We start from the raw sequence: 128,074 nt of genomic DNA, 5'->3' as shown, positions 1-128,074 counted from the left end.
AGCAAATTATGAGGATATGGAACAAAAGGAACTCTCATATATTGTTGGTAAAAAATTTTAAATTGATACAATCACTTTGGAAAAGCTTTTGGCAGTCTCTACTAAAACTGAACATATAAATATTCTAAACGTATATAAAAGGCCTATCACTGCAGTAACATTTCAACAAAATGATGTGTAAGATATATGAGAATAATCTTTTTGGGATAAAGTACTTTGAAAAGCCAGTAGGGTGAGGGAAAGCCATTCTCATGAGGCATGGCTTCTAAGATTGTTGCTTCCTTGCTGATCACTAGGCTTTTCTTTTGCTAAATGGGGTGCCAAGATAAAGGTAAAAGTTGAGTATTTCTGGATAATTGGGATAATCTTGAGAAACAGTTTGCGTGAAGACGGAGAAGAAAGGATTGCTAAGGGATGAGAAGAATATTAAAAAAAACAAGGGTGTTTGACAACTATCAAGTTTCATAAAGATGCATAATATAAACCCTTTCCCTGTATTACATTTATTTAGGGGATGCACGCATGGACCTGGAGCAAGAGCAAGGGCTGCCTGTGGGGATCCTGTCACATATTGGTGGCTATTGTTATTATGCCGAACATATTTTAACCGGCATTATAACACTGTTATTATCGAAAGAAACAAACATACAGCTTGAAAGTGGCTCTTCTTCTTGGAGGCTCTAGCCTTGAAATTGTCCTAGGAAGATACCACAGTATCCGCCCTTCCAACTCCCAGCTGGTGGACCTAAAAGCAATTTTTGAGGATCAAGGTTTAGGAATGATATGAGACTTACAGATCAAGGAAAATCTCTTTCAAGTTATCAGAAAGAACATACTGCTCAGGGAGGTGCAGAGGCTGTGAATTCGACTAAGGAGGGTTTGGGGGGATTTTGTTTCATTTATTTATTTATTTATTTATTTATTTATTTATTTATTTATTTTGACAGCCTTCGTTGCCCAGGCTCAAGTGCAGTGGTGCAAACACGACTCACTGTAGCCTCGATCTCGTGGGCTCAATTGATCCTCCCATCTCAGCCTACCAAGTAGCTGAGACTATAGGCTATATAAAAGGCTTATCATGACAGTATCATTTCACACCCCACGCCTGGCTAATTAAAAAAAAAAAAGCTGAGAAATGGAGGTCTCATTTTGTTGCCCAGGCTGGTCTCAAACTCTTAGGCTCAAGCAATCTCCCCACCTCGGCCTCCCAAAGTGCTGGGATTACAGACGTGAGTCACTGTGCCCAGCCAAGGAAGATTTTAATTACAAGATTAATAATACAAACCAACTAGCATTAAACAGATGGCAAAGGAGGTAGAAAAAAATAAATCAAAACCACTTGATTGCAGCAGTTCACTGTGTGCTTGAAAAGTAACTAAGAGGAACCAAGGGGCACAAATCTGGGCCCAAGGTTGTTGTAAGGTGCTATTATAACATAACAGGACTGTGAAAAGATTAGAGAAAGGTGACAGAGTAAGACAGCGAAGTGGGGGAAACATAGAGTACAAAAGCAGAAAACCTAGCAATGTCCATTAGAGGAAAAAAGAGTGCTTATAAATAGCATATATTATTGGGTTCCATTTCCCCCTCTGTAAGACAAAGCAAAAATAGCTCTGAAAAATTGCTGATGACTATTTGTACTTGAATTTACACACCCTTTAAAGTATGGCATAGGGGAGATTTGAGTGCCTATTTATTCCCAAGTACCACCAGGCTCATTAGAGCAAGCAACTTTTCAAGACCCAAATAGGGTCTGTTTCACTTACCTATCTGTTTAGCTGTGCTTTGCATTTTTAAATACTCATTACACATAGATGGGAGGGCAAACACTGAATTAATACAGTAAGTTTCCTTCTCTTATAAACTAGAAGAGATTATTTTAATAGGTATATCTGTAGTCACATCATATTGGATATGACTTGTTCCATTAGCCTCAGGATCATGTCAGCATCATGCAAATTTGTTTTTTAAGTTTTTGGAGATGTATTTCACATTAAAAAATTAACCCATTTAAAACGTACATGCCAATGTTTTTAATATATTCACTGGGTTGAGAAACTATCACCACAGTGTAATTTTAGAAAATTTTCATCCTCCCTAAAAGTAACCCTATATCCATTAGCAGTCACTTCACTTTTCTTCCCATGTGACCATCCACTCCTAATCGACCAATAATGTACTGTCTGTCTCTATAAATTAGGAAGCCCAGGTGAGAGGATTTCTTGAAGCCAGGAGTTCAAGACCAGCCTGGGCAAAATAGTGAAACCTTTGTCTCTACAAAACATAAAAATTTTAAAAATCAGCAAGGTATGGTGGTGTGTGCCTATAGTCTCAGCTACTGGGGAGGCTGAGGCAGAAGGATTGCTTGAGCCCAGGAGTTCAAGGCTACAGTGAGCTATGATTGCACCACCCAGTATGGGCAACAGAGCAAGATCCTGTCTCTTAAAAAAATTTATAAAACTGAGTACCTTACAAATTTTTCAATGGAGACAAGTTACTAAATCTATAGTTATTTTCTGTCATTTAACATCTCATAATAATTTACTAAAGTCATCTACTTGTAGAACAGATGTTCATATATTCATGTTCCAGACACGTCAAGTTAATCTACATACCCAGTATTATCTAAGCAATGCTTTATTTTATTATTTTTTATTTATTATTTTTTTGACGTAGTCTCACTCTGTCACCCAGGCTGGAGTGCAGTGGCGCAATCTCGGCTCACTGCAATCTCCGCCTCCTGGGTTCAAGCGATTCTCCTGCCTCAGCCTCCTGAGTAGCTGGGATTACAGGTGCCCGCCACCACACCCAGCTAATTTTTTTGTATTTTAGTAGAGATGGGGTTTCACTATGTTGGTCAGGTCATTCTCGAATTCCTGATCTCAGGTGATCCACCCACCTCGGCCTCCCAAAGTGCTGGGATTACAGGTATGAGCCACCATGCCTGGCTCAGTGCTTTAAAAAAAAAGAAAAAAGAAAAAAAAAAGGAGTGGGCATATACAAAGATTTATTCAAATTATTACTGAGGGAATTAGCATGATGATAAGGCAGACTCAAAGGAGGATATGCAAGATTGAATTTAAGATAGTCAGTGGCCATTTGGTACAGCTGAGGGTGCAGCTGAGCTACCCTTTAGTAAAGAGATTAGCAAAACTAAACGGGATCCAGGTGCTAATAGTCAAGAGCACGTAAAAAATTACCCCAAAATCTGGGCCACTCTGGCAGGAGCAGCCATGGCTCAGATGGCCCCGATGGCCCCAGATACTTGTGCTACCATTATGAAGGGCACAAGCCATAAGACTTCATAATGTCAACATGGAATTAATTCTGCAGGTCCACAGAATGAAAGAGCTATGGAGATGTGACTCCCTCCACCAAGATTTTAGAGGGTGTATTGGAAAACCTGGGTGCCCAGGCAGAAACCTGTCCCAGGAGTGGAGCTACCACCAAGAGTCCCCATTGGGTAAAGGCCCAGTGGAGCTGCAGGGATGGGGCTTCTGTCGGGACTCTAGAATGGTAAAATACTGGCAGCATACCACCTCAGCCTGGAAAAGTTGCTGGCATTAGATTCCAACCCTAAGAGAGTGACCTCATGGGCTGTGTCCAGCAAAGTCGTGGGAAGGGAACAGCCTGAGGCCTTGGAATTCTACCCCTCCCACCAGCATGCCCAGGATGTGGGACATAGGGTTAAAGGAGATTATTTGGAGCTTTAAGGTTTAATGTCTGCCTTGCTGGGTTTTGGAATAGTGTGGGGCCTGTTACCCCTTTCTTTTGACCAATTTCTCACTGTGGGAAGTAAGCATGTTTACCCAATGCCCTTAAAACCATTGAATCTTGGAAGTAAATAACTTGTTTTTTATTTTGCAGGCTCATAGCTGGAAGGAACTTAACTCGAGCCTCAGATAAGACTTTGAACTTTTGAGTCGATGCTAAAACTAGTTAAGATTTTTGGGATTCTTGGATAAAGTGAGTGTATGTTGCATGTGAGAAGAACTTGAGTTTTGTGGGGCCAGGGGAAGAATGCTATGTTTTGCATGTTTGTCCTCTCTAAACCTCATGCTGAAATTTGATCCCCAATGTGGCAATGTTGAGTGGTGGAGTGTATTAGTCCATTCTCACACTGCTATAAGAAATACACAACACTGGGTAATTCATAAAGAAAATCGGTTTAGTTGGCTTATGGTTCTACAGGCTGTACAGGAAGCATGATGGCTTCTGAGGAGGCCTCAGGAAACTTTCAATCATGGTGGAAAATGAAGGGGAAGCAGACGTGTCTTACACAGCCATAGCAGGCAGAAGAGAGAGATGGGGAAGTGCTACATGCTTTTAAACGACCAGATCTGGTGAGAAGTAACTCATTATTATGAGAACAGCACTCGGGGATGGTGTTAAACCCTTAGAAGGTGATCCAATCACTTTCCCCAGGCCCCACCTCCAATATTGAGGATTACAACTGAAAGTGAGATTTGAGGGGGACACAGATCCAAACTGTATCATGGGACCTGGTAGGAGGTGTTCAGACCATGGGAGTGATCCCTCATGAATAGATTAATGCCTTGGGATGGGGGTAGTGACCAAGTTCTGGGTCTATTCCTTCCCTCAAGAGCTGTTTGTTAAAAAGAGCCTGGCACCTGGGCATGATGGCGGGTGCCTGTAATCCCAGCTACTGGGGAGGTTGAGGTGAGAGAATCACTTGAACCTAGTGATTGCAGAAGGCAGAGGTTGCAGCGAGATCATGCCATTGCACTTCAGCCTGGGTGACAGAGCAAGACTCTGTCTCCAAAAAAAAAAAAAAAAAAAGACCGGCACCTCCCCCTCTCCATCTTGCTTCCTCTCTTGCCATGTGATGTCTTTGCATAAACCAGCTTCCCCTTCTTTCCTTCTTGAGTTCAAGTGGCCTGAGGCCCTCGCCAAATACAAATAAACCTCTTTGCTTTACAAACTACTTGGTCTCAGGTATTCTGTTATAGTAACACTGAACAGGACTACAGACTAAGAGAAAACCTAATCACCAAGGTGATGGAATTAGGTGGTGGGGCCTCTGGGAGGTGATTAGGTCATGAGGGTGGAGCTCTCATGAATGAGATTGGTACTCTTATAAAAGAGGCCTGTGGGAGGTTATTAGTCCCTTTGCCCTTCCACCATGTGAGGACTCATAGAAGGTGCCATCTATGAGAAACAGGTCGTCAGCAGACACTCAATCTACTAGTGCCTTGATCTTAGACTTCCCAGCCTACAGAACTGTGAGAGATAAATTTCTGTTGTTTATATATTACCCAGTCTAAAGTATTTTGTTAATGCAGCCTGAACAGACTAAGATACACATGTATACAGAGACAAACACAGAGATATGTGCACTTCATCTGGTGACATACTCAGGCCCAGCACAATGCCTTCATAGAAACACACACAAATATACACAGATACATGTACACACACACAGACCCACATATATATACACACATATACACATATACATATATATATACACACACACACACATATACATGTATGCATACACATACATGGAGGGGCCACTCTCAGGCCCAGTGAGGGCATGAGCCAGTCATACAGACTCACAGACTGTGTGAGTTTGATGTTATTTAGACAAGGATTCCAAATTGCCCACCATGACATCATGGAGGTCAAGTGGTCATTTTAAATTTTTAAAGGACATCTGGTCCATATTTCTGGCTCCCATATAATCCCATCACCCCCAGCTAATTGAACTCTTTCACATACAAGAGAATAATCAGGCCTACTACCGTTTCGGAAAGGTTACTTTGTCCCAGGTATTTTTCTAAGTATTTTACATATATCACCTCATTTTATTCTCATAGCAACTCAATGAGAGGGGCCATAAACACCACAAGATGCTGCCTTTCTCCTTAACACAACACAGGTGACCTTCCCCTCCTTTTGGTTTCCAAAATACTTTTTTTTTTTTTTTTGAGATGGAGTCTCGTTCTGTCCCCCAGGCTGAAGTGCAGTGGTGCAATATCAGCTCACTGCAACCTCCGCCTCCCAGGTTCAAGCGATTCTCCTGCCTCAGCCTCCTGAGTAGCTGGGATTACAGGCGCATGCCACCATGCCCGGCTAATTTTTGTATTTTTAGTAGAGACAGGGTTTCATCATATTGGCCAGGCTGGTCTCGAACTCCTGACCTTGTGATCTGCCCCGCCTCTGCCTCCCAAAGTGCTGGGATTACAGGCATGAGCCACCGCATCCGGCCTCCAAAATATTTTCATATGCACTATTTCAAGTTGATTTTGAGTCTTGAAATAACACTGTGAAGTAGAAAAGTTTGCCGTTGTAATTCCATTTCATAGCTGAGAGTCACATAGGTTAAGAAACTTTCTTAAGACTGTAACAACTAAGAAATATGAGCCAGATCTTAACCTTACTTTTGCATACTCCAGTTCCAGTACTTTTGTATATTTATTCCTTTGTTCATTTATTATACATTTATGTTCCTTAGCACTTTCCAGAGACTGTACCAACTACTATGAAAACAAAAATAGAATAAGACATAGCCTTGACTTTGAAATAATTGGCATTGTAGAGGGGAAGAAAGACCAGTAGAGAGAAATATCATAATATATGTGCTGGATGCTGGGAGAGAGACTTGGGAAAACTGGGTAGAATGACTTGTTCTGCTGAAGGAGCCAGCATCAAATGGAGACCATGCACCACAGACCACAGAAAGGCCATGCTTTGTCCACGCTGCAGGAATATCTGCCTTTCTGTGTGCAATAGATGGTGGTGAGATGGTTTCTCAAAAACTGTGAAGTCAGTCATGTTCATCTACCTTTTCCTTAGGCAAGATGTGAAAGGTAGTAGTCATTAACTGAAGTACAATTTCTAAGCCAATGCAATATCAGTTCATCAATTATTTAGGGAACAACAGGATTTTGTTACAGACAGCTAAATTATTATAAGCAAGAAACGACATAACCAAATGTGTCCCTTAAAACTTGTTATGTGGTTTCCTGGTTATTTTAGAAAGTAAGTTTCAGGTAAGAAAATTCTAGTCCAAACAAGGTGAAATGTTACAATTCATACGGGGTCTTATGCTGTTTTTTTTTTTTTTTAACTTTTAATTTTAAATGCCTTATACATTTCTCTCTCTCTCTCTCTCTCTCGGACATTTTCACCATACCCAAGGGTAGAGAGAATAGTGGAATCTATATCCATCACCTAGTTTCAAAAATTACACCATTTTACTAATCTTGTCTCATCTACTTCTTCATACAGCCACACCTTTTTTTCTTGAGTATTTTAAAGCACCTATGGTCTTATTTTTGAGAAAGGTTTGAAGTGGTGTAAAGTTAGAATGAGAAAGTATATGTCCTTCTAAACTTCACGAGTCTTTAGCCCTAAATAAATTGCCAGTGTGATTTTCAAAAACACTATTTCTGTTTTAGTGTAATTTTTCTTATGGCAACACACAGCTCAGCTAGACAAGGTGTCTTCTGGACCTTCTCCCTTTAAAAGAGTTCTGCCAGAACAAACAAAGTGGAAAAGGTTTTTTAACTTCAGGTAAGAACAAAGCACAACATAGAAATAGATACATAGGAGTTTTGGCTAAATATAATGGACACCATTTTTGTTTGGTATATTGGAGTTTTAGGATAACATGACTGTCCTCCCTGTCATTGGAGCTACAATTTCACTTGTTCCCTTGTTCTATATTTTCAGGAGAGCTACCTCTTAGTTGGTGGGCTTAAGATATCCTAGAATTCACTATGATGATTACAAGATGAAAATTCGTGAGTACCTTTTTGGAGTACAGCTGTTAGGCAACATTATCACCAGCATTAGAAATGGGAGACGGTTTCCAATTCAGATAGTTTTATTCCCAAATATATAAGCTTTAATGTTTCTTTTACCATAGAAATAGCTTAACTGTGAATAAAAAAGGGGAATAATAAAGTAAATCAGAGTGCATCTATATAAAGTGGAATGTTATAAAAGCATGGTTTATAAAAACTTGCTTATATTATTACATTGCATGATAAAAGCAATATATTAAATTATATGTCTAGGATGAGCTCAACTATGTAAAAAGTGCATGGAAACAAAACTGGAAGGTAATATGTCGAAAGCATAACAGTGGTTGCTTCTGAGTGGTAGGGTTATGAGTGATTCTTTTTCTGTTTCTTTTTATACTTTTCTATCTTTTTACAATTTTCTACAGTAAGCTTGTAATTACTTGTATAATCAGAAAAAAACTTTTTTTTTCTAAATAAAAGGTACAAGCAAGTCTTATAATCCCAGTGCCTAGAAGATCAGCAATCTGTTTTGAGTGTTTCCAAGGCAGTGAACCAGGCAAGAGTAAGAAGGATGATTTCAGAGTCCCCAGGGGAGACTTGTGTAGTTAGTTCCTAGGAAACCAGAAGTTTTAGCCACTCAAAACACATGTAAGTGTTTTTGGTGTGAATCAAAACCTTCCATTAGACATAATTGCAACAGCAGCTGTTACACAACCTGTATAAACTATTTTTGGTGTGAACCAAAATTTTAACAACGTAGAAACTCTGTTAACTATTTCATGATCACATGGGTGTAAAACTCATCAACCACTGGCCAGGTGTAGCTCCCTTGATACAGGAGAATTCCTGATGCTGTGGTGGAACTGGCAGAGAAGGCTTAGCCAAGAATCAAGACAGTTCTCCTGAAAGCTTCTTTTTCTTTTTTGTTTTATTATTATTATTATTTATTTTGAGATGGAGTCTTGCTCTGTCACCCAGGCTGGAGTGCAATGGTGTGATCTTGGCTCACTGTAACCTCCGCCTCCCAGGTTCAAGCAATTCTCCTGCCTCAGCCTCCCAAGTAGCTGGGATTACAGGTGCCCGCCACCACACCCAGGTAATTTTGTATTTTTAGTAGAGACGGGGTTTCTCCATGTTGGTCAGGCTGGTCTCGAACTCTTGACCTCAGGTGATTCAACTACCTCGGCTTCCCAAAGTTCTGGGATTACAGGCGTAAGCCACTGCACCCGGCCTTTATTTTATTCTTGTAAAAGAAAAAAAGACAATTTCAAATGGCTTTTAAAATGTACTAGATTAAAAAAAGTTATAGTAATTCATGCCCATTGTAATAAAAATAACAAAATGATAAAAGTAAAGACATAATCTTTTAATTTCTTCTGGTTCCATCCACTTAAGGAAAGCAATATTAATCTGATGTGTATTCTTACACACTTTCCTCTGTAGTATGGACAAATACACACACACACACACACACACACACACACAGAGTTCCTTCTCCCCTCAATTACAAAAATTGAGTGATATTTTTTGGTCAAACTTATCTGATCATATGATTGCCTTGAGTAATTGTTAAAATATAAATTCCTGGTTGGGAGAGGTGGCTCATGCCTCTAATCCCAGCACTTTGGGAGGCTGAGGCAGGTGGATCACCTGAGGTCAGCGGTTCGCGACCAGTCTGGCCAACATGGTGAAATGCCATCTCTACTAAAAATACAAAAACTAGCCAGGCATGGTGGCAGGCACCTGTAATCCCAGCTACTTGGGAGGTTGAGGCAGGAGAATCACTTGAACCCGGAGGCAGAGGTTGCAGTGAGCCAAGATCGTGCCATTGCACTCCAGCCTGGGCGACAGGAGAGAAATTCCATCTCAAAAACAAAATAAAACAAAGAAACCAAAATATAGAATCCTGGGCCCCACCCTATGCTTATTGAATCTGAGTTTTCAATGAAGAAATTTAGTAAGTCCTATAACCAGAAGAGTTTCATAAGTGCTGCTAAATATATTATTCTGCAACTTTCTTTTAACAATATACTATGGTTCTTTTCAGGTTAGTGCCTATACATCAAAGTCATTATCTTTTATTTCTTTTTTTTTGTACCTTTTGTAGACACGGGAGTCTCACCATGTTACCTAGGCTGATCTTGAACTTCTGAGCTCAAGTGTTCCACCAGCCTTGGCCTCCCAAAGTGCTGAGATTACAGGCATGTGCCACCATGTTCGGCCAAAGTCATTATCTTTTGGTAGATACAGGGAAAGGTTAACAGATTCAATTACAAAAAAATGAATTGTTTTGCAAATGAAACTGTAAGCAAAGAGTCAAAAGACTAATAGAAAATATCTCTACCACATCTAATAACATTCCTAATATACAAAGAAATTTTACAAATTGAGAAGTAAAGAAAAACTAGCACTGTTGCAGTAGGAAGCACTCTGAGATGGTGTTAATGAACATAATGATTCATTAAGAAGAAACCTTTGGTTCAACACCTACTGAAGAGAGATGAAGGAAGCAGGAGTGGATGGAAGGAGAATTCAATCTGTGATGCAAGCTCAAAGGACAGTCTCAGCTTGAGTGGCCTTTAGAGTTATCTCTCATCATCTTCTTTCAAGGTCATCAAGAGTGGGGTTGTAATGTGGCTGTCATTCATTTTTGGCTTACAGCCATGGACCATGGAAATCCATCCATGAACTAAATGCAGGCTTTTCCTCCTTTGTCAGCTGGTCATGAGGGATGCCCCCATATATCATAAGTATGAGTTTAGGAAGAGATACTGGTGAAATCGTGATGGATGACATGGGGGACTGAGCCACCTGCTCATTTGGCTGCTTGCGTCCTTTGGTCCTGCTTGTGCTGAATATATCACTTCCTTAGAGTAGCTTATTGCTAGGCCCATTTCACTTTCAGATTTGGTGTGTTTGATGAAACCCAGTTCATGATGGGTAGTTGTGGCTACATGTTTACATAATGTCCCATCATCACTTTGCCACATTTATACTATGACCCAAAAACATACCAGAGGATTTTTTTCAAAGGCATCTAATTCTCTGAAGATGGCATGGCCTTGCAGACTTCATTGTGATTATCCCATGCAGTTTGCAATAAACTCCACATAGCATCTTCTCCCACCACTACTACCTTTAATACCATAGGGTATTCTGGTCATATGGCCCAAGAAGCATGGCTGCTTACACTGTAGTATAAATCTGCTGCAGAGCACTTCTTTGATTCCCACTCAAAACTGTCAGCCAGTATATGCTGTCTGACATCATCCAGTGTATGGGTCAGAGCAGTATTAGCAAGCAAGGAATATACTGCTCCCAGAACTCCACGAGGCCTTCCAGATGTTGCACTTTTTTTCTTTGTTGTGAGAGGTGCAAGGTGCAATAATTTATTTTCTATCATGGGTGGGATTGCTTTGTGTGCCCCTAAACAACGGCGACCTAAAAAAATGTGTTTACATGCCAGGCCCCTCAATCTTCATAGGGTTTATCTCCCATGTTGTGAGTGAGTGCACATTGCCAAGGCCACCAATGTGCAAGCTACTTCTTGCTCATCTGCTCTGATTAGCATGATTTCTGTGATATAGTGAATCCAGGTGATGTTCTGTGAGATATTGAGATATTCAGATCTCTTCTGTATTATGGTAGAGGGCCAGAGTTAACACAGCCATGTAGCAAAATGACTAATATATATTCTTGTCTGTCCCATATGAATGTGAACTTTTTCTGACCCTCTTTTTCAAATAGTATGAAAAACGACACAGTCACCGAATTAATGGCTGCATACTTTATACCAGAGGCTATGTCAATCTGCTCTAGAAAATATTCCACATTAAGCACAGTGGTAGAAATTAGGACCACTATTTGTTAAATTTACAGTACTCTGTCATTTTCCAAGATGTTTTTTTTCTGGGGGTCAGATTAGTAAATTAAGAGCAGCTATAATAAGATCTAACACCCCTGCATACTTAGCTCTTTAAGAATGATACTAATTTCCACACCCACCTGACAAATACAATATTATTTTTGCCAATATTTCATTATGGAAAATTTTCAAACTTACGAAAAGTTGAAATAACTATATACCCAACATCTATATAGACACCAACTAGATGCTAAAGTTTATAGTTTGTATTTGCTTTATTACAAATTTATCCATTCTTCTATCCATCCAACAGCTCATCTAATTTTCTTTTATTATTATTATTATTATACTTTAAGTTCTAGGGTACATGTGCACAATGTGCAGGTTTGTTACATATCTGTACATGTGCCATGTTGATGTGCTGCACCCATTAACTCATCATTTACATTAGGTATATTTCCTAATGCTATCCCTCCCTGCTCCCTCCACCCCACAACAGGCTCCAGTGTGTGATGTTCCCCACCCTGTATCCAAGTGTTCTCATTGTTCAATTCCCACCTATGAGTGAGAACATGCGGTGTTTGGTTTTCTGTCCCTGCAATAGTTTGCTGAGAATGATAGTTTCCAGCTTCATCCATGTCCCTACAAAGGACAAGAACTCATCCTTTTTTATGGCTGCATAGTGTTCCATGGTGTATATGTGCCATGTTTTCTTAATTCAGTCTGTCATTGATGGACATTTGGGTTGGTTCCAAGTCTTTGCTATTGTGAATAGTGCTGCAATAAACATACATGTGCATGTGTCTTTATAGCAGCATGATTTATAATCCTTTGGGTATATACCCAGTAATGGGATGGCTGGGTCAAATGGTATTTCTAGTTCTAGATCCTTGAGGAATCGCCACACTGTCTTCCACAATGGTTGAACTAGTTTACAGTCCCACCAACAGTGTAAAAGTGTTCTTATTTCTCCGCATCCTCTCCAGCACCTGTTCTTTCCTGACTTTTTAATCATTGCCATTCTAACTGGTGTGAGATGGTATCTTATTGTGGTTTTGATTTGCTCACCTACTTTTCTGATGCATTTCAAAATAAGTTGCAGACATGAGGACACTTTCCTGGAAACACTTTAGTCTGCGTATCATTGGAGATCAATGTTCATTTGCATTTCTTTTCTTAGGTAAAAATTTTCACACAATGAAATGCATAAATTTTAAGTGTACCATTTGATGACTTTGGCAAATGCATACAATCTATGTATCATACCATTTAAATGTACCCTACCCCCACTGAAACACACGCACACTTGCACTTGGGATAAGCCCTACCTGGATGAGCTAACAAGCTACTCATCTAGTCCTTTGTGCATAGGTGAGACAAGTGCCTTCTTCCCTCTGAACATTGTGCACCCAGAGAACATATCTCCTTGATTCACTGCAGAAGGCTGACACCTGTGGCCGGCTGGCACCAAGAAGAAGGACTCCCAGGGACAGCAGCTTGTAGTGAGCTAACAGAATACCTGCCTGGTCTGCACCTCCCTTCTCTCTATCATAGGTTTCTCCTGCCTGTCCCGTCATCCCTCATGGTAGCTGAGGCTTCCCTTTTCTTCCCCCTGAGATGCTCTGAGATCTTTGTCAGGTAAGAACCAGGAGGCAGGCCGCCCAGATGTGTCAAGATGGGAAAACAGAAACCACTGAGCCCGCACGCTCTGTGCCGAGCCAAGGCTCATGTCCTGTGGCAGGTCCATTCGAACCCCTGAGGAGACTCCAGGAAGAAAAAGACAGGGAGAGTTCCTTTTAAACAAACAAAACTCAAACAGGAGAGTGGCTTTCTTTAGGAAGGCCTTATGCTTGGCATTGAGCTGGATAGTGGTGTGGAGCCCCAGGGGTTCATCTTGGTCTCTGTGATAGTCTCCTTCCAAGTGGGAAAAGGGAAGGGGTGCACGCAGACCTGGTTGAGGCACAAGGGTGCTGAGAGGAAGTGAAGGAGACTAGTACTTTGCTCTTGTCATCTCCCTCAGACTAGCAGGTACACAGGGTGAGCTCTGACGTCTCGCCCAGCAAGCCTTTGCCTCTGTTTTCAGGGCACACCTTTGCCCACTTGGCTCTCATGCAGCCATGGCTCTGGCTGGGGAGGGAAGTCCTTTATCAGGCCACATTTTCAGACCTTAGGCCTGAGACCCTGGCTCTGCTCTGCCCTCCTGGCTTCACCCACAGAGCTCTCCTGAGGCTCCAGTGTCTCCTATGCATGCCCTCAGCCAGCCCTGCCATGTCCCACTCTTCTCCTTCCTCAGCGAGGGCTCCTCAGCTGAATCATGCCCAAGCCCCATCCCCTGTCCCCTTCACTATAAAAAAGCCTGACTAATTGAGCTCCCTGGATCTGTTTCGATCTCTAATTTATCTGCCAGCTGGGGAGTAGGCCGCCCCACTTCTGCCCCTTATTTTCTTTATTTTCTGAAATCCCTGAGTCTTCACAACTGGAACTGAAATCAGAGCTGTAAAACACACCATGCCAGTGGATGTCATGAAAGTGGTTTAAATCTCTGTTCGAAATGCTTGTTTGTATTATAGTCCAAGTGTTCTGTGTTGTGTGCCAAGGCTTTTACCAGTAGCAACAAGCCATTGGAGAAATAAGTATCAAGTACAAATCAACTTGGACCAGCCACAGGTCCCATTCAAAACAAGTGGACAGAACAGACAAATCCAAAGAGAAGAGTAGAAAGGGAGTTTCGCCTAATTAGGAAGCACAGCTTTCTAGATCCTCTCATCAGCAAGTCTTTGTCTTACTTTTTATCTCCTGTGTAGTAAAGAAGAAGTAGCCAGAGAATGGGAAGGTCTTAAAAGCATTTTTTAAGAGACAGAGTCTCGCTCTGTTGCTCAGGCTGGAGTGCAATGGTGATCACTGCTAACTGCAGCCTCGACCTCCTGGGCTGAAGCACTCCTCCCACCTCAACCTCTGAAGTAGCTGGGACTACAGGTGCATGCCACCATGCTCGGGTATTTTTCTTTTCTTTTCTTTTCTTTTTTTTTTTGAGATGGAGTCTCGCTCTGTCACCCAGGCTGGAGTGCAGTGGCGCGATCTCGGCTCACTACAAGCTCCACCTCCTGGGTTCACACCATTCTCCTGCCTCAGCCTCCCGAGTAGCTGGAACCACAGGTGCCTGCCACCACGCCCGGGTAATTTTTTTGTATTTTTAGTAGAGACGGGGTTTCACCATGTTAGCCAGGATGGTCTTGATCTCCTGACCTCGTGATCTGCCCATCTCGGCCTCTCAAAGTACTGGGATTACAGGCATGAGCCACAGCATCTGGCGTAAAAAGCAAACTAAGTTAAACTCATTTGCAAAGTCTAGGCCAGTGGTTCTCAAACTTGAGCCTTTATCAGAATCACCTGTAGTAGGTCTGGGGTGGAGCCTGATAATTTGTTTTTCTAACATCTTCCCAGGTGGCAAGATGGTGGAAAGCTGTTGGTCTGGGGCCCACACTTTGAGAACTAGTGCTTTAGGGGCTGTGCAGAGTAGGCCTAAAGGTCAGGGGTCTCTGGTCTTGCGAGGCCTCGTGCAGAGGTGGGGACTGTACCATGTGACCTGGAGGAGGTTCTAGTTCTGGGAGGCGGGGCTATGAGTGGCGCTCCACAACCTGTTCCTGAGGCTCCTACAGTTGTCAAAGAGCACTGGCTACCCCAAGGTCTCCTGACAAAAGCTCGACTTCCTCTGGAGTTCTCCAGCTTCTGCTGACATGCCTCCCTCTTGGGTGGGGAGAGGGTGGTGGAGGGAACCCTGGAGCACGTGGCCCAAGATGAGCCCCAAGCCCTAGACCAGTGGCGGTTCTCAAACCCCAGCGAGCATCACAATCACCCAGGATATCACGCAGATTACTGAGTCCATCCCCAGAGTTTGTGATCACAGGTCTGGGGTGATGGTGCCTGAGAATGTACATTTTCAACAAGTTCCCAGGTGATGCCGGCTGATGCTTCTTAGCAAAAGGAATAAAAAGGCATCTATGTTCTCATGTTCTTATGACTAGGGCCGAGAGGCCTTGGACACTGACAGTTGCAGTCCAGCAAGCAGTTTGAACATAGTCTGGGAATTTATCTGGTGCCAGACTAAGAATTCAGAGTGACTTGATTTTTCTTGAGTGAAGGATTAGCAAGAAAGGTACCAAATTACATACAGCATTTATTCTTCTAAAATATTTTTGAAACTAATCATTGGATGATGTTGTTTAGGTTCAACCATTTCAACAAAGGGAGAAGGGAAGAGAACTCACATTTATTGAGCTCTACTAAGGTTTGTGCTAGGCACTTCACCTACATTATCTCATTTGCTTCTTGAAACAACCATCAGAAGAGGAGGAAATAGGCTCAGAGAGCTTAAGTGACCTGCCTAATTTCACACAGCTTATGAGAGCCGGACTTGGATTCCAGCCCAGGTCTGGCTCCAAACTCTTTCCATTATACCCTGTTCATGAATGCATAAAAGACACATCCTTACTGAAAGAGCAGAGAAAAGGAGAGGAGAGTGTGATGGAAACACAATGTTCACAGTGGAGAATAAATAATGAGGAAGGAGGCTGTAGGGAAGCATTGGGCTAGATTGTAGAGGGCCTTGCAAGTCACCTCATGAATTTGGACTGTGTCATAATCAATGAGAAGCTGCTGCAAACATGTAAGACGAGGTGGGATGCCAAACTGGGGACAGCTTATTAGGAAGGGGGTGGTAGTGGAGCCAGAGGGGATGGCCAGTGGATTCATAGAGCCCTGGAACTGGAAGGGATCCTAGAGTTCACCCTTGCCACTTAACTTACAGGTGACAAACTGGGACCCAGAGAGGGGAAGCAACTTGCTGAACTGAATGCCTGGCACTGCCCGCCTCCACCCCTCCCCTTGAGCACTGAAGTATCATTTCCCAGCTGTAGGGTGCACTGATGGCTGACAGCGCACAGCTGTGCCCGTCTCTGGGAATGGCCCTTGACTGAAGACAGCCGCCATGTCGAAGGTCATGTATCCTTCCCAGCTGGTGGCCTGCATCCCATGACTGCTTGATGGAGGAGCATAAATGCCTAGCCCCTTGCCACAATTCTGGGAAACTCTGAGCTTTTCCTGGGATCCCCTGAGGCCTTTGTCATGGCTGCATTCCGGTCCCACTTCCTCCTCTGCCCAGTTCTGCTTTCTGTACTTCCCACAGTTGTTGATCCTGACAGTGTTCCCCAATAAACCTCCTACCCATGAAGTTCTCAGAGCCTGCTTCCCTGGGAACGTGGCCTGTGACACTTCCCCAATGGGTCAAAAGGTGTTAGGAGAAACACCCGCCCCCCCAAACACATGCTGGAACGGTCTGCATGGTAATGATTACATGCATGTGTCAAACAACTGGAGCTACTTGTTACAGGGTTAACTGACCAGGAGGAAATTCCAAGTGCCTCTGCAGCTCCTCCAGGGTTCCTCCACAGGTGATGGGAATGTAGCTAAGGGAACTCAGCCTGGCCTAGGAGAAGGGACAGCTTGAAATAAGAACAGTAATACAGACAGCTCAGTGCTTCAGACCCAAGGCCCTGGATCAGGGGTAGTGGAGGCTGGCCTGGAGGTCCAAAGCTCTGCCCCAAGGCAGAGTCATGCTAGGGATTCTCAGAGGGCTCTGCCACACCCTGCTGAAGCATTTCCCTGCTCCTCATTTTGCAGAAAACTCAGGATTTCACCACAGGCCCCCATGCTGAACCAACTTCCAGGTTCTGTTCATTGGGATCCTCCCTCACAGATGTGCCAGCTGCTGTTAGAGCCCTGTTTGGTGGTGAAGCATGAGGAACTTTGCATTATGGCCTTTTTAGGGCTCCGTGGAGCCACAGTGATGGATTTGTATTGATTTGTTTGCTGCTTCTGTTTATTGCTGGGCAGTGGCAGCAGGGCCTTGGGAAGGCCAAACCCTGGACTTTCAGCAGTTGCCTTGGCCCCTCAGAATTGTCTCTGTCGTTGGGAGCTGGAGAGGAGCCGAGAGGGGGGCTCTGACCTCACTTGCCAATCAGGAGGGTACAAAGCTTTTGTTTAAACACCAAATCGCACAAGTATAATAGTAAACACGCTGATACACCATGCCCGACAGCAAGCAAGACAGGCCATGCAAGCACATCTTTTTGAAGGCAGTAAATGGGCATTTCTAGAGGTGAAGAGTCTTGAGTCAAACAAGAGTGAGGGCTGAGTAAAGCTTTCAACATGTTGTGCTGTGCTTAGGGAGGAAGAAATGGCAGTGGGTCACTCTGCAAGGAAGACTATGAATGCTTGATCCAGACATAAGTGTTCTGGTTTAAACTTCTCCAGAATAGACACTTATTATCCCTGCCTATCTATTTTTCCCCTAGGGAGGCCATATTCTATTTACCATTTCCATAACTGTACTTCAGTCTCCTCTGGCTGCTCCTTCAATCTTGCCACTCATTATGATCATGCCCCTACCTGACTTTAGATAGTGAACTCAGCCATAGGATCTCTACCATTTCAGAGTCCTGCTATAATGAACGTAGTTGGAAGGGTCTCTCCACCATCAAGCCTAACCTACAGAGAGAGCCACCAGTGAATTTCTCAGTGGTGCTGGTGCCCTTCTTGCTAGCACATTCCTTATCACCTTGATAAATGGTGTATCCTGGGTTTTTCTGTTTGAGTTTTCCAGGCTTGTTTGATCTATCCACTACAGTAGGCTCACTTCTGAATCTTTTCATCCTTTCTTCTACTACTATCACAGCAATGCTGGCATTTCAACCTCACTTAGCATGGGTCATCACTTTTTGTGTATTTCAAGGGGTCATCTAATTGTGAGACTGCTTTACCTCATGTGGTCCTTTCCAGAGCGTTAAATCCTGTATTCCAGAGTAGTGCTCCAAAATTGATAAACTGCCTGTTGTCCCACCTTATAGTCTAGCTCTCTTGATCAAGCAGTCTCAGAATTCAATTCCATGTGAACCCTTCCAGTTCCTGCGGATCCATGCTGGGTATCTTGCAGCTTCTTGACGTACAATCGCTCTTCTCCTTGATCAAGTCTCACATGTCCATGCTGTGCCTTAGCCCTTGTTATAGGCCTAATGGCAAGAAGGGGAGGGGAAAGCACATGTTGTCTTGTTGGGGAGAAGCTTTGCATGTCTGCAAGCAAGAGGATGGGGCGGGCGTGGGTACTACCAATAGGGAAATTGCACCAGTTCTATGGGCTCAGCTGGTTCAGGGAAATCTAAGGATTCAAGATTTTGGTAGCATCAATCTAGATAGCCCCAAACCATGTGTCAGGGTCTCATTCTTTCCCGGGCAGCATCCTGATTTTGACATAGCAAATGTGTCTCTATTTCTCCATTGGGAGTTTACTCCTTTTTAGAGCTCAATACCACTAAATTCCATTGGTTCTTTTTGTTGTTGTTTTGCTTTGTTTCAGAGTCAGGGACTCGCTCTGTTGCTCAGGCTGGAGTACAGTGGCATGATCATAACTCACTGCAGCCTTGAACTCCTAGGCTCAAGTGATCCTCCTACCTTGCCTTTCCATTGGTCTTATAGCTACTACTTCCTCTATATTTCTCAAACACTTGAAACATCACAGAAGATTATACGTTCCCTTTAACCATTCCAATTCACCACCTGGTGGAAGTTTTAACAATAATAGGACTGCTGCCTTGTGGCAGGGGGCTATCTGTACTCCATCCACTCTGTGATATGGTCCTTATTGCCAACAGGGCAGTAAGTGATTTAGCTCCCAAATATCATCCAAATGCTCTGGTTTCTCTTCAGATCATATAAATCTTTCACCTTTTACCAAATATCATCATAGTCCCAAATTTCTTGGATCACTCCCAATTTCAAGTGTTACAGTTTGAGTTCCCCAGGAGGCAGATTCCAAGAAAGAGCTTTCTGTGCAGGGTGCTTATTAAGAGGTATTCTTAGATTAGGATCTGTGCAATGAAGTAGGTGTGGGCAGAGGGGAACACTGAGCTACAATGCAGGTTCAACAGCAGAGAGCCAACCCCACAGAGAGATTTGGAGTTAGAATGACCCTTCCCAGTTGTCCCAAATTGGGTTGAGACAGTCAGGTCTTTATACCCCCTCTTTGATCAGTTACTGCAGGCTGCCCCAGAAAAGTTTGTGACCTTGGGTAAACAGAGATTACCTGAAGCAATCCCTGAAGGGCTAACAGCTGAAGGCAGTCTGTCAACATTTCTCCTAGCAGCTCAGTCAACAAGTCTTTTATTGAAATGAGAGGTGGGCTGACACATCACAGTATCCATCACAGATGTCATCTCTTTACATTAAAAATTGCCAATTAAATGTAAAGAGTTAAGCATTTATCATGTCCTTCCTATATAAATTGTATTTCAGATGAACCAAATAGCCATGGTTGATGAGGGTAAGTTCTATACAGAATGATCCAGTTAATAAATTAGAAGAAATTATGAGATTGACTATCATAATTTTACAGTCCTAATAACATATGTTTTTCAGACAATGAAACCATAAAGTAAAAGGTTGGTGGAGAAATTTATAGTGCAAGCTTCAGGCTGCCTCTCCCTGAAGTCAATGATGAATCTGAACATGTCTAAGTGTTGCACAGTATGTATTTCCTGATGTGATGCAATGGGAACTATATAGCACCATCTATGAGCATTCCTATTTAGAAAACATTGTACTAGACTCTAAGACTCTAGAGACAATTTATGGTTTATAGTTAAGTTACACTTTTTCCTGTAACAAGAGGAGCAAGTTAAGTAACATGAAGAAGCAAGACAAATGAAAACGTAGGGCATTCAACAGTCCAACTGTCTCGGTTTGTTTAACAACTCAAGGGGTTGGGCACGATGGCTCACACGTGTAATCCCAGCACTTTGGGAGGCCGAGGTGGGAGGATCATTTGAGCCCAGGAGTCCAAGAGCAGCCTGGGCAACGTGGGGAGAACCCATCTCTACCAAAAAAAAAAAAAAAAAAAAAAATTCAATAGCATGAATAAAAAAAAAAGAGAGGGGAGACTTTTAGATTAAAATGGATTTAAGACACATAACCATGTGCAATGTGTGCACTTGGAGTCTAGATTTCAACAAACCAACTGTAAGTAGACATTTCTGAGACAATTGGGGGAAATCAGAATATGGACTGCGCCAAGCAAAGTGGCTTGCGCCTGTAATCCCAGCATGTTGGGAGGCCAAATCAGGTGGATTGCATGAGCCCAGGAGCTTGAGACCAGCCTGGGCAACGTGGCAAAACCCCATCTCTAGAAAATATAAAAAGTAAAAAAATGACCTGGGTGTGATGGTGTATGCCTGTAGTCCCAGCTACTAAGGAGGCTGAGTTGGGAGAATTGCTTGATACCAGGAGGTCAAGGCTGCAGTGAGCCAAGATCGTACCACTGCACTAAAGCCTGGGTGACAGAGCGAGACCCTGTCTCAAAAAAAAGACTGGGTATTAGAAGATAACAAAGAATTAGTATAAATTTTGTTTGGTATAAAAGTGGCATGGTGGTTATGTTTGTTAGAAAATATACATGTTTTTAAAGAACACTGAAGTATATAAAATAAAATGGCATGATGTTTGAGATTTGCCCTGAAATGCTCACAGCTTACAGAAATGAAAAAGAAGAAGAAAAGGGATATAGAAAACAAGTGCCTTAGTCAGATCTGGCTGCTGTTAACAAAGTACCATAGACTAGGTTGCGTATTAACAGCAGATGGTCAGGTTCTGGTAGGGTCCCTCTTCTGGGTTGCAGAATTCAGACCCTTTCTTGAGTCCTCGTGGAAGAGGGTGAGAGAGCTCTCTGGGGTCCTTTTTATGAGGCACTAATCCCATCATGAGGGTTCCACCCTCATGACCTAATTACTTGGCAAAGGCCCCAACTCCTAATCCTAATACCTAATACCATCATATTGGGAGTTAGGATTTCAACATATGAATTTTGGGGAGCACAAATGTTCAGTCCATTGCAGCAGGTGTGGCAGTCTTGATAATTACTGCATCTGAGTAATAAATACATGGGATTCATTATATTGTTTTCTGTACTTTTGTGTATTTTAAAAATTTGAAGAAAAGATAACTAAAAAATAGACAGATGTAAAGCACCCAGTGGGGGTAAAAAATGATGCTCCAAGGCATAAACAGGCATTTATAGAAGAGGAGATGCAAATGTATACTAAACATTTGAAAAGATATTCAACTTTACTGGTAGTCAGGAAAATGCAAATTAAAACAATGAGGAGATACTATTTTTTATTGAAAAGACTGTCAAAAAGTTAAAAGATTGGGACCATCTAGTGCTATGAACATGGCAAAATAGCGCCAATTGTTGCTGGGAGGGCAAATTGCCTATCTTACAGCATTTATTAAGATTAAACCATGCACATGCTATTAGATGCAGCAATCTCATCTTTTGGAATTCATTCTGTGGAGATAACAGTATCAGAAATTAATGACCTGTACATGAGTGTGTGAAGGAGCATTTTTTGTATTGTCAAAATTAAAAAAAGAGGACAACCTAAATTACCATAAAGGAATAGTCAAATAAATTATAGTTCATTCATGCCATAGAATGTTACATATATTTTTAACGAATCTATTTTTCTATTATCAGGGTATATTTATAGTACATTAGAAAATACAGGTAAGAAAAAAGGAAAAAGTGTCTAGTTCAAGACCAGAGATATCATCTTGCTGTATATCAAGTGGTTTTTGTTGTGTGTATGTGTGTATATGTGTGTATGTATGCATTTATATGTATATATGCATACACATATACTTGTTTTTGCAATAGAAAAGGCATCATGCATTCCACAATATGTTGTAACTCCTTGTTTTCTTCATTCCTTCATGAATATTTTTCTACATAAACACATACTTATCTACAAACATGGCCTTTAAGAACTGCACGGCATTTCATTTTATGCATACTTCATAACTCGACCAATCCCCTACTTGGCGGTATTTAAGTGAATCAAATTTCTCCTTTTAGAAACACCGTCCCTGCATTCTAGCAAGACTTTGGAGATAGTTTGCTAAGTGCCTTCCAGAAAGTTCTGGGTGCTTCTGGAGGCATTTGAGGCAGAGTAGGTAGAATGTTTTCCCATCAGGCGAGCTTGCTATCTTCCCAGATAGCAACACTGTAGTCTTTAGAACTTGAAAGACTTGTCTTATCTTGTCTGTTAGTCATGCAGCTTAAGCGGGACTAGGTTCCAGAAATCCCATACATGCTCTCCCTCCTCTTGCTTCATTCACGCCCCTCCCCACGCGCCCTCCCCTCGGCCCGCGCGCTTTCCCGCTCGGCGGCCTGGCCTATGGCAAACGCCAAGAATTAATTAGGGGCGGGGATCAAGGAGCGGCTGTCAGGAGGTCGCCATATTTCTGTACGGCCCAGAGGCAGCCCGAGCAGTCGCCGGGTCGGTAGAGGTGCTGACAGGGCGGAGCCGCCGCTTGGCTCAGCCGGCCTCACCCCTCCCGCCCGGGACAGGTGGCTGGAGCGCGCCCCGCCTCCGCCAGCTGCGAGTGGGAGCCAGGGAGGGCCGGTCCCGGACGGTCGCCGCCAGCTGCGAGTGGGAGTGAGCAAGGGCTAGTCCCGGACCGCCGGGCCAGGGGTCCGGCGGCAGCAGACGGGTACCCTGGCGGCCAAAAAAATGCTCCTGTACCGAGGGGCCCCCGCCGGTCCTGGCGCGCCGGGCTGCGGGCTGGCCCGGCCCGGCGGCGGCCCGCAGGCCTTCGGGATCCGCCTGAGCACGGTAGGTCCGGGGCCCGAGGGGGCGGACGCGCGCGCGGGCCCCTGGGCTGCGGGGGGCGCGCGGGGGGCGCGCGGGGAGGGCCCGGCGGGCCGAGGCCTCACGCGGGACGGGACCTTCTCTCGCCCCCAGATGAGCCCCCGCTACCTCCAGAGCAACTCCAGCAGCCACACGCGACCCTTCAGTGCCATCGCGGAGCTGCTAGGTGAGTGGCGAGGGCGGGCTCGGCAGTGTTCGCCCGAGGCAGTGGTGCCAGCGTGGTGCCGCGGACGCGAGAGGAATGCGCAGAGCCGCGCGGGGCGGGCCGGGGCTGGGGTGGGGGCCTCGGAACCGGCCCCGGCTCGGCAGGCGGAGGAGGGGGATGTCTCTCTCGCCAGGAACTGGGTTCCGCTCCTAAAACGGAGGAAACGAGGTGTGTCCGAAGCGTTAAAGATACCAGTATGTTTTTTCTCTCGCGCTCGTGATGTTCGGGCACTTTAGGATAGCTTAGTTAGTAATCAAAAGGAGATGCATAAAAACCTCAGGCCCCGAGGCAGCTGGGCTCAGCAGGGGCTGGCGACCGACGGAAGATGCCCAGCTAGCAAAGGGGCGTTGTAGAGGACCGAGGCGGGTCCTGGGGAAAGGTCTGGAAAGGGGAGTTCCTTAACTTTTGAGACAAGAAAGTTAGGAATGATGGGACATCTCTTAAGAGATGACACGAGTGCATTTGGCTCCCTGCTACTGCGGAGGGCTGGGTCCGTGGTCCACGAGCGCCCTCACACCGCTGGAATGAATATTGAGTACTTAACCTCTCGCTCCACCGGTGTTTGCTTTTCAAGTGTTTTCAGTTGATCCCTTCAAGCTAAGTACACCAATTTTTGCAGTAGTGTGCTACTGTGTGGAAAGCAAAGAAGAACTACAGTCTTGTACAAAATGCAGCAGCATACAGGGCGCATTATACATGCTTTGAAAATCGAAAGAAGGAAGAAGTATTTATGGACAAGGTTGCACAGAACAAACTCTTGAAAATGTTTTCAAAGCTCCCCAAATGAACCCCAGTCTCTACTTAAGCAATCGCTGTGGCCTTGTCATGAGAGTTATCTTGGGTAAGAAGTCAATGGGTAGCAGGAGACTTAGTTGGAAGGTTGATAAGAATGATAGAGACCTTTGATGATTAACCTTAACACGGAATGCTTTACAATATGTATAATTTAATTAGAAGGTGAAAGGCAAAAAGTGGAATTGATACGTTTGGAACCCTAGAGCAGAGGGACTGTATCTTTGAGGTTTGGTACTGTGCCTTGGGGCTGTGCACTGAACCTCTGCAGAATGGAATACAATCCAAGTTAAGTATGTAATTTGCAAGAAAGACTACAAGGGAGCAAAAAATAATGATTTACATAGTGGGGAGTTCTATGTAAACTCCCCATATGTTTACATAGGGAACCGAATGTAAACGGTTACATAGGGAACCGAATGGGAAACCGAAATGTATTGTTCTCTCATGGTTGGCACCGTGTAGAATGTGATATACCTGTGCTATGCTTACTGTACTTTCCAGGTGATTTAATGAGTTTTAAATTTGTAATTTTGAATATTTGTGATTTTGGCCATAAGCATTACCTTAAAGAACCTAAGTCAGATCTAAGATGTCCAGTATGAGAACAAATATGTGTATGTATTATGCACACACATGCATGCATACATGTATACAAACACAGATTTTAAGACCAAATAACAACTATTTGTGAAAATATTAATAATACGGAAAAGAGAGAGCAAAGTGTTAACTGGCAATCCAAAGCTTTCATTTTGGGTTTTCCTTCAATCATTTTATCCACTTAGGCATTAATTTTCTAGTGAATCATTCATTTGGTAAATATTTATTGAGCACCCACTGTGTGCAAGGCCACTGTGGTAGGCACAAAAATGAATATAACACAGATTCACTCTTCTAGTAGGGGAGATAAAACATGTACAGAAGGTTTATGCTTTGTATAACAACAAAATAGAAATCGATATATAAACAAAGATAAAAACAAGTGCTGTGGGAGTTCAGAGGAAGGAGGAATGGCTTCCAGTTTATCAGGAAGAGGAAGGTTAGGAAATGCTTTGTAGAGGAGGTGACATTTAAACTGAGATTTGAAAGATTGGGACATGTGGATATGGGTGGGGAGGAATTCCAGGCAAAAGGAACAACTGCTTGAACAAAGGCATGAAGAATATTGAGTGGAGTTTAATTAGAGCATGGGGTTCACAAATAGTAAAAATGATAGGTACTTAAAAAGTTTACAAACAGCTTTCACAAATAACTTTTTAACATTACCCTTTGAGGTAAACATTTACTTTCATCCTGCAGATGAAGAAAAAGAGGTTCAGAAAATTTAATTGACTTTTCCAAGGTTACGTGTATACTAAATAGCAGATCCAGGACTCAAACACAGGCCTTTTTACTCCAGATACTAAGTAAGGATGAGGTTATAAAGGTCATCTGGAATCAGGATGTGACTGGGAGGCTTCAGTATTTTGCTTTTTAGCCTGAAGTTTTCTGAGCAGGGGAATGTCATGATCAGAGCTGTGTATCAGGAAAGTCAATCTTGCAGCAGTGTATAAAATTGAAGGAGAGAGAGATACAGATTTATATGACTAGTTAGGAGGTTATTGCAATAATCCAGATGAGGGGAAATAAACTTTGTAAGAGACTGACAAGAGTAAATAGGGTATGAGAGAGTCTAGGGATGTATAGGGTAAAGGAGAGGGAGGGATAAGAAAAGTACTTAAATTTCAAATTTGTGGTCTCTTCAGTGCTAACCTTGTGTGTGTTTGTAACAAAGGAAGAATAGGCTTGTGACAAAAGGTGATGACTTTACCTTTAGGCAGGAATACTTTTAGATACCTGTAGGATTTCTGTAGGACAGTAGCTCCACCCTTGGCAATCTTTCATGTAGCCACCTGTAGGCCATTCTTCTGGAACAGGGGAGGATGGGAGCCTTGTGATGCTATGAAACAGAAAAGGATGAGAGGCTTGTGAAGCACTACCTCAAAGCCATCTCCCACTTGCCATCTTATCTCTCCTGGGAGGCTGTCATGGAATAGTTTCTCATTGCCTCCTAGATTCTGATGAGATAGAGAGCAAGGGGAAGGTAGAGATGGGGTCCTCCCACCAAGGGATAGCATGAGCTAAGTTAGCAGAGAGAAAACTCCTTGTGATTTGGTAGCACATGGGATTGTGTGGCCAGGTTAGGGAATGAAGACACTCCAGCATCTGATAGCACAATTCTCACCTAACTGGTGGGCAGGGAGAGAAGAGTAAAGATTCTTTCATTGCGCTACCTGTTCATTGGCTGGATGGGCCGGGTTAGGAGAGAAGATAGATTTTCTGGGATCCAATAGCATTTGCCATGTATTAGTAAATGTTTGGAGGGTTAAGCAGCAAGAAGTAGGATTGAAACCAGCCTCCAGATCGGTGCCTTGTTATCATAAGTTCATTTATTGAGGCCAGCCTTGTTATTATTGTAATTTCATTTGCTGAGACCGAATGAAAGGCCATGTAAAACTGAAAGTAAGTACAAAACCGTGCTTGCTGGTGCCTCTTTACTGATCTCTCTTTCCCTACTGCTCCAGCTGACCCTGGCCTCTTGCATGCCCCCTCCCCCTTGTATTCCATGAGCTTCCAGCCAAGGAGATAAAATGTTGAGCTGCTCCTGGCAGCTACCTTGTAACTCCTGAAGTGCCTGTGTTAAAACTATTTGGTGTGTTCCTGTAAAAAAAAAAAAAAAAAAAAAAAAAAAAAAGTACCTAGTAAAGTTTGGGCAAAATTGCAGTAAAGAGGAAAAGAATTGAGGTGATATTGTGAGAGGCCTTTGAGCTGATTCGTTGAATGCACCATTGGGTAAACATGTAGTTGCAGTAGATAGGTGTTACGTGTTTGAATCGTGAATGTTCACAAATTGTTAGAAAAAAATTCCTCTATGTCCAGAGTTTTCAGTGTATAAATGATGTCCAGTTGATTGGCAAGTTGTATCATCAGTCACAGTGCCTTTGGTTGTCTGCCAGCAGGAGTGTCTGATCAGTCCCAACACAATTCATGGCCTGCTTGCCGAGTAAAGGTTCTTGAAACAGTGTAGGCAGCTAAGTAATGCTGAATCCTTTAGTCAGTTAAAGAAAAATACTGCTGCCTCTTACAAAGTAAAGAACTACATTTCTGATAAAGCCGCCATTACATGACAGACTTGTAACTCCTGCCAAAACTTAGCCCACTTGTCTTGCCACATTATATGGGCCCTAGGCCCCCCACCTGGTCCTTAAAGCTTGACTATATCATCCATCAACAGAAGAATGGATAAAGAAAATGTGGTATATAGACACAATGGAATACTGCTTAGCCATAAAAAGAAGGAAATATTGTCATTTGCAGCAACATGGATAAACTTGAAGGACATTATGTTAAATGAAATAAGCCAGGCACAGAAGGCAAACTATGTGGAATGTTCTAACTTCTATGTGGAAACTAAAAAAGTACTAAGTAGCAGATCCAGGATGCAAACACAGGTCTTTTTACTGGAAATACCCAGTAGGGAATGAGGTTAAAAAGGTCATCTGGGATCAGGTTTTGACTGGAAGGCTCCGGTGTTTGGCTTTTTAGCCTGAAGTTTTCTGAGCAGAGGAATGTCATGATCAGAGCTGTGCTTCAGGAAAGTTAATCTTCAGCAGTGTATAAAATTGAAAGGGAGATATATGGATTTATAATAGTAGTTAGGGCTGGGCGCGGTGGCTCACGTCTGTAATCCCAGCACTTTGGGAGGCCGAGGCAGGCGGATCACGGAGTCAGGAGATCAAGACCATCCTGGCTAACATGGTGAAACCCCATCTCTACTGAAAATACAAAATATTAGCCAGGCGTGGTGGCGGGCACCTGTAGTCCCAGCTACTTGGAGGCTGAGGCAGGAGAATGGCAGGAACCCGGGACGTGGAGCTTGCAGTGAGCCGAGATTGCACCACTGCACTCCAGCCTGGGCGACAGAGCCAGATTCCACCTCAAAAAAAAAAAAAAAAAAAAAGTAGTTAGGAGGTTATTGCAATAAGCTTAGAAGTAGAGAGTGGAATAGTAGTTAATAAAGGCTGGGAAGGGTGGGAGGGGGTATAGCTAGAGGTTGGTTAATGACTACAGAATTACAACTAAGATAAAATAAATAAGTTCTAGTGTTTTATAGCACTGTAGAATGGCTATAATTAATAACAATTAACTGTATATTTTCAAATAGCTAGAAGAATAGATTTTGAATATTCCCAACAAAAGAAGTGATAAATGTTTGAGGTAATGAATATGCTAATTATCCTGATTTGATCATTACACATTGTATTCTATAAATATGTACAACTATTATGTGAATTAAAAAAATAATAAAAACAAAAAAAGTGGCTGCTACTCATATGAAATAAACTTTCCCTTAGGGCCTTGTGAATAAAAAAAAAAAAAAAGATTGACTATACCAGGCCTCTTAATCCCCTTCTGGGACTATTGGTGATGCCCTACTGCTATTAAGACTTTTTCCACTTACAGTCAGTGACAGTTTTATCAGTGACTCTGGCAATACCATTGTGGCCCTTGAAATTAATCTGTATTTTGTTTTATTTAATGAACATTCCACATATCCAAGTGGCTGTAACTGATATTGTTAATTGTATTATTAAAAAAATGGGTGTTTTGCATATTTGTAATACTTCTCTTGATTGTAAGGGGTGTTCCCGGGAAAAAAGTGACATGATTTGATCAGTGGTAATGGAACAAGTATATGGCCAGGACTTGACCTGGCTGTCTCAGCTTAGCTTTTTGGTATCACTAAAGCAGTATAGGATACCAGGGAAAGGGAAGAGAGTGGAAGGCAAGGACTCTGTCTTGCTCAAAGAGCTTAGTAGAGACGGGGAACGATTAAGGAACCTATCCAACAGATTGTATAAACTGCCCCTCAGTTGTGGCCAGTGAGCCACATTTGTCGGTGATTGACAATTATGTAAACTGGTACCTGTGGTAAAAACATGTGGCAACTAGACAGTGGCACCCCTGGGGTTGTGAATGTGACACAATTGTTAGACTATGGCAATTTTTGATGTCTTTGGAGTCTTTTTTTTTGTTGTTTGTTTGTTTGTTTGTTTGAGATGAAGTCTCGCTCTGTTGCCCAGGTTAGAGTGCCGTGGCGCGATCTCGGCTCACTGCCAGCTCCACCTCCCAGGTTCACGCCGTTCTCCTGCCTCAGCCTCCCGAGTAGCTGGGACTACAGGCTCCTGCCACCATGCCTGGCTAAATTTTTGTATTTTTAGTAGAGACGGGGTTTCACCGTGTTAGCCAGGATGGTCTTGATCTCTTGACCTTGTGATCCGCCCGCCTTGGCCTCCCAAAGTGCTGGGATTACAGGCGTGAGCCACCACGCCTGGCCTGGAGTCTTGTTTGACCTTTACCGATGATGGATGTGGGATGACAACTCATTGTGAAGACATAAATCAGGAGGAATCGTGAACCTATGTATTTTTTCTACTTTGATTCTATGTTCTCCATTTCCTGAGAGGATGGACAGCCTTGCCTTTAAAACTATTACAAAATACCTAAGCAAAAATCACTCCTTTTAAGTATGCTTGCTACCATCACTGAGATCTAGGCAGGCAATTAAGACTTTTGGTTTTAAACTCTAACCCTTTCAGTGCCTCTTAGGCTATAAACAGGAATGGCAGTACTATCTGTGTTCTTTAACAGAGGAGGTGATGTAAGAAAGAAGAAAATAAAATGATCACAAACTGTAATGTGTGTAATATGCATCATCTTTTACCAAAATTGCTCATTCAGCTTTTCTCCGTAACCACTCTTTACTGTATGTGTATATAAACAGTAAAGGGGCTAAAAGGCAAGAAGAAGTAATAAGACAAAAATGGAGCAAAATGCTTTTTATATGGGAGTAGTTATTAATACTTTTTTCCAAAGACCCTGCAGTTTGAAGTGGAAAGGCAGATTGCAGATCGCTCATGTGAAATCTGGAAATCAGCTTTAGAACTCAATCTGCCATCATCTCTTTTGTTCTCTGTAATTTAGTGAGTGCACTACCATTAATGCTCCCTGATACCTTCTCGAACATCCAAATGAGGGAAAGAAAGGACATTTTCTATGTCTTGGAGTCACTGAACTAGAGATTTTGATACAATATTGGAAAAGGGGATCTAATATCCCAGATTTTTACCTTTTGCAGATAATGCTGTAGATCCAGATGTATCTGCCAGGACGGTCTTTATAGATGTTGAGGAGGTCAAGAATAAATCTTGTTTGACCTTTACCGATGATGGATGTGGGATGACACCTCATAAACTACACCGAATGCTCAGGTAAAAATGTCTTCATTGGCTTTTTCTTGTCTTAAACTCATGAACCCTATTTAAGGCTTCATAATTTTCATTAATATTTTGCTTTCCTTTTGTTTATTCAACAAATATTTATTAAGCATCTCTTATGTGCCAGGACACTGATTATGAAACAAATACTGTCCTGCCCTCACAGAGCTTTCAGCCTAGCTGGCAATTTAGACAAGTAATAAACAGCTATAAGCATAATGATAAGAAGGTACAGAATGCTTGAGATGAGTCATCAGGGGAACCCAATCTGATCCCAGAGGTTAGGAAAAGTATCCTAGACAAAATGATATTTAAGCTGAGATCTAAGGGTGAGTACAGTTTAACCAGGTAAAGGGGCAGGGAGCAAGGGATGACAGTTCATGTAAAGAGAACAGCAAATAAAAAGACCCAGAGGCCTTCAATGGTCCGAGACCTCCAATTTATATTAACCTAAACTCACTCTTAAATCAGAAGTATTGGAGTTGGAATGATTTATCGATTGGAACCGTGAAGGTGCCTGGGTATAATCAAACCCCATGCAAGATAAATAGAAGGCATTCAGACACATATTCTTTAAAGGTTTTGCAGTAGAATCACAAACTTAGGAAATTCTCCTTTCTAACTGTTGAAGCTGGTGCTAGATTTCTGTTGCCACTCTCAGTTCATTTAATCACTTTAAAACATTTGTAGTTGAGAACGTAAATTTATACTATATCATCTTCGCGTATCACTCAGTGGAAGATGAGTGTTCCTTCAACTCCTTCCTTCTCTTTTCCTTTTTAGCAGATGAGGTTGATTACTCTCCCTGTGGCTTCCTGAACTAGAGTGTGTGAAGCACGAGTAACAATGGAGGAGTGCTGTGGAGGAGGGAAAGGGCTCCGAACTATAAAAATGGAAAATAAATTCATGTGGTTGTAGTTACCCTTGTAGGTATTCTAAATGAATTACTCTGTTTGTAGGGAAATCCCTTTGATCCATCAAAGAAACAGACATGAAATTTGGGCAAAGTAAGTGGTTGCGTTTTACCACTCAGCAGTCTGTATACCTTGTGTCTCAGACCCTCCTAATTAGAAGACTATTTGAGGAAAACCTCTAAAAGTGAAACAAGAATTGTGACCAGTATGTTAGTGAAGGTAGAGAGTTGGCTCAATCCTTCAACTTATAATACCAGTTTTATATCCTGAAGCTAATATTATATATTAAGAATATATATATTTTCTTCTTATTATTAACATATATATATTTTCTTATTATATATTAAGAAAAATACAATTTTAGATGGGATGGAACCAAAGCATTTATATATTCAGTTCTGTATGTACTAGTTGTTTTTTTCCCCCCTAAAATTACTTGTCTTCTTATTTTTTGAGACAGTCTCACTCCATCACCCAGGCTGGAGTGCCGTGGCGTGATCTCAGCTCACTGCAACCCCAGCCTCCTGGGTTCAAATGATTCTCATACGTCAGCCTCCCGAGTAGCTAGGATTATAGGTGTGTGCCACCATGCCCGGCTAATAATTTTGTATTTTTAGTAGAGACAGGGTTTTGCCATGTTGTCCAGGCTGGTCTTGAGCTCCTGACCTCAAGTGATTCACCCGCCTCAGCCTCCCAAAGTGCTGGGATCACAGGCGTGAACCACCGCACCCATCCAAAATTGCTTATCTTATTAATGATTCCGTCCCATCATACCTTATCCCATTGACATGGGTGTTGAGTAGTGGGCCCAGCAAATCTGATCTTCTTCTATTTTGTCTGTGGGACTACATCTGTGAAACTTGGTTAGAGTTATACGGTAGAAAGGAGGAGAAGAATGGTTTCAAAATAATTGCCACAATTTTTGTTCCAGATTCATTCATTTATTCATTCAACAAATTTTTATTGAGCACCTGTGTGCAAGGCACTGGAGATAAAGTGGTGAACCAGACAGACATGATTCTTGGCTGACAGCTTAGTGAGAAAGAACAACATTGACTAGTAATATAACTAAATAGGCTATTCCACCCAGTGGTAAGTGCTATGAAGGTAGAGCACAGTTTCTTTGAGAGCATATAACAGGGATCTAATCTAGTCTAGAGAGTTAAAAAAGGCTCCCCTGAAGAAATGACATTTGAATTGAAATATGAAGGATGAGTATCACCCATTCAAATTTTTTGTTCCCTCCCCAAGGAGCAAAATAGGCAGAAACTTTCTTAGCTGTAGAATTTTCCCTATCATACCAAATATGTTTCCCATCAATTTGAGCTGGGCAATTGTTCCTCCTATTTAAAAAATAATCTCAGGTATCTTCTAGCTGATTCAAGTTTGTTTTTTTGTGATTGTATCTTGAAACAAACTTGAATCAGCTAGAAGATACCTTTTTTTTTTAATTAAAAAAAATTTTTTTTGAGACGGAGTTTCACTCTTGTCCCCCAGTCTGGAGTGCAATGGCATGATCTTAGCTCACTGCAACCTCCACCTCCTGGGTTCACACACCTCTCCTGCCTCAGCCTCCCGAGTAGCTGGGATTATAGGCAGGTACAACCACGCCCAGCTAATTTTTGCATTTTTAGTAGAGACAGTGTTTCACCATGTTGGCCAGGCTGGTCTCGAACTCCTGACCCGAAGTGATCAGCCCGCCTTGGCCTCCCAAAGGGCTGAGATTACAGGCATGAGCCTCCACGCCTGGTGAAGATACCATTTATTTAAAAGAGATCATTTAAGTCCAAGCATGGTGGATCATGTCTATAATTCTAGCACTTCCAAAGGCCAAGGCAGGCAGATCGCCTGAGTCCAGGAGTTTGATACCTGCCTGGGCAACACAGGGGGACCCCCTTCTTACAAAAAAAATACAAAAATTAGCTGAACATTTTGGCATGCATCTGCAGTCCCTGCTACTCAGAAGGCTGAGGTGGGAAGATCACTTGAACCCAGGATGCGGAGGTTGCAGTGAGCTGAGACTGTGCCATTGTAATCCAGCTTGGGCAACAGAGGGAGACCTTGTCTCAAAAATAAATAAATAAATAAAAAATAAAAGATTATTTAGTCCAATCCTAACTTCTAGCGAAGGATTCTACATTTTTTTTTTTGGATGGAGTTTTGCTCTGTCGCCAGGCTGGAGTACAGTGGTGTGATCTCGGCTCACTGCAACCTCCACCTCCTGGGTTCAAGCAATTCTGCCTCAGCCTCCCGAGTAGCTGGGATTACAGGTGCGTGCCACCACGCCCAGCTAATTTTTGCATTTTTAGTAGAGACGGGGTTTTACCATGTTGGCAGCTAGAATGGTCCCACCTCGGCCTCCCAAAATGCTGGGATTACAGACATGAGCCACCATGCCTAGCCGGAAGGATTCTGTTTTTTGTTTGTTTGTTTGTTTTTAAAGGAGTTTCATTCTTGTTGCCCAGGCTGAAGTGCAATGGTGCGATCTTGGCTCACTGCAACCTCTGCCTCCCGGATTCAAGTGATTCTCCTGCTTCAGCCTCCCAAGTAGCTGGGATTATAGGCATGCGCCACCATGCCCGGCTAATTTTGTATATTTAGTAGAGAGAGGGTTTCACCATGTTGGTCAGCTGGTCTCAAACTCCTGACCTGAAGTGATCCACCTGCCTCGGCCTCCCAAAGTGCTGGGATTACAGGTGTGAGCCACCGCGCCTGGCGCTGTTTTTTATTTGAAGGCATATTACTTTTGTATTAGGAAAAAATAATAGAAGTAATTATGCAAATTTATTAAGCCTGCAGAAGTTCTATTTGACCTCTAACATTTGTTGTTACCCTGTCCACACTTTCCAACTCTTTATGCAATTCTGTTTTCAGACTGATAAAATAGTTGTGTAACTGTAGCAACAGTTTCTTCCATAAACATAGAATTTCATGAAAATCAAATTAAAAAGGAAAAACCTATTATTAAATTCCTTTAAGGTCCACAACTAATTATCTTTACCTTCTGGGGCTAGTGTGTGGATCAGTTAGTCTGTATATTCAGCTGCCTTTTTCAAGCAAGGTGAGAAACCGCTTTCAAAGTTCAAAGACTAAAAACAGCCACAGAACCACAGAGGGTATTTGCTACCTGTGCTCAGAAGTGCACTTCCTAGCAGGTGTATTCTTCTAAAACAATAGCTGGAGAATAACAGTCTGCTTAGCACGCTTTCATTCTTTTATATTACATATTAAATCACAAAAATACCTAGGAAATAGCAGTGCCTGCCTTTGTGCGCCCATGGATTTTGCCAAGGTTTGTTTCATTGGTCAGAGTCCTTATTTATTTATTTATTTATCTATTATTTTTCTTAACTTTTGTATTTGGTTTGGAGGTACACGTGAGGATTCATTACATAGGTAAACACGTGTCACTGCAGAGTCCCAATTTAAATTTACCTCTCTGGATTCTGGATTCTTGACATTTTAAGATACTCCAGAGCAAGCTACTGTAGTTTTGAATTCCACTAAAAGTGCTGGTATCCAAGCCACCTTGATGTGTAAACAGTGTTGTCTCTTACATGAGAGGATACAGCAGGACTGACTTAGCAAATAGAAACCACCTGAGCCAAGTTAGCTCTGTGGAAAATATTACTGAGCTATAGCAAACTATCATATTCATTCCTACAATTCTATTATGTGTGGTGAGGGCTTTTGTATTAGGTAGTTATTTGATTGGTACCTGGCATTCATTCTGCCAGTTTGCATTTAAATGGAATGCCTAACATGAGAACTTAGGTGGAATAAAAGAGCACACAGGAAGAGTTAAGTGAAACACAGTAACAACAACAAAAATCCAGAGTTTACAGCTCCTCTCTTCTCATTTTTCTTATCCTTTTCCATTCTGGTTCTAGCCTCACGCTACTGGTTATCTTCTCAACCTTGTATCATCATTTGGTCTCCCCAAATGAACACAGTGAGGGTTTATACTTTCAAAGGGAAAAAGAGGTGATAGATGGTGGAAGAGGCTAAAAAATTAAGGGAGTTGTAATCTCCCTATTTTCACCACTTCCCCTTGATCACCTAATTGAAGCTTTTGTGGTATAAGAGAAAGTTAAAGTCCGGTTAACCATACAAATTCATTTGGAGTGGTGTGTAAGATTACTATTTATGGAGAGCCCTGAGTTTTAGATGTGATCTTAGGTCTGAAGTAGGAGTAGGGGATAGCACATGACAACTATCAGAATGACTTCTAGAGTTAGTTTAAAATTAATGTTTGAATACTACTTTATACTTAATGTATTTTGCATACAGTATATAATTTAATCCTCATAACAAACTTTTTTTTTTTTTTAAAAAGCCAATTCTTCCACAAGAAGAATGGGAATGCCTGAATCTTACTATTACAAGTCTATATCCTGGAATACTAAGGCCCATAGGCAACACAGACTGAATATTCTTTTTTTTTTCCAACAGACTGCTGCCGTGGAAATTACCTTTTTCTGTCACTAGATTTATTTGTGCGATACACACAGCTCCTATAAAGTGTTTACTCTAGGAGGACATATGGTATTACTGTATAATGCTTTGAAATAGCAAATTAAAAGGTGGTTCCCTTTCCTAGTGAGTAAACACAAAACCATAGCCTTCAGGAAGTAGAAATCAGATACCTCAGCTCTCCATGCTCAAAAGAGTAAAATTGTTAAAGATCAGCCTGCTCAGTCATGGTCTGCTCAGAGTATCTATTTTATTGATGTTGAGAAGCACCTAATCTGAAATATAAGAAGTCCTTCCTTAGATTATAAACTCTGAGGGCAAAAATCATGTCTCTTTTATTAACAATTGTCTCTAGTGCTTAGCCCAATGCATGGCACATCGTAGGTGCTTAGTTTAAATATTTATTGAATGAATGGTAGTGCACAACATTGTAAAATTAGTCAGTCTGGAGAGAAACAATCCTTTTTAGTATGATTTTTTTTTCTTTCATTGATACCTAATATTTTACATATTTATGGGGTACATGTGAATACTTTATACATGCATAGAATGTGCAGTGATCAAGTGAGGGTGTTTGGGGTTTCCATCACCTTGAGAATTTATATGTTGGTGACATTGGAAGTCCTCTTTTCTAGCTACTTTGAAATATATGATGTATTATTGCTAATTATAGTCACCCTGGGCTATGGAACATTAGAACTTTTTTATTCTATCTAACTATAAGTTTTGTACTCATTCACCAAACTATTCATTTCTCCTTCTCATCCTGAGAAACAATCCTTACAATTAGTTTTATTGATGATGAGGGAAGATATGTAATCATTTAATTTTTAGTTTTTAAAGTTCTGTTATTTTGGTGTGTACCTGAATGAAAAATACAAGAAAAGAGAAAGGTTCTGGCTTCCAGATTAAGCTGATCAAAATGGACTACAGAGATTGTTGAGGTGCCTAAGTGAAAGGTCCTTAATAGAGCAAGAGAGACTTTAAACTGCAGCTGTTTGCTGATATTCAGAGGCAGAACTACCTATTTTTATCCTTTGGCCACATTCCAATGAACTGTCCCAGCAGATGGAACAGAGACTAAGAATTGGAAGGATTATCCTTTGAGTGGAGAGTTGAAATTGTCAAGATATATGATCCCTGACTTTCAGATTTCTAGAGGATGATATAAACAGGTTAGGAGATGCCTAATCTAGTACCTCTGACCAATGACAATATCTGAAACTTTTGTTACCCTCTCTAGATAACTACCCTTTTCACCTTACCCTAACTTTGCTTCTACAGCAATCAGAGCTGTTTTATCTAGACAGGAAAGGCAGCTTCCCAAGCCTTTTCCAGCTATGTTAGCTGGTGGAAAGGGGCCCTTTTTTACTTTTATAAAGTGTGACTCTAACGTAATGGAACTATTTATGTACACACAAACCACACAGAAAAATTAATCCCATTACCCCATAGTAATTTCCTGTGTTTTTAACCTAATAGTTTTGCCCATAAATACCAAAAGGAATAAAAAAGGAGGGACTTTTTACAAGTGTTATTTATTTGTAGGCCAAATATTCTGCCTGTCACCTATCTTAGGATGCTTTTTACCATTCTGATTTCTTTTTTTCTGATTTGTTTTTTCTTCTGTAATTGCAGCTTTGGCTTTACAGATAAAGTAATAAAGAAGAGCCAGTGTCCCATTGGGGTCTTTGGTAATGGTTTCAAGTCAGGCTCCATGCGGCTAGGAAAGGACGCCCTTGTCTTCACCAAGAATGGGGGTACTCTCACTGTTGGACTTCTATCACAGACCTATCTGGAATGTGTCCAGGCCCAGGCAGTTATTGTACCAATTGTTCCATTCAACCAGCAAAACAATATCCTTTCTGGAAATGGAGAATGTTGGTTAAAAATTAGTCTAATCTGAGTGTTTTGATAGGAACCTCTTCAGGTCAAATCCAACTATCAGAAGTTTTAAAAGAGGTATTCAAATGTCTTAAATTTAACTGGGATTTTTCTGTATTAAATATTTAAAAAATAAGACCATTGACAGAAGCTTAGAAATGTTTTTGCTGTATTGAAATTTTCATTGTTACACAGTTTGATCTATATAGTATGTGTCTGCTCTACCACCACCCCATGGTAAAGCTCCCGGGGCCTGCCTTTTTTCCCCCCTCCAAAGGATAGCTACATTTGTATTGATACGCCTAGAAATATACTGTTTATCAGCTTATATAATAGCAGAATAGTCATTTCCCTATATCTGCACAGCTGTTACTTCTGTTAGACACCTGGTTGTCTTGACTGGAACAGTATAGCAATAAGGTTTTAACTTATTGCTTCCAAAGAAGTTAAAAATTTAAGCCTTTGATCTTTGCTTTTAAATATAAGACTTTGTTTACATTATATCTTTGAAGCTATATTCTGCATGGGCAACTGATTTTGGAGCTTGTTTCTATAACTTTTCTCCATTTTTCACCTTTCTTCTTTCTATAGCAGTAATATGCATGCTTTATGTCTGTAGTTTTGTCTAAATATGCAACCCAAAGGGCAGATCTTCCTTCTCAATAGCATCCTAAGATATTATTTTTTTCTTTGACTATATTTGATTTTACAAAAAATGATTATTACCGAGGATTCATTGCCCAGCCTAGAAGCCATCTTGAACTATTCCATTTTCAACAGTGAAAATGACCTGCTGGCCCAGTTTGATGCCATCCCAGGCAAAAAAGGCACTCGTGTTCTCATTTGGAACATCCGCAGGTATAGTATTACGAAGGTGATAGCTTCTAATAAACAAAGGTAGTATGATGAAACACATTTTTATTTAATTTTAACTTTCAAAATTTTTATAGAAAGACAGGGTCTCATTTATGTTGCCCAGGCTAGTCTCGAACACCTGGCTTCAAGCGATATTCCCTCCTTAGCCTCCCAAATTATTGGGATTACAAGTGTGAGCCACTGCACTTGGCCTAGCATATTTTAATAACTCTTTTTAGAGAAGCAAAATAGATAAATTTTGATACATATTTATATCTCATTGCATACTTTTATGTAACTTCGTCTTAGAAAAACAAGAGTTCTGGCTGGGTGCAGTGGCTCATGCTTGTAATCCCAGCACTTTGGGAGGCTGAGGTGGGCAGATCACGAGGTTGAGAGACTGAGACCATCCTGGCTAACATGGTGAAACCCCGTCTCTATTAAAAAAAAAAAAAAAAGTACAAAAATTAGCTGGGCGTGGTGGTGCACCCCTGTAGTCCCAGCTACTTGGGAGGTTGAGGCAGGAGAATCACTTGAACCCAGGAGTTGGAAGTTGCAGTGAGCCGAGATCATGCCACTGCACTCCAGCTTGGCAACAGAGTGAGACTCCGTCTCAAAAAAAAAAAAAAAAAGAAAAAGGAAAACAGTTCTGTTTGAGATAGTGGTTCTTGTTGGTAGAATGTGGTATGTTTAAGGTGGAAACACACATATCCTGAGGCTATTGCCACAGATAATTAGGACAGTTTAGCATATTCTAAGCTCCTCAGAATCCTTTATAAATATCGATTTCATATTCATGGGCATTTTTTTTTTTTTTTAAATGAGACAGAGTCTCTCTTGCCCAGGCTGGAGTGCAGTGGTGGAAACTTGGTTCACTGTAACCTTCACCTTCTGGGTTCAAGTGATTCTTGTGCCTCAGCCTCTCGAGTAGCTGGGATTACAGGTGTGTGCCACCACGTCTGGCTAATTTTTATATTTTTTGTAGAGACGGGGTTTTGCCATGTTGTCCAGGCTGATCTTGTACTCCTGACCTCAAGTGATCCACCCACCCCAGCCTCTATTACTGGAGTGAGACACCATGCCTGGCCAATAGGCATTTTTTTATGTTTGGTAATTGATAGTTATTTTACTTATTAGACAATGACAATGAAGCATGAGAAAGAAAAATTAGAGCAAACAAAATACAGTAAGATCTTTAAAAAAATAACAACTTCTATATTAGTGCTTTCACAGTAGCTGGATTAGAAGTAGAAAAATCTGGCCAGGCATGGTGGCTCACACCTGTAATTCCAGTACTTTGGGAGGCCAAGGCAGGAGGATCACTTGAGGCCAGGAATTTGAAACCAGCCTGGGCAACAAAGTGAGACCCTGTCTCTTAAAAAAAAAAAAAAAAAAAAAAAAAAAGAAGTAGAAAAAAATCTTTGAAGCAGATAAATATGAACTATAATGAGACTAGGTTAAGATCATGTCTTCAAAACTAACAAAACAATCTAGAAATACTTTATGGTATTTCATTTTTTTAATCTTAGCATGTCTAATGGAATACATTTAAGAATGGATTATGGCTCAAGCCTGTAATCCCAGCACTTTGGGAGGCTGAGATGGGCAGATCACGAGGTCAGGAGATCGAGACCATCCTGGCTAACATGGTGAAACACCGTCTCTACTAAAAAAATACAAAGAACTAGCCGGGCGTGGTAGCGGGCGCCTGTAGTCCCAGCTACTCAGGAGGCTGAGGCAGGAGAATGGCATAAACCCGGGAGGCAGAGCTTGCAGTGAGTGGAGATGGCGCCACTGCACTCCAGCCTAGGCAACAGAACAAGACTCCATCTCAAAAAAAAAAAAAAAAAAAGAAAAAAGAATGGATTAACACCTAAACACTAAAAAATAACCCTAAAAACCTTTAATATAAAATAGAGGTATTACTGATATGCCTAATAGAAAGGATTATCAGATACATTTCTTCATCCTTTTCTCCTTAGGTGAAGTATTTTGTCTCATTTACCTGGGTAAAACAAATAAAAACAATGCTGGTTTATATAGAGAGTACTGTACTTAACAATTAAAAGAAGTGTGACTCACACATTGGTAATTTAGATCCTCGCTGTGTCCTACTGAGAAAACCTCAAGTAATATAGTTGGTATTACAAAGAATTTTTTGAGGTATTACAGTGATTTACATATCTTAAACAGAACTTTTTCTTTTTATGTCATTTCCCAGTTATGTATATGGTACTAGGTGCTATACAGGTTGACTTTCCCTAATCCAAAAATCTAAAATCTGAAATGCTGCAAAATCTAAAACATTTTGAGCACAGACATGACAACTCAAAGGAAATGATCATTGGAACATTTCGGATTTTGGATTTTTAGATTAGGAGTGCTCAACCAGTAAGTATAATGCAAATATTTCAAAATCCAAAAGGATCTAAAACACTTCTGGTCCCAAACATTTCAGTTAAGGGATACTCAACCTGTATAAATAAAGGATTACATGGTCAAATAAATTTGGGAAAAGCTGACTTAAGGTTTACTGTGTTGCTTTATTGTAGGACTTCTGAGAGTCCTGGAGTACTTTAATATACTAATGTATGTTGAAAATATGTAAAAGAGCTATACACTATGCAGCGTTTCCCAATCAATTTTGAAAAAGTGTTTCTTTAGGTTGGGTGGTGGCTCACACCTCTAAACCCAGACCTTTGGGAGAACAACATGGGAGAATTGCTTGAACCCAGAAGTTGGAGGCCATGGTGAGCTATGATCATGCCACTGCACTCCAGCCTGGGCAACAGAGCAAGACCCTGTCTCTAACGAAAATGTTTCTACAGACCTTTTTTCCTTAGATGGGGAAGGTGAGGGACAAGGAAGACAGAGCATCTCCTCAGGGCATATGCCTTGGGGTCGGGTGGAGTAGTGAGAATCAGAATTATCCTGGAAAATCCATAATATGCTATCATACATTGACATGGACATGATGCAGACAGACCATAATGGCTCTGGTGCAGCCCTATAAAAGGAGCTACAATTTCAACACAGCAGCTCTGAGCTTACAGAGCCTGAAGTATGAAGCAGAGTTATCACTAGAGCTCAAGGTGACTCTGAGGGCTAAGAATTATTTCTCAATTTTATTTGATCTTAGAACTTTTATGTATTTTATGTATTTTATTTTATGTACTTTTTAAGAGTATCTTATGAGATTACTGTTGCACAGAATAAATTTTGGGAACTACTGTTCTGATATATATGTTTTCTCTAAAACCTGTCATTTGAGTTTTTTTCAAGGATTAAGATGGGTCTTAACCTTTTTTCCCTGGCAGTGGTTAGTCATATAGCTCAGGGTCTTGGAATGGATCAAAACCAAGTGGCCCAAAAAGATTATGGGAAGAAGAAAGTTCCTTATGAAAGGAATGTTAGTACCATTATGTTTAAATGATAATTCTATAAATGGTATCCTAGAGGACTAGTAAATATATGCTGCTTTTATAACAATCTTTTTTCCTTTTAAGAAATAGGATTAGATCTGGGGAGATGTTAGTATCTTTTTTGTTTGAAGTTGGTAGAAGTGGGTTTTGATTCATCTGTTCATTCAGTTGGGGAAAATGATGTTGAGTGACTTACTAACAATACCTAGAAAGCTTGTGTCTATTTTAAGATCCCACTTTGAAGATAGCTGACATCCATTTGATTTATCAGATCATAGACATTCCACGTTCTTTTTTTCTTAGGAATGTGGCATCATCACCTCTATGAAAAAGTAGATTTGTTTAGAATGGGAATACCCTTAAGTATCATATGATCCTCCACCCAAGTGGTTTGTAGTTCCTTTGCACTGGTAGTCAGGGAAAGAAACAGATACCTGAGTTTTGGCTCATATTGTTTTTTTTCTTTTGGGTTCCTAGTGCATTTTTTGTCCTTTGGAGCCAGTTTTTGTTAGATTGGTACTTGTCTGTTTTCCCCAGAAATAAAAATGGAAAATCTGAGTTGGACTTTGATACAGATCAATATGACATCCTGGTATCAGACTTTGACACAGAAGAAAAAATGACTGGCGGTATTACCTCTGAGCTGCCAGAAACAGAATATTCTTTAAGGGTAAGTAAGAATGGTTTTTCAACAATGAGAGGTAAGATTTCCTATAACCTGAAAATATTATAGAACAAGATCTTCTTTTAGTTATTCAAAGATGACAACCCTCCAGCCATGTGCTAGTATTCCTTTATTGTCTCAGGTGAGACAGTTTAGATAATATAGTCAACAGTACTTTAGTGTGGTAGTTTACATAGTGTAAGAAGGTATAGAAATGGAGCCAAATCTTTGCCCAGCATAGAATCAGGTGATAGCAGTGTTTTATGGGGATGTCAGCAGAATTGGCAATATCACATAACTTTCCCTTCACCATTCTATTCCACAGGCATTTTGTGGTATTCTATACATGAAGCCACGGATGAAAATTTTTCTGCGTCAAAAGAAGGTGACTACCCAGATGATTGCCAAGAGCCTGGCCAATGTAGAATATGATACATATAAACCTACCTTCACAGTATCCTTACAACTATACCACTACATGAAGTTGACCTCTTTATTTCAGGATTAAGTTTTCAGGTTGACACAGAAAAACAAAAACTTTTCCTTTCCAATTCAAAAACATATGTCATAGTACACATTCTATTATAGTGTACTCTGAGGAAGTCTTTCTTAAATGCCAATCTATGTACCATTTTTATCAGAAATCACCTGGAAACTGTTGAAATAATAGAATCTTGAGACTGGAGATTCTGGTTCAGTAGTGTCTGAAACCTTTTTTTAAAAAAATAAGAAATATTTATTATTTTAAAATCCTCAGCTGATTCTATTGAGCAGCCAGGTTTGAGAATCTCTACTGTAAGGAATAATACACATCATTTGGTTTGTACTGGGATTTTGATATATATTAAATTTACTGAAATAAGCAAAATACTGACTAGAACTTCTTAATCTTGTAGATACACTGCAATTTTTTATTGTAACAGGTCCAGACTTACATTGATTGAAGTTAGGAAAGTGGAAATTAAAAGTTGATTTTCTAGAGTGAAATAAATCTTCTTAGGGTTTGACATAAATTCCTGGTACTTCTCATAATGGTAGCCACTCAGAGGAGCCATTGCTTTTTACTTCTATCTCTCCCCCGCATTGCATCGAGAATGGATTTCAGAGACTAGAAAAAAATCTTAAGATAAACTGTGGATATTAGGTACAACTTCGTTGATGGCTTTTGGGGCAGAAAATGTTTTTGAAAGGCTGAAAACTTGCAAGGTTATGAAAAATTGTCCTTTTAATTTATTTTCTAGTAACTAAGCACAACTCTTGGCCTGAGAAACATGCTCACACTCTATTTGCTTTATCAAAGGCATTATGTAGCATGCTTTGTCCTTCCCTGACCAAAAATGAGAAATTGTTGGTCTCTTTTTTCTCCTTTTTGGAAACACATATCTTGGCTACTAGGAATGTTTTCTTAAAGCACTAAACAAATCAATTTAATAAAGCCAGAGCTAGCATTGTTTGCTTCTATAGGTGAATTAGTTATAATCTCACCATATGTAGACTAGGATATTAGTACCATAGGTTTAACAGAGCCAGTCTAAAGAAGTGCTTTCCAACTACTGTTTTAGGATATAACACATACCTGTCTCTAGCTTTTTTCTTTTGTGGGTTTCTATCCGGGAAACTTTTATGCATGCATTCTATATGTTACCTCAGCTCTTCTCAGACTCCCTTCTCATTAAACCAAATTACCTTCCAATATTATAGTTTGGACTAAACAGATTTACTTTAGGCATGGGTAAAATGAAAGTCCTAATAAAATTTCCCCCAAGGTCACTGAGGAACAAGATCATTGATACTAACTTACTTACTTCTCAATTATCAAAGTCCACTTCTTTCATCTTTGTTCTGTCTCCTTGCACTAATTTGGCAAGTCTCCTACCCCAGTGTACCCTCACTCCATAATTTGGAATTTTAAAAGTGCACAACAGAAAGAAAAATTTGACAATCTTTATCTTTACAAAGTTAATTTTATGGCATAGGATTTTGGTTTGTTTGCTTGCAGGAGTTTTGTCTTGTTTTGTTTTTGCATTAGAATAGGTCTTATTTAAGGTTTTATGTGAACTGCTAGAGTCCAGAACATTATATATTCTGAGCCAAACATTACTGTGTTATGCACCCACTTGAGTCATGTCTTTGTGTCATATGTGACCCATTTGTTATAGGGTTTTGATGCAAGTAGCTTGTCTTTTAAAGGGGGCATGGAGATCATTTTTTGAATAAGTGACAAAAATAAATTTTCATTTGACTCATTTAGACATGAAGGTTTCTTAGAATTTGTTTTAATGAAAATCTCAGTTTCTCTGTCTCCCCTTTATCTTTCTCACTTACTTACCTCGGTTTTTAAATTAAGTAGGACGTGTTAAAAACTCATCATTATTCATATTTTACTTGTAATAATCAGTTGTCTTCATTTCATTTATCCAAGCTTGTTAACTTCTTCCCATGAGATGTATCACTACAGGACTATTCATTGTTCTTTACCTTTGCTTTTGCTTTCATTGTGTTTGGTATGGTAAGAAGATTTACTTTATTGGATATAATTTTACAGATTCGTATTGGCCCATTTACAGCTCTTATCAGAACCTATGAGCCCTAGCAGCAAATTGAGCAACTAGCAAGGGCTAAAAAATGTTTTGTGATTATTTGTCAATTTTATAATCACTGATGGTATTTAGGTATCTTTTCTTACAGTCTTTCTATGCATGTGTGTGGTGTGTGTGTGGTGTGTGTGCGTGTGTGTGTGATGTTTTTATAATCTGAGCATTTCCTGATATTCTCACATATTTCAAGGGCATAATTTTAAAAGAGCTGCATGTAGCTGTATCAACATTTATTTAATCATTTCTTTATTGTTGAACATTTAAATTATTTCTGTTTTTCTGCTTTTATAACAAATTGAAAAATCTCTGTAATTCCTAAACCTTTATGGGCCTCCCTGACTGTTTCTGTGGGATAAATTCTTTAAAAGATAATTACTTGGTCGAATATTAAGAATATTCTCAAAGCAATTGCAACAGGTGTTTAAATGCCCTCTCAAAAGGTTGTACCAATTTATGTCCCTTGGTATTTGATGTTTTTTCTATAATATGGTGCAAAATTTATCGTTGAAGTCCCTGGTATGTTTGTCGCCTTAACAATGTTCTTCTCAGAATAAGCAGGTGAGAATCACCTTTGGGTTCTCTTGCAAGAATAGTAACCAGTTTGGAATAATGATGTATCATAACAACCGACTCATAAAATCCTTTGAGAAGGTGGGGTGCCAGGTGAAGGTGAGTGGTTAATATTTCTTTGTCATAGGAGGCTGAAAAGAGTAGGAAGAGAATTTAAAATTTGCAAAGGGGATAGGCTCATTAATGGCTTTTACTCCCATCTTATGATGCTTTTTGAATTCTGATCCTGGAATTGTGTTACCAGTGAGCTGTCTTGTGTTGAAAAACTCTTTCCACCTCTCATTCTTCAGATGTTAATCAACCCAACAACTTTACTGAATACATTTTCTAAGTAGCTGTTACTAAGAGGCAGAATGAGAATACCAGCAAGTTTACCATGTGTCTCAGCTTATTTGTGTTTTAGGTAACTCTTTCCATTTTCTTGGGAAGACAATAAGGCGTAGTGAAAGGCATATAAAATATGGTGGTTGAAGACCAGGATTTGGGTCCTGAATTTTCCATTTACAAGCTGTGTAACATTGGATAAATTGTTTAATTTATCTGAGGATCAATTTCCTGACCTATAAAGTGGAAACAACAATAATAAACATACCTGCTTTGCCTACCTCGCAGCTTACAGGGTTGAGAGATGTAAATGGGATGAATTATGTGAAAATATTTTTAAAACCACTTTATACAAATTTTACCATCATCTTTAATGTCTTAATGATTATTTAAAGTAGCAATGTCTACAAGTATCCCTTTTATTCCTGTTTTACAGATAAGATTGCTAAAGCACAAAAATGATGAACTGCTTCATCATAGTAAGACAGTTATATAAAGCCCAGGATAACTCATTTTCAGCCTATTTTGTTTTTCCTTGTTATAGCACCTTTAGACAACTCATGTTTGTGTGCCAGTCTAATTACACCTTTACTCAGTTTCTTCCGTTAAAGAATTAGAATATGATTTAAATCTATGAAACTCTTGCATCAACTTGTAATTAATAATTGCTGTGTGACTCTCTTTAGTAGTTGTTTGGTGGCCTGTGTATGTGGGAAAATTGTTTATTTTAATATAGGATCACATAGCACCCCTAAAATTGTTTTCAGGTGAATATTTGTTTCAGTTCCTTAGAACAGTAGTATATAACCTTGGTTTTTTAGCACGGTAATTCTTTATTCAAATGCAGTCTTATGGTAGTCCTGGAATATAAAGCAGATAAAAGTTGAGGTAGTGTGGGTGAAGTAGAGATGGCTACTAATTGCAGAAGACTCCTAGTGATCTATGGATCATATTTTGAAAATCTCTGCCCTAGAATTTGTCAGAATTTCTAGTTCAGTTTAATGCTTGCAGTCTGTTGATGTACATTCTAAGTGTTTCTCTAGATCTTGATGGTCTTTTCTTGCTCATGAACGTTATGTAACCTTTCTATTATTGTTTGGAATCAAAAGGAAATGCCTGCAGGCAGCCAACAGTAATGTAAGTGTTGAAATTAATATTTTCTTCTAAGCCAACTCGTGGAGAAGGTGTAGGAGTAATTGGAGTCATTGAGTGCAATTTCCTAAAACCTGCCTACAACAAACAAGACTTTGAGTATACCAAGGAGTACCGGTGAGTCACTCCCAACCTGAGGTGCTTCCGTTAGTTTGTTCAGATGTGATTCTATTCTCCAAAGCCTCTAAAACCATCTCTAAAAACCTGCTAAATGAGTTAACTGAGAATTACTTCAAATTTGTTTTCCAAGATTAGAGATAAAATGATTTCATTTTAAATTAAAGTTTGCTGAATGATATATGGACTCTTGTTGAGATAAACCTTACCTTTAGAAATTATGCAAAGAGCATAGGAGTAATTTGGTAAAAGATTTCTGGGGAAATGAAAAGCTTTGGAATTGATCTTAATGGAAACAGATGAATGGATCTGAAGTTATGGAATACATTGGGTAAAAAAAAGCAGATTGAAATTTGTTCCAAAAATTTTTCTTGAAGCCAGTGAACAGATTTAGAGCAAAGTGGTGGAACAGCAGGAAAGATGTGCTTTCTTTAAAGCATCTAGATTTAATAGGGCAAGCAAACAGGTAAGATTCTGAAAGGAACTCGACATTATGGCTGGACCAGTAGGGATATTTTTAGAAGAGAAAGAAAGGAGTTTTTAAAGCCAGGTTAGAATAGTTTGTTTTAAAAATGTCGAGAGGGAAATGAGTTTTATTCGTTAAGTATTATGAGACAGCTTCTATGTGCCAGGTACTAAGGATGAAAAATAAGACTCTTCGACACCTATAAACAAATATGTATGCAAATAAGAAACTTAAATACTTATAATTGTTTAATAGGGGATATGGGCAAAGCAGGGAGAACTTTAAATATGCTTAAGGGTGTCAGGGAAGGCTTCACAAAGCAGATTATATTTGAGATTAAACATGAAGGAAAAGTTTTCTAGGTATACAGTAGAGGAAGGACATTCTAAGCAGAGGGAAGTATCTGTAAGCGCAAAAAAGGATAAGGGGCATTCTGGGAGTCTGGAGAAAGAAGGCATGAGGACATTTGCTGTCATTTTCCTTGAAGTCTCAGTAGCAAATATTTTTTCTTAGAGTGGGAGAAAAGAAATTTCCGAAATCTCTTTTGTTTTGTGCCCAGACTGTAATGAAGTCAAGTCTTGTATCTTAATTTGTCTGGAACCGCAAGAATTTTAGGTTTATTGTTTGAGAGAGATAACTATTTGAATGGCAACTCAAAATTAATTTCAGGGTAATTGGTTCATGGTCACTTGGGCTACTCAGTGGTTATGACAACTACCTGCCCTCAGTCTAAGTAAAATGGTCATTTAAATATAAATCTGGCCCATAATGGAAATCTTTGGCCAGGACTTGACTCTTAGGAGTGAAAGCTTAGGAATGACATTAGTTTGACAAAAGTATCCGAGTCAAGTTTTTATGTTTCAGTTGAATGAAAAGAATAGTGAATTGCTGATGACTACCTAAATAATTAAGATTTGTGAAATTCAAATGTTAGATATTAAAAATTATTTAACATCTTTCTATATCATCTTTGCCACCAACCCCCCAAATCTACCTTTAAAATTTTACAGGCATTAGACCTTTGGCTTTTGATGTCTAGTTTTGGTATAATGAGGTGATTGCAGTGGATCAGATAGAGATAGTCTGTAGACAGTAGATTTATTCAGTTGAACACACAGGATTTCTGACTTAGCATAACATCTGCTACACACTTTATTAAAAACAGAGAACTAGTATACTATTCTGCGTATAGTCTTTTGAGAATAACAAATTTGCATAACTCTTGTGCCAATTCTGGCACCTTTGCCCTTTTTTATTCAATTTATTTTATATAAAATGAAAAGGTATTTAAATTAAAAAAACAGGAATTTAAGAGAGGGATTAGAGAAGGTTGTCTGCTATAACAAACTCATCCTATGAGTATTATAGATATCAAAACCTGCAAATGATAAAAGAGATACCAGCCATTATACTGCTGGAATGTCTACAAATAAATCATCTGTAATATCACTTTTAACAGTTGTGGAGCTTACAGACATTTGTATAAACAGATTGTAACATATATGAAGTAATTTGGTGAGCAATAAAAAAGCTCTTTGATCAATCAAAGCCTAAGTAGCATGTTATGGGGAAAATGCCTTGATAGAGGAGATGGGGAAGGTTTTGGGTAGAAAGTATGACTTGAGATGTGCCTCACATGTTACAAGACATGGAAGAGAGGAAAGGGAATTCTAAGATGGAATTGTAGCATGAGCTAAGGTACTGACAGGAACTCAGAATTGGTAAGAATATGGGGAGGAGAGATAACGGGATATAACTAGAGTGAAGGCAAATCAAGTTAAATGGGTAGAGTAGAGCCATACCCTAGAGGAGCAGTTGGCAAACTTTTTCTGAAAAGGGCTGGAAGGGGTCACAACTACTCAATTTTGCTGTAGTATGAAAGCAGCCATAGACAATAAGTAAAGGAATCGGCATGGCTATGTCTAATATAATTTTGTTTACAAAAACAGGCAGTGGGCTGGATTTGGCTCCAGTTTGCTGACCCCTGTCCTAGAACCATCATTCCTAAATTACATGCTAAGCTACACATAATGAATTCATAGGAGAGCCATGAGGTATTTTACATCTTTGAGGGAAATATAGTGATACTCAACTTCTGTCTATAAACCACAGAAATGGTCTTCTATTGCTGTCATAACAAATTACCACATAACTTAGTGGCTGATAACAATACTAACTTACTGTAGTAGCGTGCTGTAGGTTAGATGTCCTACACAGATCTTACTGGGCTATAATCGAGGTATTGGCAGGGCCGCATTCCTTTCTGGAGGCTCTAGGGAAGAATCCAGTTTCCTGTCTTTTCCAGCTTATAGAGGCTGCCAGCATTTCTTGCCCCTGGCCTTCTTCCTTCACCTTCAAAGCTAGCAGTGACAGGTTGAGTCCTCATATTTGCATCACTCTGATGACCTTACTTTTGTCATCACATCTTCTCTGATTCTGACTCTTCTGCTGCACTCTTCTACTTCTAAGGTCCCTTGTGATTACATTGGATAATTCAGGATATTCTTTCTGTCTTAAGGTCAACTTGATGAGTAACCTAAATTTCCACTTGCTGTGTAAAGATTATGTTTATCACAGTCTTCCCTTTGTTCTCTCAGATTCCACTTACATCTCATATGCAAAATATGTTCACCCCATCCCAACGTTTCCAAAAGTCTCCACCCATTACAGCATCAATGCAGGGTCAAAAATTTCATGTAAATGTCATCAACTAAAAAGTCTCAAATCTCATTATCTAAATCACATAAGGGCGATACTCTGAGTATGGTACATCTTCGGGCAAAACTCTTCTACATCTGAGGATATGTATTTTCTTTTTTTGTATTTTGCTGTTAAAATACAGTGGTGGGACAAGCATAGGATACTAATTATATATATTCTTTTTCAAATGGGGGAGAAGCTAAAAGGAAAAAAGGGGTCACAGGTCCCAGGCATTTTCAAAAATCTAGCCATGCACATTCCATTAAATTTCAAGGCCTTCATCCTCTAGTCTTGAGGCTTTGCTCTCTGGGCTTATGATTCCACCCTCAAAGTTGACTTTCCTTTTTCCTGAAGGGTAGCATGTGTTTGCAGCTGAGTAGTTTCATCAGCCTGTTTCCTGACTGTAGAATTTTGAGGGTCCAACAGGCTTCTCTCCATCCCTTTCAATTCAAGCTAGCTTTTTGTTTTGTTTTGTTTGTTTATTTGTTTTTGAGATGGAGTTTTTCTCTTGTTGCCCAGGCTGGAGTGCAGTGGCACTCCACTGCAACCTCCCCGTACTGGGTTCAAGCGATTGTCCTGCCTCAGCCTCCAGAGTAGCCGGGATTACAGGCATGCACCACCACGCCCAGTTAATTTTGTATTTTTAGTAGAGACGGGGTTTCTCCATGTTGGTCAGTCTGGTCTTGAACTCCTGCCTCAGCCTCCCAAAGTGCTGGGATTTCAGGTGCGAGCTACCGCGCCCAGCCTCAAGCTAGCTGTCATGCTAGTATGCCACTCTTAAGAATCTTGTGAGTCTCCCATGTATGTCATGTATATTCATGTCATCCAACAAGAGGCTCTGGGCAGGTCTTTCCTGGGGAATCCTATACCTGTTTTTTGGCTTCAGCTGAGATGGCTGTGGAGATCTGTGAGTCATATGCTTTATCTTTCTTCTTATTATTATACTTTAAATTCTGGGTTACATGTGCAGAATGTGCAGTTTTGCTACATAGGTATACATGTGCCATGGTGGTTTGCTGCACCCATCAACCCATCACCTACATTAGGTATTTCTCCTAATATTATCCCTGCCCTAACCCCACACCCCCTACAGGCCCCAGTTTGTGATGTTCCCCTCCCTGTGTCCGTGTGTTCTTGTTGTTCAACTCCCACCTGAACATGTGGTGTTTGGTTTTCTGATCTTGTTATAGTTTGCTGAGAATGATGGTTTCCAGCTTCATCCATGTCCCTGCAAAGGACATGAACTCATCCTTTTTTATGACTCCTTAGTATTCCATGGTGTATATGTGCCACATTTTCTTAATCCAGTCTATCATTGATGGACATTTGAGTTGGTTCTAAGTCTTTGCTATTGTGAATAGTGCCGCAATAAACATAATGTGTGCAAGTGTCTATAGCAGCATGATTTATAATCTTTTGGGTATATACCCAGTAATGGGATGGCTGGGTCAAATGGTATTTCTAGTTCTAGATCCTTGAGGAATTGTCACACTGTCTTCCACAATGGTTGAACTAGTTTACACTCCCACCAACAGTGTCAAAGGGTTCCTATTTTCCACAACCTCTCCAGCATCTGTTATTTCCTGACTTTTTAATGATTGCCATTCTAACTGGTGTGAGATGGTACCTCATTGTGGTTTTGATTTGCATTTCTCTGATGACCAGTGATAATGAGCATTTTTTCCATATGTCTGTTGGTTGCATAAATGTCTTCTTTTGCGAAGTGTCTGTTCATATCCTTTGCCCATTTTTTGATGGGGTTGTTGGTTTTTTTCCTTGTAAATTTGTTCAAGTTCTTTGTAGATTCTGGATATTAGCCCTTTGTCAGATGGATAGCTTACAAAATTTTCTCCCATTCTGTAGGTTACCTGTTCACTTTGATGGTAGTTTCTTTTGCTGTGCAGAAGCTCTTTAGTTTAATTAGATCCCATTTGTCAATGTTAGCTTTTGTTACCACTACTTTTGGTGTTTTAGACATGAAGTCTTTGCCCATGCCTGTGTCCTGAATGGTATTGCCCAGGTTTTCTTTTAGGATTTTTATGGTCCTAGGTTTTACATTTAAGTTTTTGATCCATCTTGAGTTGATTTTTCTATAAGGTGTAAGGAAGGGGTCCAGTTTCAGTTTTCTGTAGATGGCTAGCCAGTTTTCCTAACACCATTTATTAAATATGGAATATTTTCCCCATTGCTTGTGTGTATCAGGTGTGTTAAAGATCAGATGGTGGTAGATGTGTGGCATTATTTCTGAGGCCTCCGTTCTGTTCCATTAGTCTATATATCTGTTTTGGTACCAGTACCATGCTGTTTTGGTTACTGTAGCCTTGTAGTAAAGTTTGAAGTCAGGTAGCGTGATGCCTCCAGCTTTGTTCTTCTTGCCCAGGATTGTCTTGGCTATGTGGGCTCCTTTTTGGTTCCATATGAAGTTTAAAGTAGGTTTTTCCAATTCTGTGACGAAAGTCAGTGGTAACTTGATGGAGATAGCATTGAATCTATAAATTACTTTGGGCACTAAGGCCATTTTCACGATATTGATTCTTCCTATCCATGAGCTTGGAATGTTTTTCCATTTGTTTGTGTCCTCTCTTATTTCCTTGAGCAGTGGTTTGTAGTTCTCCTTGAAGAGCTCCTTCACATCCATTGTAAGTTATATTCCTAGGTATTTTATTCTCTTAGTAGCAATTGTGAAGGGGAGTTCACTCATGATTTGGCTGTTTGTCTGTTATTAGTGTATAGGAATGCTTGTGATTTTTGCACATTGATTTCGTATCCTGAGACTGCTGAAGTTGCTTATCAGCTTAAGGAGATTTTGGGCTGAGACGATGGGGTTTTCTAAATATACAGTCATGTCTTCTGCAAACAGAGACAATTTGACTTTCTCTCTTCCTATTTGAATACGGTTTTTTGCTTTCTCTTGCCTGATTGCCCTGGCCAGAACTTCTAGTACTGTGTTGAATAAGAGTGGAGAGAGAGGACATCCTTGTCTTGTGCCGGTTTTCAAAGGGAATACTTCCAGTGTTTGCCCATTCAGTATGATACTGGCTGTGGGCTTGTCATAAATAGCTCTTATAATGTTGAGATACGTTCCATCGATACCTAGTTTATTGAGAGTTTTTAGCGTGAAAGGCTGTTGAATTTCATTGAAGGCTTTTTCTGCATCTATTGAGATAATCATGTGGTTTTTGTCATTGGTTCTGTTTATGTGATGGATTACGTTTATTGATTTGTATATGTTGAACCAGCCTTGCATCCCAGGGATGAAGCCAACTTGATCGCAGAGGATAAGCTTTTTGATGTGCTGCTGGATTCGGTTTGCCAGTGTTATTGAGGATTTTCGCATTGATGTTCATCAGGGATATTGGCCTAAAATTTTCTTTTTTTGTTGTGTCTCTGCCAGACTTTGGTATCAGGATGATGCTGGCCTCATAAAATGAGTTAGGGAGGATTCCCTCTTTTTCTATCGATTGGAATAGTTTCAGAAGGAATGGTGCCATCTCCTCTTTGTAGCTCTGGTAGAATTCATCTGTGAATCCGTCTGGTCCTGGACTTTTTTTGGTTGGTAGGCTATTAATTATTGCCTCAATTTCAGAGCCTGTTATGGGTCTATTCAGATATTCAATTTCTTCCTGCTTTACACTTAGGAGGGTGTATGTGTCCAGGAATTTATCCATTTCTTTTAGATTTTATAGTTTATTTGCTTAGAAGTGTTTATAGTATTCTCTGATGGTAGTTTGTATTTCTGTGGGATTGGTGGTGATATCCCCTTTATCATTTTTCATTGTGTCTATTTGATTCTTCTCTCTTTTCTTCTTTATTAATCTTGCTAGCAGTCTGTCTATTTGGTTGATCTTTTCAAAAAATCAGCTCCTGGATTCATTGAATTTTTGAAGGGTTTTTTGTGTCTCTATCTCCTTCAGTTCTGCTCTGATCTTAGTTATTTCTTGTCTTCTGCTAGCTTTTGAATGTGTTTGCTCTTGCTTCTCTAGTTTTTTTAATTGTAATGTTAGGATGTTGATTTTAGATCTCTCCTGCTTTTGCTTGTGGGCATTTAGTGCTATAAATTTCCCTGTACACACAGCTTTAAACGTGTCCCAGAGATTCTGGTATGTTGTGTCTTTGTTCTCATTAGTTTCAAAGACCATCTTTATTTCTGCCTTCATTTCGTTATTTACCCAGTAGTCATTCAGGAGCAGGTTGTTCAGTTTCCATGTAGTTGTGTGATTTTCAGTGAGATTATTAATCCTGAGTTATAATTTGATAGCACTGTGGTCTGAGAGACAGTTTTTTGTGATTTCTGTTCTTTTACATTTGATGAGTGTTTTACTTCCAATTATGTGGTCAATTTTAGAATAAGTGCTATGTGGTACTGAGAAGAATGTATATTCTGTTGATTTGGGGGTCTATTAGGTCTAATTGGTCCAGAGCTGAGTTCAAGTCCTGTATATCCTTGTTAATTTTCTGTCTCATTGATTTGTCTAATGTTGACAGTGGGGTGTTAAAGTCTCCCTTTATTATTGTGTGGGAGTCTAAGTCTCTTTGTAGGTTTCCAAGAACTTGCTTTATGAATCTGGGTGTTCTTATATTGGGTACATATATATTTAGGATAGTTAGCTCTTCTTGTTGAATTGATCCCTTTACCGTTATGTAATGGCCTTTTTTGTCTCTCTTGATCTTTGTTGGTTTAAAGTCTGTTTTATCAGAGAGTAGAATTGCAACCCCTGCTTTTTTTTGCTTTCCATTTCTGCGGTAGATCTTCCTCCATGCCTTTATTTTGAGCCTATGTGTGTCTTTGCGTGTGATATGGGTCTCCTGAATACAACACACCGATGGGTCTTGACTGTTTATCCAGTTTGCCAGTCTGTATCTTTTAATTTGGGCATTTAGCCCATTTATATTTAAGGGTAATATTGTTATGTGTGGATTCGATCCTGTCATTATGATGCTAGCTGATTATTTCGCCTATTAATTCGTGCAGTTTCTTCATAGTGTCGATGGTCTGTACAATTTGGCATGTTTTTGCAGTGACTGGTACCAGTTGTTCCTATCTATGTTTAGTGCTATCTTCAGGAGCTCTTGTAAGGCAGGCCTGGTGGTGACGTAATCTCTCAGCATTTACTTGTCTGTTAAGGATTTTATTTCTCCTTCACGTATGAAGCTTAGTTTGACTGTATATGAAATTCTTATTTGAAAATTCTTTTCTTTAAGAATGTTGAATATTGGCCCCTACTCTATTCTGGCTTGTAGGGTTTCTGCAGAGAGATCCACTGTTAGTCTGATGGGCTTCCGTTTGTGGGTAACCCGCCCTTTCTCTCTGGCTGCCCTTAACAGTTTTTTCTTCATTTAATCCTTGGTGAAACTGACAATTATGTGTCTTGGGATTGCTCTTCTCGAGGAGTATCTTTGTGGTGTTCTCTGTATTTCCTGAATTTGAATGTTGGCCTGTCTTTCTAGGTTGAGGAAGTTCTCCTGGATAATATCCTGAAGAGTGTTTTCCAACTTGGTTCCATTTTCCTGTCACTTTCAGGATCACCAGTCAAATGTGGATTTGGTCTTTTCACATAGTCCCATATTTTTTAGAGGCTTTGTTCATTTCTTTTCACTCTTTTTTCTCTAATCTTGTCTTCTTGCTTTATTTCATTAATTTAATCTTCAGTCATTGATTCCTTTCTTCCGCTTCATCGAATTGGCTATTGAAGCTTGTGTATGCTTCACGAAGTTCTCATACTGTGGTTTTCAGCTCTATCAGGTCATTAAAGCTCTTCTCTACACTGGTTATTCTAATTAGCCATTCGTCTAACCTTTTTTCTAGATTTTTAGCTTCCTTGGGATGGGTTAGAATATTTTCCTTTAGCTCAGAGTAGTTTGTTATTACCCACTTTCTGAAGCCTACTTCTGTCAAGTCGTCAAACTCATTCTCCATCCAGTTGTGTTCCCTTGCTGGTGAGGAGTTGTGTTCCTTTGGAGGAGAAGAGGTGTTCTGGTTTTTGGAATTTTCAGCCTTTCTGCTCTGGTTTCTCCCCATCATTGTGGTTTTATCTACCTTTGGTCTTTGATGTTGGGGACCTATGGATGGGGTTTTGGTTTGGATGTCCTTTTTGCTGATGTTGATGCTATTCCTTTCTGTTTGTTAGTTTTCCTTCTAACAGACAGGCCTCTCAGCTGCAGGTCTGTTGGAGTTTGCTGGAGGTCCACTCCAGATGCTGTTTGCCTGGGTATCACAAGCGGAGGCTGCAGAACAACAAATATTGCTGCCTGATCCTTCCTCCGGAAGCTTTGTCCCAGAGGGGCACCCGCCTGTTTGAGGTGTCTGTTGGCCCTTACTGGAAGGTGTCTCCCAGTCAGGCTACACGGGGGTCAGGGACTCACTTGAGGAGGCAGTCTGTCCGTTATCGGAGCTTGAACACTGTGCTGAAAGAACCACTGCTCTCTTCAGAGCTGGCAGGCAGGGACTTTTAAGTCTGCAGAAGCTGTCTGCTGCCTTTTGTTCAGATATGCCCTGCCCCCAGAGGTGGAATCTAGAGAGGCAGTAGGCCTTGCTGAGCTGTGGTGGGCTCCGCCCAGTTCGAGCTTCCCTGCCGCTTTGTGTACACTGTGAACATAGAACCGCCTTCTCAAGCCTCAGCAATGGCAATGCCCCTCCCCCTGCCAAGGTCCCATGTTCCAGGTCGATTTCAGACTGCTGCACTAGCAGCGAGCAAGGCGCTGTGGGTGTGGCACCCACCAAGCCAGTCACAGGGGGGTTTCTCCTGGTCTGCCGGTTGCAGAGACCATGGGAAAAGTGCAGTATTTGGGCACCAGTGTACTGCTCCTCCAGGTACAGTCACTCACAGCTTCCCTTGGCTGGGAAAGGGAAATCCCCCGACCTCTTGTGTTTCCCGGTGAGGCGATGCACCACCCTGCTTTGGCTCTCCCTCCATGGGCTGCACCCACTCTCCAACCAGTCCCAATGAGATGAACCAGTTACCTCAGTTGGAAATGCAGAAATCACCCGTCTGCTGCGTCAATCTCGCTGGGAGCTGTAGACTGGGGCTGTTACTGTTCAGCCATCTTGGAAACACTCACTTTATCTTTTCAAAGAGTATTTTGTGTGACTGAATGCTCTGACCTTTTGATTTTCTGAGATATTAACAAAAGATTGTCCAGGCCCAGCCTCAACTTTTTCTCTAGAGCATATTTTCCTGACAGTGAATCTCTAAATTTTAGCATATTTTGCAATGTGAATGGGCTGAGAATTTCCCAAGTCATCAAGTCCTGGTTTCTTTTTGTTTAACAGTTCATTCTTCAATTTGTCTCTTTCCTCTTGCATTTTACATAAGCAGCAAGAAGACATCAGGCCATACCTTTAACACTTTTCCTGAAGATCTCCTCAGCTAAATTTCCAGTTTCATCATTTATAAGTTGTGTTTTCCGCATAACTGTAGGACAGTTCTGCTAAACTTTCTGCCACTGTGTAACAAGGATCATCTTCTCTCAAGTTTTCCAATAACATGTTCGTCACTTCCTTCTGAGCCTTCACTAGCAATGCCTTTAACATCCATATTTCTACCAATAGTCTGTTTACAATGATTTGGGTATTTTCTAAGGTAATTTGTGTTTTCTCTGCCATACTTTTCACTTCTTTCTGAGCCCTCACTAGTGAAAGCATGTATTAACATCTATATTTCTACTACATTGAAGGCAATGTAGGTTTTTTTCTGTCAAACTTCTCAAAATTGTTGCAGCCTCTGCCAATTACCAATTCTAAAGCCACTTCCATGTTTTTAGGTATTTGTTATAGTAGTACCCCACTTCCAGATACCATCTGCTATATTCTTTTTCATTATATCATATCTTTGTGAATCTGGATTTAATCCATTTACATTTAAAATAATTACTGATGAGGAGAGACTTACTTCTGTCATTTTGTTGTTTGTTTTCTGTGTCCGTTGTAGCTTTCTTTGCCCCTCATTTCCTACATTGCCATCTTTTGTGTTTAGGTGATTTTTTTTATATATAGTGAAACATTTAAATTCCTTTCTCATTTCCTTTTGTGTATATTCTATAGCTGTTTTCTTTGTGGTTATCATGGGAATTACATTTAATATCTTTAAGTTATGACACTCTAATTTGGATTTATACCACCTTAACTTCAATTCCTTACAAAAGTTCTGCTCCTTTAACAGCTGCATCACCATTCCTTTCAGTTGTTGATATCACAGAATTACATCTTTGTACATTGTGTGTCCAAAATCATAAACAAATAATTTGTAATGCATTAGCCTTTTAAATTATGTAGAAAACAAAATGTGGAGTTACAAACCAAAGTTACAATAATACTGGCTTGCAGACTTGTAACTTTTATCTTTTCTTTTCTTTTTTTTTTTTTTTGAGATGTAGTTTTGCTCTTGTTGCCTGGGCTGGAGTGCAGTGGTGCCATCTTGGCTCACTACAACCTCCCCTTCCTGGTTCACGCTATTCTCCTGCCTCAGCCTCCCACATAGCTGGGATTACAGGCATGAGCCACTGCACCTGGCCCATTTTTTTCTTTTAAATGTATTCTCTTACATTATATAGAAAATAAAAAGTGGAGTTACAAACTTTAAGGATTCCTTGAATGTAATATGTTGTTTCTCTCTTGGTGTTTTTAAGATTCTCTGTCTTTGACTTTCATGGTTTGATTACAATGTGTCTGGGTCTGAGTCTCTCCGAGTTCATCCTACTTGCAGTTAAGGTTGGATGTTTATATTCGTGTCTTTCATCAAATTTGGGAAGTTTTTGGCAATTATTTATTCAAATATTCTTTCTGTTCCTTTCTCTCTTCTCTTTCTGGGACTCTGCTAATGCATATGTTGGACCAGTTATGATGTCCTATGGGTCCCTTAGTTTTTGTTCACTTTTCTTCAATCTTTGTTCTTTTTGCTCTTAATACTTGGTAATTTCCAATTTTTATCTTCAAGTTCACTGATTCTTTTTTCTGTCTGATCAGATCTGCCTTTGAATTCCTGCAGTGGATTTTTTATTTCAGTTTTTAGACTTTTCAGCTTCAGACTTTCTTTTGGATTTCTTTTTAGGTTTGTTACCTCTTTGTTGATTTTCTATTTTGCTTATGCATTGTTTTCTTGACTTTCTGCTCATCTTCATATAGTTTTTGAGTATCTTTAAGACCATTTTAAAATCTTTGTCTAGTTGATCTATCAGTTCTTTTTCAGGGGTGATTTCTTTTTTTTCCTTTGAATGGGCCACCCTGTCTTGTTTGTTTGTATGCCTTGTAACTTTTTGTTGCAAACTGAACATTTGAATCTAATAATGTGGTAACTCTGGAAATAAAATTCTCCTTTCCTATGGTTTGCTGTTTGTTGTTATTGTTGTTGTTGTTGTTATTGTTGTAGGCTTTCTCCGTGCCAAGGAATAACCTGAGAAGTAAGTTTAAGGTCTTTTCACTTCTTTTTTCAGCTTGCATTTTTTTCTGGGCATTCACAGTGGCTTTCTAATTTTCCCCATATGTGGAATTGCTTTTGAATGTCCTTGTCTTTATGTCTGGCTCACGAAAGGGGAAAATAGAGAAATAGAGGAGGAAAAAAAGATGCCAGGACTTTGAATCCTCTGGATGTCACTTCAACTGGAAGAGGAGAGGGTTGAAACAATGGGGGAGGTTCAACAACAATGGTCTCTTGCTTTTTGTTTTCACATCTGTGATCAAAAGCAGCGAGCAGTGATCAGGGGATAGATTTGCAATATTTGGAGGACAGTGTCCTTTTTGCCCACACTGGCTCCTACAAGTTGCTCTTAGAACACATGCAGGGTTGCTTCTATAGGGCTGGGAGTGGGGAATGGGTAGCTATTACTGAGCTAAGAACTGAAATTGACCAAAATTAACCACAGTTTACCATCCAAGCTTTCCCCTGGAAGTTGCAAACTTTCCAATAGACTCCAGAGTTTCAAAATAGTTACATCATGCAGCTTTTGCTACTGCAGTTGTTGTATATGTAAGGAGACAGCTTCCACATGCTTCTTATTCTGCCATCTTCCCATAAGCCCATCTAATCTACTTCTTTTTAAAGTAGATTTTAAGTAGATTTTTAAGAGGAAATGAGGAATAGTTCTTCATCTGTGACTTGAGGGAAGGATACAGACATAGAGTAGGAACATTAATAGGTTGAAGGGGAGTAAGAGTTTATAGGGGAGGTCATATATGATTACGTTAATCTTTTCTGTGTAGTGAGAATCTAATTTAATATGAGTAAGGTTGGAGATAAGAGTTTCTCTTAACAAGAGAAGAGCTCTGCAAAAACCTTGGGGAATGATCCGGGGGGCCAGGATATTTAAAATAATTCTGAATTCTAAGTGTACAGTTTTCCAGTTGTGTATAGCTCTACATTAAGTTGTAATCTCAGGTTATGGAATTAAATAGGAATTAGCAATTCGAAAGTTGGAAGTTTTTAAAAGTAAAATTCAGGTTTTGATTTTTACAAATTACATTTTTTGTTGACCCTGAGTCTTCTGTTGTTCCTTTGGGGAGAAAAATAAAAGAGAAAGACCAAGGGCTGGAACTCAGATATAGCCTCCAGTAACGGCTGTGTAGTAGAATGTTGGAGTGCTTGTTCATGGGCACCATAATGCTACTATGATCAGCATTTGGATGAAGAGGGACTATATAGACATACTAGAGTTAATATTTGATTGATTTATAATAGATAGGGTACAGTATTTGATCCTCTGATTTTTACCTTGTTCTGAATTATCTACCTGTAGTCATCTGACAATCAAATAACTCCCCATCAACTTATTAATATTTAGCTCTATTCTGTCTCTGCAGTCATAGTCTCTAATGTCAGGTTACCCACACACTCCATGATTCAACAAGCCCTGAAAATTTGTAGAACTCTACTTTTTAGCACTTGTGACCATTTCACCTTTTCAACCAAAGTGACTGTTCAGTGTTATGACTTTGTCATCTTGACACATAGCTTGCAAAGGCAATGGATTCCCATCTTGGTTTCTTAAAGTGTAGATGTTCGAAAGTATGCCAGATACTCTAAATTATTGACATCTGTTAAATGGGAACTTTTCAAAGATCAAAGAATTGTTCAACAAGTGCTAAACTTTGACATACTTCTTGCATTTTCTTTCAGGTTAACAATAAACGCCCTTGCCCAGAAGCTCAATTCTTACTGGAAGGAAAAAACATCTCAATATAATTTTGAGACCTCAGCTGTAGCCAGGCCAATACCGTAAGTAATAGATATAGAATATGAATGTATTAGGGATAATATCCATAGATCAAATGGAAGGAACAAGGGTAACGTGTCCGGAGTTGGTTTCTGCCAGTGGATTCGTGGTCTCACTCACTTCAAGAATAAAGCTGCAAACCTTCCTGGTGAGTGTTACAGCTCTTAAAGATGGCACGGACCCAAAGAGTGAGTGGTAGCAAGGTTTATTGTGAACAGCGAAAGGACAAAGCTGCCACAGCTTGTAAGGGGACCCGGGTGGGTTGCCGCTGCTTGCTGGGGTGGCCAGCTTTTATTCCTTTATTGTTCCCTCCCATGTTCTGTTTCTGTCCTATCAGAGTGCCCTTTTTTCAATCCTCCCCACGATTGGCTACTTTTAGAATCCTGCTGATTGGTGCGTTTTACAGAGCGCTGATTGGTACGTTTTACAATCCTCTTGTAAGACAGGAAAGTTCCCTAAGTCCCCACTTGACCCAGGAAGTCCAGCTGGCCTCACCTCTCAGTAAGATGGTGCTTTTCACATCAGGAAGTTTAATTGATTAAAAATAGGAAGTCACAGGTACTAATTGCTTCATTCTCTAAACCTCTTCATTCTGCTTTAACACATTTACGGTCTGGATCATAAATGTGAAGAGTTGAGTACTGTCAATTTAAAACTGGTAGTGTGATATAGTAGAAGATTATGGCTATTTAAATCAAACATTCCTGGGTTGAAAATCTGGATCTGCTTTTTAATAGTTGAATGAGCTTGGGTAAGTAAGTTACTTCACCTGTCTGAATATATTAACTTAGGTGACATACATTTTTAGCACAGTGACTGGCATATAGTAGGTGTTCAGACATGTTAGCAAACTTCCCTTTTTTTTTAAATTCCTAGTGAATATTGCTGGGACTGTACCAGTACATGAGAGTAGAAATAGAGAACCCAGTATGTTAAAGAAAAGGTAGAATTTGGGCCGGGCGCGGTGGCTCAAGCCTGTAATCCCAGCACTTTGGGAGGCCGAGACGGGCGGATCACGAGGTCAGGAGATCGAGACCATCCTGGCTAACACGGTGAAACCCCGTCTCTACTAAAAAAATACAAAAAAAAATTAGCCAGGCGAGGTGGCGGGCGCCTGTACTCCCAGCTACTTGGGAGGCTGAGGCAGGAGAATGGCGTGAACCCGGGAGGCGGGGCTTGCAGTGAGCTGAGATCCGGCCACTGCACTCCAGCCTGGGCAACAGAGCCAGACTCCGTCTCAAAAAAAAAAAAAAAAGAAAAGGTAGAATTTATTGACTCTAAGACAAGTCAGGTAAGGAGCATAATACAGAGGATCGAATGTGTAGCAACACATACACAGTTACACTACCATCAAGACAAACATTAGAGTGGTAGAAGTTCTTTTTGGAGTAGGTACCTGTTATTTTAATTATTAGGTAAATGTATGATATAAAATTTTATTTCAAATGCAACCTAATGGCTGTATTACCCTCTTCTGTTTTTTAATTTTATTTTAAAATTTTATTTATTTTTAAATTATACTTTAAGTTCTAGGGTACATGTGCACAATGTACAGGTTCGTTACATATGTGTACATGTGCTGTGTTGGTGTGCTGCACCCGTTAATTCATCATTTACATTAGGTATATCTCCTAATGCTATCCCTCCCCTCTCCCCCCACTCCACAGCAGGCCCTGGTGTGATGTTCCCCTTCCTGTGTCCAAGTGTTCTCATTGTTCAATTCCTACCTATGAGTGAGAACATGCGGTATTTGGCTTTTTGTCCTTGTGATAGTTTGCTGAGAATGATGGTTTCCAGCTTCATCCATGTCCCTACAAAGGACATGAACTCATCCTTTTTTATGGCTGCATGGTATTCCATGGTGTATATGTGTCACATTTTCTTAATCCAGTCTATCATTGATGGACATTTGAGTTGGTTCCGAGTCTTTGCTATTGTGAATAGTGCCACAGTAAACATACGTGTGCATGTGTCTTTATAGCAGCATGATTTATAATCCTTTGGGTATATACCCAGTAATGGGATGGCTGGGTCAAATGGTATTTCTAGTTCTAGATCCTTGAGGAATTGTCACACTGTCTTCCACAATGGTTGAACTAGTTTACAGTCCCACCAACAGTGTAAAAGTGTTCCCATTTCTCCACATCCTCTCCAGCACCTGTTGTTTCCTGACTTTTTAATGATCGCCATTCTAACTGGTGTGAGATGGTATCTCATTGTGGTTTTGATTTGCATTTCTCTGATGGCCAGTGATGATGAGCATTTTTTCATGTGTCTGTTAGCTGCATAAATGTCTTCTTTTGCGAAGTGTCTGTTCATATCCTTTGCCCATTTTTTGATGGGGTTGTTTTTGTCTTGTAAATTTGTTTTAGTTCTTTGTAGATTCTGGATATTAGCCCTTTGTCAGATGAGTAGATTACAAAAATTTTCTCCCATTCTGTAGGTTGCCTGTTCACTCTGATGGTAGTTTCTTTTGCTGTGCAGAAGCTCTTTAGTTTAATTAGATCCCATTTGTCAATTTTGACTTTTGTTGCGATTGCTTTTGGTATTTTAGACATGAAATCCTTGCCCATGCCTATGTCCTGAATGGTATCGCCTAGGTTTTCTTCTAAGGTTTTTATGGTTTTAGGTCTAACATTTAAGTCTTTAATCCATCCTGAATTGATTTTTGTGTAAGGTGTAAGGAAGGGATCCAGTTTCAGCTTTCTACATAGGGCTAGCCAGTTTTCCCAGCACCATTTATTAAATAGGGAATCCTTTCTCCATTTCTTGTTTTTGTCAGGTTTGTCAAAGATCAGATGGTTGTCAGCTCATGGCCATCCTCCATAGTTTTCAAAGAAGTACAAACTAAGATGAGATGCCATTTTTTGTCTTTCAAATTAGCAGTGATTAATGCAGTGAAACCGATGTTAACATACTGCTAGAGAGTGTGTGTGCTGGAAGCAGAACTGTAATAATGGTAATTATTGAACACTTACTTATATGTCAGGCACTGTTCTAAGTTCTTTACATGCAGTGATTTATTTAATCATCACAACAACCCTATCTGTTAGATATTATTGTTACTTCTTTATAGATGCAGAGACTGATACACCAAGAACTTTAGTAACTTGCTTTAGGTGAGGCAAGCAGCAAGTGGTAGACCTAAGGTTTGAATATAGGTTTGAAATCAGGTCCCCCAAACCTAAGTTCTTAACTGCTGCTTTCTTCTGGAGGGATGCAATGAGGGGAATGTAGTACAGCCGCCTCAGCTACCTATTTCCTGTAAGCATGGGCTAAAAGCCTTTCCTATCTGCCTGGATTGAAGGATCTACCATGATCTGCATGGAACCTGAAACAGACGGTTGCTACCTCTAAGCGTGCCTATCCCCGAGAGAGTAATACTGGCACCCTGCAAGAGACTCTCCTGTGCATATGCATGTAGAACCAAAGCTAATATCAGCTTTCTTCTCCCCTCCTACTACTGCTGAAGATGCTTTTTACTGACTCTGGCTCTAAGACAGTGGCTGTCTAGAAATACATAGACACCAGAGGTCAGGCCTGAGCGTACAGCTTAGAGGTTGCAAGGCTGGAACAGCCTGGAGCTAGAAAATAGGAAGCTGTAGATCCAAAAATGTGCACAAACTTTCTTTGTTCAAACAGGGTTTTTAAAAAAAAGAGGGCATTGTATTTCAATGGTAGAATTATGAGTGCCTTTTATTTTCTGTATATATTTCTCTATTTTCTAGCTTTTAATATTGAGCTTATATTACTTTTATATTTAGAAAAAAGCACATTTTAAAGCCGGGCACGGTGGCTCACACCTGTAATCCCAGCACTTTGGGAGGCCGAGGCAGGTGGATTGCTTAATCTCAGGAGTTCAAGACCAGCCTGGGCAACATGTTGAAACCCCATCTCTACCAAAAGTACAAACATTAGCTGGGTGTGGTGGCGCATGCCTGTAGTCCCACAGCTACCTGGGAGGCTGAGGTGGGAGGATTGCTTGAGCCCAGGAGGCAGAGGTTGTAGTGAACTGAAATTGTGCCACAGCACTCTAGCCTGGGAGACAGAGTGAGACCCTGTCTAAAAGGAAACAACAACAACAACAAGAAAAGTAAAAAGCACAATTTAAGATGTTAAGAAAATTATTGAACTAAGACGTAAAAGAACCGCACCAGTCTGTTGAAATATCTAGTATGAGAGCAGTGTAAATATAACATGCATAAATTTCATCCTGGGCTAAATTACATGTTAGTGAAATTGGCTGAGGTGTCCCTCTTCTTGCTTTGTGTGTCTTTTCTCCAGCCTTCTTTGTTCTCACTCTAGCCTGTCTTTTATACCTTAGGTACTGAGTACTTCTGTCATTATAAGGGCTACTTTCTTTCTCAGAGAAACAAATTCACTCTAAAGTGTAGGTAACTGAGGGGAATGGGAGTGGGTATGCATTTTAAGAGTTGAACTCTGGAAGAGTTTTATCTTAGTTTAGCCCCATTGTTGTCTGGAGCCACCATTTCTAGTTATGAAATTTAATCAAATTTATATTACTTTTTAACATTAACTTTGGGAATATCAACCTTGTAAAATTTTGATTGAAGTATTATAAGCAAAGGGTTTTTCTTGAGAGGGAAACAAAAAGGAATAAGGAGTCTCTGTAGGGAAATGGGGGAGATGTTTTAATGGCAATGCTTCCATGACTCCCATAAATGCATTTTAAGCCTGTTACGTGATTGGACAAAAGCAAACAAAATGATTCTATGTGTTTTATTTCTTGGTAATATAGTAATAAACAGAATTTTTCCAAGTTAATAAATTTTAGAGTTAAAATTATCCTATTGTTTGCTTGGAACAAGTGCTACCAGGATAAAAATTATTTAAAAATTTTTGTTGCAATAGCTTTTGGGGTACAAGTGGTTTTTGGTTACGGGATAAATATTATTGATGTCCATAAAAGTAGCTCACCATGTTAATACTTGTTACTATTTTTCATATCCATATTTGCTATAGTTCTATCATTTTATCTGTGAAGTTAAAAATATATACATTTGGGCACTGAGATGATAACATTCCCAACACATTTCATATATGAAATTAGGTTCTTTCTCTTTTAGACTGCACCTTTCTAATTTAAGACAAAGCACAGAGCTAAGATATACACAGTCACCTTTCCATTTTCCTTCATTCAGGAGGGTTCCTGACCAGACATGGGTTCAGTGTGATGAGTGTCTTAAATGGAGGAAGCTTCCTGGCAAGATTGATCCATCCATGTTACCTGCAAGATGGTTTTGTTATTATAATTCCCATCCAAAGTACAGGTAAGGTTCCAGGACTCAATCTTATGCTCGAGGTAACTACTGATTTATCTCTATAGTCTAAAACATTTTTCATCTCAGGTTCACACCCTTCAGCCTGGCATTCAAGGCCCTGTTCTAACTGACCCCACCTTACCTATCTAGCCTTACATTTTGTGGTATCTTAACACAAACTTTGTACTTGAGCCAGACCTGTGGCTTCACTATTCCCTACACATGCCATGCTTACTCTCATGTCCGTGACTTTGATAGTGTCATTCCTCTTGCTTGCAATGACTTTCCGCATTCCATTTGTCTATCCTAATCACATCCATCTGGGGAGGAAGTGTTTTGTGTGATGCTTTTCCTGTTGACCATAGTTTACAGTTATTTTACTCTGCTTTCCTCTGGTATTTGATTCTTGACGTTTGTTCACATATTGTTTTGTACTTTTTGGATGTTTTTCACATATGTATCTTTGAAGAGCTTTGGCTCTTCAAGAGGTTGTAAACTCTTTGAGACCAAGGACTTTACATTCCAGGTCAAGTCGATGATGTTCTTTATATGCTTCGTATTTGGAATCAGTGTTCTACAGTAGTACCTGTACCTGTTGTATATTCAGTGTTGTTTGTGTGTTTGGCTTCCTAATATACCATATGTTCCTTGCAACATCCAACATCTAAATAGCGTCTGGCATATCTGTGGGCATTAACTTTAATTTAAAAGTTTTTAAAAATTTGACTCAGTAGTCATATAGGTTCATAATAATAAGTCAGTGTGCTTCAATTCAGCTGTGACTTTCTTAAAATTCTTCTTGAAGGATAAATACTGATAGAAAGGTTCTAAAATGGGTATGCGTTTTAGGGGAAAATGTCTAAAATTGAAGAAGTTGAATGAACAAAGATTAGGTCTATAAATACAAACATTTCCTCATAGTCTCTAGATATGCATAAGTATCTTTCCATGAGAGTAAATGAGATTATGTAATTAGTATATGGAACTGAGTACTTAGAAGTCTCATTTGTGAATACTTTATCTTTTAGTACAGGAGACATAACCTTGCAGGCCACTTTGCCCTTTTATAAACTGGGTATAATATAGCTGCCAATTATTGTTAAATTTTGTTTGTTTCTAGGATTACTTTTGACCACTGAATGTATTTTCTAGTACTCCTTTCAGTTTTTACTCCTAAAATTCTCTTTCTCATGCTTTACATATAACAAGGTTTTAGAATTTGAATGGGATCTGAACTCTATAATGTTAGAGAGTTGTTAACCTGCATAGTTGTAAGGAAATTAAAAGGTAAAAGTGAAGGACCTAGTTTTTTTCCAAAGCATGATTTCTTCTCTATACTGCAGGAGATGCTCTGTTCCAGAGGAACACGAACTCATTGACGAAGACCTGTGCTTGAGCAAAGCTAAGAAACAGTTGAGTATACATGAGATGGTGTTCTCTATCATAGGGTAGAGTAGCCTGATACTTCCTTATAGGACAGGGGAGTTTTGAGAAGAGAGAATTTTTTTTGGTTCTTAAATAATTTCCCTCTTCACCTCTCGGCTCTCCCAGTTCTTTATTCCTTCTAATCATCTCTTGAATGTCTCAACTAGTGATTGTATTTAGTCTTTCTCCTCTCTTTCTCTCTCTCTCTCTCTCTCTGGTGGGGTACTTAAAATCTCACTTCGGTAACCTAGTTCAGAAAGGCACCCTCAGTTACTCAATGAGGCTCACAGTATTTGTTATTTGGAAGGAATATTATAACCTAAATCTACAATTGGCAGTCCATTTCAAACTGAGAAGTTTCATGAGTGAATTAAATAGCATTTTTGTCTTCTCCTAGAGAACAAACTGTTGAGGAGAAGAAGAAGATGCCTATGGAAAATGAGAACCACCAGGTGAGAGGCAATGTACACCCTTATCGTTCTCACACAACATTTTCCCCAGCAGAGAATATAAGTTGAAGGAAGCAGCAATCTTGAAAGCTGCATAGAAATAACAAACCATTTCTTTTGGTGGTCTTTTTTCATTGAATCTTTTGGTTTTGCTTTGCTCTGCTGTCACTGATGTTTAGATCACCAAAAATAGAAGAGTCAAATCGTTTATCTTCCAGATTTGGATTCAGTACTGAATCTGGACAGTATGAATGTCACATTCAATGTCACAGAATATTCAGGGTTGTGTTCCATCCTCATACAGGCTTCTCCTGTTAAGTGTCTGCTTTTCCTGTCTCTTTTCTTCTAGGATTCAGGGGTGATCCCTTCCTCCTTCCTCTTGGGAAGAAGGGGTGGTTCTTTGTACTCCTCCCCGATCCCTGCTTTCAGGCTGGCTGGCTTTATAAAAACTCTGCTGTTTTGAATTTTCAGGAGCACTGTCTCTCGGACATGGTTGCCCAGCTCCGGACGCTGAAGGGTGCAATAAGGTTGGCCGTCCTTTCAGGGACACTCCTTTCCTGACAGCCACCATAGCACCCATATATCTTCCCCTCCCAACCGTGCCTTTCTGCATGATTTCCCTCTTGACCCTCTTTCCCAGAGAGATCTGCTAGTCGCATGTTAGATTCACCTTCCACCCACTCAATCAGGGTAGGTCAGACTGGTGAGGATAGAGGCAATTTAATACTAACTCTTCTTCTGATATCCTGCCAAGACCCAGGCATATGAATAATCAGGTTTCATACCCTAATGCCTTGGTTTAATTGTCTGATGTAGAGATTGGGAGATTTCCTAGGACTGCCCTGTTCTCATTCAGTTTACCTCCCGTATATTTTCCCTCACCTTAATCATTCATAGTATTTTCATGAGCTGGCTCTCCCACAAGATCCAGATGCATGTCTGTGTGTGTGTGTATACTATGAATATATGTTAGTCTGTCGCATGTATTTCTCCCAAACTGGCACAGACACTTGCTGCAGTGCATTTTCCCACCATCCCTACCCTCATCACACATCTCAAAGGAGTGAAAACTCAGCCTTAAACTGGGTCACAAGAGAGAATTAGACAGTGATTGGGGGCCTGGGTTTATATTGGGGATGGGATAATTCTAGAAGCCAGTAAGTAAGTTGGGGGAGGTCTGTTTGGTGTCCAGCTGATAAGGTTGATAACTGAGTATGCCTGGGTTCAGTATTCTAGTGTACATTACTGTGCACTGTTTGCTTTGTGTAGGAAATGATTTCTTTTTATTTGGCCAAGCATTCTTTCCTAGCATCAAAAGGATTGACTCATCCTTTGACATTTGGTTTGAATTTGAGACTTTTACAAATCATTTCTGTCTTTTCTAGGTATTCAGTAATCCACCAAAGATCCTTACCATTCAAGAAATGGCTGGATTGAATAACAAGACAATTGGATATGAGGGAATTCATAGCCCTAGTGTGCTTCCATCTGGTGGAGAAGAAAGCAGATCACCTTCTCTTCAACTTAAGCCTCTGGATTCCAGTGTTTTTCAGTTTTCCAGGTGACTAAAAAGCATGATCTCTTGTCAATAGTAAGCTTTAGGGTCTGTTTTCCTGTAGAGTAAGTTGGTATGTTTTACCTTGTTTCTATTTTTTCTAAGGCCTAGCATGGAATTCAGAAGTAGAAACACAATTTTAAGTTGATAGAATTGTGTGTTGCATGTACCTCCAGTTTTTCAGTATTATAACTGCTGTATCAGGTCTGTAATTTTGAGGTGATCATTTGCTGATGCTCTTTTTATGTATCATGTATTCACATTATATTGGGAATTGTGCAAGTGAAATAATAGGCAAAATTTGAAAAGTGTAAAATACTACACAAATAAGGTAATGTTATTTCGATAAGCATTGTTCCTTTTCTTCAATGTATGGATATTGAAGTTCTCTGGGGCCTCATAGGCCTAGCACATGTTGGCCACATATAAAAATAACTATTATATATTTGTGCCATTAGGTAAGCTTTATCATTTGTTGTTTCCTATAACAAATTATTAATATAAGTTTAGCATTGGACTTTACTTGTTCACCTTCTAGCACCTCATCAGTGTTATTTTGTGTCTTCATAACAAGAAGGAGCATAACTGTTCTTTTTCTTACATATCAGGAGTATTTAAAGCATTGAAGGATGTGACTGCCCGTTTACTGCCATGGGACTGAACTTAGTACTCCTAATTATGACTCTTTGCTTTCTCCTCTCTATTCTGCTTCTCACTCTTATAGGGCCAAGCCATATAGGGCAGGGACAGGGTTGCTCTCTAATAGTAGAAATGTCTATGTTCATCAGTAATGTGACTATTATATAGTGGGATGTTAATTTTTTTTTTTTTTTTTTTTTGAGACGGAGTTTCACTCTTGTTGCCCAGGCTGGAGTGCAATGGCACAATATTGGCTCACCACAACCTCCCCCTCCCAGGTTCAAGCGATTCTCCTGCTTCAGCCTCCCGAGTAGCTAGGATTACAGGCATGCGCCACCATGCCTGGCTAATTTTGTATTTTTAGTAGAGACGGGGTTTCTCCATGTTGGTCAGGCTGGTCTTGAACTCCCGACCTCAGGTGATCCACCCACCTCAGCCTCCCAAAGTGCCAGGATTACAGGAGTGAGCCACCATGCCCAGTTGGGATGTGAACTTTTTAGTGACTATTTTCAGTTTGGATATCTTCTTAACATATTGTAGAATAGTCAGTGGAATACATAATAGGATAAAGTGACTCCTGGTTGGTGGTTTCTTTTTCTCTGTTTCTGAGTTCGAGACAAGCCTGGACAACACAGCAAAATCTCATCTCTTAAAAAAAAAAAAGCACAATAGAACAGTGCCTTGGAATATAGTAGGTACTCAATAAGTAATGGTTGAATCTGAGTCATATTTAAGAAGCAGTTTCTAAGATTGAATTTTGTAGCAATGGGATAAGAAATAGAATCCAACCTTAGTCTCAGGAGCTTGAGCCTAATTATACCGTTTCCATGCATACTCTTCCAACTCCCATTTTAGGTTGGGAGGGGTGTACTGTAAATACTAAGTGTTTTTGAAGCACATTGTTACCTTTTTACCCTGGGCTCCTGGAGATGCTCATATATCACCATTGCTGCTGGAGTGTCAGGTGTCTTTGCTTTTGAAGACTATCCTTTCCCTACTGTGACCTCTTTTCCTTTTTTTCCAGTGTTTCTTTTGTAACTGTAGTGGTTTTTGGTAACCTCAAGGGGATTACAAATGCTAATTTATATACTTATTTTATGAATGCAGTACAATAGAACTTCCATTGGGTGGCATACTTCATCAGTCTCTGTTGGAATTTTTATATGAGTCCTTATAGATTGCTATATTGAGAGTGAGGTTTTGGCTGTAGAGGACAGGTAAAGTACATTGACCATTCATGTGTAATTTTTATTTATTGAGAATAAAATTATTTTAAGAGAAAGAGATACATAAGAGGTATGTGATAGTTGCTGTTGCTAATGTCAAATATGTTACATAAGATCAGTAAATGATGATTGTGTCATTTTAAGTTACCCTTTTTGAGGGAATCACATTGATTGGGCTGAGACTACCTTTTTATGGGAGAAAATGGAGTTAAGAGTCTAGTAAAATATATAGGATTTCTGATAAAACATTAAGGTTTAATCAAGAGTTACAAAGGTCTTCTGTTATTATCAGCATAGGAAGCTGATAAGGGTCCTTGGGTCATGTAGTTCAGCTTACTAACTCTAGATAAAGCCTACAGTATCCAAGAAAACACATTTAAGTTCTAGTGGGGTAGTTTAGCAGGAGCTCCACAGGTGTCACTGGAAACAGCTTTGTGAGTCCCACAAATCTAGCAAGGGAAGGAGAGGACCTGCAATAAAGAATAGGTTCCACCAGGCCGGGCGCGGTGGCTCAAGCCTGTAATCCCAGCACTTTGGGAGGTCGAGACGGGTGGATCACGAGGTCAGGAGATTGAGACCATTCTGGCTAACACGGTGAAACCCCGTCTTTACTAAAACAATACAAAAAACTAGCTGGGCGAGGTGGCGGACGCCTGTGGTCCCAGCTACTCGGGAGGCTGAGGCAGGAGAATGGCGTAAACCCGGGAGGCGGAGCTTGCAGTGAGCTGAGATCCGGCCACTGCACTCCAGCCTGGGTGACAGAGCGAGACTCCGTCTCAAAAAAAAAAAAAAAAAAAAAAAGAATAGGTTCCACCAGTATGTAAGCAGGTATAACCTTTTAGGGGAAGACAGCTTATTTCTGTTAAAGGAAATAATCCCTTTCTATTCGTTCATTCTACGTGTATAATCATGCCACATAATGACATCTTGTTCAATAACAAGATGTCACATACACAACAGTTATCCCATAAACTTTCAATACTGTATTTTTACTGTACCTTTTGTATATTTAGATATATTTGATATGCAAATACCATTTTGTTACATTGCCTATAGTATTCACTACAGTCACAGGTTTATAGCCTAGGAGCAATAGGCGATTGCCTAGGTGTGTAGTAGGCTATGCCATCTGGGTTTGTGTAAGGACTATGATGTTTGCACAATGAGGAAATTGTCTAACAATGGATTTCTCAGAGCGTATGCCCATCAATAAGTAATGCATGACTGTATTTGAGTGCCTACTTTATGAAAGGCCCTGTTCTAGGGTAGTAATAAGGTCAAAGTTTGATATGTAAGGTATCCCCAATATTTACATATAAAATGCATAAGTTTTCTTTCTTTTTTTTTTTTTTGACAGTCTTGCTCTGTCGCCCGGGCTGGAGTGCAGTGGTGCAATCTTGGCTCACTGCAACATCCGCCTCCTGGGTTCGAGCAATTCTCCTGCCTAAGCCTCCTGAGTAGCTGGGATTACAGGTGCGTGCCACCACGCCTGGCTAATTTTTGTATTTTTAGAAGAGACGGAGTTTCACCATGTTGGTCAGGCCGGTCTCAAACTCCTGACCTTGTGATGTGCCCGCCTTGGCCTCCCAAAGTGCTGGGATTACAGGCATGAGCCACTGTGCCCGGCCAAATACATATAGTTCTCTTATGGGTGATACAAAATAAGATTTAAAGTGGCCGGGTGCAGTAGCTCACACCTCTTATACCAGCACTTGGGAGGCCAAGACAGGAGGGTTGCTTGAGCCTAGGAGTTTGAGACCAGCCTGGGCAACACAGTGAGATCTCTTCTCTACAAATAATAAAAAACATAGCTGGGTGTGGTGACGTGTGCCTGTGGTCCCAGCTACTCTGGAGGCTGAGGTGGGAGAATCACTTGAGCGTAGGCTGCAATGAGCCAGCTGTGATTGTGCCATTGCACTCCAGTCTGGGCAACAGAGCAAGACCCTGTCTCAAAAAAAAAAAAAAAAAAAAAAAATCTAAAGTAACCGTAAGCATTTGAATGAAGGGAAGAATTAGTGACTGTAATTTATTTAGATATTTAGATTTGAGTAAGCTATATGTCAAAGGCTAATTAGTTCATATTTTTAAAGGTTAACAAGAAATTCTGAATTGCACTGTAATGGTGGAGGGAGAGAAGTAGAGACATTCTAATGTGTCTAAAGGAATACTTGAAATAACAAACAAGGGGTAGAAATAGAAGAACAATTTTGCAAATGAATAAGATTGATTCAGGGGCCAGTATTAACATTTAAAAATATGATCTGGGGAAACAACTTCCAGAATGGAGAAATGAGCATAGTGGACTCTCTCACCAACAAATAACTGTTTAACTTGTAAAAAGAATCAAATGGAAATTCTGAAGGTGCAAAGTATAATAACTGATATGAAAAAAAGGGGCTAAACAGCACATTACAGTTGGAAGGATAAAGAATAAAAAAAAAACTTGAAGATAGATCCGTTATAGATTATGAAATTTGAAGAACAGTGGAAAAGAAAAATGAACAGAGCTTCAGAGAAATGTGGAACGCCATGAAATGCACTAACATATGCATAATAGGAGTGCAAGAAGAATAGAAAATGAAGTAGAAAAAATATTTCAAGAAATCATGCCTAAAAACTTCCCAAAGTTGATGAAAAACATTAATGTATACATCTAAGAAGCTCAGCAAACTCAAAATAGGATAAATACAGAGATTCATAGCCAGACACATCATAGTGCAAATATTGAAAGCCAAAAGCAAAGAGAAAATGATTCATCATGTAGAAGAGAACCCCAAGAAGATTAAAGTTGATGACTTCTCGTGAGAAAAAAATGGGAACAAGAAGGCAGCGTGATGACATATTCAAAGTACTGAATGAAAGACTGTCAACCAAGTATCTTAAATACAATAAAATTATCTTTAGGAAATAAAGGTGAACTAAATACATTGCTAGATAAACAAAAGCCGAAGGAATTTGTTGCCAGCAGACCTGCCTTACAAGAAATACTAGAGAGAGTTTTTTAGGATGAAAGCAAGCAATATCAGACAGTAATCTGTTCACATGAAAAAGCAAAGAATGCTTGTAAAAGTAATTGTGTAGTTAATTATAAAGCACAATACAATAGCATATTTCTTCCTCTTTCTATTCTTAACTGATTTAAATAATAGCAAAGCAATATATATGTATATAATTGCATATATATATTGATTTATCATTGTGCTTATAACATATACACATGTAAAATATTTGACAAGAACAGCATAAAGGAGGTGGATGGGAATAAAGTTACATTGGAGTAAGGAAATGATGCCAGATAGTAAAAAGTTGAAAATAAAAAGGTTAATGAAACAAACTCTAAATATGTACTTGCTCTACTTTCTTCTCTTGGTTTCCTGGGAAGATGTAACATTGCATAAAGTAATAATTATAACAATGTATTATTAGATTCGTGAATGTTATACTAGAAGATATATGACGTAAAAAGAGGAACAGTAAAGGTGGGACAAAGGAACAAAGAAGGCATGACACCTGTAGAAAATTTAAAAACTAAATAGCAGATGTAAATTCTGCCTTATCAGTAACATAAAATGTGACTGGATTAAGCAATCCAATCAAAAGACAGATATCAGATTATATATATATATATGTGTGTGTGTGTGTGTGTGTGTGTGTATATATATATATATATATTTTTTTTTTTTTTTTTGAGACAGAGTCTTGCTCCGTCACCCAGGCTGGAGTGCAGTGGCATGATCTCGGCTCACTGCAAGCTCTGCCTCCCAGGTTCACACCATTCTCCTGCCTCAGCCTCCTGAGTAGCTGGGACTACAGGCGCCTGCCACCATTTCTGGCTAATTTTTTGTATTTTTAGTAGAGACGGGGTTTCACCGTGGTCTCGATCTCCTGACCCTGTGATCCGCCTGCCTCGGCCTCCCAAAGTCCTGGGATTACAGACATGAGCCACCACGCCCAGCCTCAGATTATATATTTTTAAAAATGCAAATATACTATTTACAGGAAACACACTTTAGATGCAAAGATACAGATAGGTTGAAAGTAAAAGGATAGAAAAGATTCAACATGTGGCCGGGCGCGGTGGCTCAAGCCTGTAATCCCAGCACTTTGGGAGGCCGAGACGGGCGGATCACGAGGTCAGGAGTTCGAGACCATCCTGGCTAACACGGTGAAACCCCGTCTCTACTAAAAAAAATACAAAAAACTAGCCGGGCGAGGTGGCGGGCGCCTGTAGTCCCGGCTACTCGGGAGGCTGAGGCAGGAGAATGGCGTAAAAACCCGGGAGGCAGAGCTTGCAGTGAGCTGAGATCCGGCCACTGCACTCCAGCCTGGGCGACACAGCGAGACTCCGTCTCAAAAAAAAAAAAAAAAAAAAAAAAAAAAAAGATTCAACATGCAAACCTGGTTATACTAATATCAGACAAAATAGACTTTTGAATAAAAAATGTTAATGGGTATAAAGAGGGACATTTCATTGATGATAAAGTCCATCAGGAAGATGTAGTAACTACACTCACATATGGACCTAACTACACAGCCCCAGAAATACACAAAGCAAAAATGTAGAGAGAAATAGACAATTTAACAATAATAGTTGGAGACTTTAATGCCCTACTTTCGATAATGGATACAACAACTAGGAAGAAGATCAACAAGAAAATAGAAGACTTGAAGAACATTCTGAACCAACCAGACCTGACATATATACAGAAAACTTCACCCAACAACAACATAGTATGTATTCTTCTCAAATGCACATGAAATATTCTCCAGGATAGACAGACTGTATGTTAGGTTGTAAAACAAACCTCAGTGAATCTTTTAAAAGGATTGATAATCATACAAAGGATGTTCTCCAATCACAATATAATTAAATTAAAAATCAACAACCTAAGGAAATTTGGAAAATGCACAAATATATGGAAATTAAATGACACGTCTTAATTTCCAAAATGACAAATGAGTAAAAGAAAAAAATCACATTGAAAATGTAAAAATATATTGGAAAGATGAAAATTAAAACAAAATATATGAAAAGAATGGGTTGAAGCTAAAGACATACTCAGAGGGAAAATTATAGTTTTAGATGCTTATATTGCAGTTGAAGAAAGAGACTGGGCATGGTGGCTCATGCCTGTAATCCCAGCACTTTGGGAGGCCGAGGTGGGAGAATCATTTGAGCCTAGCAGCTCAAGAGCAGCCTGGGCAACATAGGAAGACCATGTCTCTACAGAAAATACAAAAATTAGCTGGGCGTGTATGTCTGTACTTCCAGCTACTTGGAAGGCTGAGATGGGAGGATCACTTGCTGGTATAAATGCAAAATGTTGCAGCTGCTTTGGAAGACATTCCAGTAGTTTCACAAAATGTTAAACAGAATGCTGTATGACTCAGTAATGCCACCCTTAAGTTTTTACCCAAGAAAACTGAAAACATGTATCTTTACAAAAGCTTGTATATTAATGTTTTAATAGCAGCATCATTCATGGTAGCCAAAAAGTGGATGCAATTTAAATAACCATCAAGTGATGAATGTATATAAAATGTGGCCTATTCATACAATGGACTATTATTTAGCTAGGAAAAGGAATGAAATACTGATTATGTGCTGCAACATGGATGAAACTTGAAAACATTATGTTAAATGAAAGAAGCAAGTTAAAAAAGACCATATGTTTTATTCCATTTAGGTGAAAGAAGCAAGTTTTAAAAAGACCATATGTTGTATTATTCCATTTATATTAAATGCCTAGAATAGGCAAATCTACAGAGACAGAAAGTAGAGTAGTGGCCCAGTGGGGGTATGGGGAGTAACTGCTGATGTGTAGGAGGTTTCTTGCGGGGTGGTGCATATTTTCACAACTTAGATTGTGGTGATGGTTACACAACTCTGTGAGAGTACTAAAATTGTTGAATTGTACACCTTAAATGAATTTATATATTTCTGTCCCAGTAAAGATGTTGAAAAATACATCATCTGGAAGGAGTATATATACACTATTACGGGCTGTGATTTTTGGTCCTTATTCTTGCCTATTCCTTAAACATAGTAGGAAACATTTATGAAATGAGTGAGTAAAAAATGAAATATATTAATTTGAATATATCATTCTCTGTCTTGGTTAATGAAAGAATACAAAAACTGATAGTGGTTAATTATAGAAGCCTCTCAGAAAGCATTTTGAAGGAGCAGAAACATGATGTATGTCAGAAAATGTAAAATACTTAAAGGAGAAAACCAAAAATGCACCATAAATTGACAGACAATGGAGGAATATGACAAAGAGCAGAAAGGAAATAAGAGGAAACTGTGTAGTTGGAGAATTTCTAGTATATAAAACCCATAATTAATTTCTACTCAATGAGTGAATACAAGTCTGGTATGAGAATTGATTCCTAAAAGGACTTGCCAGACTTTCTGGAGAAGTATAGCACCAATAAGTAAAATCTAGTTATTTTCCCTCATTCACATAATAGTTCTTTTTTTGGTTGCCTCTTATGTGAAAGTTTTGTTCCCTCCTCCCCATCTAGCATGGTTAATTAAGCTCCCTTCTGTGTAGGAACTTATACTAGGAGACACACACACACACACACACACAGTAGTAAGTGATGCATTTTAATAAGAGTGTTTGAAGTGCTATAGGAATTCGGAAGTAGCATTTGAGATGGATTTACACATGCAGTGTTGGGTAGAAGAAGGGCACTCCAGTCAAAAGGAGCAGCATGAGGAATTACAGGGCATCCAGTTTGACTGATGTTTGTGAAGGGAGTAATGAGAGATAAAGCTAGGGCCAAATTATGTCCCAGCTCTGATACTTACTAGCCATCTTGGGAAAGTTACTTTACTTCTTCCTGAGCATCCCCTTAAAACAATGGAGATAATAATCCCTATGTTTATTGGAAGAATTAGATGAGGCAATACATGTTAAGCACTTCTTACATGATCTGGTACAGAGTAAGTGCTCAGTCAATGTTTACTATGTTTGGGCATGGAAAAGCTTCAATACTGAGCTAAGACATTTAAGCTTTTATGTTGTGGGGAGCAATAAATAAAGATTTTGAATAGAGGAGTAGCATGATCAGAGCAATGCTTTAGGAAGATTAGCTTGGGACAGTGATCTGGAGGTAAGAGAAGGGGAGACTGGAGATAGGAGGAAGCCATTGCAGTAGTCCAGGAAAGGTAGAGGGAGCTTGAACTTGAGTATTGATAATATATAAAACTACTGTATAAATATTACTGACAGTTTGGTGCTGTTGTAACACAAATAGGAAACAGGGAAAAGGAGCAGGTTTGAAGGTGAAAAATGAAAGGTTGGTTTTATACATACTGAGTTTGAGATATCAGTGGGACTCCAGGAAGAAATATGTGACAGGCAGTTGGAAATTCAGTACTGGGGGTCAGGGTTTGGGAGAATATGGGAGTTGTTGCCCAGAGGTTATAGGCAAGAGGTTGTATAAGATTATGAAGAAGAAGAAACACAGGGTCAGAAGAGAAGATAGTTAAGGACAGAACCCTTAGAGGTGGGAAAACGAAGAGAAGGCAAATAATATGACTGTAATTGCTTTTCACAAGGCTTGGTTGTTGCTATTTAGTATTATATATTTTTCCTTTATACCTGCCAACCGATTGTTTGCTGTCTTCTTCAGTAACACAGCTGAATGGGCCATCACTAGTAGTCCTTATACATCTTCAAAGATGGATACAGTTGTTCTTACATAGGTCCTAAGTCCTTTTGCTTTTACCTAAGGCTAACACGACAAGATCTGTTAGGATGGCAGATCAGTTGTATTTCTGAAGAACATATGGGCATTATAAGAAGCTACAGTTTGGTTTGTCTTACAGGTGTTCTCAGAAAATACAGAGAAATATGGGCAGCCTTGAGGTAGTATGAGGTGGCAAATCATATGTCTGATGCTTTCTCATTGAAAATTTGAAAGTTGATTTTATCTTGAAATGTCTTGGTTATCCAGAGAGAGGGCAGAATAGTGTAAGGATAAAAATGGGGTTCCCACCCTGCTGCACGATTAAAAATTGCCAATGGATTTCTCTGGTGCCAGTTGTTTCATTAGTTCTTCAACCCCTAGTGCATACAGCAGCCAGAAATGGAAGGTGACTTAAGGCCATCATCATGGGCTTTCCTGCAGAACTCAGGGAGTGTCTGCTTGTGCTTGAGCATGGGAATTCTTTGTTATAAAGGGGAAATGACTTGAATTGGCTGATTCACTTTCTTTGTTTCTGAATAGGCCCCTGTGATTCAATTAACTTTTACAAGTGAACTGGGGGCATTAGCCACAATCCAGTGGGCTGGTGAAAGAATTGTGTGGTTCTGCTGCAATATAAAAAAAAAATGTACATAAGTATTTGATACTGGAAGGCATTTGTGACGCTGTAAAATTAATGAGTTGGCACTGTTCTCTGCATACTCCTCTAGGCTTTTTATGGCCTTTTTATTCCATTCTTGTGTTAGGGGATTTGGGGTATGTGTTTTTTGTCTTCCTTCTAGACTTGCATCTTTAGGATACTTCTAAGTCAGGCTGGTCGCAATCTTATTTTTAGAACTCTTACCAAGGTCAACCTAGTCCTATTATACCCAGATGCTGCCCATTCACATCTTTCAACTTCACCTCTCCCTTAATACCAATTGCACTGGTGAAAGGGTTGAGGCTTGTGGGTAAAGTTGTATCCCTAACCTGAACTTGTCTGTGGGTAACATCTAGAGCCGGTCTGAATATGGGAAGTTTGAGTTGGGGCTCCATAGGATCAGAAAATACTTAACTTGTACTGTGACAGCTTACAATTTAATTTCCTCTCCTTGCAGTAAGTACAAATGGATCCTAGGTGAAGAACCAGTAGAGAAACGAAGAAGGCTCCAGAATGAGATGACAACACCTTCTCTAGATTATTCCATGCCTGCTCCTTACAGGAGGGTAGAGGCACCTGTTGCCTACCCAGAAGGGGAGAACAGCCATGATAAATCGAGTTCTGAGAGAAGTACACCACCATACCTTTTCCCAGAATATCCAGAAGCAAGCAAGAATACAGGTCAGAATAGGGAGGTTTCAATTCTGTATCCAGGGACCAAAGACCAACGCCAGGGGTCCCTGCTTCCTGAAGAATTAGAAGATCAGATGCCAAGATTGGTGGCAGAAGAATCTAACAGAAGTAGCACAAGCATAAACAAAGAGGAAGTGAACAAGGGACCTTTTGTAGCTGTTGTTGGTGTTGCCAAAGGTGTTAGAGATTCAGGAGCTCCCATTCAGCTGATCCCTTTTAACAGAGAGGAGCTTGCTGAGAGACGAAAAGCAGTTGAATCCTGGAACCCAGTGCCTTATTCTGTGGCCTCTGCTGCAATCCCTGCTGCAGCCATTGGGGAGAAAGGAAGAGGCTATGAGGAGAATGAAGGTCGTAATACACCAAAGATGAAGAACCAGAGAGAGCTGGAAGAATTGAAGAGAACCACAGAAAAATTGGAACGTGTTTTGGCTGAAAGGAATTTGTTCCAGCAAAAGGTTAGGGTAATACCTCACCACTAGGAATAAGAGACCATTGTAACCAAGAGACCGGGATGTTGGTGCCCTGATTATTTAATGTTCTGAGGCCTTTAAACAAAATACGCCCTTGAACTATTCTGTGGTGTTTCAGATAGAGTAACTGTAGTAGGCTTCCTGCCCATTTTAGGGTATTGAAAAGGTCCCTAAGTAGAGGAATATGTATAGTGGAATCACAGGATGACCATATGAGGAATGGTTTTGGGCATGTTTTTTTGTGGGGTCATTGAATTTCTGTTTCTTGGACTGCAGGTGGAGGAGCTGGAACAGGAGAGGAATCACTGGCAGTCTGAATTCAAGAAAGTCCAACATGAATTGGTGATCTACAGTACCCAGGAGGCGGAAGGCTTGTACTGGAGCAAGAAACACATGGGTTATCGCCAAGCTGAATTCCAGATTCTGAAAGCTGAGCTGGAAAGAACCAAAGAGGAAAAGGAAGAGTTAAAAGAGAAATTGAAGGAAGCAGAGACACACCTGGAAATGCTGCAGAAGGCTCAGGTCTCCTACCGGACCCCAGAGGGAGATGACCTAGAAAGGTTAATTACTAGGGTTTAGTTATCAGCTTGTGAGTGCTAATGGGAAGCATCCCTCAGGACCCCATGTTATTGGCCATAGACAAAGGAGGAAGCCTTAATTCACAGGCCACCAAGAATTGAGTAATTACTTCTTAGAAAGCTGCAGCCAGTCTCCCTGTGCTTGGTGGTGTTGTGCTTTCTTCTTTCTAGCTAATGAAAACATAACTGTTGAGAAATGTGGTTCCATTTTGAAGGGGCTTCATTTTTTTCTGTTGGTTAATGACTCCATGTCATCTCTTCTCCTGCCCCCTCACTCCTTCATACAGGGCTTTGGCAAAGCTTACGCGGCTACGTATCCACGTCAGCTATCTCCTTACTTCTGTCCTCCCTCACTTGGAGCTTCGTGAGATCGGGTATGACTCAGAACAAGTGGATGGGATCCTGTACACGGTGCTGGAGGCAAATCACATACTGGATTGAGCACCAGACTGTATACCCTTCTCTTCTCTTCTGTCTCTTCTCTTTTCTCTCCCTCCCCCACATCTGTGTCTTTCTTTCTCTCTCTCACCCTCACCTTTATGCCTTATATAGAGAATCTCTGTGTAAATTCTGGCTCATAATCAGTCTCCTTCTTATCAGTTTTGGTGTGGAGAAAGAGGCCGGTTTAAATAGACTTTAAAGAGTCTAGGAATAGAAAAGCAATAGTCACCAAGCTAGGTGACCTGAAAGCTTTAATTTTCATGACCTGGATATGTGGTCTATTTTATATCTTTTTCTGAAATGGTTTGTATTCATTTAGGTTAAATCAATCAGCAGATATTGGGTCCGGTATACCAGGTGTTTTGGGGGTAAGCTAATAAGTATAACTCATGTTTGCAGCCTTCGAAGATGTAACAATCTCATTGGAAACATAAGACATACATCACATTATCCACAAAAGTGTATCATATGTACAACTGAGTGGTACAGATATGACATGGAAGATCTAGGGGAGGAAGTTCAAGGAAGGCACCACACCAGAAATGGGACCTAAATTAAGGCTTAAAGAATGAGCATGGCCACACTGTCAATGAGTGTTCTTTAGGTGGTAGGACTATGGTTGATAGTTTTCTTCTTCCTATCTTCCTGCCTTTTTCAGATTTTCAGTATTAAACTTGTTATTCTTACATTGGAAAAAATAAATTGTTTTTAAAAAGATCAAGTAGGCTTGGATTTGAATATCAAATGAGAGATTATGTGAAAATATAAGGTAATGTTATATTTCTAATTTATATTAAATTTAGCATTACCTCTGGAAGAAGAAAAGCATAAACAAAGGCGTGGAAAAATTTGGAATGTGAAAAATGTGTTTGATAGAAGTGGTGGGTTAATGTAAAGGGAACTAAGGTTACATCATGATCTGTTCACCTGCTTTGCTATTTGCATTTTAATAAGGGATTCTTGAAAAACAAACCTATAAGGCTCAAATTAAAAAATATATTTATCATCAAATTAATGGGAGGATTTCGGGTAGTTAGGGAAGTATTTTAGAGTGGAATCTATCTGATGTCCCCCAGAATACACCTACTCACTCTTCAGGCTAGTGCTGAGTGAGGGGTAAACCTCATACTGTCAGAAATAGTAAAACTTATTATCTTGTAAAAGGAGACATTGTATTCATTTCTTTATTGTGTTTACATAGCACATACTCTCCAAAGAGTTCAGGATACTTTTCAAAAGACATTGAACAATGAACACATAAAAATATACCAACAGTAAAAAGTAGGAAGTAGAGGAGAAACAATCAAAGGAAGGTGAGATCAAGCAGTGGCAAAAGGATTAGCTAGTCCAGAGGAAATGTCTTGGATATTCATTCTGTTTCTCTCCCACAGAGTTACTTCAGAACACTTTTCCAAATTAATTTTACCTCCTTTGAAAGGGGGTTCATAGTAGATATCCCAGTGAGACTGCAGGGAATGAGGGGAGGCCAGATCCAGGCTTCATCATTAGAATGAGTACTGAAAGATATCCCCTGCCCCGTTACCTTCCACCTCACCCCAGCTCTTGCTTGCCATTTGATTAATTTTCATGTTAGACATTTGGATTATGATAGTCAAGGCCACAGTTGTCTAAATGTAAATAGTACTGAGGGAAGAGTAGCACATTCTGACATTCTCTCAGTGAGACTTATTCATCAGATGGGGGCTGTGAGCGGGTGGGATTTCACACAGATGAATGGGAGTCTGCTGGAGGAAAAAATTCAGAGCATTGAAGGTTCTGCCTATGTGAGTGTTTGTTGGCTGAATGAAGGGACGGAGTAGGAAGGAGGGCAGGCAATGAGGCTTTAAAGGGAAGAAGGTAGGAAATTTGAACTCTTCTTTCCTAGTGCTTACTCTCAGCCCATTCCTTGGTTTGTGGTCCTGACCCCACACTGCTTTTTCCAGTACCACTATCTGTGTGAGTCCATTCACTTCAATACCAAAGCTACCTCTTTGTTTCCTATTTACTACGAAGCCATACTAGCATGAGATCTCGTTGATAGTGTTAAATCCCACTGTGGAAAGATTGAAAAATAACTCCCAGCCTTACCAGAGGTTATGATCTAGTGTGGAGGCAAAAGATACTGAGAAGAAAAAAGCAGGTGCCTCCTCCTGGCTTTCCTGTTAGGTTAACATAATCATAATTCCCCTTTAAAATGTCTCCCACATTTGCATTTAACTTTCCATTGCCATGATCAACATTTAGGTTATTACCTAAATAACTTATTACCTCATGCCTTGATTATCTAAATAAATTCTTAGATGGCCTCCCTTGCCTCCTGTTCTCCTTCCTCAATCCACCCTACTCAGTGTCACCAAATTTTGTTTTTTAACAACTTTGTCAGGTCATGCCTCTGCTCAAAGACTTGCTAGTGCGTTCCCAATTGCCCACCTTGTATAGTACAAATTCCCTAGGATGGTGCTCAAAGCCCTTTGTGATCTGGCTTCAGTCACCCTTTCTAGAGTCATCTAGTAACATTCCAGATACAAGCCACATTCCGTCTAAACTGAGCAATTTTCCAATTTCTGAGCATGCTTTAAGATTTCTCCCATCTCCACCTTTGCAATTTCATTCCCTTTACCTGGAATGCTTTCCCTCATCATCTTTCCTTTGGCTCAAATGCCAACTTTTTCCTGCAAACTTCTCTGATTAACCCAGCTAGACAAAAAATTTCTCTGTGAACATTTAACTTTTCAAGGCTTGTATCTCAAACATCCGTGTCCTGTCTTCCCTATTAGAAAGCTTTAGATTCTCAAATATTCAGCTGCCTACTTGACATGAACACTTAACATTGCCTCATTAAAAATAAGCAGTGATACACCCTGGGGCTGTACTCTTTCTCCCAGTTTTCCTCATCTTAGAAAATGGCACCTCCACCCATCCAGTTGCTTAAGCTAGAAACCTGGAAGTTATCCCTAATTTTCCTCTTCTCTTACTCCCTACATCAAGCCTGTCAACAAGTCTGTCAGTTCTACCTCCAAAGTGTGTCTTGACTCTCCTCACTTTTACTATAGCTACCTTAGTCCAAACTGCCATGATCTCCCATGGGTTGTTATAACTCCTAGCTGGAGTCCTTCTACTCTTGTTCCTACAGTTGTCTATAGACAGTGATTTTTTTAAAAGTAATAAATTAGATCACGTGATCCCCTGCTTGAAGCCCTTAAATGACTTCTCATGGACACTTAGAATAAAATCCAAACTACTTACAGTATCCTGCAAGGCCCCTGCCTACTTGTACTTTGTCTCTTGTGACCCCTCTTCATATACCACTTTCCCCCTGGCTCACTGTAGTCTTCCTGTGGACACATGCCGAGCTCTTACCTCAGAGACTTCACCCTGCTATTCCCTCTCCCCAAACATACTTTACCCATACTGCTCCCTCCACTAGAATGCTCCCATCTCCAGTATTAGCATATAGCTGGCTAGTCCCCATCCTTCAGGTCTTGGTGTGTCACTTCCTCAGACAGGCATTCTCTGGCAGCCTTTTGTCTCTATCTTCCCTATTAATGCTATCACTGTTTCCTGTTTTCCTCAATTCATAGCACCTCACAATTTATCATGATATATTTGGTCATTTGCTTTCACTCAATAAATATTGGGTACCGACTATGTGCCTTGTGATACACAGTAGTAAATACAACATACATGCTCCCTGTCTGCCTCTCTCACTAGTAAGTTCCATGAGGGGAAGGGCCATGCCTGTTTTTGCCAACCACTGTATCTTAGAGCTTATCATAGTACCCGGGATCTAGGAGGTAATTAGTTAATGATGGGAACTGTGTTTTGTTCATATCTTCATCTCCCTCAGGGTCCTAAAACAGTACCTTGTTCATAGAAGGGGTTGGATAAATGCAGTATGAGTGAGGTAGATGACAATCCTGGACATTCAACTTGGAAAATGAAAGACAGATATTAAGTGCTATAGGTTAGAAGGGGCGATCAGCACGAGCTGCAGTGGCCTAGTGTTTCTCTTTAGCTGATCTTTGGTATGGGTAGGTAGAAAGGCTACCAAAGGAGAACAGGAATGTGGGTATTCTTTACTACAAACATTCTGAATCTTTTTAGAGGCTCCCTGGCATGCAATTTTTAAATACTGAGAACTATAAAACATAACCAGGAGATGTCTGTAGAGACCAGATCTTGAGAATGAGAACTAAAAGGAGAAAAAAACATTCTGAGGAGGCGTCTGTTCACTTTTTCCGAGAGTGGTGATAGTTTGTATCAAGAGAAGAAAGGAGCTATCCTCAAGCAAAGAACAGAACAAGTCTCTAGGAAACAAGTTCTGGGCACTAGGAGGTCGATGCGTGCTTGTTGGATGAACTAATGGGCACCTGGTAGAGGGTTAGACCAGGTACCTTGTGGCCCCAGGGAACAGGAGAATTTGCTTGCCCAGGTTTAGTGATTGCAAATTATCTGGGCTAACAATTCAGAGGCAGAGGCTTAATTACAAGCTCTTCATTCCCAGAGGCAGTCTCCATATAGAATGTCTTTCAGAATTCTGTATATGAATTCAAACCCTTTTCTATAGTACTGTATTAAGAGTGAAGCACAGGGGTCTACTGAGGAATGCCAGGTGTGAGCTCAGGCTAAGTCAAGTGTAATTTCCTTCAAAGAATGACTTATGCTTTGTGAAATGGACATCTGTAACTCATGACTTCTATTAGGCAAAGGGGGCATTAAGGAACTATACTTTCTGAATCAAAACTTAGAGAACATGTTTGGATAATAAATTAGATAATTGAAAGAAGAGCTGATTTAGTCTTATGTATGTGAAGGCTTTAGTTACCAAAGATACATAAATGGCATTCATTTTCTAATAGAAAATAAAATCTTCCAGAAGAAATTTTTTTTGTTTCTTGCCCCCAACCCTAAGCCCAAAGTTTTGATGTGATTCACCAGAAATTCGCAACCCAATTTTAGATAAAACCGTGCAAATGTTTTGGGTGCTTTCAACATACCAAACACCTTCCATATATCTGTCCATTGTGCCCTCAGGCAGGCAAGATAACTTTAGACAGAGGCTCAGGAAAGTGTTGCAGAAGGTCTGGTCTTCTAGATAGGCCCTGGAAACCTGGAAGGATTGGAAAGCTGAAGATGTGTGGGGAGGGTTTTACAGGTATGGGGAAGAGTAAACAAAGTCACAAGACTGGGTGGAGAATGAATACAGAAATACCCAAGAGGGTTTGAGAGAGTGGATTATCTAGTGTGAAGCATAAGGAACAGAATCAACCATGGGCTGGGAAATGCCAGCAAGAGGGGCTATGCTAAACCTGCTTAATGAATTAGGATGAAGTAGCTGTTGAAATCTCTCCAATTGTCCCTAAATTTGGGATGTTAACCGCAGTGTGTAGTTACCTTGGACTGACCTTTTCTCTAGCAGTGAGACCTGGTTAATCATGGTTCTGTTCCAATCCACATGGTCACAGATCTGGATGAGAGCCACCATTATCCCTTCCCTCTGTAACTTCTCAGGTCTGCCTTTCCCCTGGCTTCCCACGTTTTATGAGTGGAAACCCATCCAAAGTCTTCAAGATATTTGAACTTTGGGAAGAATCTTGAGAAGTTTTGGCCTGGGAAAGACCATTCCCTTGATAACATGGATTCAGATCTGTGGCAGAAAATACACTTTGTTGTCTGCCTCCGTGCCCTAAAGACACACATTTTGGTGTGGCTTTGACCCTACCTTTGGGTCGCCAGTCTACTTATTTATTACCCATTTGTTAGTACCCACTGTATGCCATGACCACACTGAGAGGCAGCTCTCATCCACATTGTATAGATGAGGAAACTGGATTGTAGAGAATTGAAGTGGCTTTCCCAAGGCCGTCCAGCTAGAGTGCAGAGGCAAAATCCAAACCCAGATTCATCTGACTCCAGAGCCCAAACTCACTGCCTATTACACCATCCTGCCTATCTTGAAAATGATTACTCTTGTCGTCTTCCTTTTAATAGGAAAATGGTAAAACCAGCCCACACTAACAGCAATTTCCAAGGAAGACAGTTTCACAATCCCACACAATGTTTAACGGCCCTCATGATCAGGAAATTGTTCACTTATATAACGAATATCCCTCCAAACAACGTGGAAATTCATTTCCCCTTGACTGGGTTTTTCACTCACAGCTGTCACTTGGCAGCTTTCCTGATATCCACACAGCCATCGAGATCCTATTCTTACACTCCGGGAGGTCTTGGACTTGCTGGCCTCTGCCCATGGGTGTTCTCACTGGCTGCTTTGAATCCCCCTCTCCAGACAGTGCTGAGTTGGACAAGTCTCTTGGGGAGTGAGAAAGTGACACTTAAGAATATATTGGTTTATTATTACACACAGAGAAGTAAAATTAACCATACGAGGTACCTCTGGAATTGCCAACGGGAGGATGGCACCACCTTTCTCATCCTGTCTGCCTTTTCCTTGATTTGTATCTTGCTTCCATTTTTAAGCTATTGAATCATTTTGGTAAAGGGTGTGTTACTCAGAGAAGTCCCCTTCTCCCCCAAATTCCAGTGTCCATTGTTTCTGAATTTTGGTTCTATTTTTTAAACCCACTGAACTCATCTTTTCTGGCTCCTTTTAGGCTAAACTGAGAAACTAGTGCAAATGCTGGTGTTAATACCTGATCTGTGGCTGAACGTGTTTCTTTTCCCAGCCAATATATTTGCTTTTTTAACCAAAGTGTTCAGTGCCTTTAAACCAAGGGAGTAGGGTCTTCACAGTATCATCAGATATATCCCTCTGTGGGGGATGCTGATCCATCCTCTTGTGTTCCATTGGGCATTTCCAGACATAAATATAGGTGAAGAGGCTGCAAAGAGCATCTTCTTTTTGTAGGTGTTTGTTTGTTTGTTTGTTTGTTTGTTTGGAGACAGAGTCTCGCTCTGTCACCCAGGCTGGAGTGCAGTGGCGTGATCTCGGCTCACTGCAAGCTCCACCTCCTGGGTTCATGCCATTCTCCTGCCTCAGCCTCCTGAGTAGCTGGGAGTACAGGTGCCCACCACCATTCCTGGCTCTTTTTTTTTTTTTTTTTTTTTGTATTTTTAGTAGAGACAGGGTTTCACATGTTAGCCAGGATGGTCTCAATCTCCTAACCTCGTGTCATGATCCCAAAGTGCTGGGATTACAGGCGTGAGCCACTGCGCCCAGCCTCTTCTTTGTAGTTTTTGTTTAACTGGCCTTTCTCCTGAGCAGCCCACACAGAACTTGGTCAAATATCACAGACTCCGAAAGCACTGGTGGAGAATAGGAGCTACCACTCAAATGCTGGCTTGTCCGCCACACTATTCGTACTCGTTTGGCATCTCATTTCACATCCCATTAACCTCTTCAGTATCTTTTTTAAAGCATGTGAGTGTTCTCAGTGTTATCTCCACAAGGTCATGAGAATTTTCAAACAGAAACTTCTTCAAAACTCCCGAGGAGGTGACCCGTAAAGTGGCGAGGCTGCCATTCTGGAGGAATAGGACTTCAGAGAGGACAGGAAAGCAGCAGCTCTCTCCTAAAATGGACCTGATGATGTGCCCTTGCATGGCGGCTTCCTGCTTTATCAAGCTCAAAGGCTGCTGCTTGTCTCGGGGGATGATGAAGCCCAGAGCAGGGAATTTTAGGTGAGAGTTAACAGGAAATTCCTGAGCTGCAGTTCCCAGGAAAGTGGTGGGCTGTGGGTGGGAGGAAGTGGTCAGAATATAGCCTCTGCATTACTGTGTCTGTTAACAGCCTGTTAATATTTTATCAATGATCACATCACAGCATATAGTGAGCCACCACTTAGGGCAGAAGAGAGAGATAACCTGCTAGACTTCCTGTTTGAGGTTCTTTTCCCTCTTGAGATAACAGAATTTCTCATCAAAGCTGGGAGCCGCTTGAGCAGGGAGACCAGTCTGGGTGAAGGCCAGGCTTCAGCCAGCTGAGGAGAAGCACATGCACTTCCCAGCCTGGGCCTCTGTGTCCCAGAGTGGGCTGCTGCAGGCACGAAAGAATCCCCTGTCCGTGGGCCCAGGGCTGAGTGGGAGGGAACAGAGTTGGCCCTGCCAGGCCTCATCACCTTCCTTTAGCACGAGGCTCTTCTCTTGCCTATCTCCCTTCTCCCACACCTGCATTTCTCCTCTGGTCCATAGACAGAAGGCCCCTGGCTACCTGAATGGGCACTGCTTGTGCTTCCCCCAGCAAGTTCCAAAGTCTTGTGCAAGGGAAGGAGATGAGGGAGGAGAGGTTGAACCCCAGGGTCACTCCTTTTAAAGTCACATAAGGGTCTTGTGAGGCAAACTCAGAAGGATTCCGGATTAGCTGCACAGCATATCCCTGCTACCTCCTTAGCACTGCCTCTCCACCCGATTGCTCAATTTCCCAGAGTCCTTCCATTGCAAGAAGCAGTTTTCATCATGCTTTCCCCAAAAGCTCATGTAGTGGCAGGCCCTCATTTCATATGGATTGTAATTTAAGGGGACTTACAAGACTATTTTTATCAGCCCTTGACACCCCTATTTTATGTCACTTTTGTCATGTCTTTCACAGGACAGCCCATATGCTGCCTTGTACCACAGTTAGGTGTCCATGTCTTATCTCCTGTAGATGAGCTGTCAGTTTCTACAGGGTACAAACTTTACCTTGTTCACTCTCATCACCCTCAAAGCCCTTTGCACATTTCCTGACACAGACTAAGAGTTCAGTGAGTGTGGGCTGGCCAGCAGATGGCTGTTTGAATAGCTGGACAAAGGTCTTTCCGAAAGTTGGAGCTTGCCTTTCCACTAAGAAGCCAGTTTCAGTCCTTCCCCCATTAATGATCACATAGCAGTGGGTCACTAGGGCTCCAAGGGGGAGAAAATATGAGTCACATTATTATCAGAGGAATGAGAGAGGGCAGAACATCTCTCCTTGTGCAAGGGTCAGAGCCATGAGGCTGGAGCATTAAACATAGTGGCCTTCACTATCCCCTAGGTCTGTGGCTAATCTAAATTACTTTATGAGGGAAGGCAATGGGGTGAACTGAAAAGTGTTTGCCCTGGACCCAGGAGTCGGGAATATTTCTAGGAAACTACTTAGAGCAAATCCTTTCTTGCTTAACCAGCTGGAGGGAACAGTTGCTCTTTGTTAGGTCTTCCCTGGCTTTTCTGGTTGAGGATGAACTTCTAACTCCTTCCACTGAAACTTCCCAGATTAACAAATGTAGGAGGATCCCTCAGGCCAGCCTCCTTCTAAGATGAAGGGAAGCTCTGTGCTCTATATCCAGCAAAGGCCCTTATATTCCAGTGACTGACAGGGACACGAAGCCTGCAAGAGTTTGAAGAGCAATATGTCCTCATACACCTTCTGAGACCAGAATGCTGGGCCCATGTTGCTGTGAGAACTTTCTAAGCTTACGTTCAAACTCTGACACTGACCTGAGTGATATTACTCACATATCTGGGCCTCCATTTTGTCTCTTGTAAAAGACCCACTTCACTGGAGTATGTAGAGAATGCAGTAAAATCAGTGGATCTGCAAGTGCTTTAGCAGCCAGATGGTAGGTCATCAGAGCCCATACCAGATTGCTGCCTACTCAGCATAGCAGAGCCAGCAAGGTGGTTTTATCTTCCAACCTCCAGTGGCCCCCAATCAAGAGCTCTGGGGTTCCTGGTGCCAGACCAGAGACATGACTTCTTGTTAAGCTTTTACCCAGGGAGCCTTCTCTCTCTACCCTTATTCCTGCCTGCTGCCATTCCCTCTAAATGGATTTGGTTGCTGACATTCTAGTCTCTGCACCAAAGAAGGCTCACTTCAGAAGTGCAAGGGTAGTGTCTGATACAACAGGCTATGTGCTGAGGCCCTCTAGATCCAGGGGCTGGTTAAGCTGAATCAGGTAGGGCCCCATTATTGTCAGTGTTGCCACAGTGAACACCCTTATGAATGGGGCTTTGTTAATTCCTAGTGAGGGTAGAACAGGGCCAAATCATTGGTCTCCCGAACTGCCACACCTTCAGAGTTAGGGGAATTGGAATTGAGGTATTGTGTCTTACTCAATGTAAGCCTGGCATGCTCCTGGTAGAGCAGCTAGCGGGGCCCAGGCTGGCCAGCATAGCAGGAGAGGGCAGTTCCAGATGGTACACTTGATGATTTGCCAGATTGTCCTCATGGGCGACCAGGATTGCCTGTGTGCCCTCCTTGTTACCTGGCTGGCTGTGAGTTATTTTCCTCAGGCAGCTTAGGGACCTCTAGAAGGCTCTTCTATTGGCTGTGAATAGTGTGGGATCAGCAGGGTCCTATTTTGGCAGTCAGGAGACTGAGGGAACTAACACTATCTTTGTGGCCCTGGGAAAATCTATTTACTTGTGTGGGCCTTAGTTTCCCCATCTGCCAAATGCAGATGATTAGATCCATTTCACCTTCCTCATGATAGTGGTTCAGAGAATGAAAGGAATAAATACATCATCATTTAGCAAACAACTGAAAACAATTGTTATGAAAAGGAAAGAGCCCTGGGGAAGTTGAAGAGGTTGGAGTTGCCTTGGGGAGGAGATTGTCATGCTTTCTAATTATTTCTAGTAAGGTCTAGAATTGTCTATCCACCCTGTGTAAAGAAATGCCAGTTTCCACCCTCCCCTCCCCTTAGGCGAAATCCCTCGAGTTTCACTTGCCCATTCTGGGCCCCTTTTAATCAGTAAGACAGTTACTCAATCAACAAGTGTTTATTGATCACCTAGTGTGTGCCCGGCACTGTCACAGATACTCTGGGGGAAACAGAGAGGTCTAGGATATGGCCCCCACCCACCGAAGGGTTTACAATGTACTTGTGAGATTGGACACACACACACACAAATAATGATCAATCAAAAATTGTGAATACTAAGCATCAAGAATCAATTTATACATTGAGGGTTGGGGGAGGGAGGGGTAGGAGAGGGATGGAGTGATCAGAGAAGGCTCAATGAAGTAGGTGATGCCGAGGAAGTTCTCCAAGCCTGAGGAGGACTTGGCTAAGGGAGAGGGCCTTCCAGGTTGGGAGAGCAGCTGGAACATGGACAAGAAGGTGGACATGTGAAAGGCATGTTACAGACAACAGATGGGCCCTCTCTGCTGACACTGAGGTTCGAGGAGGTGTGCTGAAATTTTTCAGAAGCCAGTCATGCCTAGACTGGTGAGGGAAAATACTTTGGTGTATGACCCCTCACTCCCACTCCAGGGTAAAGGGAACATTTTCAGACCTCAGAGGTGGAACTGTCTTCCTGGGAACCATTCTCCACTCCCACCTCAGCTACAATCCCAGGCAGCAGTGCAGCTGTCACTCAGATCATGGACACAGCACCGTGGGCATGGATATGCCATGTTGGAGCCCTTAGATGCCCTCTAGCCACTCTGGAACATCTTCTGATGGACAGTGGGGGAATCTGAAGGGACTTGCTTGGTGCTGTGGTCTTTCAGAGGCTCTGTAGTGCTCTGTGGGTGGACCCTGGGGGGGCCTGATCTCAGTTGAGCTGATTTTCCATTACGCCTGCAGACTTTCTAGGGGGCTGCCTGTCGCTGTCAGAGTAGAAACACCCACTGGAGCCACTGCACACATCCACCTGGCTTCTTAGATAGCAAGGTTCTTATTCTTTCTTGGCCACCACCAAGGAATGGTGTCTTCCTCAGTACCCCACAGCTCCCACACTGTCATCCCCCAGTCAAGGGCCATCCCTAGAAAAACTGGTTTACTGTTCCTAAGGAAACCATTGTCTATAGCCCTTAGCCTTGTGGTTTAGGCAAGAGGCCAGGTCAGGTGCCCCAGAGTGAGGCAGGGGCTTCAGCAAAAGTTGTGATCGCAGCTTCTGAGGCAGTTCCTCAGTGGAGTCAGAGTCTGCTGACACCTGAGCTTTCCACCAGATCTTCTTTCCTTTCCTTGTGCTTTCCTCAAGCCGCAGGCTTGATCCCCAGCCCACAAATATGAGAGAATTCTGGAAAGTGCTCTGGGAAATGGGTTCTGTTTTTTTTTTTTTTCATTTTTAGTTTTTTAAATGTCCTGGGCTGCCTTCCTGTCCTCCCATCCTGCATCCTGCATCCTGCTTTCTATTCCCTGGATACCGTAGGATGGTTTTATTTCAGTTCATGTACAAATTAGTCTGGACACTGTGGAGTCATAACGAGAGTGGGATGGAGGTTCCAGGGCCAATCAGTTTCTTTGGAGGGAGGCTTGAGAAGTAGGTTAGAGCAATGCCCACAAAAGCCACTGCTTCTCCTTCCCATCCCCAGCAATGAGCTAAGAGCCAACCTCAGCCAGAAAGAGGGTCTTTGATCACAGAGGGTCAGTCAGTGGGATGTGATTAGTGGGTTTGGGGATGGAGTCCCAGGTAAACCAGAAGGCAAAGGGATCCTCTGAGGCCTGGCTTAAGGTAAGGGGATAGGGTTTCAAGTTGAGGGTTGGGGACTCAGGGCAGGGGAGCGGCAAGGTGAGGAAAACAGAAAGGCTGGCATGGCGAGCATCCTTGGCAATTCAACCTGCATGCTGTTACACTAGCCCCCATTTCTGCCTTTGCTCAATCCAATGGCCAAAGTCAGTCTATCAGCAGCACCTTCTGACATGATCCAGTGGTAATGTCCCTCACCTGTGGCCCTTGGGGTGCTGTCCACTGTTTTTCACGGACCCAGCCACCCCCCAGCTCTGGCCCCTGGTTCTTCACACATACCCTGTCAGGCTGTAGGAATTGAACTCACTCTTGACTTTGGGAAGTTGACCAGGCCTTGGAGAGCTCCTTGTGGCAAGAGGTTGGGCTTGGTAGGCATCATAGTAGTTGGAGCGATTTCTCTGGGATGAGCAGGAAAAGCAGAGGATGATTCCAGCTATCAGGGAGAACAGGGAAGAAATAATGCCCAAGTAAAGAGCCTCTCCAATCTCAAATTTCATGCTGTCAGGCACCAGTGGTGAGTAGAAGTCCCGCAGGATCCCATGAAGATTCCAGGCAACAGGAATGAAGCCCAGGAGGCCTCCAAGGATGAAAAACACTCCACCTGCTACCGCCACTCTGTCTTTGGCTCGGGATTCCTGGCAGAAGACTGTACATTTCATGCCCACCACAGAGATAATGCAGGCCAGGGAGGAGATTGCACTGGATGTCACCATCATGGCCTGGGCAGCCTGGATGTCAGCGGGCAGGCCCAGAAGGGTGCTATAGATGTCACACTGGGTGATGCCTGTGCTGTGTGTGGCACACTCCATCCAGAGGCCCTTGGAGAAGCCGACTGCTGTCACAATGCTGGCACCGACGTAAGAACTTGTTTTCCAGCTGGGAAGCAGCATGGCAACCAGTGTTCCCAAAAGCCCCAGAAGGCCTAGGATGTAGCCCACAAGTTGGAGGCCAAGAGAGGCCATGGCAGACCTCTCAGTAGAAGCGTCTTCAGGGACTGCTCCCTTGTCTTTAGGCTGAAGCTCTTGCTCCTTGGACACCTCTAATCCCTCATTTCAGAGTCTCCCTGCCAGGCTGACTTCTTTCCTCCTTACAAGTGTCTGTGGGTGGCCACAGGCAGGCTCAAGAAGGCATCTAGAAGACCTAAAAAAATCCATAAACCAGATTAAATATTGACCAGAAGCTTATGAGAAACCAGAAAACGCTGGATGCCTTTTGACCTTTGTTATCTTTAGAAATAACACATGAGAAAGGAAAAAAAAAAAAAAAAAACTTTGAACGTGGAGCCAAAATGTCATCGCCTCCTGCGTAGGCACATGCCTTAGGTTGGCAGCTGGACAAAGCCAGGAGCCAGACAGGTGGCTGCCTTCCGGGAAGGTGATGATGGCTGTGGCGGTTGTGGTGGCTGTGTTAACTCAAGTACTAGTCTCTAAGGCCTGCTGTTTAATACATTGCCAAGCAGCAGTGCCACAGGGCCCCTCAATTGCAGACTGAGGTCAAACTGTAGACTGCATCCGGAGGAACACATCCTAGAATGTAGCCTTGGACTCCAGCTTATTAGAGGCCTCTTGAATCTCCAGGGGCCTAGAGAATAGTGGCCTAGCCCTGAATCATTCTGCCCATGTTGAAAATCTACTCCAGGGCAGATGGGGGTAGGCAGCAAAGCCTTCTGTCCATACTCTGAGAGTTCAGATCCTCCCAGCCATGCCCAAATCCCCCTCTGCAGCCTAGTCTAAGGCCTCCTGCATGTATAACATGCCCAGACATTTCCTGTCCAGTCTCCTAAGAGATGCTCCCATCATCAGCCTCTTGGATGATGAGGGAGCACTCTGGAACAAGGGTTCCAGGACTGAGAGGGAGCCTTGAAATTCCCTGGGACATGTGTTAGGGGGACAAGAGTCTGCCACGGAGGAAAGGGAAACTGCTCTAGAATATAGGGCTTTGCATGAGGTGGGTATCTGAGTCAATGCTTTGGAATCTCAGAGCCATATAACATTTTGCAGTGTTCAAGGAGCCCCCAGTGTTGCCAAGATTCAGGACACTAAGGGTCAAGGGTACACTTCCCCATTCTCTATAAGACCCTCTGACCCATTGATTTTTCTTTCTTTCTTTTTGAGACAGGTTCTCACTTTGTCACCCAGGCTGGAGTACAGTGGCATGATCTCGGCTCATTGCAGCCTCGACCTTCTGGGCTCAAGCGATCCTCCTGCCTCAGCACCCCAAGTAGCTGGGACTACAGGAGCATAGCACCACACCTGGCTAATTGTGTGTGTGTGTGTGTGTGTGTGTGTATTTTTTGTAGAGACCGGGTTTTGCTGTGTTGCCCACACTGGTCTTGAACTCTTGAGCTCAAGAAATCTGCCTGCCTCAGCATCCCAAAGTGCTGGGATTACAGGCATGAGCCACCGTCTGACCTAACCCACTACTTTTTCAACCCACCACAATCTGGCTATTCCATTTTAGCCTTCTTCAAGCTTTCTCTTTCCCTACTCATCTCTTAAATGTGAGTATTCCTCAGAAGTCCATCCTTTTCTCAATTAACACTCTGTCCCTGAGCAAACTCATCTTGCCCCCATAACTTAATCTACTACCCATCCACTGACCCTCCAACTCTGAATTGCCAGGATAGACCCTGCTGAGCTTCAAGACTGGCAGAGCAATCACCTAGTCAGAATCTCCACAGGGAAATCTCATAGACATCTCGAATTTGACATGTCCAAAAGAGAACTCATCACCTCCCCCATGCAGCTTTCCCCAAACAGTTCTTCCCTGGGTTCCCTGTTTTCACTGAATGATACTTCTGTCCGTCCCCTTGTGCCAGACCAAAATCTGGAAAGTGATCTTTGGCATCTTTCTTGTACTTACCTCCTGCATCCTATAGTCCCTATGTCCCACCAGTTCTACCTTATGAATATACCTCAAATCTATGGTTCCTTTGTCTCCATTTCCACTGCTACTTCCCTAGTTCAGAGTTTCACCATTTTTTTTTTTTTTTTTTTTTTTGAGACAGAATTTTGCTTTTGTTGCCCAGGCTGGAGTGGGGTGGTGTGATCTTAGCTTACTGCAACCTCCACCTCCTGGGTTCAAGCTATTCTTGTGCCTCAGCTTCCTGAGTAGCTGGGACTACAGGTGCATGCCACCACACCCAGCTAATTTTGTATTTTTAGTAGAGACAGGGTTTCACCATGCTGGCCAGGCTGATCTCGAACTCCTGACCACAAATGATCTGCCCATCTCGGCCTCCCAAAGTGCTAGGATTACAGGCGTGAGCCACCATACACGACCTCCTCATTCTCTTTCACCTGGATTATAACTGGTCTTTCTCCCAATTCATTCTCTACATCATTGCCAAGGTGATCTTTCAACACATTAATCTGATCAAGTCACTACTCTACATAAAGCATTCCAATGGCTCCCCATTTGCTAAAAAGTAAAAGTCCAAACTTGCTTGTACTCCATGACCTCTCAAGCTTCATCTCTTGCCCTTTCCCTCCTCATAGTCTATACCATTGTGGAACTAAATTACTTCCAGTCTTCAATCATGCCATGTGGTCTTTTGCTCCCAAATAGAAATAGAACAGAATGTTCTATGCAGAGTGTTAATGTATTCTTCTTCCTCTGTTTAGTGCCTTCTCGTCTTTTAGGATTCAGTGCAGATGTCTCTTACTCTAGCCTGGGTCAAGTACCCCTCCTGTCTATTCTTACAGTATCTTGTGTTTACTTCCATCATAGTAATAATAATAGTAATAGTAACACTTATGTAGTGTTTCTTATGGGACCATTATAAGCACTTTTTACGTGCTAACTTATTTAATCATCACAAGTTTTTTTGTGGTAGGCACTAATAATCCCTATTGTATAGATGAAGAAACTGAGGCAGAGATAGTACATTTTGCATTATGTTGCAATTTCCTGTTTAAACCCTTATTCTTCCCTATTAGCCTGTGAGCTACTTGAGGGCAAGACTGTATCTTATTTATCTCTGTATCTCATGTGCCTTACACACTGCTTTACCCAGAGCAGCAATTCAAAAACTATCTTCTTAATGAATGAAGGAAGTTGGCAAAGAGGTTTGAGGGGCTCCATATGACTAAAATATAGGGACTTCCCAAATGAGTCAATAACGCTTCTGTGTAAGGGTCATTGAAGTGCTGCCCAATGTTGGGAAAGAAGAAGGAGAGAGAGATGGGGGATCAGAGGAAGAAATAGGTAAAGGGGGAGAGAGAGGGCAGAGCTTCGCCATATATATAATGTATATTATATATATATTTATAATATATATATATTTGTGGAATATTTCATCTCTTCAACCAAATCCTAACAATTTGAGGGTGAAAAAATATATATTAAATGTCTATCATGCTTCCACAGCATTGGGCACATGATTGATAGTCAATACGATTCATCAGCATTGGAAACACCAATACCAGTGTTGATGCAAAGCACTGCAGAGCAGGAGCTGATAAACATTTGATGAATGGAGAGAGACATAGTTTGAATCTCACCTGTCACTCATTAACAAGTCTTTCTTGACATTGGTTTCTTATTGCTAACCTTGGCACAATTGTACCTGTCCTGATCATGACTGTGCATCTCATTGAGGCCTTCAGTGCTGCTTGGAAATCCTTTTACTTCTCCCTGGTAAGCACCCTTCTGATGACTACTTCAAATATTTACTACTACTTTTTGAGCTCCCTACCCTACCTCCTCCCTGTGCAGCTGTTACTTCTATCTTGATCATTCTTTTTGCAGTCAAGATCCTTAAGCCAAATTCATTATTGATGTCTCCACTTCTTCACCCTCCCACTCACTGCTCAGCCCTCTGCAGTCTGGCTGCCACCATTAGCCCTCCACTGAAAATATTCTCACCAAAGTTATCAACTCTTTTCTTGTTCCAAAATTCAATGATCATATCTCTGTCATCTCACCTTGTCTCTCTCCTTCATAAAACTATCTTCTCCCTTGTTTTCTGTAGCACCATTCCATTTTACCTACTTCTCAAAATGATTCTTCTAGTTTTCCTTTATAAGTTCCTCTTCTGCTGCTCACTCTTTAAGTCTAACTATCTATCTCTGCCCCTGTAGCCTCCTCAGGGTTTCATCTTGACTTCTAGACGGCTCTTCTTACCCTTCACATTCTTCATGGGTTATCTCATCCACTCTGTCTCCATGCCAGTGACTCCTGAATTCATACCTCTGCCACAGATTTCTCTCCTGAGCTCAAGATTTGTGTAGTTAACTGTTACTTGGAATGGCCCTACCTGAATGTTTTAATGGCCTCAAATTCAACATTTGCAAAGCTGGAATCATCTGCCCTTTCTCTCCCCATGCCCAAACTGCTCCTCATGCAGTGTTCCTTACCTCAGTGGGGCCATCATCCAGTTAATAACCCAAGCCAGTTATCCTTGCTTTTTCACTCTTGTTGACATATAATTAATTGTAACGTACCATCAGGTCTGCCTTCAGAAATAGACCGTGAATCCATCTACTTCTTTCTGTTGCCACTGCCCAAACCATAGTTCAGACTATGCAACCATTGTTGCTTGACCATTTGGAAATCTCATAGACACCTCAAATTGATCTCTCTAATTTCACTTCTGCCCCAATCCTGCATTAATGAATTACCCACCCAGTAGTCAAAGATCTTTGTAAAGTTGAAATCAAATTGTGACTCTCACCTCACCTTTTGCCATGCTTAAAAATCTTCAGGAGCTCAGCGGGCGCGGTGGCTCACGCCTGTAATCTCAGCACTTTGGGAGGCCGAGGTGGGCAGATCATGCGGTCAGGAGTTTGAGACCATCCTGGCCAATGTAGTGAAACCCCATCTCTACTAAAACTACAAAAATTAGCTGGGCGTGGTGGCGTGTGCCTGTAATCCCAGCTGCTTGGGAGGCTGAGGCAGGAGAATCACTTGAACCGGGAGGTGGAGGTTGCAGTGAGCTGAGATTGTGCCACTGCACTCCAGCCTGGGCGACAGAGCAAGACTTTGTCTCAAAAAACAAGACAACAACAACAACAACAACAACAAAAATCTTCAGGAGCTCTTAAGTATTTCAGGATGAAGTTCAAACTTGCTAGCCCAGGAAACCAGGAAAGCCCTCCATTATTTCACCCCTGCTTTTCTTCACAGCCTCATCTCACACCATTAACCTCCAACCTCATGCTTTATGCATACACATACATACACATATGATCCAGCCAAACTTAAGCACTTGAATTTCTCTGACTTTGCCTTTCTCTGTGTGTCCAAGCCCTTACGCATGCTATTCTACCATCCACCATTTGCTTGGATAATTGCAAATCATCTTTCAGGACGCATCCTTGCCTTGAAACCATCCTTGGGCCCTCCCTGCTGCTCACCCAGGCTGGGCTCAGTACTTTTCTCTTCCTCCTCCTATTTGTATCTGAGCTTTCAGTGAGAATTGGTGAGATACCTTGAGGTTTTCAGGGGGAAGACCTACTTACTGCTTCCCAGAGGAGCAGCTCCTGCTTCAGCCTTCCTGGGATGGCAGCAGAAGAGCCAAGCTTGAGTTTCTCAAGGGAATCAACAGTGTCCCCAAGAGGAAAGCCTCTCCCCAGAGCCTGTCCTAAGTAGTAGTAAGTAGGCAAGTATTTTGGGGTGAGGGAGAGGACAGAGTCAAGAAAATGCCATTACTGAGGCTTAGAATCTCTAGAGTCTGACTTGACATAGCAGCATGCCCAGGAAGGAGGAAGAACAAGTTATTGAAGCTTATTCGAGTGGCAAAAATGGCCCCATGCAGGGGCGGGGGGCGTGGAGTGATGGGTTCAGCTTTCCACCAGGGTTAGGAAGACCAGTTAAATGGCAAATGGTTGGGTGGTGAGCCAGGCTGGATTCAGCCAGGGTTTTGTTTGTCTGATGAGCAGTAGAGGTGAGGGCAGACAGGGTCCTGGTGTTAGAATCACAAGATCTAGCTTCTTGTTGTGTCAGTTCTGCCTGGAACCTGTTGAGGAAGTCCTATAGCTTCTCTAGGCCCTAGTTTGTCATCTCCAAGATTTTGAGTCTCAAATAAAGGCATGGGGACAGGAAGCCACTTTGACAAATATAGAAGACTGAAGAGCTGTTATTAGAAGCAGCCAGCTTTAATAGAAACCTCTCTTTGAGGGATCCTCCTAGAAGTCAAGTACTGGCTGTTCTGGAGGTACAGAAGACTCTAGGCCTTGCCAGCTGAATTTGTCTTCTGGGCATGGGGCCAACATACTCCATGGCCCAAGGACTGGGCAAGAAAGTTTAACTTAGGATCCTTACTTAATCTTCCCTAGTGGGGGGATTGGAGCTGCAGGAGAGGATTAGGAGGGTCAAGATTGACTGCAGCTCCTGACTTAACCCCTTCTCACCTGGGCACTTTCCCTGCTATTCTCCCCATCTCTTGCTCCAAGAGTCTTATGCGTGGTACTCTTTATTTGGCAGTACCCTCCTAAGAGTACATGGGACAGGCACTTGGGGTTCCCAGGCTCAAGGAAGGAACTGATGTGGCCTTCTGGGGCTGATGGTGGCCACCACAGCCCTCTTCTGTCAGTCAGCCTCATTTCTCCATCTCTTGATCTCGCTGCCCCTCATAAGAATCTGAGACACTTGCCCCCTTCTCTGAACCTCACTTCCAGCTGCCAAGGGCACTAGTATGTGGCAAAGCCATTCCCTCGAGGCTCTACTTTCTCAAAAGTTTGTCCTTAGTGCAGTTCATCTTTCCTTCTGCATCAATTGATTGATGGCAGTTCAGAGAATTGCAGCTGGATTGAGAGATTTTCTAATTGTTTGAAAAGGAAGTTGATTTTTGTCCTGATTATCAAAGTAAAGCATTCTCACTTTAGAACACTGGAAAACACAAAAAGGCAGAATTTAGAAAACAAAAATCGCCTACAATCTCCCCAGGCAGAAGTGCTGTGAATGTTTTGGTTCCAACTTCATTTTCAGAGAGGGCACTTGAAGAGAGTAATGCCTCAGTCCAAAGAAGGAATTTCTAATGACAGACTTGCAGACCAGTGGGGGAGAGTTATTGAAGGGCTTCATGGGGAAACTTTATGACTTCACTTAGGAACTCACCTTCTGTTACCTCCCTGAGCCTTCATGCCAAGGAGGGCACTGGAACTGGCTGTGAGGGAGTGCCCCTTCTGCCCCTCCTCAGCCCCCTACACTTAGGCAGAGTGTGGCTCCCTTCCTCCAATTTTTATCCCAGTCCTTTTAACCCCCCAAACCAGAAAATATCTGATTTGGAGAGTGCTTTCTCTGGTCCTGAAGTTTTAAAGACTAGAATCTTTGTGATAGCTTTGAGGAAACAAATACCACCAACCCAACCCTCCCATACCCTTCACTCAGAAACCCAAACTGGCCCAGCCTGGCTCCACCATGGGGTGAATGGATAGTGACTAGGAAGGAAGAGTGCCCACCTCGGTGAATTTAAAAGGCAGCAACTATATCAGGATGGAGATACTTACAGGGCAGTTCTTTGCAGATCCTTGGATGGGGAGATGCCCCTGGAGAGGGAGAAAGGGATCCTGAGGGAGGGGAGCGAAGTACAAGGGGCCACGGGCTGAGGTGATAAAGGATTTCTAATCGTTAACCACAGCTTTGCAAAATCCATCTGCAAATCTGAGCCGTGGGTCAGAGACTTATTACAGATCAGAATTAAACCCCTGGAGGCTGGGAAAGATTGAGGTACTTTAGGAAAAAAAAAAAAAAAAAAGGTTTGGTGGGTTTTGTGTGTGTGTGTGTTTTTTTCTGTCAAAAACTCCACTCCAGCTGGGCTTTTGTGTGGTGACCTCTGTGAACCCAGGAGAGGTCTTGTGGGGAGGGGATTTGGCCCAAGAAGGAATTCAGAACATTCCTGCTTTGAGGGTGGTGAGAGGAGGGGGCTCTGTCCCGCCAATTAGGTGTCCCTGGCTAGCAGCCCTGAAGCCCAGTGGGGAGTAAGCTGCATAAACACAGTCCTGGTGAGCCAGTGCCCAAGCAGCCCTGCATGGCCTGCAGCCGCACAGACTTTTCTACTCAGCATGATTCTCTGGCAGGCCCTCAGCCCTACCCCACCCCTAAGGTTGGTCCCAAGGCTCAAGGGCAAACATGGGTACTGTAACTTCAGACTCTGAGTTCAAAGAGCAGGTCCTACAAGGTGGAACTGAGTAGGCCAGCATAAGGACAGGGCTCTCCTTTTTACCACACACGGCAGTGCCATGCACTATGTCATTTAAACCTCTCAAAAATGCTGTGAAGGCCAGGTGCAGTGGCTCAAACCTGTAATCCCAGCACTTTGGGAGGCTGAGGCGGGTGGATCACCTGAGGTCAGGAGTTCGAAAACAGCCTGGCCAACATGGTGAAACCTCGTCTCTACTAAAAATACAAAAATTAGCTGGGCGTGGTGGCACACACCTGTAGTCCCAGCTACTGGGGAGGCTGAGGCAGGAGAATCACTTGAACCCGGGAGGCAGAGGTTGCAATGAGCCGAGATCACACCACTGCACTCCAGCCTGGGTGACAGAGTGAGACTCCGTCTCAAAAAAGCAAAGCAAACAAACAAAAATCCAAACAACAACAATAACAACAAAAACGTGCTGTGGAGTAGTAGAGTGCAGTGACTGGCTTTACTCTCCCAATGCAAAAAAGCTTTCTTGTTTTTTCTAAGTAGAAAAATACTAGGTGCTATTGAAAAGAATTCAGAAAATGAACTATAAAGAAGAAAATAGAGGTCCTCATAATGCCACCAGCCAGAGATAATCATTGCTAACATTTTGATGTAGAAGATATCGATGGGATTTGTTGTATAAAATTGAATCACACTATACCTACAATTTGTGTAACCTTCCATCATTTGTAAATAACATATCATGGACCTATTTCCATGTCCATTAAAACACAGAACTACATCATTCTGTCATGGCTGCACTGCATTCTATATATAAAATATGATTTATTTGTTAACTACTAGACATTTTGTTATTTTCATTTTCACTATAACCTAGCATCTTTGCACATAATACTGACAAAGTCTTAAGAATAGAATTGCTAGGTGAAAGAGTGCATGTTTTAAAGGCCAATACAACATATTACAAAAATAGGGCAGCCGTTACTATTTCCAGATGAGGAAACCTAGGCCCAATGAGATGAAAAGAGTTGCCCAACATCCCTAGTTGAGCAGTAATAGACCTGGAATCTAGGTCTGTAGATGTCTAACTTGGCAAACTTTGCGATGTACAACACCAACTCCCTCCCAAGGATTCCCATGTACGAATGATAAGGTCACTGTTCATTGAACACTTGCTAGGTGCCAGGCACTGTCCTGAAGTGTTTCCTATCCATAGTCTCTCTGTGCTAGTGCAGAGCAGAGTGAGGCGTGGGTACCAAACCTGGCCACCTCTAGAGCTTGCCTCATAATCATTATGCTTGACTCTCTTTTTCAAGTCATATCAAAGCAAACAGTCAGATTTGTTGCCTACAGTGAACTCAGTGAAGCAAACCAGAAATCATCCTCCTTCCCAAGGCAGCCCATCCCTACCTTGCAGGTACAAATGGAGCCCTGACCCCCTGGCAGTGCTCCTGAGCAAGGGTCTCTCCAGGTCACTCCCTCTTGGCAGGCTGGGACACGCTAAAAGGGCAGCCATGCCTGAGCTCAGGCCTGGAGAGTCTTTGGGCATGAAGGCAAGCAAGGCTGAAGGGGTGGGAGGGATACCAGGCTAATCCTCTAACCAACTATGTGACCTCAGGCAAGTCTCTCCATTTTCTTTCTTCAGGCTTCACCCAGCCGAATTCCCAAGGCTGGGTGAATGAATGTGAATGCATTTTGACAAGTAGAAAATGCTGATTTAACACAGACTATTAGAATTTGTAGTAGAAGGGCACCTTATCAGTTCGTAGTGACTGTGCAGTTGAGGATAGGAAAAGGCAGAATCTTAGGGGCAGGTGCCAGGGCGGATGAGGAGACTATGTTGGCAGGATGTGGTTTCCAGATTGGCAATCATTCAAGGAATGGGTTCTAACACTGTGTTTCCTTCAGGTCGGCATTGTCAGATCCTGGTGGAATCATGCCAAATATTATGACTCCTTAGTGTTGAGCCTGGGAGGTTCTTTAGTAATCCTTCTGCCAAGACCCCTGCTGAGATCCAAAGAGCTTAGATGGGTGCGGGAATGGAGAGGGGGCTAAAAGAACAGGAACAAATAGCAGTCTGAGAAAAGCAGCATTTAGTTCAGGAGAAAAGTGAGTGGGGAGAGAATAAAGGGAGGGAAATAAGGGTATGGAGAAGCGGTGGGTTGGGGAAGAGAAAAGGAGAAGAGAGAAAAAGGGTCTTTGAGGAAGAAAATCGAAGAGCACTCTGTAGAAAGCAAGGTCCCGAAGGAGAGGGAGGAAATGATGCTATGAAAAGAGGAGTCTAGAAGGAGAAATAAGAGATTCTAAGGAAAAGGGTGCAGGGATGGACTCTGGGAGAAGAAGTTAGGGTCTAGGGCAGAGAGAGGCTTAGAGATATTTCACCCTCACTATTCCACCAAAAGAAGTTCTTGTCACAGTTACCAATGTCCACATGTCACCAAATCCAATGGCCACTTTTTAGTCCTTAATTTCCATGACCTCTCTGCAACATTCAATGCCCTTGATAACCTTGTCTTTCTTGAAATGCTTTCTCCTCTTGGCCTCTGTGATAACAACACTCCTCTGGTTTTCCTCTTATCTTTCTGGGTACTTCTTCATTGGTACCTCTGCCTCTGCCAGACCCTTAAATTTGGGCGCTTCTCAGGAGCCTGACCTAAGTCCTCGTTTCTCACTCTGCATTCCCACTCTGGGAAGTCTCATTTATCCTCTGTGGTTTCAATTATCCTCTATCATCTGTTGACTTCCAAATCATCATTTTCAGCCCAGACTTCTCTGGGCTTCAGACCTTTATATACTGGCATCTCCATTTGGATAGCTGAAAGTTGTCTCAAATGCAACATATCCAAGGCCTTGCTCTGTTGCCTGGGCTGGAATGCAGTGGCATGATCACAGCTCACAGTAACCTTGAGCTCCTGGACTGAAGCGATCCTCCTGCCTCAGCCTTCCAAGTAACTGAGACTACAAGCATGTGCCACCACGCCCAGCTAATTTTTATAATTTTTTTTTGTAGAGATGGGGTCTCACCATATTGCACAGGTTAGTCTCAAACTCCTAGGCTCAAGCCATCCTCCTGCTTCAGTCCCCCAAAGCGCTGGGATTACAGGTGTGAGTCACCATGCTCAGCCTCAAAATTGTATCCTTGATTTCCCTTTGAACTGAAACCAGTCCTCCCTCAGTCTTCTCCCTTTGAGAAAGCCAGTTGTTTAAGCCAGAAATCTCGGAGTTAGCCTTAATTCCAGTGTTTTCTCTTTCTCTGACCCTCATTGTACCAGACCTGTAAGTCTTTCCCATTCTACCTCCAAAATTTAGCTCTTTCGTCCATCTGCTGGTTTCCACTTCCACTTCCCTTAGCATCATCTCTCACTGGGATGTTGCAATACCCTTCTGATTTTCCTACTTTTCCTTTTGACTTTCTACAGTCCATTCTCCACACAGTAGTATGATTTGGCCCCCACCTAGCTCTCCAAACTGGTTTCATACTACTCTCCTCACTCCCCACTCTCCCAACTGGCTTCCTTTCAGTTTCTCAAGCCTACAATGCTCTCCCTCCCCTCTAGGCCTTTACAAGTCCTGTTCCTTCTGCCTGGAACTCTTTCTGGACCCTGACCCTACTCCACCTTCAGCTGGTTTTGTTTGGAAAACTCCTTATCCTTTAGGGCTCAGCTTAAGCATTGCTTCCCTGATTCCTGGGGTCTGTTGGTTGGATGTTTCTCCTCTGTGCTCCCAAAGCATCTTGTTATCCCCCCGGCAATTGTCTCGGATTGCATTTGTTGTTGCTCCTGCATAGGACTGTGAATGCCTGAAGGGTTTGGCTTTCTTTTTAAAAATTTTCTTAATTTAACTTTTATTTTAGGTTCAGGGGTATATGTGCAGGTTTGTTATGTAGGTAAACATGTGTCATGGGGATTTGTTGTGCAAATTGGGTTTGGCTTTCAATTGTTATTTTCATCACTATTCTAGTCTAATACATAGTAGGTGCACCATTGAATTGATGGGATCAGACTGAGAAGAGATTGTGGTAAGAAGGGAAACAGTAGATGGGTCTGGGAAGAAAGGGGTCTGGGAGAAGAGGAAGGAGAGAGAAAATGATTATGTAAGGGAAAGGTGGGTGAAGAAGGTAAGTTCTGGGAAGGGAGGCAGGAGAAGGGCTCATGAAGACATGTCTGGGAGGAAAGAGAGAATAAAGGTTTGAGAGGCGATGGATAAGCAGATCTAGGAGGAGAAATGTTGAGCAAGTGCTTCCTAAGCACTAATGCACAGACTTAAGATGAAAGGAAGGGAGTGGTAGAGGATCACCAATAGGAGGAAACAAAGGCCAATGTAGCAAGATTTGTAAATTATTTAAAGCTTATTCAATTTAAAAGGCTACTTGTCATTCCGGACTTATTCTTTGAAAAGTTGGTATTAAGGTTTCTTTTGTAAAATAAGAGGTGGTAGTATTTTTCAATGCCCTTAATTACAAAATTAAAAAGTTTGACAACCATATGCTGATTCCCCCTCATTTAAAAAAATTTTGTAATTGCACTGATCCACAAAAATCCCAAATTGAGGAGACCTCTGGGAAGAGCACATTCTGTCAATGGGTCTCAACATTTTGGTCTCAGGATCACTTTACACTCTTATTTAGGAAATGATCTAAATGTCTTTCAACTAGTGAATGAATAAACTGGTACATCTGTGTAATAGAATACTACTCCACAATCAAAAGGAATGTACTATTGATACACACAGCTACATGGGTGAAACTCAAATGTGTTATGCTGAATGGAAGAAGCCAGACTCAAAAAGCTGCTTACTGTTACGTTCTATTTATATAACATTCTTGAAATGACACTACTGTAGGGATGGATAATAGATTAGTGGTTGCCAGGGGCTGGGGTGGTAGAAGGGGTTTACTACAATGGTGTAGCATAAGGAAATTATTTGGGGTGTTGAAACTCTTAATTGTTGTTACATAACTCTATGCATTTGTCAGAATTCATGGAGCTGCACACCCAAAAGAGTGAATTTTATACATCCCTCCACATTTTGTCATTCAGAACCTTAATATCTATGCAAATTTAAAAATAAACAAATAAAAGATATTAGTTAACAAATTATTGAGGACTCCAAAGGGCTTTTATTTGCCTAACCTCCAAAGAGTTATAGCTATTGACATTGAATATATTTGAAATTAAAACTTACATTTTAACTATTTATATATTACTTTAAAATAAAAATTATGAACCTATTACATTATAACATAAATAATATATATTTATGACAATTATAGTTTTCAAAACAAAAAAATGGCAAGAAAGTGGCATTATATTCAATTTTTGCAAATCTACTGTCTGGCTGAGCACAAGGCAGCTGGATTCTCATATCTGCTCTTGCATTCCAGCTGTTGCAATATGTGGTTTTTGGTTGAAGTGTGTGAAGAAAATCCAGCCCCACAAAGATAGGGAGGTAGAGAAGGCGGGTATTTAATAGCCTTTATAGGCAGAATTCTAAGAATGACCCCCAAATGACCCTCACCTGCTTATACATTCCCTCTCTTTTGGGAGTGTTTCTGATGAGATATCACTCCCATGTTTGTGTTAGTTATATGGCAAAGGGAAATTATCAAGGTTGTACTCACCTAATCACGGGAGTCCTTTGAAAGAGGGTTCGTGGCCGGGTGCAGTGGCTCACGCCTGTAATCCTAGCACTTTGGGAGGCTGAGGTAGGCAAATCACCTGAGCTTAGGAGTTCGAGACTCCCCTGGGCAACATGGCAAAACCCACCTCTATCAAAAATGCAAAAATTAGCTAGGCATGGTGGTGCATACCTGTAATCCCAGCTACTCGGGAGCCTGAGGCAGGAGAATCACTTGAGCCCAGGAGATGGAGGTTGCAGTGGGCCGAGATTGCACTGCTGCACTCCAACCTGGGCCACAGAGCGAGACCCTGTCTCAAAAAAAAAAAAAAAAAAAAAAAAAGTTTTCTAGTGGCAGAAAAGGAAGTCGGAAGTCAGAGAGATGCAAACTTGACTATGCTGTTGATGGTTTCCAAATGAAGAGAGCTGCGTAAGAAGGAGTGTAGGTAGCCTCTAGGAGCCACGGGCAGCCTCTGGATGATAGCTAACAAGTCAAGGGGGCCTCAGACCCACATCCTGAAGGACCTGGATTCTGCTAACAACCTGAGTAAGCTTGTAAGGGGCCTTTTCCCCAGAGCCTCCAGATAAGAGCCCAGCTCAGCTGACCACTTCACCTCAGCCTTGTGAGATCCTAAGCAGGGAACTCAGGTGAACACACCTGGATTTCTAACCTATATAACTGCGAGATGATAAATGGGTATCATACTAAGTTGTTAAGTTTGTGGTAATTTGTTATGGCAGCAATAGAGAACTAATAAATGGTGTGGGGATTCTTGATAACTACACCTAAACTTCACAAGTGGTTTTTTCTTAATGTTTCTTTGCAATGCTGAATCTGAAACTAAACTGTATCAGTGAACCTTTTGTACTCTGTTACATTAAAATCTACTGGTCCGCCAGGTGCCATGGCTCACACCTGTAATCCCAGCACTTTGGGAGGCTGAGGTGGGTGGATTGTTTGAGGTAAGGAGTTCAAAACCAGCCTGGCCAATATGGCAAAACCCTGTCTGTACAAAAAATACAAAAATTAGCCAGGCATGGTGGTGTACACCTATAGTCTCAGCTACTTGGGAAGTTGAGGCACAGAAATTGCTTGAACCTGGGAGGCGGAGGTTGCAGTGAGCCAAGATTGTGCCATTGTGCTCCAGCCTGGGCGACAGAGTGAGATCCTGTCTCAAAAAAAAAAAAAAATCAATTGCACTTTGAATGGATCTGTTATCCATGCATGATTTTGTAACATCATGCATTAGTCATCTGGAAAATATCTGTCTACCCAGTTATGCAGATCTTCCCATTGTTGACTCGCTTTTTGATTGTACAATATTAAAAAATCACATTCATTAATATCCCTACTAATCTTATTAGAAAGCTCTTTAGGATATTGAGAAGCTCTCAAGTTCACAGTGGCTGATACAGGTTTTCCAAAATTTTGCTTTTTCCTTGAAAGCTTAACTTTTATCATTGACAACAAATAGTAACAGTTTGTTTTCCTTGAGGTGACAGGATCATTTTGTCCATTTTTAACAAAATACTTGCCAAGCACCCAAGTTCGAATAACCACAATTTATCTGTCAATCATTCAAGTAAAAAAATAAAGTGCTCCCCAGCACTTTGGGAAGCTGAGGCAGGTGGAACGCTTGAGCCCAGGAGCTTGAGACCAGCCTGGGCAACATAGCGACACTATGTCTCTACTAAAAAAATAAAACAATTAGCTTGGCATGGTGGCACAAGCCTATAGTCCCAGCTACTTGGGAGGCTGAAGTGGGAAGATTGCTTGAGGCTGGGAGATCGAGGCTGCAGTGAGCCATGATGGCACCACTGCACTTTAGCTTGCATGACAGAGCCAGACCCCGTCTGAAAAAAAAAAAAAAAAAAAAAGAGTTCCATAAAAAATTTGCTAGTTTAGCTTGCAAGTCAATTGTGCAAGTGCTTTTCCTCATGACAATTGCACTTCAGTATGCAAAAGTGCTTTATATATCCATATGTACTTCCTATTTTGTCACACAGATGATTACAAAGACATACTCAAAAGTTTGATATTGAATAAAAATTAATAACTTTTGCTGTTTCATTGAGACATTCTTAAATGAACCTGACATTTCTTCTACCAGGAATACATTGGTGACAAAGAAGAACATGAATACAATGTAGTGTCACTGCCTTGATCCATGCTAAGTCGCCAGCACTTTCACCCACCATAGCTTTTTCATCCTCAGTGCAAATGTCAACACAGCAAAAAAAGGCAAATAACGTCTTAGTACTATATGAAACGAGATCTTTTTTGTTTGTTTGTTTGTTTGTTTTTAGAGACAGGGTCTCACTCTATCGCCCAGGCTGGAGAGCATTGGTGCAATCGTAGTTCACTACAGCCTTGAAGTTCTAGGCTCAAGTGATCCTCCCACCTCAGCCTCCTGGGTAGCTGGGATGACAGTTGTGCACCACCATGCCCAGCTAGTTTTTATTACTTTTTTTGTAGAGACAGGGTCTCATATGTTGCCCAGGCTGGTTTGGAACTCCTGGCTTCAAAAGATCCTACTGCCTTGGACTCCCAAAGTGCTGGGATTACAGGTGTGAGGCACCATGCCTGGCCCCATGAAAGCAGTTTTGACTGAACCTCCTGAATCTTAGGGGCTCCCTGGATCTTTGGACCACATTTTTAGGGCTGCTGGTCTAGGCTGAGGCTGGAAGGGGAGGGAAGAGGCCTGGGAAAGAGTGGAGATGAAATTTTAATAATGCTTAGAAATGTCCTGTCAGTAGAGGAGACAGCTGGGCATGAAGAGGAGGAGAGGATTTCTAGGTTCCTTCCCAAAGGACCTCTGCTGTTGTTGTGCCCTTTCCTACTCCTGACCTGCCTTGTTCATGATCTGTCCCAGCCAAGTCAACAGCGACCCTCTATAACTACTCGTATCCTGGGATCTTGAGTGCTCTGTCTTACAAGGCCCCAATGTGAACAGAGAATCCCACCCTGGCCCATGCACCTGTCATAGCTGTCTGCCACCCTACCGTGGAGCCCCAAGGCTACTTGCTAGACTAAATCTATTAGTCTTCTCAGACCAATTACCTGTGTCAACACCATTCCATTTGCATGAAATGAATGCCTGCCATGTCCCCAGTCCTGAGCCAGGTGCTGATGGGAGGGAGGAGACGAGACTAAGCCACAGCACCTCAATACCAAGGCTTGCTTCCTATCCAAAACAGTGACTGAAAAGAGGGCTGACACCCCTACATGGGGGAAAGCTCAAATGAGAGGCCTGCAGAAGGAGGCAGATGTTAGCGTGGCTTGGAGGCTTCCTGCAGTCAGTGTGAATTCAAGGAGGACCTGGAAGGGAGGGCAGAATTTGTGTCATGGGGAAGAGAGGTGTTCTAGACTTGGAAGGGGTTAGGGGTGTGGAGATGGTCATGTGCAGGGATACTGTAGTAACAAGCCTGCTGGAAGTAAGGGGGAGAACAGGGTGGAGTCAGAGGTGAGGCTTGAAAGAATAGGGAAAATGTGTAAATGCCTTTTATTCCCATCACTCATGAGCTGCCATTGCGGGTGTCTGAGCAGGATGGAAGCTATGTTCTGGGAAGCCAAATCTGGCCCAGTATGCAAAACACCTGAAAGTATGTGGGACAGAAAAGGAACACTAGCTTCCATACAGTATTTTATTTCATCCTCACTCTAGTCCTGGGAGATGGGTACTATTGTTTTCATCCCCAGGAAATTGAGGCTCAGAAATTGGTTCACTTACCCAACATTACCTGCATGGTAAAGGATCGAGGAAGGCTTCCAACCTAGGCCTGCTTCTAAACCCTGTGCTCTATATAGCCACAATGTATGCAATGATGGAGGGGCAAAAGGAATAATCATAATAGTCACCATTTACTGAGTGCTAACTACATGTCAGGTTTTAAGCAAAATTCATGCACTATTTCTTTTGGTCTTCACTGCAACTCTGTGAAGTAGGAACCATTATTTTTTCCCCACACCCAAGTCTAGCTGTAGGGCCCAAGCTTTTTCCACTTTAAGTTTGACTGCAAAAGTACAGGCATTAGACAAGAAGGCCCTGAGTTAGAGTAGCAGACAAACCTCTCAATAGCTCCTTGAGCCCGGGTAAATTACTTAATCTCTCCATGCCTCAGTTTTGTGCTCACCTTTATTTTTATGGCTTTTTTTGTTTTGTTTTTAGATGGAGTTTCGCTCTATCCGCCCAGGCTGGAGTGTAGTGGTGCGATCTCATTTTACTTCAACCTCCACCTCCCGGGGTTCAAGTGATTCTCCTGTTTCAGCCTCCCGAGTAGCCGGGATTACAGGTGCCCCAAGCCACCATGCCCAACTAATTTTTGTATTTTTAGTAGAGACAGGGTTTCGCCATGTTGGCCAGGAGGGTCTTGAACTCCTGACCTCAGGTGATCCGTCCATCTCGGGCAGATCACCCAAAGTGCTGGGATTACAGGCATGAGCCACTGCGCCCAGCCTCTGCTCACCTTTAAATGGCAGTAATAATAGTAGCTACCTCATAAGATTTTTGTGAGGAGTCAATAATAAAACAATAAAGCACTTAGCATGGTGCCTGGCACACAGTAAGCAGTCAATAGATGTGAGCTATTTTTCTTGTCATTGTTTTTGTTAGTTTCTCAGGATCCACAGGAAAATAGCTGCCACTAGTTACTAGTATCTTTTGCTTACTTAGCCAGGATCATCAGGACACCAAGACTAAAAGGACAAGAGGAAAGACCGCGCTACTGAGAATTCAGCATCGCTTCATCTTCCCAAGGTCTCAGGCCAGGCTGGGAAAAGGGGCTGTCTCAGAGAAGAAAGGATGAAGAGGCTGGCCCAAGGAGCCAGGGGAGGAGCTGGATGGAAGGACAGGACGGAGAAGGGATGGAGCCCAGCTGGGAGTGATGTTTCCAAACACCTCCCTCCTGCCCACCTTCTTCCTCAGAGCTTTGTTTTTCTAGGCTTCTGCAGTCCAAATGAGGAGCAAATGGGGAGCTGCGAGAGGTTCTGCCAAGAGAATCTGCACCACATGGGCCACAGCCCTGGCTCAAATGGTGGACCAAGCGGCGGAGGGTGTAGGAAGAGAGCTGACCCAGGAACAAACTGTTCTCCAGAGGGGACCCCCTGTCCCAGGAACCCAAGGGACTGCATATAAGAGTTGGCACATTTGGGACATTTGGACTGGAGTGCAGAGGCCCCAGGCACCATTTGCTATTTATGATTTGGAGGCGGGCCCAGGTTGGGGAGAGAAACTTCTCCTTTGCTCCTCTTTCAGAGCAGGCCCTGTGTTACTTCGGGCCTCCACCAGGCACCCTCACTGGATGTTTAGGCCTCCTGCCTTCAACCTCAGGAGCCCCAGCTTGCAAGGCAGAGGCCAGAGGGAAAGAGGAAGAGCTCCTTTCTGGAGAGGAGTTCAGAACCTGTTGCTGGAACTTTCAACCTGGCATTCAACGTTCTCCTCCCTCTATTGCCCGCTGGCCTAGGCTCTCGCTTCCCAAGACAGCCCACTCTCCCCACTGTTCCCCAGTGGCAGGGTAGGACTGGGCAGTGGTTAGGAGCACAGAGACTCCCCGAGTTTCAAATCCCAATCTTGTCACTTTTAGTTCTGTGACCCTGGGTAAGTTCCCCAGTCTCATCTTTAAAATGCAGCTTTTAATAGTATCTTCCTCACTGGGTTGTTTGTGAGACTTGAATTAATTCACGCAGAGTGCTTAGAACAATGCCTGGCATATAAATGTTTAACAAATGTTCTCTACTTATTATCCACCTCTGTGTCACTTTTCTTTGCCAGAATTGCATTTCCACCTGCTCTCTGCCTCCTTAAACCCAGTCCAGCTCAATCTCCCCCTCCTCCATGAAATCTTTGGGCAGTATCCAGTCTCCTGACCTCTGTTACACCCGGCAATGAGACCAGAACCATTTTGAGAGCAAAGGACAATGACGTGAGCAGCACTAACTAAATTAATCACAGAATAACATCTGTGCTATTCTCCTTAGTGCTATCAAACTTTTTGACTGTGACCCACAGTAAGAAATATATTTTATAGCATGGCCCAGTCCATGCATTTGGTATCAGTGTATTCATTTGATATACAATGCATTTGTATATAAACATTGCTATAGAATATGAAAAAAAATAGCCGTGGGTGTTGGGACATACCTGTGGTCCCAGCTACTTGGGAAGCTGAGGTGGAAGGATCGTTTGAGCCCAGGAAGTCAAGGCTGCAGTGAGCTGTGATCGTGCCACTGCATTCCAGCCTGGGTGACAGGGTGAGACCCTGTCTAAAAAAAAAAAAAGAAAGAAAGACAGAAAGAAAGAAAAAAAATACACTGTCCCAAGAATGATCCTGAGCCTTCCCTCCAGAGGCCCTAAACCCTGAAAAGTTTACAGGTGAATGGCATGTTTGCGGGATGGAGATAGAGTCGAGGGAGGCTGCAGTGGACGGCGTGTGGAAGGCCTTCTGAGGCAGAAGACCAGAGAGCAGGCTGAGCTCAGATGTCAAAGGGCTTTAACTGCCACATGAAGGAGTTTGGACATTTTCTATAGGCACTGGAAGTTTTTAAGGAGAAGAAGACCATACTTGGCTATGTATTTTAGAAAGACCTCTGGGGCAGCTGTGAGGAGAATGGATTGGAAAGGCTAACTCACAGACAGGGAAAACTATGAGGAAGCTCTGGTTGAGCATCCAGGTGAGAGAGGACGGATGAGGCCATAATTTAAGAAACAATTGGGAGAGTGGAGGAGTGCAGAACATGGAGGAGACAAAAGTCAGAAATGGTGAAGACTGAAATCAGCAGCCAAAGTTTTGAGCTTGAGTAACTGGGTCAATATGATGCTGGTTTCCAAGGTAGGTACAGAGGAGATTTGTCCCGGGAGAAAACAGTTCAGTTTTGGAATAAGTTTGAGATACCCATTGGGAAAATGTCAGTGGGAAACATAACTCTCATTCTTTCATTCATTCAATAAACATTTATGAGACTGACATAGATAAACTAACATTTTGTTTTGCCAAAGTAGAAACATTAAAGAAATAAAGTAACTTCCATCATTGCCATCATTTCAAAGAACATTTTACTACCAAAAACTAGGAAGCGCATAATCTCAGAACGAAGGAGAGTCCTCTATATAAATTTTTTTTTTTTTTTTTTTTTTTGAGAGGGAGTCTCGCTTTGTTGACCAGGCTGGAGTACAGTGGCACAATCTCGGCTCACTGCAACCTCCACCTCCTGGGTTCAAACAATTCTCCTGCCTTAGCCTCCTGAGTAGCTGGGATTACAGGTGTGTGCCACCATGCCTGGCTAACGTTTGTACTTTTAGTAGAGACGGGGTTTTGCCATGTTGGCCAGGCTGGTCTTGAACTCCTGACCTCAAGAGATCTGACCGCCTCAGCCTCCCAAAGTGCTGGGATTACAGGTGTGAGTCACAGTGCCCGGCCTAATCCTTTATAATTGAAAAGATTTATTTATTGAAAAACTTTCCTAGTAAAGTTTTTTTCATTTTGCCATGAAAACATCGCTGTATAATATCAGCCTGTTTTGTGGACTGTAATTGGAGAACCACTGATTCGAGGAATGGGCAAAGGAAGAGAGGCCAGCAAAAGAGACCATGAGGAATGGTTCCAGAGGCAGGAGGAAAACCAAGAAAGCGTGATCCTGCAGGCCAAAAGAGGGGACAGTTTCAGAAATGAGGACTTGGCCAACAGTGTCTTTTGCCACCCAGAGTTCAAAGAAGTAATCAAATTTGGCAATTAGGAGGTCATTGGTGACAGAGCCCTTTCACTGAGATAATGTGGCTGGAGCCAAACTCCTTTTGGTTGAGGTGTGAGTGGGAAGCCAGGAAAAGCGGAAGTCTAGCATGTAGAGTACTTTCAATAAATCTGAGACTGAGGGAAAGAAAATAGAGAGAGGAAAGGAGGGAGGGAGGGAGAGAAAGAGATCAAGAGAGAAAGAGCAAGTTAAAGGAGCAAGAGAACACACAGTGGAGAGGGAGTTCTTGTTTTTTGGGATAACAGAGACAAGCATTTTATAATTAGGAGAGAAAGAGCTGGTATAGAGAAGCTGAACTTTCCCAAAGACAAGAAGCATAACAAATGGCTGGAGGAAGGGCCCAGGAAGGAGGTGGATGAGGCCAAGGCCCAGGCGAAGGGATTAGCCTTTAACCAGAGGGGCACCTTGTCCCCTGAGAAGAGAGGGCTGGAGGGGAAGGAAGTTGGCAAGGCAGGCCAAGTTTGAGGGGGGAGTGGGGCAGGGCACTGAGGTAATTCACGCTTGAAGGCCTCTGTTTTCTCAGGGAAGTAGAAGGAGAGGTTATTCCACGCAGAGAGGGGAGGGGCAGGAACATGGTAAGGAGGTGAAGGAAGCTTGGAATGTGGCCAAAGCGAAATGTGGAGGCTGGAGCTGGGGCCTTGACAAGGGAACATGCTCAAGGATGACTGAGGTGAGCTGAGATTGGTCAAGTCTGTCTTCCCTCTGGTCTTGTCTCCCTCGCTAAGCTTGAGGCAGAGTCCACAGCACTTTCCTTTCCTGTCTGTCCCTTCGTTAGGCAATGCTAACCCCAGTACTCTCAGAAAGGTCTGGAAAAGCAATCACTGGCAAAACCCAGAAGCACTATAGGGCTGTTACGGGGAACAGAGGTAAGATCTTAATTGCTCTGATAGGCAGATCTCCATCTTGGTTGATCCAGACCTTTTCTGCTGCCTTGCTGACCAGTTTACTCCTGTTTTGTGTTAAGTGAAAAGCATAACAGCCAACTTTTACCCAGCAACACTTGCAGGCCTTAAATCTTACAGGCCAGGGAAAAGTGAACAAGAGGAGCCAGCGGCTTCATGTCCCACAAGCTAAATGAGGCTGAGGCAATTCCTAGGAGGTAGCAAGACACAGCCATTGTGTAGGGAGGACAAAGACCCATGGAAACAGGACTGAAGGCTCCCTGGGCTCCAGGAGAGCATGCTGGGAGCTGAGTGTAAGTGGAACCCTGAGGCCTGCTAGTCAGAGGAGTGAAGGGACTGGACAGCTCCTAATGTGAAGGGAGTGACTGAAGGAACACAAGTTGAAGATGGGAGGTGGCATGATGGGTGGCATGGTTGAGTCTGGTCAGGCATAAGCCCCGAGCTCAGGAGGAATATCTGCCTCTTAGCCCTCTCCCTCCTTCCTTCTGCTGATTCTCGGAGGCCACTTACAAGTGGAAAAGATCCTAGAGTGTGACAACAGGTATTGTGCTTCTTTCTCCTTTGCACGCCATCTCCTTCCAGCCCAGTCTTTTCAGCCTGACTCCTTCTCTGAGCCACAATCCTCCTTTCAGCCAATGATGCAGTCAGTACAAGCAAATGCTCAGCTCATGAAGGTAAATTTAGCAAGAACTCTCAGAGATTGATAGATGCTCCGGCTCCCCAGCAACCCTCTCTTTCCCCACAAGATTTCCCTCTTCAGGACCTGGGATCTAGCTTGCACTTAGAAAATTCAGGGACAGAGAGCTCTCTCCAGTCCAAGGCAGCACATTCCACTGAACTCATTTCATCTCATATAATAAACCTCTGTTTATTGAGGGCTGGGACTGTGCCAGGTCCTTGGGTTAGGTGGTGACTGAGCCATTAGAAAGTTTTCCTTTGATTGAGCCAAAATGTGTCTCCCTGTAGCTTCTAGCCATAGGCCTCAGCCCTGCCCTTTGAAGTCACCCAGAACAAGTGTAATCTCATTGCAGTCTAATCTTCAGATATTTGAAAATATCTGTCATTTCACCCAGCTTTCTCTCCTCCAGGGATAAACATTTCTTTCTTGGTTTATGTTTATTTTTAGTGCCTTTCCTTTTCACTACTCAAATAATATCAGTTCATTGTGGAACTTTTTAGAAAATTCAGAAAAACATAAAGTAAAAATCCACTCCACTGTTACTCCCAGAAATGACAACCCTAGCATTCTTTCTTCTCACCAGTCTTATTTTTTCTCTGCACGCTGTCCATTCTACATCTTTTTTCTTACCAAAATGGGATCATCCTTTAAGTAATATTTTAGACACTTATTTTGTTTTCACTCTTTCAATATGTTAACTTTTCCCTCATTCTTCTACCATGCCAATTTTAATATGAAATTGTGTAACTGCCCAATGATTTATCTAACCAGCTTTTAAAAGTGAGACATTTAGGTTGTTTTCAATTTTCCTTTGCTGAAAAGAACATAGTGAGACTAGAATTGGAAGTGAGGTGAAGATGAGGGGTAGGTGAACAGAGAAATGAGGAGCCCTTAAATTAGTCATGCTATCTTACCATCTGATTTTTTTCCATTGTCTGTGTTGAAAAATTACACTTCCCAGAACATGATCATGAGCACCTGCTTGGTATTCAGTTGCAAGTATTTGCCCTAATTAATGTAACTGGTTTCCTATTATTGGACATTGAGGTTGTTTCTAATTTTCGACCATTACAAACCGGACTGTGATGAACACCCAAGAAGCTAAATCTGTGCTGGGGCTAGACACTGAGGTCAGGAGGAATATTTTTGAGACCTCTGAAGCGTAAGGTCCCTGCCAGTAGTTGTAACTAGAAGCTTTCTGGCAAAGGCCCAGAAGGCTGGCTAAGGCTGAGGACTGTGCTCAAGCCTCTGGGCTTGCCTAGGTTCAGTACCCATTTATGTAGCCCCCGTCAGAGAGTGTTCAGGCTGGCATGGTCCTATGGGACCACTGGGTCAGCACCCTCATCTTTCATGTGAGGGAACTGAGGCCTAGGGCTGGGGCTGGTCCTTCAGCGGCTCTGTAGTCAGGCAGAACTTTGCCTCTCCCCAGCACCCTGGCTCCTGAACTGGAAGCTGAGCTCTGAGGTTTGGAATCTCACCCAGAGGCCCTGTGAAATCCCGCCTGCTCTCCTTCACTGGGCCACTTACTGCTGAGGCTGGAGGGGGCACTTTGGCAAATGAACTGATCAGTAAGGGGCTGAGGGGCATTGAAAGAAGACTTAAGGTTTACTGTACAGGCAACTGGGCCTGCTCTGCCCAGAATGCCCCCTTTTTTCCCTAACCCAGATGATATGCTTAATGGCAGTCACCCTATATTCAGGTCCACCTGGCAAATCTATTTGAGGTTGAGCTGAAATAACAAGTGAGTCCCTCACTCTCCTTAAAGAAGTCAGTTGTCTCTTCTTGCCAGGAATTGGCTTTGTTAAAGGCCTGTCTATTCAGCCCTCTGTCCCTGACAGCTCTATGGTTTCAGAGTGCTAATGAGCTCCTCTCCTTCCCCTCTCAGGCCTTGCTACTGCCTGGGGAATTCACACAAATGGTGTGCGATTTGCCCCTTCTGTGTTTTCCTTTCTGACTTGGAGGCAAAGCAAATCCCTCACCTCCCACTGACACCATGTTTATTCAACTGGGAGAGATTTCACACCCAGGAACCCAGCTCTCCCTCCTTGAGCCCCTTCCCTAAATCTTTGTCCCCCTCCCGAATCATCCCACCCCTGTCCTCCCTGAATAATTTATAAGATCAGGCAGGGCTTATAAAAGGGTGTCCCAGGAAAGGCCAAAAGAGTGCAGAAGGTTCTGGGAAGTAGGGGCCCCCACAGTCCGCCTGGCTCTGGTCCCCTAAGAATGGACTCTGCTGCCTGTGTTGCTGCTGCCACCCCTGTTCCAGCCCTGGCCCTGGCCCTAGCTCCAGACCTAGCACAAGCCCCACTGGCACTCCCTGGCCTGCTAAGCCCATCTCCCCTTCTCTCCTCTGGAAAAGAAGTAGATGGGAGTGAAAGGTAAGTTGAGCGTGGCCTTTGGCAACCTGAACTTAGGCTTGAGGGCTTCCTGAGAGAGGAAGGAAAATGAGATGTCCAGGGCACCCTGTTCTCTGTGAAGGGGAAAAGCAATGGCCTCATAGCCCTCCCTCCTCATCTCTAGCTGGAATATCTCATCTGGCTTTTCACCTCACTAATCCCGCTGGGTGGCAAGAGGGGACTTGGGGACAGTGGCTGTTGCCAAAGCTGAAGGTGAAGCAGCCAGGTCTTCATAGGCCAGGTGGCTTAGTCCCCTGAGGGGGATGGGGAACTGCTATGAAACCTGGGCTTAACACAATCTAGACTGTGGCGGTGCGGAGTATGGGGAAAGAGGACCAAAGTCTAAAGAGGTCCTTCACTGGGACATTGTCTTTTTCCTGACCATGACATAAGATTTCCATTGGCTTTTTTCCTACCTCTGCAAGTACAGTGGGGAAGCAGTGGGCCCAGGAACATTTCTGGCCCTCTTCCTCAGCCCAGGAAGATGGTAGAGCTCTGAGTTCTACTTCTTGGAGCAGGAAGTAGGAGGCAAGATATTTTCCATCTAACCCCTATTCATTACTCCAAACATTTAGCCTTCAACAAACATTTACTGAAACAGCTGCTGTGTACCAGACATTGTGCTAGGTGTTGAGGATTCAGATACGATTGAACATATCTTTGAGCTTAAGAAGCCCAAAGACAAGTAAATAGACAATTACAAAACAGGATGATAAAAGCAATAACAACATTGCTGAAGCTGAGAGAAGGGGCATCTGTCCTGGAAGGGGCTCAGGAGCCTTAGGAAAGGCTTCCTGGAGCAGATGGCACCTGAGCCAAGCTTTTGGGAGGCCTGTTGTTATCTCAGGGAGTCCACCTTTCAGTCTCTTCCTCTACCGATTAATCTCTTCTCTTTGTCCCAGAGGAACTTGTCTCTGGAGGCCCTGGCTGTCTTCCACAAATGATTCCCCAAGGCAGATGAGGAAGCTGGTGGATTTGGTGAGTTCGAGCCCTTGTGACGCATGACATGCAGCCACATGCATTAACACTGACCAGGTCACTTCCCAGAGAACCCCTGACCTCAGTCCAAGGGTGCAGATCTGAGATAGCATCCTCACAGTTTTGCCAACATTTGATTCCAACAGAGAGCAGATCCAAGTTTTCTGTGGCAATTGGAAAGATGAGGAGACCAAGGCTCAGAGTGGACAAGAGATCTGGGCAAGCCCCACATCCAGTGTGGGGCAGTGCTGGTGCTTGAGGCCTGGTCTCCTGGCACCTTGCCCCAGTGCTTTCCCACCCACCCCATCTCCTTGAATCTTTGCTGCTCCAGTAGAACTCTGTCCCCTGGAGAGCGTCCAAACAGGTGCTGGAACAGAAGAGGGAAGCAAACAACCCACAGGACTCTGTCTGCTTGTTTTTTAACCAGAAACAAGAGAGACCCCTTGTTGAGGGGCAGGTACTGGGGGTTGCTGGGTCCCAGAGATGTCTAAGGTCTCTTCAAGATCATTTTACCTGCAGCTTTCTGACCTCTGGTACAGACGAGGAAGTTATCTAGCCATGTACTTTGAACCACATGCTAGCTTTTGCTTTGGACAGGCTGCTGGCGGAGCAACAGCTGCTGAGGTCACCAAGGCTGAATCCAAGTTCCATCACCCTGTCAGGTAAGCTTCTGGCATCAAGCTCCAAACTTGACATAGATCCATTAGCTCTTTGAATCTTCACAAAGGTCTTGTAAAGCAGGAGAAGGGAGGGATTGCTATCTATGATCGCTGTTTCATAGAAGAGAAAGTTGGAGCCCAGAGAGGTTAAGGGACTTGGCCAAGGCTGTCTTCCATGGAGGCATTGTTACTGATGCCCAAGAATGATCCCCCATGGATGGGTCAGTGAAATAATCCTCAGTGGAAGGAGATGGGGGCCACAGGGCTGGAGAATTCTTGGCTAGAAGCCTTCTGGGGTAGGTAGCAGATGGGGTCAGAGCCATAGTTGATAGATGCTGGGGCTGGGCCCCCGCCCCCACCACTATAGGTCCATAAGGGGTTACCTTCCTGCGTGGGGCCATTTTGTAACAATTGCAGAAGGTTCTGTTACAAAACTTTCTTTCTTCCTTTCCCTCTGACCTCATTGTTGCAGCCAAGAGAAGGGGTTTAGGGGCCAGCTTCTTTCTTGGCCCTACTGGCCCCTCTGCACATATGAGACCTGTCTAAGTTAGGGGCCATGTTTCTTCTCTGTCCACAGGCTCTTCTGGCCTAAATCCCACTCCTTCGACTATCTGTACAGTGCTGGGGAGATTTTACTGCAGAACTTTCCTGTCCAGGCAACCATCAACCTATATGAGGACTCAGACAACGAAGAAGAAGAGGAAGATGAAGAAGAGGAGGATGAAGAAGAGAAGTAGGAGGCTGATGAAAAGAGGCCAGAAGGGTGTGTGAGGGTACCAGGGTCCATATCCTACAGCGCCACAGCTCATCCCCCTTCCCTACCCCTAACCTATCCAAATGGAGGCAGCCAGAGCTGATTGGGATTCAATTTGTCTGGCAAGTTTCCACAGACATCAATTAGATAGAGCTTTCTGGACTGAAAATTGGGTCCTCTAACTGCCCAGCTCACCCTGGCTCACCTGACTGGCCTATAAGCCCAGGCCTCTGGCATCTCATTGTCTGGGCTGCTGTTGTGTTGACCATGGGAGGGTTCTAGGAGCTCTAGAAGAAGGAAGGCTTGCTGAAGCCTCCAGGAAGCAGAACAGGGCAGAGCATGCCCTTGCGGAGGGAAGTAGTCACTCCTCAGGCCCTTTGACTCCCCAGCCTTCCCAGGTGGGCATGTAGTCCCGTCTCTCTGTGGAAAGCCTGACTTCTGGCTTCACCCCCAGGAATACCAACAGCAGATCCATGTAAGGTTGGGGTGCCTTTTTGATGAGTCTTACAGTAAGGGAAGGGGGCGTGTAGAGAATCGGCTTCCTCTGGGGATGACCCCCATTTTGCCTGCTGTCCATTGAAGTCTGTGTGTTGGCATGAGATGAATCAGGAGAAAAATAAACTGGAGGGTGTTTTCCTTTTTCTTGGAACTGTGCTGATTTCTTAACTGAACTCTGCCCATGCTGTGAAGCCATGGGCAGAGGGTCAGAGACCAGCTCAAGGCCAATTCATTGCTTTTCCTACCTGAGGTCAGTTGACAAGTTTTTCTTCATGGGGTTGTAGGGCTGGGGACCCAGCATGGGGCCAGGCCCCCTCCATCAATTTGTGAAATCAGACTTGATTAAACTTCAAGGACAGCTTGGAAAGGAAACAAAAAGGCCCCCAAAAGGCAGTTTGAAAGTTGGGAGTAGGGATGGAGGTGAGAGGGGAAAAGTGACAGGTGCAGCCTCATCTGAGCCTCAGAAATGGCTGTGTGCATGTGGGGAGGAGGGCTACTAGGTCCTAGCATTTTTTCCCCTCAATTCCCTTTGTATTTACTGCAGCTCAGACCCTCATGCTTACCCTTGCTCCAATTACTCTTCGACTATTTTTTTTTTTTTTTGGCCTCCAGTTGTCCCTTTGTGATTCATCTTCCACACTGACCACCAGATTAGACCATATCATGCCTTTGCCAACACTTTTGGGCTTTTTTTTTTTTTTTTTTTTGGTCACAGATCCCCTTGAGAACCTGTGGCTTCTCTACTCAGAAAAATATATGTGTTCACACCACACACACATACACACACACACACTCATACACAGTGCTATATCTTCACAAATCAAGTACTTAACTTGATATTCTAGGCCTTTCAATTGTGTGGGTTTTGCCTGTCTCTTCAGACTCATCTCTCAACTCTTGAAGTTTACACTGCCTCTCCTTGAATGTGGCATGCTCTCTAACACCTCTGTGTCCTTAACCCTGTCTGGAATGCCTTTCCACTTTCGCATGCCTGGTAAACTCTCATTCATCCAACAGAACCAGCTCAGACACCCCTGCTGTAGGAAGCCTCCCCAGACCCCTCAGGCACCAGGTTGGGTGCCCCCACACATTCAGAGCCTCCTCTAACATAGCATTTGCCTCCTTTCCTATGTAGTAATCTGGGGCTGTATTTGATATTCCCATATGACTTCATTGCACAGAACACTGCCTGGCACAAAGGAGGTGCTCAGAAAATGCTGAAAGAGAAAAGATTCTCAAGTCTTCTGAAAGCAGCTCTTGGTGGAACCACCATTGTTCCTCAACTTGCCAGCTTCCTGGTTTAGCTACAAAGGGGAGAGGGTAATGTCATCTCTCTCAGGAGCAAAACGATGACCATCTTTCTTTTCCTCCTCCCTCAACATGAGACAGGCTGCTTCGGTTCTGAACCCTAGCTGGGACTTGCCTGCATTGGACAAAACCTTGAGTAGGCCACCATACTCACACACTGGTGCCATCTATTGGTCAAAATTTAACCTTGTTCTTTAATTAAGGCTTCCAGGCAGTTGACCTTTGACTACATTAATTCTTTTAGTCCATTCTGTTTCTGTTTGCAAGTAAAGTGGAATCTACCATGTGCTAGCAGTATGACCTTGGGCCAGTTACTTATCCACTCTGAGTCTCAGTCTCTTCATCTGTAAAATGGGGCCAATAATACTTCCTTTCAGAGTTATTGTGGGGATTAAATGAGATAATATATGTAAAGTACTTAGCATGCCCCCTGTCGTATAGTACAAACCCTCAATAAATGGTAGTAGTCATAATAATAGTAGTCTTAGTAGCTGCTATTACTGATTTTATAAAGGAGATGATCTTATAGGCCAGAGTCAGCTAATGACGATTTACTCAACTAATAACTGATTTGTCAGTTATCACCACTTGATCTTCCTGGCACCATTTGATGGTTTACCAGTAAAAGCATCTTTTCAGTGTTTATTCCAAAATAAAAAAAAAAGAAAGAAACCCCAAACAATAATAATAATAAAAAAACAACAACAAAAAGCGGAGGCGAAGTGTGGCTCCCTGGACCACTGTCTACATTCAAATGGTAGCCCACAGGTTTCAGTTCCCTTTTTCCAAGGCCAGAGGTTTGTAAACATATTTTTTGTGCTTTAGCAGGAAAACTTTTCTTTTGAATTGAATGCAGAATCCCAATATATAAATCAAATAAAAATGGAGCTACCCAGGTGGAAGCCATAATGCGGGGGAGGGCAGAATTCTTATGCTGGTGTCTTCTCTGGTAAAGTAGCTGTCTCCACCCCTTTCTGTGAGGCACTTTCAGGGATCCCTAGACTGTGGGAAACACAATTTGGAAACCACTGTTCCAAGGGTTAAACCAGGATTGATTTGAAGTAGAAGGGAGATTAATTAGTACTTCAAAATGTCCAGTGTTCTGTTTAAAATCCTTGTTTTGGGTCCTAAGCACCCAGCATTTCATAGCTCAAAAATTGCTCGAATCCTTATACCATAGGTTATAGGGATTTAAAATCCTTGGAATCCCAATATCCTTGGTTTTAAGGTATTATATAGCATAGAATTACAAATCCCTGAATCCTCAGGGATTTAAAGACCCTAAAATCCTTGGAGTAGTAATTCTTAACTCAGAATGGACTCTTCTCATTTCCCAACCCCACCTCCCTTACTGCACACATGCTGTTGTTTACTGGGCAGACATTTTGTCTCACTGTCCTCTCCGTCCCCTGTCTTGAAATGGCTTCCAATCCTCCTCCCCATACGTGGTTGCTAAGTAATTGGAATTCACTGTTCTGACTAATCAGAGCTCAGTATGAGTTACTTTGTTATGGGCGTTTCCAATGTTTGTACCAACTTCAACTCCAGTGCACAAACTCAGGAGAAAAATCTCTGTGCAAAACTCAAGAGTCCTTCCTCCAGCTCCACCCAGCTGGCCCATTCTAGTGTTCCAGTACTTCCCCCATCCTAGCACTGATTTCCTCCTGTTTCTCCCACCTTGTAGCAGCAGTGAGAGGACATATCTGTTGGGGTGAGGCTGCATTTGAACTGGGCTTTGAAGGATGGGCATGAGTAGTAATGGAGGGAGAAAACTTTTCAGAAAGAGGCAGCACTATGAATTCCTTCATTAAACAATACTTATTGAGCACTTACTATGTGCCAGCCCTTAATGTTGTAATGATTAAGAGCATGGGCTTTGG

The 128,074-nt window shown here is 42.0% G+C and overlaps 3 protein-coding genes across 11 annotated transcripts; 2 read left to right on the top strand and 1 right to left on the bottom strand.

Moving 5' to 3' along the window:
- The first annotated feature begins 23,012 nt into the window (after positions 1–23,012).
- MORC4 (MORC family CW-type zinc finger 4) lies at positions 23,013–115,186 on the top strand. 4 transcript variants are annotated; one of them, XM_074029368.1, is made up of 18 exons: positions 23,013–23,357; positions 23,487–23,559; positions 30,572–30,704; positions 37,736–37,954; positions 38,693–38,839; positions 42,736–42,928; positions 43,248–43,376; positions 46,069–46,188; positions 47,582–47,682; positions 61,957–62,055; positions 67,216–67,344; positions 68,679–68,747; positions 69,158–69,212; positions 70,595–70,770; positions 81,446–82,136; positions 82,428–82,711; positions 83,017–83,103; positions 114,947–115,186. In XM_074029368.1, exons 1-18 carry the CDS (start codon positions 23,256–23,258, stop codon positions 115,077–115,079), a joined length of 2,940 nt encoding a protein of 979 aa, XP_073885469.1. In that variant the 5' UTR covers positions 23,013–23,255; the 3' UTR covers positions 115,080–115,186. The 4 variants fall into 4 exon arrangements, with proteins under 4 accessions (XP_073885469.1, XP_073885471.1, XP_073885470.1 ...); XM_074029370.1 differs by lacking the exons at positions 37,736–37,954; positions 38,693–38,839; positions 114,947–115,186 and having other exon boundaries at positions 42,796–42,928; positions 82,428–82,673; positions 83,017–83,885; XM_074029369.1 differs by lacking the exons at positions 37,736–37,954; positions 38,693–38,839; positions 114,947–115,186 and having other exon boundaries at positions 42,796–42,928; positions 83,017–83,885.
- On the bottom strand, positions 93,856–96,665 carry CLDN2 (claudin 2). The gene is made up of 2 exons (XM_005594293.5): positions 95,846–96,665; positions 93,856–94,193 (listed from the first exon to the last, which is right to left on the bottom strand). The coding sequence occupies exons 1-2, from the start codon at positions 96,526–96,528 to the stop codon at positions 94,160–94,162; spliced, it is 717 nt and encodes a 238-aa protein (XP_005594350.3). The 5' UTR covers positions 96,529–96,665; the 3' UTR covers positions 93,856–94,159.
- RIPPLY1 (ripply transcriptional repressor 1) lies at positions 100,124–125,033 on the top strand. 6 transcript variants are annotated; one of them, XM_074029375.1, is made up of 4 exons: positions 100,124–100,204; positions 122,900–122,975; positions 123,573–123,637; positions 124,212–125,033. In XM_074029375.1, exons 2-4 carry the CDS (start codon positions 122,955–122,957, stop codon positions 124,369–124,371), a joined length of 246 nt encoding a protein of 81 aa, XP_073885476.1. In that variant the 5' UTR covers positions 100,124–100,204; positions 122,900–122,954; the 3' UTR covers positions 124,372–125,033. The 6 variants fall into 6 exon arrangements, with proteins under 6 accessions (XP_073885476.1, XP_073885474.1, XP_073885475.1 ...); XM_074029373.1 differs by having other exon boundaries at positions 123,495–123,637; XM_074029374.1 differs by lacking the exon at positions 100,124–100,204 and adding an exon at positions 118,563–118,690.
- Positions 125,034–128,074: the final 3,041 nt, after the last annotated feature.

The sequence above is a fragment of the Macaca fascicularis genome, chromosome X (assembly GCF_037993035.2).
Source record: "Macaca fascicularis isolate 582-1 chromosome X, T2T-MFA8v1.1".
NCBI lineage: Eukaryota > Metazoa > Chordata > Mammalia > Primates > Cercopithecidae > Macaca > Macaca fascicularis.
Note: the sequence above shows the minus strand (reverse complement) of the source record. Positions and strands in the feature narration are given on the sequence as shown.

Excerpts from the sequence above, each read along its gene's own strand:
- MORC4 (XM_074029368.1), top strand. The coding sequence starts at position 23,256 with ATGCTCCTGTACCGAGGGGCCCCCGCCGGTCCTGGCGCGCCGGGCTGC. Across the intron at positions 42,929-43,247 it reads AAACAGAATATTCTTTAAGG|GCATTTTGTGGTATTCTATA; the intron begins GTAAGTAAGAAT and ends TCTATTCCACAG. Across the intron at positions 70,771-81,445 it reads AGTGTTTTTCAGTTTTCCAG|TAAGTACAAATGGATCCTAG; the intron begins GTGACTAAAAAG and ends CTCTCCTTGCAG.
- CLDN2 (XM_005594293.5), bottom strand. The coding sequence starts at position 96,528 with ATGGCCTCTCTTGGCCTCCAACTTGTGGGCTACATCCTAGGCCTTCTG. Across the intron at positions 94,194-95,845 it reads AATTCCTACAGCCTGACAGG|CTGCTCTCCCAACCTGGAAG; the intron begins GTATGTGTGAAG and ends TCCATGTTCCAG.
- RIPPLY1 (XM_045384342.3), top strand. The coding sequence starts at position 121,825 with ATGGACTCTGCTGCCTGTGTTGCTGCTGCCACCCCTGTTCCAGCCCTG. Across the intron at positions 121,980-122,899 it reads GAAGTAGATGGGAGTGAAAG|AGGAACTTGTCTCTGGAGGC; the intron begins GTAAGTTGAGCG and ends TCTTTGTCCCAG. Across the intron at positions 123,638-124,211 it reads AAGTTCCATCACCCTGTCAG|GCTCTTCTGGCCTAAATCCC; the intron begins GTAAGCTTCTGG and ends CTCTGTCCACAG.